This window comes from Vanellus vanellus (assembly GCF_965231255.1).
Source record: "Vanellus vanellus genome assembly, chromosome: 11".
In the NCBI taxonomy this organism is placed as follows: domain Eukaryota; kingdom Metazoa; phylum Chordata; class Aves; order Charadriiformes; family Charadriidae; genus Vanellus; species Vanellus vanellus.
Window position 1 is genome coordinate 16233016 of NC_138916.1, and position 130916 is coordinate 16363931.

At 49.3% G+C, this 130916-nt stretch overlaps 4 protein-coding genes across 4 annotated transcripts; 2 read left to right on the forward strand and 2 right to left on the reverse strand.

Annotated features, from left to right (window-relative positions):
- Nucleotides 1-25869: 25869 nt before the first annotated feature.
- On the forward strand, nt 25870-39267 carry POLG (DNA polymerase gamma, catalytic subunit). Its single transcript, XM_082489086.1, has 23 exons — nt 25870-25900; nt 26120-26771; nt 27113-27308; nt 30692-30859; nt 31125-31271; nt 31491-31570; nt 32038-32220; nt 32344-32507; nt 32725-32848; nt 32919-33143; nt 33285-33405; nt 33592-33663; nt 33770-33898; nt 34153-34313; nt 34438-34491; nt 34589-34706; nt 35171-35306; nt 35409-35655; nt 35742-35864; nt 36150-36321; nt 36590-36798; nt 37883-38043; nt 39137-39267. Exons 2-23 carry the CDS (start codon nt 26179-26181, stop codon nt 39193-39195), a joined length of 3642 nt encoding a protein of 1213 aa, XP_082345212.1. The 5' UTR covers nt 25870-25900; nt 26120-26178; the 3' UTR covers nt 39196-39267.
- Nucleotides 39268-39585: 318 nt separating this feature from the next.
- On the reverse strand, nt 39586-64154 carry FANCI (FA complementation group I; the record flags this gene model as incomplete). The annotated part of the gene is made up of 37 exons (XM_082488653.1): nt 39586-39651; nt 40468-40593; nt 41154-41249; nt 42336-42422; nt 43152-43211; nt 43292-43348; nt 43964-44148; nt 44435-44522; nt 44651-44719; nt 44853-44980; nt 45583-45634; nt 46382-46498; nt 46967-47043; nt 47451-47614; nt 48921-49100; nt 49652-49816; nt 50217-50338; nt 50432-50611; nt 51433-51534; nt 52766-52834; nt 53940-54062; nt 54448-54562; nt 55502-55572; nt 56215-56345; nt 57472-57559; nt 58171-58351; nt 59164-59300; nt 59775-59867; nt 60099-60231; nt 60409-60494; nt 61410-61533; nt 62015-62056; nt 62497-62554; nt 62633-62789; nt 63174-63304; nt 63876-63948; nt 64071-64154. 37 exons carry the CDS (start codon nt 64152-64154, stop codon nt 39586-39588), a joined length of 4017 nt encoding a protein of 1338 aa, XP_082344779.1.
- Nucleotides 64155-67670: 3516 nt separating this feature from the next.
- Nucleotides 67671-71818, forward strand: RLBP1 (retinaldehyde binding protein 1; the record flags this gene model as incomplete). Its single annotated transcript, XM_082488963.1, has 7 exons — nt 67671-67682; nt 67978-68106; nt 68414-68615; nt 69744-69922; nt 70616-70774; nt 71439-71549; nt 71660-71818. The coding sequence occupies 7 exons, from the start codon at nt 67671-67673 to the stop codon at nt 71816-71818; spliced, it is 951 nt and encodes a 316-aa protein (XP_082345089.1).
- Nucleotides 71819-81884: 10066 nt separating this feature from the next.
- On the reverse strand, nt 81885-106454 carry ABHD2 (abhydrolase domain containing 2, acylglycerol lipase; the record flags this gene model as incomplete). Its single annotated transcript, XM_082488549.1, has 10 exons — nt 106393-106454; nt 105312-105512; nt 95223-95398; nt 93472-93639; nt 90988-91171; nt 87225-87317; nt 85435-85548; nt 84074-84143; nt 83119-83203; nt 81885-82081 (listed from the first exon to the last, which is right to left on the reverse strand). Exons 2-10 carry the CDS (start codon nt 105503-105505, stop codon nt 81885-81887), a joined length of 1281 nt encoding a protein of 426 aa, XP_082344675.1. The 5' UTR covers nt 105506-105512; nt 106393-106454.
- Between the last annotated feature and the right edge of the window lie 24462 nt (nt 106455-130916).

The following is a 130916-nucleotide window of genomic DNA, read 5'->3' on the forward strand; positions in this document are numbered from 1 at the left end:
ATTCATCGCTTATAAAAAAAAAAATATTGCAATATCCTGAAGCTCCAAATACTCAAATTCAAAATATTACTGCTGCGTTTTCAGAGTAATACTATAAAATAACATTGTGGGTTTAGATAAAGGAGGGAAAATTGATCACGAGGAACACGGATTCCCAAGATCTGGGAAGAAGGGGGGCTTGGATTTCACACCATGATAAATGAAAAAAAAAAAAAAAAAGCTGAAAACCCCACAAAGGTTTATTTTCTAAACAAGAACATAGAAACATTTTGTCACTTAAACAAAGGGAGGAGGGCGGGGGAGGCTCCGCATCCCTGGCTTGCTCTCTGCAACGGACAAATGCTATCAGAAACAAAAAGCATGGCATAGTTAGCAGGAGCGGAGCTCAGCGCTTTAGATTTAATGATATGTATTTAAGTTCCTTTTAGGGAAAGCCTTCTGCAATCGTTGGAGGAAAAAAAAAATAATAAAATCATGGTTTTAAAGGCTTCTGTCATTGTTGCCTACGAGCTGAAGAGAAAGGTGCTTTCTTTGTCATCTGGGGGTTTATGGAAACACCTTAATGTGCCCTTTTCATAGGTGAAGCAGGGCGCACAAAGCAGCCGCGTGCCAACGCGTCCCCCCCACCACCCGCAAAATAAATAAATGGAGGAACGCGGGGATGGCGGCCGTTGTAATCCCCCGGCAAAGCGGCAGCGAGGATGGTCTGGCGGGGTAAATATCGCACGTCTCCTGCAAAACCCCGCATGGGCTATTGTCCCGCCACCCCTTTTAGATGTCATTAAGGATTTTTCGCATACAACCAAACGAGCGGAGGGGACGAACACGCTCACTCCTTCCTCACCAGTTGGAGAAGCCATGACGAGGCGGCTGGGAGCTGGCGCGGGGAAAATACAGGGCAAATTAGGAAGTATGTTAATTCAATTAATATCACAGAGGGGCTGGCGGGCAGCGGGGCGGGGGGAGGTGTGCACGCAGATTTTCCGCCCGAGGAGGGAGGTGGCAGAGAAAGAACTGGGGCATGCCAGCTCCCGTTATTGTTCTGCCTTCATCGGTAATTAGCAAGATAAGGAGGCGACGGCGTGAGGGAGGCAGCGTGGCGAGGACGAGGCAGCGCAGCACCCCACCTCATGCCCATGCGGCCATCTTACAGGCGGCACTCACCTCCCGCAAAATGGCCGCCGGGGCCCATGCTGCCTCAGGCCTGCGGCTGGCCTGCCCCAGCGGGTTCCCCTTGCCCAGCCTGGGGTGGCTGGGAGCAGCAGCAGCCATCTCACAAAGCTGTGGGGAAAGGGGGGCCCTGGGAATGACGGAGTCGCCATGGTGGGCCGGAGCGTGCTCCTGAGGCCTGGCGAGCGGCCATCTTAGCAGGGGCCCTGCTCATGGTGCCAAGGCACTGGGCGCACAGCACCTCCACAGCTTTTACTCCAGCCCTTCTGACTGGAAAAATCAAAATATACTTCTTCACAAGACAGCGCACATTGCCTGGAGCCTGCTAGTGACCATGGAGGTGGCTGCACCCTTGCCATGGCTTCCTCCTCAGACACGAATGGTGCAGAAGCAAAGGCAGGGTCAGCCCTTTCGGAGCACAGCTGCCTGCCTGAATGTGCCCCGATGAGTCTCGTGAGCTGCCAGGTACTGGGCTGGCATCCTGACTGGGGTCTGACCCTGGAAGATGTGGCCTGAACAGGTATAGCAATACAAGTTCGCAGTCCAAGAGCTAGGAGGGAAAATGTTGCCAGCCCAGTCACCAGAGAGCAAGTTATGGGCAAATTCTGCCTTTCTCCTGACTTAAACAAAAGCAATCCCAAACCAAAACTATAGAGACACCAGTAAACAAGATGCGAGCTTCCTAAATCTTATTTTAACACTCATTTAAAACAAGATCAGTTAGAAGAGGAACAGGAATGGTTACATAGACAACATGGACAAAGCTACACCTACATTTCCTACTCCATGGGAACTTTACAGTGGGAACATCAGTGTTGTTAAGTTCTCCAAATCACAAATACCAAATACCAACCAAAGAACCCTCATCCTTGGTCCTGGGTTGTCCTCAGGACAATTACAGCAATTACTGACATTAAAGCAATATTTGGGAAGTATTTCACATGTATTTAGCCATGACGGGGCTATTTCACACGGTGCGATAGGCACACAACACACAATGAAAATTCGGCATCTGCTCCAGTACTCTGCGGAGAACCAGAGCACAAGGGTGATTGCAACCGCACGCAGACAGGGCTGTGTTATACATCTTGGTTAGACAGTGAAACATAAAGGATGGCAGGCTAGCTGCTCCACTCTGGGGTTGTCTACACGGAAAACCACACCATTATAATGACAGCACTATAGGTCAACTGCTACTGCTCCTCAACACGCTGGTGCACATCCTCACTCTTAAACTGGCATTCTCCAGTTTAGCTGAAACTGCTTCCAGCGTGACATAACCCGTATACAGGAGAGTCCTGCCTTCTGCTAAAGTAAATATCCATGGAGGTTGTACACATACAGCTCCTTGCTTTAAAATCCACCCCCCAACCGTACATCTGTAGCTAGACCTGCCCTTCGGCTAACCTTTCTGTACTCCGCACACTTCTGGGCTGTTCACAGTGCCCGTGAAACACTATTACACCCTGCTTCCCTTGGGTGCTAATCCTGCTTGTCAACCCAAAGGCAGAAGCAGACGGTGGCTTGGCATTTTCATTACGTTGTGATCTGTTTGAACCTTCCAGACTCTTTTGATGTCTGTGCAAATTTGAAAGGGGAAGCCTTCATCCTCCACAATGAAACTCCGCTATCGCACAGTGAAACATCTCGGGACTCCTATGTCCATAGCCATTGCTAGATTTGAAGCGGGGAGGGTAGTTATGGCTCCTCCAGGAAGAGTGAATTTTAGACTAACCAGTTCTGGCCCTGAGCAGTGAACACCACGGGGACAGCGTGTTGCTCTTCAAACAAATGCATGCATAGGGGAGTATGCGCATGCACAGAGACACCATATTTATACAAATAGATGCATTCATAGGAAAATGCAAATAGCATCCTCTTCCGTCCCAGGCTCCCTTCGAGCTCCTGACATCCCAAGGTTTCAGAGGAGTACAACCGAGCTTCAGATCAAACATTAGCCCTGCGGGGGTTCCCTCAGGGAAGCCGCCGTGCACCGGGGTCTTTTCCCCACTTCCATGCAAGGTTTTCCGACCCGGCCTTCCTTGGGTGCTCTGTTCTGACACGCATACGACACACGCGTGTGCATGCAGAGCCTTGCTAAAAGGCGCTCTGGGAATTGAGCTCCGCTTCCTCCTTCTACTAAATCAATTGTCATAAACCAGCTTTTGTTTTATTTTTAACAAAGCGGCAGAAATAATCTCCATGCACAGCCCCTGCCACTCTCACAGCCCCGTTCTTTGGCACAACAAGCTGCCCAGGACCCTCCGAGGACACGGGCACGGGAAGACAGCAGGGTAAGAAAGATCAGGAGAGGCTGCTTTCTCATGCACGGAAATTCACTCCTCCTCTCTTGAGCCCATTATTTGGCAGGCAGAGAGGCAGTGGGATGGGAAGGGGGCTGGATGGCAGGTAAAGCACTCCCCAACCCAATCTCCAGCTGGCCCCTTCATCCCCAGCCCACTGAGGTGCCCACTTTCAACCTGCATTTTACCTTGTGTTCTGCAAACCATGGTTTCTCTCTCTCTTTGGTACAAGCAGGAGATGACCCCCACAGCACCATTGCAAGAATCGATGGGCTGACATGCAACTTGTGACAGCCCGAGCTCTGCCTGCCTGAGGTGCACCCCTCTTGCCAGCATAGCCAAGGACCCATCCCTCCTCCTCCTCCTCCTCCTCCTCCTCCTCCTCCTCCTCCCACCCCACTCACCCAGGTCCAGGACTCAGACATATGGAGACATTTCTCGGTGAAACCTATCAGTGGGTGAGTGGCAGCTGAGCAGGTACCGAGCAAGACGTGGGGCCAGACAGCAGCCAGGGGGGAAGGCAGCGGGTGGAGGGAACGTGCCTCGGGAGGAATACTCACAAAGGGCTGCTTTCATTAATAAAACATTCCCCCCTCGGTCGCCTTTTGATTTGGGTGTAAGAATTAACCCCATCTGCCCAACAGCATGCTACCTACCAAGTCATCTGTGCTGAGGAAGGCCGAGGTGTCCGCTCAATTGCTACACTTCCCCCTGCTCACGCTCCTTGGCTCTCCAGACCCCCTCCAAACAGCTCACCAGCGTCGCTGGGTCTGCCCTATTGAAGAGATCCTCTTCCCACAACATAGATTAGACCCAGCAAAAATAGGCTTAGTGAAAATACCATTTCACTATTAATGCCCCCCCCCCCCCCGCCTTCACACTCTCTCACACCCAGAAAGATTATAACAAATCCCAGTCACCTTTTGCCCTTGCTAACTACTGCTCCAGTCTTTGCATTGCATGCCTTCTACTGTGAGTAGAGAGCTGGGCACAGGGTAGTACTTACACATATACACGCACATATATCTAGTCAGCATTGAAGATGTTCAGCCGCAGAACACAGATCTCCCTGCACAGCATCTCGTCTTGTCACAACACCCCAACTAGCCCCTCTCTGCTGTAATTGCGATGCCTGGTCCTTGGGCATCAGCAGAAAGTTGCAGCAAATCCTGCACTGGTTTAAGCACGATCTGTCCATTCAGAATTGGTGAGGGGTTGCTTTTACATGACTGAGACATTTCTATTCTCTTTCTGTTTCAAGTAAAGCCAAGATGCAGAAATGCCTTCGAACAGACAGCCCCTTCATTTTTCCAGAGGTGTGTTTTAATGAGTGACTCGCCTTCCAAAAAGGGGCCGGCAGAGGGGAAGGACGGCAGATTCCCCACACAAATTCAATAGCTGGTAGGTTGCCATGGGCTAAAGTATTTCTTTGCACACATGAAGGGAAGGGACTCCAGAGCACTAAGGGTTTTGCCTCCCATGAGTTATAGCTCTACCCTTCAAGAGCGGAATAAATGCTTTATCCCATTGCAGCCTGCGATGTATTCTACATAGATGGATTGATTTCCCCTATTGTTCTTAATAAATCCTGGCGCATGAAGAAACTCACTGCACAGCCATTTTTCCTGCCTTGTTCTACCTTGCAGAAGTAATAAGGGTCAGATGTGACTGCAGTGGGAAGCAAAGGCCGTACGTGAGGCGGTACTTTGCTGGATGCAGTGGGTGTGCTCGCAGGGGCTCAGTGGGTGCAGAGAAGCAACACCCTTTTCTCTGTTTATTCCCCTTTCTAGCCTAAGCTGAGGAAAAGGGGAACCATGACTGGGTACTGCAGCATCGGCATGGCTCCAAAGGGAGCAGCCACTCTACAAGCTGAGCCTGCACAAGCTCCCCTGCTCTGCACAGGGAAAGGCAAGGCTCCGTCCCTCTCTGACCAGAGCTTGCACAATGTCTGATAAATACAGGGCTGAGCCCTGCACCACTATAAAGCCTCCCCGGCACACCCTGCTCTGTGCCGTGCCCTGTCCATCAGACCTGCCCCTGCCCACATCCCAGCTGAGAGGAGCCCACACTGCCAGCCCGAGGTCTCCCCTGTTTTTTAAAAAACAAAAAACCCCACCCCAAACGCCAAACCAACCCCCCCTCTCCATGACTACCAACTGCACAATTCAGGCCCCAGGTTGTTCTTGAAAGGCTCTCTCTCTCCCTACTGCTTTTTCTACTCCAAGGTTGACACCCATCCTCTTTCCCTGATCCAGGAGGGTGTTTGCTGGCCACAGCTTTGTTGGTGCCCAGCAAGGAGGCTCTGCTGGGCTCCGGGAAGCAGGTGGCTTTGCATGGACCTGCCTTGGCCACCTGCCTCCAGCTCCGTCCAGGCTCCCTGGATTATCACTGCTGGCCTTCTCTGGCCCTGTTTCAAAAGCCTGGCTGGGAAATTTGGCTGCGGGAGGGAGGGAGGGATCAGGTAAAAGAGTTGGTCTCCCATGCATGAGTTGGACTCGATCCTTCAGCAAGACTCCCGGGGACTCACCTCTCCTTGCTCAGGTGGAGACGTCCCAGCCCTTCCCAAGGCATCCCACTTTGCGAACTCGCAGTCATGTCTGATTAAGGAAAAGAGAATTTGTCTTAATTAGAAAGAGGCTCCCGTATGCATGGACGGATGTCAAGTAATTAGTGAATGTCACTCACGGCTGGAAAAGAGACCTTAAATTTGGGACCGTGCAAACTCACACACACAATTGTGAGTGAGTTACAGACCTTGGCATGCTTCAGAGCATACCTTGTGCAGATGCTTTCAAGCCCGTCCCCTCGGCTGAAATACACCCAGACCCATAAAATACAGCCAGACACGACCCCGTTCTCTAATAAGGAAATAAAGCCTAGTGGAACTATGTTGCCAGAGCCCAGAGAGCAACACTGTCTCTTTAATTTTCTCCCTGGCTATCTCATCCTTTGCACAAACTCTTTCCTCCCCGTGGCTTCTTCCAGCCTGGTGGGCAAAGTGGGAAAACATCATTAGGGAGGAAAAATAATTTAGTTTGTTAATCAGTATCCAGTGGTGGGAAACAAGAAAGACAGAGAGCAGGGCTGGCGGTTAGGGCTTAGGAAGGGCCAGCACAAAGCCCACCATTCATGACATCTGGGGCTGGGATTCTCATTGAATTAAACAGACACAAAGAGCAGAGGCATTTCATGCTCTCTTCACAAGAATTATCATATCTCCCTGGCACTAGGAAACCTTCAGCACGGGAGAGGGGGAGAGAGAGAGAGAGGGGAAAGCGGGCAGGCTGGGTAGAAATATGGGGCAGGGTAGAGGAGGCTTTGTTCCAGGGTTGGATTTATGGATGGGATGCGGCGCGTTGCTTTGCGGGGAGAGACAGGGCCCTGGCGCGCTGGGTCTAATAAGAATCAGCAAATGTGAAACAGGGGGCCCCTGTGTACCATGAAGCAGGGAAACCCGCGTTTGACAAGCCAACAGAATAACCGCTCGCGTCTCAAGGCTGTGGAAGGATGCTGACGTTCGTACGAGATGTGTCGTCTTGTGTGTGTGTCAGCGAGGAGGGGGGAGAAGGGGAGCGGCAAGGAGTATAAACAAGAGACCAGGCAGCATCGTTCAGTCATGAAAATTAATTAGCTAATGTGCAAACCATGGCTGCCTCTTCCCACTGCCCTGCAAGCATTCCCCATAAAGCTATGGTGTGCGCAGAGCCTGTGACTGGGAATGACAGGGGCAGATTAGGCAGCTCCTTGGGACACAAGCCTGGCAGCAAGAAACCCAGAGCCCATGGAAAAAAAAAGTGAGGAGGGGACAATTAGGGTCCTTGGGGAACAGACAGAGCCCAGGGGCCAGGAAAAAGAGAAGAAGGAGAGACCGGGCACCAAGCTGAGACCAGGCACCATGTTGCTGCTGCAGCATAAATTGGGGTGGACCTGAAAAACCAGCCATTAGCAGGGTCTGGTGGAGAGCAAAAGCATTTAGGGTTTAAAACACAAGCTCCTGTCAGGGAGCACCTGTCACCTCCTACAGGCTCACACCGCAGAGGCCCATCCTGCTTGGTCTCTGGGCATCAGCAGCGGATCCGCTTTAAATACTAATTGTTCCATGACCAAGACCTGTGAGCTACTGGGGGCCTCCCTACAGCATTACCTGCGGGAAGAGGGGACAGATCTCTGAACTCACATCCCCGGGGTAATTTGACCCCACGCGTTGGTGGCAGAAGTGAATATTGCTACCCAGTGATGAAGACAAGAAACTCCTGACCAACTTCATGTGCCCCATCCCCGAGCTTTCAGGTCTGCTACAATATTGTCCTTGTTCTTTGCTGGGAGCAACCACAGGAGAATGAGAGTGCAGGTGGCAATTACTCAGGGGAAAAGGGCACAAAAAGGGAACGAGGAGATGCAGAAAGTGATTGGTAGAGAAAAAAAAATAGAGAAGCTTCTTCGACATAGGATGTGCACAGAGAACAAGGAACACGCTGGAAACAAAGGGATGCAAGGAGAGAGGAGAGGCTGGGATGGGCATCTCGGCAGACATGTAGGTAAAAGTTGAAAAGGAAGCACTAATTAGCACCCAGACCATCACTTTCCATTAATAGCTTGTCACCGTTTCCTTGATGTTGCTGAGAGCAGGAAAGTTGGTATGTGTGATGCTTACCTGTCTCTATCTCATTAACAGAAGTCAGGGTGAGAACAGACGTTTATTGCCTGCATCCAGATAGACAGGCCCTTTGCTGAACTGAGATACAGGAGAGAGGGGGAAAGTTATGAAAAAGATGCTCGTGAAACACAAGCCCATACTCACACGATGGAAACCCAAACCTAAGATGCTCAGATACCTGTGCCAATGTGGGAGTAGCCCCAAGCAGGTATCAGGGTCCAGGAGTCCACAAGGCAAAAAACTGCTAGGTCATATATTATAATCCAGGGCAGATACACTGCTGGCCAGGGGAAAATGCTCCAGTATCAACACAAGGTATGTGCAAGGGGCCATGACTGCATTACACTCAGGAAAGTAAAAAAAAAGACTGCTTACTTTCCCAAATTTGCTTAACCAGAGTCCACCCTGTTAGAAAACAGAGACAGCAAAATGTCTTATTGCAAGCCAGAACGGAGAAACCCCCCAGTAAACAAAGAAAAAAGAAAAATAAAAGCCATTTCAAGCAAAGATAAATCTGCATTGCATGTAATCACCTCCGAAGTAATTCTTCCAGCAGTTAAAAAAAGAGATTAGATCTCCTGTGTAATACACAAAGGCCTCTCCTTTCCCTCCAAGACGTGCAATGGCTCCCGTTAGCAACACTGGAAAGAGGGAGTGTGCAAGGCAAGGCAAGGACGCCAAGCAGCAAGTACCTGCAAGCTGGGAGCATACGTCTGTTGGTGCAGCGACGGGAGTGTGCTTGCACGTGCACATTCCTAGGGACACCCTCACTTTCACAAGCACACAAATACACTATGCAAGCCGAGGGTTCCGCAGGAGCCCAAACTTCCCTAGGAGTGAACGAGGCAAAACCAAAGGCAAAGAAAACATGTGAAGGAACAAAGGCTTCCCCCTTTCAGCTTGGAGACATCTTCTTGGCCATTTAGCTCAGATCAAGTGTAGGCTCTGTTGACTCCCCCATCTATTCAAACAAGCGCTTTCAATAGTCTGATAGGTCTTTTCTGCTCTATGGCTTCTCTACCCCTGTATTTGCCGTCCCCGACCACTGCAGTTAATGCCACATACAGAAATACTGCCCTGAAGAGCCCTCGTTTAGATTGCGTGGTCAAGCACTTCAAAGTTAGGAAGTGTCCAATTTATGGCTGTCCGTGCAGCCTTAATTCCATCTCGCTGTGCAGCCACCCTGGCCAGGGAAAGAGGGAGAGAGCTAAAAATAGGCTGTGACCGTGTCATTACAGCCTCGTAAGGGCACGGGCAGAGAGAGGCTGAATTAACATCTCATGGTCAAACCGAAATCGGGTACCCCCCGACTTGCCAGCGCTTGCTTTGGTGCCTTCAACCATGTACATTTTTAATATACAGAAATCACGTGTATTCTAAACATACAGAAAAATGCATTATTTATAGCTAATAAATAATAGATTGTTTATATAAGCAAAAAGAAAAACAATTGTAGGCAACTGTAACAAATTCCCCTCCCTCCACCCCGCACCCATCCCTGCCTTCGTCCTGCGCGGGCAGAGCGATTTCAAGCCCCGAGCCTCAGCACAGATTTCTGCCACTATGAAATACAGGACTAATGTTATCTGGCAGCGGCAGAAGGCTGCTCTCCCGGGGCCGCCGGGGAAGGGGGACCGCTGGGGCTGGCAGTGCCCAGGCCAAAGCACCCACACCCCCCTACATGTTTTCCTCCCAGCGCCAGGACCCGGAGGAGTTTGTTCTCAGGAGATGGGGCCGTGCTGGAAGAATATGAGCTAGAGGTGGAAGGGGGTCGTTGAGTTGGCCGTGACTATCCTCCCACCTGCCCTGGCTGGCCCAGAGCTCTGCAGCACAGTGGTGGGAGCTCAAGGCTTCACCCTGCTCATGGTCTGTTATTATTATTCCAGGGAAACAATAAATTTTAATTCCCCCCCCCCCCCCCAAGAGGCAATCGAAGGGAAATCATGATTCCGAACAATTCATAATTCAGCTAAACCTGAAAGGAATTTCAGGGACAAAGAACAGGCATTTCTCCAGCCGAAGAGCTTCCCCCGGCCGAATTTCAAGGGCCCGCAGCGAACAATGGGAGTGTCAGAGGTGCTCAAAAAGAAAAAAAAGTTCAAGAATCTTTACAATAAAAAGTGTTAGGCAACACAGAGGTCAGAGCCAGCTCCTCCTATAATAAATAGCACGACTATCCTACATTAACTATAGGAGACATTTTAATGCAGTGCCTCGGCTTCGTGCTAATTATACTTTTTCACCATATTTTGAACCTAAGAAAAAATGTCATCAGTTAATTATAACAGATGAGGGAGTGTGAAGACTTCCTCAATAAATAATGCCTTGATATCTCATATCCAACAAGCTGCACGCACTGCTCTGAAGGTGCCCAGAAATATGTCCTCTCAAGAAATATATCAAGAAGTGATGGTTCCATAAGCTGGCTTTGTTTCCAAGCCTTGATTTTCAGCCCAATAATTAAGTGATTTTTATGGATCGGCGAGAGTAAAGGTTGTGGGACTGCTGGAACCGTGCCAGAGAGAGTCAGTGTTTAAAAATAAATAAATTCCCAAATCAAAATGGGATATAAGAGACCTCGGCAAATTCCCCCCATGGCTGCACACACAAATGCACAGGAGCGATTTGGTTTCTGGACCCAGGTCCCATCCTTCCTTCGCTCTCGGCATCTCCACAGGAGTCTGGCTTGCACAGAAAAAGTCTGGGTTTAATGAAACCAGGCCACCGCTGCCAGTGTGCCACCAGGAGCCAGCCACCGCTGTCCACCTGCCCGGAGGAGGAGGGACCCCGTCCCCCTGCTGCCGTACCACCCTGGGCGCAGCCCCCCACTCCACCCATCCCTGCCAAGGCCGGTGGGCGTCTGGGCCATTACGAGGGTTCCTCGACTAAACCATCTTTCTTTCAGCCCCCTTCCCCACCCGGCACCCCTCACTTCCCCCTCTGAAGAGCCGGGATTTGGCGTGGGAAAGATGTCTTTGGGCTTTTCACAAATCCAGTATCCCCTTGAACCAAAACCAATTAGCCTGGCCCAAGGTCCTGCCATTGAGGGACTGTCCCTTCTTTTCAAACCCCCGCGGGCTCAATTGCTCTAAGGAGCCTGGATGTGAATGAGCAAAGCCCACTTAAAGTGGTACTTAAGGCCAGACCAGGGTGAAGGAAAAGAGAAAGCCTCTATAGGAACAGCAAGCTGAGTTTCCAAGAGACAGCTAACTGCCGGAGATTGTGTTCTTTTGCTCCCCCCCATTTTCTTTTTTGTACCCCCACTCCTGAGCTTTCGAGGCAAACGCTCCTAACCAAACCTGAGCCCCTGAATAAATATTAGACGGCACCTGAAAACGTGAAAGCCAGAGCCCCATCCTGACTCTTTGCAGATGCCGGGAGCCTGGCCACAGGCAGCGTGATATCTCAGCCTCGTACCAGCACAAGCTTTGGTCCCAAACACATGCGCCCAGAGGGATGGAGGATAAGCAGCCCGAGACGATGCTTTTGCAGCTGGGCTCTTGGCAAACGCCTCCTCCAGGTGACTGGAATTGTGGGCATGAAACACCAAAATCCTCCACCTGGAAAGGGCGACTCCCGGCATCATGTGGCAGGGAAGCCAGCTTGGGCAGCCACGCAGCCATCTTACGCTCGCGGCCCCTGAGGACTTCTGGAGGCTCAGTGCGACCGAGGGGCTGTGATGAGGCAGCACCGCTGGCAGGGGTGACACGCGGTACCCACACTACGAACAGCTGGGAGAAACTCACATCACCTGCACAGATGCCACATTCGCACCTTCTCTCTGCCAAGACACGAGAAAGTGTGTTTCCAGCACGCAGCCGCACATCCCTCCCGCAGCCACAGGCGGGATGGACCCTCCAAGCCCCTAAGCTCTGCCCCTTCTCCGGCGGCATGGACAAAGCCAGGGCAGAGCAGCAGGTAAAGGGAGGCACTGTCACCCTGCGTCAAGGGTGCAGGGAGGGGGTGGGAGCCGGGAGAGACAAAAGAAATGGCCGAGCTCAGTCGAACCCGCCATTGCCAGGAGATTCCACAAAAATGCCCATTGATGGGATTTCATCCATAACCGAGCAGGAGGGCTTGCACGGTCCGGCTCCCGAGGCAGCTCCTTCGAATGGCAGGGACCAAATAGCCCCTTCTCCACCTATCCCCTAGCCTGGGCAGGTACAAAGCCCCATCACCTTGTGCCTCGAGCCAAACCCGCTGCACAGCAGACAAGTTTTAGGAAAAGATGGGAAATAATGAGTTGGAGCACGCAATGTCCCAGAGCATCATTTCCCCAGGGTGAAACCCACAAACGATATTTTCCATTTATCCCCCAATGGCACATGCCGATTCTTCCGTTTCTGGCTCCCTCTGCCCATCCCCAGCTCTGCCTGAAGAACAAAGACATCACGGCCCAGCTCCAGAAACCTCACCCACGTCTGGCCTACGCTGCATCCTGTCGCTCTGCCGGGAGAGTCCCATTGAGAAGAGAAACCCACCAGCAAGGACCACAAATACCAGGACTTGGGCTCTTCTCCCAGCACAGCCAAAAAAGATGACTTCCCTTCTGTGTTTGAGCTGAGCAGGAGAAAAAGGTCCATCCAAAGCCAGCAGCTACGCAAACAGGGCGAAGGGCTAAGCCACAAAGGGACCCGGGTGTAGTCTAAATCCATCCCTGGCCCAAAGACAGACATTTGGGGGACCCTCCTTCCACCACGGCACTTAAAAAAAAAAAAAAAAAAAGGCATAAAAGCAGAGACCTGACAGTGGGCTGCCAGGGACTCTCTAAATGCAACGGGTATTTCACAAGCACAGATTTACTGGGGGGCTTTATCCGCCTCCTCGCCCCCCACCCACACGTGCACAAGCTGGGGATGCTGGTACCACTGTCCCCCATCACTCACTGCCAGCTCCCTCGTTAATGGGGGGGGGGGGTGGCGCCTCCACGCCTCCCCCAAAACACTCACAGGTTCACACCGACAATGGGGGCAAAAAGGAAGAATTTAAGCACCAGTAAAAATTCAACCACAGTTTCTCTCCCGGAAACTAAAGGCCAAATTGCTCGGTCTCTGCCTCAGTCCTCTTTGGGGGGAACCGCTCTGGGATAAGCAAACCAAGCCCACGGCCTGAAAAATTACCTGAAAAATCAGCTCAGAACAGGCAATTTTGGGGAGGAAAAAAATTTAGGAGTCAAGGGTGGTTTCTGACCAGCTGATCCAATAACAAGGTGAAAAAGCTTGCATTGATCCTTTGTAAGAATTTACATGTAGACATGGATTCCCACGCTTCCATTTTATTTCATAAAATTTTATATATATATGTCTTTATATACACACAAAGACATTTATTATAGGCGTGTGTGTATATATATATAAAAAATATTTTTTTCCTCAGATTTTTTTTTATATTTTCACATTTTGCAATTACAAAAGCCAGGGACAGAAATACCTCTTGGGTTCTGCCAGCGCAGAAACACTCTCACCAAACAGATTTTCTCCAACACACTGGTCGAATGATTCCTCCTGAATTATATTCATTAGGAATTTGAATGTTTCTTTCCTCCATCCCCCATCAAATCATTACTCCGGAATAAATGCATTCATCAACCACCTTGCTCAGTTCCCTCCTGCTTTGTTCACTCTAGTTTTAAAGCACCTCCACTGAAAACGTTTGCACCTGACTTGATGCTAGCGTACAGAAGGGGAAAAAAAAAAAAATATAAATATGAGAAAAACTGAGTGCCACTCACAATATTGTGGAAATAATTGGAAAATTATTTCTTAAAAATAACCAACATAATAAAGGAGGGAAAGGACTACATTCCCTCCTCCCCACCTCCGATCTCTTCCACAATTTCTGGGATTGCATTGAGCATACATATTCCAGATGGGCTGGAGAGAAGGAGGTTGGTTCTTAATGACACGTCTTTCGCTGCCTTTGGAATGAATGATTCATTCGGATCTCGCCGAGACTCGGTGCCACAGTTGAGTTACATTTCTAGAAAATCCGTATCTTTAATTCTGGCGCTGCGTGTGGGACCCAGCAAATCATGGAATTACTGCTGTAACTTCGGATTAGTAACGCTTTCTAAATGATAGTCTAATTCCAGGCCTTCATGCTTTTCAGCGTTCACACTCACACAGCCTTTTCCCTGGGAGGCTTCCTGCGGAATTAGTGCTGGTGTCTTCGTCTTTCTCTGCCCTTTTTAATTTCTCCAATGACTTCTCATTAGAATATATAATAACAACAGCTCCTCAGAACTTTTCTTTCTCCTGGTATAGCCAAATTCAGGCTGAGATCCTTTTTCCTTACTGTGGTTATGGCGGTGCTTTGCTGGCCCTGGAAGGGTGCACAGGCGTATTTAGCTTTGCGGGCCTACGTGGCGTCTGACGCCATTACCCCGTGTAAGGAAAGGTGGAAACCTGCCTCCGAGGTGCGTGGGGCTCCCACCTCTCACTGTCCCCACATGCCGGTGGGTGCAGGCGGCTCAAGCCCTGCGGCGCTACCCTCTCCCCTCGGTGAAGGATGCCCAGCCGCAAAGGATGGAGCAAGGGTACCCGCACTGCACCTCTCCAGGCGCTGGGAGAGCGGCAGCATCTTCCCATCCCTCCCCACCTCCCGCAGCATCTCTCAGGGGGGCACAGAGCCGGCAAACAGCCCACTTGCAACCCCAGCCACGGGAAGCTTTTTCTCTGCAGCCTCCTCAGAGATGTCACAGCCCGCGTGGGTTGGCGGCAGCGCCGGGATTATCCCCACGGGATGCAAACCACCAGCGCCGGGCGAGGGGCTGCCAGCGGTGCCCCACACCCTGCCCCGGGGTGCTGGGGGATCCAGGGCAGCCCGGTCCGGCCAGGGGTCCTCGCCCCACGCCAGCTGGGAAAACGTGCCGAGGAGGCTCGGCGGAGAGCGCGGTGCTTTGTGTCGCCATGGGAACGGAATGCAGATTTGCCAATTGCTTTTTTTTTCTTTCTTTCTTTCCTTTTTTTTTTTTTTTTTTTTATTATTTGCCAGACATTGTAATACATATTATGTTTCAACTTCTGGGGCTTGCAGCGGAGGTGAGGGAGGCTTTGTGCTTGCCAACCCCTCGGGTCCCAAAGAAGCCCCAGGGCCGGCAGCTGCCGGAGGGGTGCACCCAGCAGCAGGACCCCTTCCCTGGGCATCCCCCTCCCCGGAGACATGCCCCCCTCCCCCCTCGAGCTACGGACAAAAGCAACAGCCACCGCACAAGAAAAGTGATCACATTATCACCAACTTGACCTTCCAAAGGGAGACCGGGATCAAACCCAAAGCCGAAAAAATAAAGAGAGAGGAAGGGAGAGAGGAGAAAAGGGGAGACATCCAAAACCCGGGGGGTTTCGAGGCTGGGACGGGGGGTGAGGAGGATTTCTTTGGGGAGGGCGCTCGCTGTCTCCATCCTCGCAGAGCCGCGACACCCTGCAGCCTAGGAGCGAATTCCGAGGTGCGCTTAACCGAGTGTCAGACCCCGGATTCCTTTAGCAATTAAAGCATTCGCGCGGGGCTCACCCGCCTTTCCCCGGCCCTCCCGCCTGCTGCCGCGGAGCCCCGGGCGGCCCGACGGGGAGGGCGCGGAGCCGCAGCCCTTACCTGGAGCCCCGAGGGCGGCGGGTCGGGTCGATTCCGCACCGCCGGTCCTGATGCGGCCGCGTCCCCCGGGCGAGCAGGTCTGGAAGTCATTTCTACTTTCGGTTATCTAGCTTTATGATGGCTCCACAACACTCATACAGCTAGATAACCAAAGACAGAAACATCCCTCCGTCGGGGATGCCGGCCATCCGTCCGTCCGTCCGTCCGTCCGCTTCAGGGTGCGGGCACGGCCGGGGCAGGGCGGCCGGGAGCTGCCACCGGGAACCACACACATATTAAAAAAAAAAAAAAAAAAAAAAGGCAAAACAAAACACAAACAAACAAACAAACAAAAAAAAGAAATAGAGAAAAAGATAAATATGAGGCGGAGAGGGCGAACTAGGGCAGAGCCACGGGCGCGCGGCGGACGGGCGGCACCGCCGGTTGCGGGGCTGCCGCGGGGGCTCGGGGCGGGTTGCGGAGAGCCGAACCGAGCCGTACCGAGCCGGGCAGGGTTGTACCGAGCCGGGCAGGGCCGTACCAAGCCGGGCAGGGCTGTACGGGGCCGCAGCGAGCCGAGCCGAGCCGAGCCGAGCCGAGCCGAGCCGAGCCGTGCCGTGCCGTGCCGTGCCGTGCCCAGCCGCCGCGGTACCGGCCCGGGTGAACGGCACCCGCGCTCCCGCCCCGCTGCCCAACTTCTACTCCCCTCGCATGGTAATCGCCCCCTTTGGGAAGTGACGTCACGCCGCGCACAGCCAATCCCCGACCCTGCATTTAAATCAGCGCCTCCTTTCCCGCGCTTTCCAGCCCCGGCCCGACCGGTGGGTCGCGGCTGGACGGGGCGGACCCACACCGGGCGGGACCAGCACGACACGGACCGGCACCGGGGGGGACCGCCTCCCCCCCATCCCGCCACGCCCCAGCAACCGGCATCCCCCCACCCGCCGTACCTCGACCCCCGGCCTGTGCTGGGGGGGCAGCGCCGCGGGTCGCTCGCCGCCCCCCCCCGCCTCCTCCCGCCCCGCCGTGCCCCCGCGGCAGCTCCGCTGGGAGAGAGGGGGGAGAGGCGGGCAGCGGCCCTGCACGGCCCGGCGCGGGGGCACCCACCTACAACTAACTTCCCTGTCCTCGGCACTCCCTTCTCTCCCTTTCCTCTCTCCCCTTCTCCTCTTTTCCCCTTCCCCGGCCTTTCCTTTTCCCCCTCCTCTTCCCTTTCCGTCCATTTTCCTTCCCTCTTCCCGACCCCTTTCCCCCTGCCTTTCCCCGCTCCTCACCACGCTGTGGTCCCCCCCCGCCCCCCATCCAGAGCACCCCTCTCCCACCTTCTCCTCCCCCAGCAGCGCCCGCCCCGTCCAGTCTCTGCCCCCGGGGGCAGCTCGAAGGGCCCCTTTTCCCCGCAGTCTGGAGCGGGGCCCGCCCGTCCCGAGACGCACCCGCGGGATGGGGAAGCACCCTCGATCCCGCATCTCCACGATCCCTCTGCTGCGCTTTCCCCTTTATTTGAGTTATTTCCCCTCCAGGTTTTGCTATTTCCCGCACAGGTTCTTAACGCGATGTGCGTGTAGCAGCGAATCCGGCACGTAAAAATAACAACAACAATAATAATAATAATAAAACGCCAGGAGGTAAATATGATTATCTGGGGTTCTTATCTGACCTACTACGCATTAAAAAAATATATTAAAAAATAAAAATTATAATCCCTCTCCGCTTCTACCCGCGGCTTTCCCTTAAATCCGAGGCGAGGGTAAAATGTGACCTGCTGCAAAACGAGGGATCCGCGAAACGCAGCGATCGCGGCGGGAGCAGCCGCGGCTGAGCGCAGTCTGCCGCTCCCGCCGGCTCCGGCTCTCGGCGAGCTCCGCTCCTCTTATTTATTTCTTCCTCTCCTCGCCTCTCCCCTCCCCGTTATTCCCTTAAAAAAAAAAAAAAAAAAAAGAAAAAAGAAATAAAATCTACGAGCTCAATTAGGCTAAAAGCTAAAGGATCAGCGCTGCCAGCCCCGCTGCCAGCCGGCGCTGCGCTCCGCGCCCGGCCGAGCCCGGCCGCCCTGCCCGGCTCCCGGCCACCGCCGCTTCCCTTCTGCCTCCTGCCCAACGAGAAACGGGCCCGGGGGTGCTCCGGCTGCCCCAACGGGGCTGCAGATGGTGGGGAGAAATCTTTGCTCCTTCCCCATCCCCTCGATGCTTTCCCCCGCGGCCCGGAGCCGCTCGGGAGGGGGCTTGGCCGGGGTTTATTTTAATTTGCCCCGGAGAGAAGGGGAAAAAAATAAATGCCAGGTATCGGATCCCCTTAATTTTCCGTCCCTGTATTTTCTCCTAATTTATAGCTGTGGCTATTAGGGTGATCGCTACCGGTATGTTCCCCGGCCGGAGTAGTGGAAGGCGCCCGCGATGCGGGGCCCGCTCCGGCCCCGCTGTCCTTGCTGCGGCGGAGAAGGGGCCGAGGCGGGCAGATCCATCCCCGCCGAACCGCGGCTCTGCCCGGCTGCCGCCGTGCGAGGTCTCCCGCCCGCCGTGCCGGGCCCCGGGCCACCCTGTCGCTCGGGCGAAGGATGCTCCGGGTGAGGCACCGCACCTCGCCGGGCTGCTCGGGGCTGGGTACGGGGTCCGCCGGGCAAAGGAAGCGATTTTCTTGGCAGATATACATATATAAATTATTATTATTATTATTATTTTCCCCCTGCTCCTTTTTGGTAATGCCTTGCTCTGCTCGGAGCCCCAGCTTCCATCCGCTGCGTGCAAGCAGAGCCCCAGCACCTGGGAGTATATTGCATCTTGCGCTTGGGGTATTTCGGGCTTTTTTAGGCTTTGGGGTTTGTTATTTTTTTGTTGTTGTTATTTTATTTTGGGGGGGATTTGGGTTGGTTTTTTTGTTTGGTTTGTTTTGGTTTTTTTTGGCGGAATTTTAGCAGGATACGTACAAAATGGCTCCTTGGCACAGCGCAGAGCACCAGCGAGCAGCCTGGAGAGGGATCGGCGGGGGGCTGCCGGGGCTCCGGAGCTCCGGTGGCGGCAGCGGGCAGAGTCCGGAGGAAACCCGTCTCCTTCCCTGCCTCACCTGGGCCGCCCACGGGGGACGCGGGGGCCGTGGTACCGTCCTTCCCCTGCATGCACCCGGGAGAGAAAACACCGGGGGGCTGCGGGCGGCCCGACGGGACGGGGAGGGGCGGCGGTGCCGGCGCGGCTCTGGCCATGGTGCTGCACCTCCCGCAGACCTTCCGCGCCCACCCGCAGGTGGCACACGGTCCCGCCAGCCTCCCGCTCCCTCCTCGGGTGACCCCGGCGCCGGGCAGAGCGGGCGGCCCCGCCGGGAAGAGCCCCGCTGCCCAACGCCCGCCCGGTCACCGGGCCGGCCCTGAATTATTTAACGTGATCGCCCTGTAACGAGTCCGCTGCCTTCCCCTCTTCTACGTCCTGCACGTCTGACGTCACTTTTCTTTAATTAGGAGAAGTTATTTTTAGCCAACCTGGAGTAACCCCCCGCGCCTCGCCTCGAGTTGCATCTTCTCTTAATTGTTTTTTTGGGGGGGTGGATTTTTTTTTTTTTTGCTTTTCCTCCCACATTCGGGGCTTCGCACAGAAGCGGCAGCTCCCGACGGGCGTGAAGGAAACGCGTGGCTTTGTTTAGCAATTAAAAACCGCCTATGAGCAAGCCCCGGCGCTGAAAAGGCAAAGCAGCGGCGTCCCAGCCCCCGGCTGCTCTTTTTTCTCTCTGGCCCTCGGGGATCGGGACCCAGGCGGGGACGGTCCCGGACCCTCCTTGTTCGGCGGGGCGAGGATCTGCCCAGCCGGGGGCCAGGGAGTGGAGGCACGTCGAGGGGATCCGGCCAGGTGCGGGCTCTCAGGCCACCTGCACTGCTATGATTCGGGTTTCCTTAAGGCTGAGGCCTAAAATGTGTTTCACTTCCAGGGAAATACGGGGAAAAAAAAAAAAAAACACAAACAAACCAAACCAAAAAACCAACAACAAAACCAAACCCCAAGGAAATAAGCATTCGTGGAAAGGCAGGGAGCAGAAGGGAAGAATGAATGGGAGAATAATAAAAATATGGAAAAAGCAAAAAATAAAATAAAACAAAATAAAATAAAAAAGAAAAATAGAAAAAAAAGGCTGAAATAAAATAATAAAAAAAAAAAAAAACAACCAAGAAAAGAGATACAGCAAATGAAAAATAAAATAAATGCTCCAGCACCAGAAGCCAGTGGCGGATCGGGGCACGGGCAGCGGCGGCCCCACTGCTGCTCCTCGGCTGTAAAGCCGAGCAGGGGGATCAGGGAGCCTCGGTGCCCCCCTTCCCCGCCCCCTCCCAGCGAAATGAGCCCCCACTGCACCGAGAGGAAGAACTTCCCCAGTATCCCGGGATTTCTCTAGTGGCCTAAAGCCTAGGTGCCCCGGGGTCCTCGGCCTCGTCCAGGCTTTTTGTCCGTTGCCGCCTCTCCGGCCGGCGAGCGGGCAAGGTCTGGGGACAACTCGGCAGCCCCCGCCCCCCCCCCCCCCCCGGCAGCGCTCGGTCCCGGCTCCCTACCGCCCCGTCGGGGCTCAGCCCACCCCAGGTCACGCTGCCGAGCTGCAACGTCCCGGGCAGCCGGGGAGAAGCTGCCGGAGCAAACGCGTCTTCGGCAGCAAAAGGTCCCCCCGTGTTTCCCGCTTGTCCCCCGCCACGGGTGGGCCGGGGAGCGGCGCGGGGCTGTCCTTGTCCCGGTCCCGCGTGGTGCCGGCACCAACTTCCCGGCGGGGACCAGCCCAACTTCGTCTCCCCCCCCCTCCCTCGCTGCCTCTCTCCTCCCCCTGGCAGCCGGTGTCCCCCCTCCACCCCTCCCCCCAGGGGAAAAGTCCCCCCGCGCCCTCCCGCCACCCCGGGGCCGCCCCGCCGAGGCGGCGATGCCCGGCCGCGACACTCACTCTTGCAGCCGTGCCGAGGGCAGGACGGCGGTCCCCGGGCGAAGCGGGTGGCAGGGGTCTTTCCCCCCCCCCTTCCCCTCCCCCGGGGTGGGCAGAGGGGCGGGCAGGGCTGTCCCCGGCCCGAGCAGCGGTCCCCAGCCCCGGGCCGGGCCGGCGGGGGCGGCGGGGGCGGCTCTGCCCGGGCTCTGTGCATCTTCCCGGCGGCTGCCGGTGCCGGCTCTGGTTGCTGGCCGCGAGCTGCCGCCGGCGGCAGGCTCTGCCCGCACTGACGTCAGCCCGGCAGCCTCCTATTCACTCCAACCATGGCGGAGAGGAGGAGGAGGAGGAGGAGGGGGAGGGGAGGAGGCGGGGGGAGGGAGGGGGAGGACTGGAGGAAGGCGGCGGTGGCGGCGGCGGGGGTTGGTGGCTGGCAGGCTCCGCCGAGCAGAAAGCGCAGCCCCTCCGCCTCACCCCTTAATTACCCCCCGGGGACGGGGCTGCGGGGGGAGAGGGGCCGTGTAGCCCCCCAACACCCCACCACCACCACCACCCGTGAGACCCTCCGCCTTCCCTTCCCGCGGGGCCGCCGCCCCTCACCTGGGCGTCCCGCCGCACCTCCGGCTACACGGCTCTGCCCCTGTCGGCCCCGGGGAGCGCTTCTCGGGGGGGGACAGTCCCGTCTATTCCCCCCCCCCCCTTCCCCGCAGCCCGGCAACCCCCTCGGCATTGTTCCCCTTCCCCTCCTGCCACCACCGCCGCGGCGATCAGGGAAAGGGCTGCGGCTGTCCCCGGCCCTCCGCTGCCCCAAGCAGTTCCCCGCAGCCCCCCCGGCCTCCTTCCCCGGCACGGCACGTCCCGGTACGGCCCGGTACGGGCCATGCCGTGCCTTGCCATCCCCGCCCCGACGGCCAGGCCGAGCCCCGGGAACGGCTTCGCCCCGACAGCCGCAGCGAGCTGGAAGTGGGGTGGGGGCACGGCAGGTACCGCCTGCGCTTCCCTCCTCCGCTCCCCCTCCATTTCTTTCTTCCTTATCTTCTTTATAGAATTACTCACGTATTGCTTCGCCCGCAGCCTCTGCAGTAAGGGCAAAAAATGCCCCCCTAAAATCCCCGACCACCAAACCCCTCCTGGCACACCTTTACTCCGCTTCCTCCTCTTCCTTCCTGCGTGTAACCTGGCTCCTATTTTTATTTTTTTTAATCTCCGATTCACTCCACCGATGCCCCGGAGCGGCTCTGGGGAGTCTCTCGCCGCCCCGATGAATACATAGGGATCCCCAGACAGGTTTTCTATGTAGGAAAAAATAAACCGATCGAGCCCGAGAGATCTGCAACAGCCGAACACGCCGCCTCGCCTTTACATTCGTGTTTTTAAATTCCCCCGTTATTTTCCTTTTTGCATCTGCGAGTTGCCACGAAAGGAAATATAACCCCAAATGCCACCGCCAGCTGAAACCGGAGCTCGTTGCCAAATTCCGTAGTATTTTATTTTAAAAGCAGTTAAGTAACACCATTTAAAAAAAAAAGGGGGGGGAAAGCGTCTTCTCCTCTTCCCGGGGAGTGTAAGAAATCCTTTTGCTCACCCAGAGTCGAAAACCTAATGGCATTGTCGTTAAACACGAAAAGGAGAATATTAAGAAATTGCAACACTCCCTCCCGAGCGCTCGGTTCTCCCCCCCCCCCCCCCCCCAGTTTATTTGCCCTAATAATTAATTCACAAGAGCTTAACTTCGGTGTAACCCTGGCGGTCTTTTCATTAAAAAATCCCCGCGTTTCCTATTGAATTAGCTCTGCTCTATTGTCGCTGAAATGAAGACGCCAAACCAACTTTTACCCTGAGCATTTTCTCACCGGCCCAAAGAAAAGTCTCTCTCCTTTTTCTTTTCTCCGATTTTTTTTTCTTTCTTTCTCTCTCTCCTTTTTTTTTTTTTTTTTTTTTTTTTTTAATTCAAGCACCCAGGCGATGGACGTGTCCTGCAATTTAACTACTTTCAAATTCTTTGTTCGGGTCCCACCGGGGCTCTATTGTCACCCTATTGAGAGAGCTTATTGCCAAGTCAAGCCTGAGCGAATTGAGACACACACGGGAGGAGCCCCGGGGACTGGGAGCGGGCTCCGTGGGCTTCTCCGCCCGGGGGGACCCCGGCCTTGCCCCGAGGGAGCGGAGCAGGGACTGCCTGCAGCCTCCGGGCCGGGATAACCGGCATCCATTTCTCCAAGAGCCGCCGCCGCCAAAGCATCCCCGGCCCCGCAGGAGCCCGGCCCGAGGGTGGGGATGGGGCAGCTCCGGGCCCGGATACACCCCAGGATCGGGCTCCTTTGCACGCCCGAAGCATCCCTGCCAGTGCCAGCAGCTCCCGGGCTCCGGTACCACCGCGGCGGGCAGGAGGGGGACTTACCTCGGATGCCCGCCGTGCCGCCAGCCTCCCTCCCTCGCCGGTTCTCCCTTCATCCCGAAAAGGAGGGTCCCGTCCCCCCCTCTGTCCCGCCCCCGACCCCCTTCACCTCGGAGCCGGCTCCCGCCTGCATCCCCTCGCCCTCTCCATCGCTCACTTTCCGACCTCCGGGGATCGTCTCCCGAGCAGGGAAAGAGAGGGATGTAGGGGGCTGCTTTTCTTTCCCCTTTTCCTCCCCCAGATTCCGACTCCCCCTCCCCTCCCCCCCGCCCCAAGCTTGGAAAAGGGGGTGCGACCTGGAAAAGAGGGGTACGAGCTGCAGGGAAGTGTTATTTCAGGATGAAAAAAAAAAAAAAAAGCTGGAAGAGCGGTGCTGGGCATGGTTTCCCACGTAAGCCCGTACGTCACCTATAAAAATTGCCCGTTTCTCCCGTTTCTTGACTCCCGGGGGGTGGCGGCTGAGATACCTCTGCCTGCGGAAGGGGGTTAAAACCTCGTTAAAACAGGCATCTCCGGTGATGGAGATTTGCAGGGTCCCACGCCGGTCGCAGCGGCAGGGCCGCGGCGGGGAAGGGGGCGGCTGCCCCCCCCGTCCCCGCCGCGGCCCTGTCGGTGCGACCGGCGGCCTCTCCGGGGAAAGAGGAAGCCCTTGACCCCTGGCCCTGGGGGCAACGGGGTTAAACAAAGTCCCAACGCCCTATTATCCGACCGACAGCATCGAGCCCCCGGCGGCGAGCGGGGTCTCCAAGGGCGGGAGGGAAAAGTCGAGTCTCCCACCGCCCGTACCCTGCCTCGACGGGGCGCACCGGGATGGGGATGTTTCCCGGACAGACAAACAAAAAGCCTACGGAAAAAAAAACAAAAAAAAAAAGACCCTACACACCCCACCCCGACTTGCGCATTGCAACCAGTCCTGCTGAAACGGAGGGTTTAGGGGGTTATTTCGTTGGGGGTTTTTTTCTTTTTTTTTTTTTTCCTTTTTTTTTTTAATGGTGGTGATTCTTTTTTTTTATAGCCCTGCCGCCTTGCCGAACCTCCCTGCCCGCACCCGGGAGAGGTACAGGCAGTCCCGGCCCGGTCTTGCCTGCGGGCTAAGCAGCGGGGCTCGTTGTTACCGACCAGAACGCTGCCGCCCGGTAGGGCTCCAGAAATAAGCGGGGAGAATAATTTCGGGGACAATAAATTATTATTTTTTTTTTTTTTTTGCAGCTTGAGGGGGAAGGGATTTTTCTGGTGGGGCGAGTTTGGATTTTTAAAAATGTATTCCTTTGCGACCGTGCTAAAAATAAGCAGATCAAAGCCCCCAAATAAGAGGAGATCGGCGTTAACACAATGCATGGCAGAGGAGAACAAATCCCCCGCACCCTGCTCCTTCCGCAAAGCCACCCCGTAGCGGGGGGTCCCCAAAACCCTTCCCCGCTTCCCACCAGGGCAGCTCACGGCTTTTCCCTCCTGCCCAGAGTACCCGCAGCCCCGGAGCATCCTTCTCCGCCGGCTCCGCACCCCGCGCACCCCCAGCATCGGGGGAGGGCGGTGCGTCCTTCACCGCCTTTTTGGAAAGGAGGGGACATAGCTGCACCCCCCACATCCCATCCTGCGTCCCCGAGGAGTGGGAGCTGTGCGGCCAGAGGCCACACAACTCCCACTCCTCGGGGGTGCAGGATGGAGGGGGGGGGCAGCAGCACCCTGGGGTTCCCCGCGCTGCCGTCGGGTTTGGAGCTCCGCAGGGGCCTGGAGGAGCGAGGGGAGGGGGTGTCACGGTGCCCGGTGCCCCAGCGGGAGTGTAAATCGGGATGCGGTACCCGCGCCCCGACGGCCCCGGTCCCCGTGGGAACCGTCACGGCGCAGCCGGTAGCGGCGGGGCCGCAGCGCCACCTGGCGGCTCGATACGGTCACGGCACGGCTCGGTCTGGCACGGCTCGGCAGCGGCACGGCACCCACCACTGCCATGGTCCAGGTTGGCCTCGATCAGGAGGCCAGAAGAGCCCCTACGGGGGGCAGGAAGCCTCCACCCACATGCCCTGACACCGGGACCTCCTTATCTCCTTCCACTGCATCCTATAGCTCCTTCCCTGCACCCTATAGTCCCTTCTCTTCACCCTATGGTCGCCTTCCCCACACCCTCCAACCTCTGCCTTGCACCCCATGCTCACTTTTGGCTCTCCAGCCGCTGCTCCATCCCCACTCGCTGAGCTGTCCTCACCCGTGTCGTGGACCGCAGCAGTGAGGGCTTCTGGTGACCCCACATGCGTCCCATGCCCAACTCGCACCTCTGTGGCCACACACCACCCACCCTGTGTCGGTCTGGGTGAGGTTCCCTGGACCCCACCGTCGGTTCCACGCCACCCTCGAGGCCTCTGAGATTTAAGGTATGAGGTTTTGGGGTGCGGGCGGGTCCCCTGGGGAGCTCTGTTGACAGGCTGTGAGTACCCCATCAACAACCAAGTTGAGCCCAGGGCTGCCCAGGGGGCCTCGGGGTGACCGGGACAGCAGCCGGTACCCGGCTCCGCGCTCACAGCCACCCCTTCGCCTTTTACTTCTCTCCCGTTAAAAAACACAGAGCAAAACGCGGCCCGGGGGTGCCGTGACTGCAGGGTCAGCAGCCCCGGGCCGAGCAAAATTTGAGCACTCGGGCCCTCCTTCCTCGACCGCGGCAGGACTCGAACCTGCAATCTTCTGATCCGAAGTCAGACGCCTTATCCATTAGGCCACGCGGCCGCCGCTAGTACCGCCTTCCCCGCATGATACTGAACCCATCGCTGATGGAGCCTACCACTCACACCGCGCGGGGGGGCGGGGGGAACCGGACACACACACACACACACACGGGACGGGACGTCAGCGAGGCCGGAAGCTTCCCCCGGGCGCCCTGGTTTGGATCCGCCCTCCGGCCCAGGCCCCGGCGGCGCGGGCCGAGAGCAGGTAAAGGCGGGGGGCGCGGCGTGCGGCTCTGTGACGGGGGTAGGGCCGTGTGGGGGAATGCATGCGGGGCTGCGTAGCGGAGAGCGTGGCTGCGTGTGCGCGTGCTTGTGGAGGGTGTGCATGGCGGCGGGGGGTGCAGCGCAGCGCGGCCTTCCCCGTCCGTCCGTGCCCGTCGCGGCCCGGCTGAGCTCGCCCCTCACCGTTGCTCTCTCCCCACAGCTCCGGCGGCCCCGGAGGGAGCAGCCCCTGCTGGAGGGGTGTCCCCAAAGCGGGGGGAGATGAGGCGCTTGCCCTGGAGGAGGTCGGTGAGGGGCTGCGCTGCAGCCCGCGGCCCCGAGCCCCGGCGATGCGCCTCCAGCTCCTCCGCCAGCCGCCCGCTGCCGGAGAACCCGGGCCAGGAGCCCGCCAAGGGCCAGCGGCGCATGAACCCCCTCAACATCCAGATGCTGTCCAAGACCCTCCATGAGCAGATCTTCAGGGGGGCCCAGGTACACTACTCGGCGGCCGAGATCCAGAGAAGTGTGGAGCACCTGCAGCGCCACGACCTGTGGGGCAAGGAGACCTCCACGCTCCCCGACGTGGACCTGCAGCTGCCTCGCATGTACGGGGACAACATCGACGAGCATTTTCGCCTCCTGGCACAGAAGCAGAGCTTGCCCTACCTGGAGGCGGCCAACGAGCTGCTGCGGTGCGAGCTGCCCCCCGTGCCAGCACAGTGGGCATGGCAGCTTGGCTGGACCCGCTACGGCCCCGACGGGCAAGCGGAAGCTGTCGACTTCCCCGAGGAGCGGGCGGTGGTGTTGGACGTGGAGGTGTGCGTGGCTGATGGCCACTGCCCGACGCTGGCTGTGGCGGTCTCGCCGAGTGCCTGGTGAGTTGCGGTGCTGGCAGTGATGCTTGGGGTCGTGGTGGCGGGGGGAGTGGGAGGAGGTGGGGGACACACAGCTTCGGGAAGGATGGGGATGCTCCTGAGTGGAGCCTTTTCCTGCAAACCACTACCGGCTTGCAGGGAAAACACAGCAAAGCCCTGAAGCGCAGCTCTGGGATGTGGGACCTGCATCCTGGTTACCAAACGCAGTGCACCCCGGGGTTGGTCATGTCCCTCCCGCAGGTGAGATCCTGCTCAGCACCCTGAGTCACAGCAGGTGCTTTTGGTGTCGGGAGTTCCTACTTTATTTTTTACAGCTGTGGGGTGCTGCATGTTATCTGCAGGTACTCATGGTGCAGCAAGCGGCTGCTGGAGCAGCGGTATTCCTGGTCCAGCCACCTCACCCTGGCTGACCTCATTCCCCTGGAGAGCCCGGCAGGCTCCAGCTGTGCTGGCAAGCAGGACTGGCTGGAGAGAGTGGTGGTGGGGCACAATGTGGCCTTCGACCGGGCATTCATCAAGGAGCAGTACCTCATCCAGGTAATTTGCGGTGCCGTTGCTTTGTGCCAGCAGCTGTGATTCGTTACCTGGATAGTCGTTTGTGCTGGCTTTTCAGGGTTATTTTGGCAGATGTTGGTCTGCACAGAGACCCAAAGGTTGCACTTGCCTTGTCCTTCAGGACAGGTTGAGGTTGGATCCCTTTAGAGGGAGATATTCCCCAAAGGAGCTAAGGGGTGTTCCTCTGAGAAGGTGACACGGCCAGCAGCGCAGCTGAAGTCACTCTACACCAATGCACGCAGCATGGGCAACAAACAGGAGGAGCTGGAAGCCACCGTTCTACTATAAAGCTATGACCTAGCTGCTATTACTGAAATTTACCAGGACAAAGCCCATCACTGGAGTGTGCCTATTGATGGTACAGGCTGTTCAGAAGGGACAAGTGAGGAAGTAGAAGCGGAGGGGTTGCCCTCTACATCAAGAAATGGATAGATTGTGAAAAGCTGTCTCTGAAGAATAGCCATGAGCAGGTTGAAAGCCTCTGAGTGAGAATAAGAGACTGAGACAACAAAGGGAACCGTGTGGTTGGTGTCTACTACAGGCCACCTGATCAAGGGGAGCCTATTGACGAAACCTTCTTACTTCAGTGGCAGGAGGCATCGTGCTCACAGGCCCTTATCCTGCTGGGGGACTTCAACCACCCTGACATCTGTGGGAAAAGTAGCACAGTGAGCTGCGGGCAATCCAGGAGTCTCCTGGAATGCATTGAGGATAACTTCTTAAGCCAGGTAATAAACAGCTCCACCAGAGGGGATGCAATACTGGACTGGATAGTCGCCAACACAAGTGAGAAAATCGGTGACATCAAGATTGGAGGCAGCCAGGGCTGCAGTGATCATGCACTGGTGGAGTTCACAGTCCTGAGGGATACAGGTCAGAGGAAGAGTAAAGTCAGGACCCTGAATTTTAGGAAAGCAGACTTCCACCTCTTCAAGGAGTTAGTCAATAGGACCCCCTGGGAAACTGCCCTCGGGGACAAGGGAGCAGAACGCAGCTGGCAGATCTTTAAGGATGCTTTCCTTAGAGCACACGAGCTCTTGATCCCCAGGTGTAAGAAATCACAAAAGGACGGCAAGAGGCTGGCGTGGCTGAGTCAAGACCTGCTGGTCAAACTAAAGGGCAAGAAAGAAGCACAGGCAGTGGAAGCAGGGAGAGTTATCCTAGGAAGAGTATTGGGAGAGTTATCCTAGGAAGAGTATTGGGACACTGCTTGGCTGTATAGGGATGGGGTCAGGAAGGCCAAGGCGCAGCTGGAGCTGAAATTGGCAAGGGATCCAAAGAATAATAAGAAGGGCTACTACAGGTTTGTCAGCCAGAAAAGAAAGGTTGAAGAAAGTGTACCACCCCTGATGAGCAAGGCTGGCAAACTGGTAACAACAGGCAAGAAGGCGGCTGATGTACTCAACAACTTTTTTACCTCGGTCTTCACTGGCAACCTCTCTTCCCACACCTCTTGAGTAGATGGCCCAGAAAGCAGGAACTGGGGGAGCAAAGTCCCTCCCAGTGTAAGGGAAGATCAGGTTCGTCACCTCCTGAGAAATGTACAGAAATGTATAGAAACTGACAAGATGCATCCTGGAGTCCTGAGGTAACTGGCTGATGTAGGTGCCAAGCCACTGTCCATGCTATTTGAAAAGTCATGGCAGTCAGGTGAAGTCTCTGGTGACTGGAAAAAGGGAGATATTGCATCCAGTTTTTAAAAGGGTGGAAAGGAGGATCCTGGAAGCTACCAGCCTGTCAGCCTCACCTCTGTGCCTGGGAAGATCATGGAACAGATCCTCCTAGCAGCTATGCTAAGGCACGTGGAGGACAGGGAGGTGATTTGTGACAGCCAGCATGGCTTCACCAAGGGCAAGTCCTGCCTCACCAACCTAGTGGCCTTCTATGATGGAGTGACTACATCAGTGGATAAGGGAAAAGCTATGGATGTCATCTGTCTGGACTTCTGTAAGGCCTTCGGCATGATCCCCCACAACATCCTTCTCTCTAAATTGGAGAGGGATAGATTTGATGGGTGGACTGTTCAGTGAACGAGGAGTTGGTTGGATGGTCGCATCCAGAAGGTAGCGGTCACTGGCTCAATGTCCAGATGGAGATTGGTTACAAGTGGTGGGCTTCAGGGATTTGTGTTAGGACCAGTACTGTTCAGTATCTTCACCAATAATATAGACAGTGGGATTGAGTGCACCCTCAGCAAGTTTGCAGACAACCACAGCTGAGTGGTGCAGTTGACACACCTGAGGGATGGGATGCCATCCAGAGGGACCTGGACAGGCTTGAGAAGTGAGACCCTGTGAACCTCAAGAGGTTCAACAAGACCAAGTGCAGGGTGCTGCACCTGGGTCAGGGGCAACCCCCAGTATCAATACAGGCTGGGGAATGAAGGGATTGAGAACAGCCCTGCTGAGAGGGACGTGGGGGTACTGGTGGATGAAAAGCCGGACATGAGCTGGCAATGCAGTTGCAGCCCACAGAGCTAACTGTATCCTGGGCTGCACCAAAAGAAGTGTGGCCAGCAGGGCGAGGGAGGTGATTCTGCCCCTCTACTCTGCTCTGGTGAGACCCCATCTGGAGTACTGCATCCAGCTCTGGAGCCCTTGGCACAGGGAAGACATGGACCTGTTGGGGCAGGTCCAGAGGAGGGCCACAAAGATAATCAGAGGGCTGGAGTACCTCTCCTATGAGGACAGGCTGAGAGAGTTGGGGTTGTTCAGCCTGGAGAAGAGAATTCTCCAGGGAGGCCTTATTGTGGCTTTTCTGTACTTAAAGGGGGCTTATGAGAAAGATGGGGACAAACTTTTTAGCAGGGCCTGTTGTGATAGGACAAGGGGTCATGGTTTTAAACTAAAAGAGGGAAGATTTAGACTAGATATAAGGAAGAAAACTTTTATGATGAGGGTGGTAGAACACTGGCACCGGTTGCCCGGAGAGGTGGTAGGTGCAGCATCCCTGGAAACATTCAAGGTCAGGTTGGACGAGGCTCTGAGCAACCTGATCTAGTTGAAGATGTCCCTGCTCATTGCAGGGGGTTTGGACTATATGGCCTTTAAAGGTCTCTTCCAACCCAAACTATTCTATGATTCTATATACTTGTATCCTGTAAGGTTACTGGAGGCTGCAGCGTTGCAGCTGGGGACATGCCAGGAGCCTTTGAGCAGCTGACAGCCTGTGCTGGGGATGCTTTTGGCTTTCAGAAGAGGTGTGCTAGGAGGCAAAGCTTTGCCTTGACAAAAATGGCCTGAGCAGAAGAGTTGCAGCTCTGTAACACATAGCAGTGCTTGCTGGCAGCTGCAGGACGTTTGGCAGTGTGTTTCTTCTCTAGCACATCCCAAACTGCCTCTCCTCTCTCCCCTGATGTGTCCCAGGGCTCCCGGGTGCGTTTCTTGGACACCATGAGCATGCACATGGCCATCTCGGGGCTGACGGGCTTCCAGCGCAGCCTCTGGATGGCTGCCAAGCACGGCAAGAGGAAGGGACTGCAGCAGGTCAAGCAGCACATGAAGAAAACACGCAGCAAAACAGAGGGACCAGCTGTGAGTAAGGGAGCTGTGGCATGGGTGGCAGGGGACCATTTGATCCTGTAATGGGACTGTTTGCTCCTATACTGGTACCATCTGCTCCTGTACCAGCAGAGTAGCTCCCAGTACAGGAGCAGATGTATTGGGTGAATCTCTCCCAGTGCCTTCCAGATGATCTGGCCTTGGTTTAAAATGGAGCAGTGGCATCCTTTACCCCTTCTGATCTTGGCTGCAGCCAGTCCTCGTCCTGCACCATCTGACCCTTTGGTCTCATTCACAGATCACTTCGTGGGACTGGGTGCACGTCAGCAGCATCAACAACCTGGCAGATGTGCACGCGCTGTATGTTGGCGGAGAGCCGCTGGAGAAGGAGGCACGGGAGCTCTTTGTGAAGGGAAGCATGGCCGACATCAGGAGTCACTTCCAGGTGCGGGCAGCCATCCCAGCGGGCAGCAGGAGCTGGAGATGGGAGCGGGTTGGGAGCAGCTGCTGGGGTAGTTTCCATTTTGCTGCCCTTTCTTGCGCGGGCTTTGGGTGTGTGTGGGGCTGTGATGTCCCACATCTTGCCACAGTCCTGGTGTCTTGCCCCGTGCTGGCAGAGGGGTGGGTGGCTGCTTTGCCTGTTCTCACCTGCCTCTGCCCCCAGGACCTGATGTCATACTGTGCCCGTGATGTCCAGGCCACCCATGAGGTATTTCAGGAGCAGCTGCCGCTCTTCATGGAGAGGTGAGAGCCACTGAGCTCTGCCCGGCATTGACTGTGGTCTTGGCTGGCAGCAGGGAGGATTGCGGCCCGTCTGGGGATGGGATGCGGCTCCTCTTGTCCTTGGGATGGCAGCGGGAGGTTGTGGGGCCCTGAACTCCATTTCAGGTGGGACCTCAGATTCCCCCCTGTTTGCAGGCAAGAAGGAATAAACAGCAGCACTGTGTGACTGGAGGAGGATGTGAGCAGACAGTGAGGCAGATCAGAGACACAGCTTTGGAGTTAGTGCATGGGGTTGGTTTTAGGGCAGCAATTTGTGTGCAGGGCAGGCAGAAGATACAGGGATCCTTAGAGGTTTAGGGAAGAGCATCAGGGGCTGTGTGGAGCTTGGAATCTCTAGGTGAAGACATGTTTGTGTCTGTTGTAGCCTGGTGCTTCCAGGGCAAGTCCCCTCCAGCAGGCATCTAATTCCTCACTGCTTCGGGTTCTAGGTGCCCCCATCCTGTGACGTTTGCAGGGATGCTGGAGATGGGGGTGTCCTACCTGCCTGTCAATGGGAACTGGAAGAGGTACCTGGATGATGCTCAGGGCATCTACGAGGAGCTGCAGAAGGAGATGAAGAAATCCTTGATGAACCTGGCCAATGAGGCCTGCCAGCTACTGCACGAGGACAGGTACCTGTGGGTCAGGGTGTGGGTCCTGCCACTTGCAGGGTGGAGGCCGGATCCTGGCTGGTCCCTGGGGGGCGGTGCTGGGGATGGGAGCAAAACTGTGGTGTGACAGCAGTGTGTCGGCAGGTACAAGGATGACCCTTGGCTCTGGGATCTTGAGTGGGACACGCAGGAGTTTAAGCAGAAGAAAAATCCAGGAGGGAAGAAGAAGAAGAAGGGTCAGAATGGGAACAGCAAAGCCTCTGTGGCGGTGGCAGACACAGACGGGTCCACACAGGAGTGGCAGGAAGGTGAGCACGGGTTGTCCCTGGGGATGAGGGGTGCTTGAGGGATGCCATCCTGGGGGCACCCGGAGGAAGGGATGTGGCTCATTGGCACTGGCAGGGTGAAGCATCGCTGTCCTGTGTCACCGTGCTGAGGCACGTGGCGGGGGTTGGCTTGAGGTCCCCGTCCCCAACAGGGTGTCACCAAGGGTTCTTTGCCAGCCAGTCCTCCTTGTCCCACCAGACCCTGGCCCCCCTGGTGAGGAGGAGGAGCTGAAAGTCCCCGCGAGCCGGGTTTGTCTGGAGCGTCTGAAGGAGACAGTCGCCTTGCAACCCAAGAGACTCCAGCACCTGCCAGGCCACCCGGGGTGAGTTGGGGACCCTGGGTGTCCCCAGGGGTTGCCCTACGCTCTCTGACCCATCCCTGCTGCTCTCCAGCTGGTACCGCAAGCTGTGCCTGCGTCTGGAGGAGGAGGGGTGGGTGCCAGGACCCAGCCTCATCAGCCTGCAGATGAGGGTGACCCCGAAGCTGATGCGCCTGGCCTGGGATGGCTTCCCACTCCATTACTCAGAGAAGCATGGCTGGGGCTACCTGGTGCCAGGGCGGCAGGACAATTTGACGGCAACCCCCTTGGAAGCAGAGGGCCCTCCCTGCCCACACAGGTGAGGGGGATGTAGTGGGGTGCCAAGCTGGGGACTGCCCCTTTCTGGGGGTTTGGGAGCTTCCCAGGACCCTGCCCAGGTACTGCCCTGGAGCTTCGGTCCTCGTTGTGGGTACGTGAGCCCTGCCCTCTCCCCTGCCAGGGTGATCGAATACCTGTACAGACAGCATTGCCTGGAGAAAGGCAAGGAGCAGCCTCTGGGGATGGATGCTCCCATGGAGGACGAGCTGTTGGTGATGGACGGTAGCACGATGTGGCAGAAGGTGAAGGAAGGGATGGAGGGCCCTTGGTGGAAGGGAGATGTTGGGGCTGGGCTTGTTCCCATGTGCATGCAAAAACCAGTTCCATGCATGGCTCTGGGGGCTGGAAGTAAGAAATTTCCTTTAAGTATTAAATCACTGGAGAAGTGGTGCTCGACCCAGCTCCACCATGGTCCCTCTGTGCTGCAGGTGGAAGAGCTGAGCCAGATGGAGGTGGATGCAGAGGAGAAAATGGGTAGAGCAGACCAGAGCCTGGTACAGGTAAAGGGGTTTTCCAGCAGAATGGGGTGGTGGATTAGTCCCTCTTTCCTTGATTTCCCCCTTCTGCTGTGCCGGGGGCGTTCCCAGCATCACCTTGCATTGCTAGTCACAGGAGGAGATGGATGGGCTGTTCAAGCTGGCGGAGGCGAGGAGCCAGCCTTTGTACCACCATGGCAATGGTCCCTACAACGACGTCAACATCCCTGGGTGCTGGTTCTTCAAGCTGCCTCACAAGGCAAGTTGGGTGCTCCTGGGGCTCTTCCTGGGGGCTTCCCAGCCACCCTGTGTCCCAGCTCCCCTGGCCCTGCTGTACAACTGTGTCACCTTGCCTGTCACCCGAGTGCTGCAGGACTCCTGGGAACCCTGTGATCTTGTCTTATGGAATAGGGTGGTGAAAAGGCATCTCTAGCTGGGGCAGGAGGGTGCACAGAGCTTTACTGATGTCCAGTGGTGCTGTGCTGAACCCTGGCACCTCTTTTGCTACTAAAGGATGGGAATGATAACAACGTGGGAAGCCCTTTTGCCAAGGATTTCCTGCCCCAGATGGAGGACGGCACCCTGCGGGCTGCTGTGGGCCGCACCCATGGGACCAGAGCCCTTGAGATTAACAAAATGATCTCTTTTTGGAGGAATGCTCACAAGCGGATCAGGTGAGCAGCTGCTTTCAGCTGAATCATGACGGATGTCCCTGCAGGTGGAGGCTGCGTTGCAGCCAGGAAAGCTTGTGTGGATGTGGGGGGGGCTCAGCATCTCACCTACTCTGTGTCCCCCCAGTTCCCAGATGGTGGTGTGGCTGAAGAAAGGAGAGCTGCCTCGTGCGGTGACCAGGTATAGGGAAGAATGGCCCCAGCTGGGACCATGATCCCTTCCATGCTGCTCCGGGAAGGCTCTTGTAGGATGATGCTAACCCTCACCTCTGTATCAGGCACCCTGACTACAACGAGGAGGATGATTATGGTGCCATCCTGCCACAGGTGGTGACTGCAGGTACCATCACCCGCCGGGCGGTGGAGCCCACGTGGCTGACGGCCAGCAATGCCCGGGTAAGGCCACAATTGGGTCCTTGTGCGTGTGTTTTGGGGCATCCTCTGTGTGTTTTGGATTTGTGGGAGCACCTGGGTTGGAAATGGGAGTTGGGGCTGGATACTGGGGTTTGAGGTGGAAGAGCTGGTGCTGGGACCCTTCTCTTGCTGAAGTGCTTTGACTTTGGAAGAGGGGAAGCTCCTGAGCTTCAAAACTTGGTGAAAGGAGAAGAAAACAGTGAAGCATTGGTTTCTGTCCTTCCACAAGCTTCCCTTCTTCCACAATGGAGGAACCTGGGGAGAGTAACCAAGTGATCAATGCCCCATGTGTGTCAAAACCCAGTTTTGACTTTCAGAGTCAGGGTTTAGGGCATGGGGAATGCCGTGTCAGCACGCCACGGCTGCCGGAGGAAGGCTGCTCCCATGCTGCTGAGGAGGAGTGGGAGGTGCAGGGCTTGTGCTGAGCTGGGTGTCATGTCCCACAGGCCGACCGGGTGGGCAGTGAGCTGAAAGCCATGGTCCAGGTGCCGCCTGGCTACGCCCTGGTGGGCGCAGACGTGGATTCCCAGGAGCTCTGGATAGCTGCTGTCCTTGGTGAGGCGCACTTTGCTGGCATGCACGGTGAGCTGGGGCTGTGGCGCAGGGAATGGGTTTGCTGGGTAGTGGGCTGGTCCCCCGAGCCCGGTCTTGTTTGGTGTCCAACCCCTGCTCCCTTCCTGGCAGGATGCACAGCCTTTGGCTGGATGACTCTGCAGGGGAAGAAGAGCAATGCGACAGACCTACACAGCAAGACGGCTGCCACGGTGGGCATCAGCCGGGAGCATGCCAAAGTCTTCAACTATGGGCGCATCTATGGGGCCGGGCAGCCCTTCGCCGAGCGGCTGCTGATGCAGTTCAACCATCGGCTGACACAGCAGCAGGCACGTGAGAAGGCTCAGCAGATGTACGCTGTCACCAAAGGTGTCCGGAGGTGGGTGCTGCCTGGGGAGGGTGAGTGGGGATGGGGATGGTGGCTGTGTCCCACGGGACCTGGGTGTGGGTCACTCTCCCTTCTAGGTTTCATCTCACTGAGGACGGGGAGTGGCTGGTGAGGGAGCTGGAGCTGGCTGTGGACAGGGCAGAGGACGGATCGGTGTCAGCCCAGGATGTCCAGCGGCTCCAGAGAGAAGCCATTAAAAGGTGAGATGCTCTGACCTGCTGTGGCACTGGTGGCACCAGAGTGCAATGCAGGGGGAGCTGGATCCCCGTGAGCAGAGAAAGGAGAGGGGGTTGGATGGTCCTGATCTTCCCTCTCTGCTCTCCCAGGGCTGAGTCTGACCTGGGGGCTCCCTGTCTCTCCCAGTGAGCAGATAACAGCAGGAGGCTGCAGGGGCTCATCTGGCTGCCCCAAAGCATTTAAGATTCTCAAACAGGGCTCGCAGCCTCTTCCCTTGCTTCCAGCAAACCTCCCCTCTGCCCTGCCAGGTCCCGGAGGAAGAAGAAGTGGGATGTGGTGCAGCACCGAGTATGGGCTGGAGGCACTGAGTCTGAAATGTTCAACAAGCTGGAGAGCATCGCCTTATCCCCGTCCCCACAGACCCCAGTGCTGGGCTGTCACATCAGCAGGGCCCTGGAGCCTGCTGTGGCCAAAGGGGAGGTAAGGATGGGGCTCTGTGCTGCTGAGCTCTTAAGTTTGCTTGTCTTCTCCAAAATGGCAACCCTAAGTTCAGCCCATCTTAAATGGTGGAGGTGCAGTAGGCCCTTGAAGCCATGAAGAAACCCATTGCCCCTATTCTTTATCTGCATGCCATCAAGAAGACCCAACAACCCTGAATTTAACAGGCTTCTCCCAGGAGCTCTCCTGTATCGGTACCAGGCCCTGGATCCTGATGCTTCTCTAGCATCTGTCTGTTTCCTTCCACCAGTTTCTGACCAGCAGAGTGAACTGGGTGGTGCAGAGCTCAGCTGTCGACTACCTGCACCTCATGCTGGTTGCCATGAAGTGGCTCTTTGAGGAGTTCGACATAAAAGGGCGCTTCTGCATCAGTATCCACGATGAGGTGCGCTACCTGGTTCAGCAGCAAGACCGCTACCGGGCAGCCCTGGCCTTGCAGATCACCAACCTCCTCACAAGGTGAGCTGTGGTGGCTGTGGTACATTCTGGTGACAAGCACCAGTGCCTCTGGCATGGGACAGGGCAAGCTCAAGGGACTGGGGTGACAGCAAAGGGGTTAGCTTTGCCCACACCAAGCTGGTGCAGAGAATTTTTCTTCTGCTCAAGGGAAGTTGGCAGCGCTGGAGGTTGCAGTTCCTTCATGCGTGACTTGAGTGGCTATAAATGGAGCTCAGCTTTGATTTCCAGGGATAACATGCTGGCAAGGCGGGGATGTCGTCAGCTTTTGGCTCCTGCAGAGACGGGGCCAACCATTCCGCTCTGTAGGATGTGAGCGCATTGCGTCCTGTTCCCTTCAGGTCTGTGGCCATTGTGTGGCAGCAGCCCTTGGGCTTGATTGAGCAGCTGGGAGCCTGAAACTATCCCCATCGCTCATCTCCCCCCTGCCCTCAGCGGACATCGAGGGGCACGGCTTGTTGTCTGTGCTGTGAGCACCGGCGCTGTTGCCCCTTCCGCAGTGTTGGGCTGTTCCTGCTGCCTCCCTGCCCCGTGCAAAGTTACTTTCAGCCTGGAAAGCTCTTGACCTCAAAGGGCTCCCTTCAATCCGGCTCTGGCACAGCCAGCTTTGCCAAATCCCCTTCCCGGTGCTGGAGGGTATTTGGGTATACAGGAGCTGGCCAAAGCTTTTCTCAGATACAGCAAACAGCCTTTCTGTTCCGGTTGCAGCAGGCGCAGCAGGGGCAGGCACCCTGACGTTCGTGCCTTTGTGCTGGCTCCTGCGAGCACGGGGCTTCCTGCTGGGAAAATCCAGCATCTGCTCTGCCTGGGAGGATTAGCCAGCAGTGAAGGGCCAGGTCCTTCCTTTCTTTGAGGCGGCTCAGTGTACTGTTACTCTCTTCCTCCCATGTACGCTTTAGCAATACTTGACCCTCCTGCTACCCAGTACTTCAAAAGCACCTTGTCTTCTATCCGCTGAGTGACGTGGGGTGCGAAGTAACCTGTTAGCAATGGCCAGCTGGGATTTTGTGATGCTGTGGCTGATCAGAGCCAGGTGTGACAAGGCTAAGGGTGATGTGTAGCACTGCCTGGTCTCTTCTTCTTCCAGGTGTATGTTTGCATACAAACTGGGCCTCCAGGATCTGCCACAGTCAGTGGCTTTCTTCAGTGCAGTGGATGTTGACCAGTGCTTAAGGAAAGAGGTGACCATGACCTGCGTGACACCGTCAAATCCAACGGGCATGGAGAAGAAATATGGTATCCCTCAAGGTGAGTGGTGTCCGTGTGAGCTAACCCCCCTGTAATCCCCCCTGCACAAGCCTCCCTGGCTTAGGCAGAGCACTTGGCCCACAGCACCCTTCCCTGAGGGCTCCTCTGTTCGTGAGCCCCTTGCTTCCCACCCTGGTGCCAGCCCCTCTCTATCCCTCTTTCCTTTCTCAATCCCCAAGTAGTTTGTGCTGCTGCTTCCACATATTTCTGGTAGTGACAAGCTGCACTCTGTTATTGCACACACTCATCATTTGCTTTGTGCCCCTCAAAGAGAAAGGAGCCCTCCTGTGCACTTTCAGCACAGCCCAAGATTGAATTGCTCCTTCTCTGAAATAAGAAGGAACAGCTGTGCAGATTTTGCCCTCCAGACCCAAACTCTTCCAGCCTTCAGTACTTTCTCTCCTTCCCCACTCCCCCTTGGCCCAGCACATCTGCTCAGAGAACTACCTTGGCATTGCTGTGTTCTTCCCCAACAATCCCAAGGCCCAGACTCATCCCTATCTGCACTCAGTATAACCCTCTAACTGCTGCAAACAGACATTTTTAATTCTTGGCTGGGTGCTGCTTTAAACATCGCATCGATGTGCGGCAGCATTTTCTTAAATAAGAACCTGCCTTCAGATTTGTTCTCTTAGTCATTGAACACATCAGACACTCCATCCTTAGGTAACCTTTATTAGGAGTCTTACAGGCAAAGGGTGCTTTTAGAAACAGGATTTGTGTTCTGTGGGCAAAAAGAGCACTTCTATTCTCACCAAGAACAAGGCAAATTAAACAAGTGCATCGTGTCAGGGTCAGCAAAAGGGTAACAGCAAAGCCAGCATCACCCGAGGAAGCTGTCACCTCTCTGCTCCTCAGGAGCTGCATGCAGCAGCAAGCTGTAACTCCGAGGCAGAGCAACTCACGTTTCCAGCTTCCTGCTGGTGCCGGTTCCTTCATTCACGCCACCACACAAAACAGAAGTTTGAATAAATTTAGAGCTTTTTGTGCTACACGCTCTGAATTAAAGCAAATCATGACTGTCACTCTCTTATAATATAGTCTGTGAGTGTACTGCAGCATGAAGGGAACTGATTGTCCCATTGTCTTCCAGGAGAAGCACTGGATATATATCAGCTAATTGAAATAACCAAAGGTTCGCTGGAGAAGTGATGACGCTAGAGTGCCAGAATGACAGTTGTCCAGAGAGCGCACCAGAGCCTGGCTGTCCTTCCAGAAGGAGATCTTTTGGCAGGGACTGATCTTGGTCACTCTACTTCCTTTTTGCTGTAAGAAGGTATGTTCCTGGGGAAGAAGATTTTGATAGCAGCATATTCAAATAGCAGAGGCACTTCCAAGAGCAGCAGCCAGCTGTAAAACCTGAAACAGTGGCCTGAATTGCCACTCGCACGCCCATAAACACAAAGGAAGAAGTCCTAAGTATTTGGCAAGAGAAACAAAAAAACATCGTCTCCATACACACAGTTCTCCGAGACCAGAGGCGAGTCTGCCACAGAACAGGCACTGTGGGAGGAGGCAGCAGCAGCAGCAGCAACCCCAGCTTTATTTTTTTCTCCGTCTCTTCTTTTTGGGTTCCTGGTTCTCATCTGTCTGCTCTGTGGTGCTGCTCTGGAGAGGGAAGGAGAGAGTAGCAGTACAGAGCGTGATTATTTTTGTGTGATTAGGCTAAGGAATGTTTACCTAAAGCAAGAAACCAGATGTGCAGAACAGGATTTAGCTCCTTTTTGTCCCTAACAAAATGACCTGAATAGGGGACTCCTCTCACCCACTGAGACTTCCCCAACCGATCCCCTCAATTTGTGCTGGAATTTAGACCACAGGTTATGAATGGCACAGGACAGGGACTGTTTGTGCTGGGTTTTGGTTTGTTGAAACACTCAGGAAAATAGGGACAGAAGCACCAATAAAAACCTGGACAATCAGCAAAGTACATTGTTTATTTTTTTTTTTATCCAGCACAGGTTGTGCTACCTTCACCAGCACTATCTAGTAGAAGATGGGTCTGAGGAGAATGATGCCTTGCAGAGTTTGCCCTACCAGCTGTTTATCTACAAAAGTTAACCAGGCTGCAAAGCCACTTTGTATCATGCTGCAAAGGTCTGAGCCTGCCCAGTCAGTAGGTCCTCAAAGGTAATGCTGGTAGAACTCTCTGCATGCTGAGGCAAACAATGAGGCCTTAAGAGCAGTCGTACTTCCCTAATACCAGAGATAGAGATGACTGGTGCACAGACATAAAGGTCACTCAAGGCAGAGGGCTGGAGCGTAGGGGACATGGGCCAGGCCAACTGTTTACTGCCTCAGCTTAGTATTGAAGTGAGAGCCAACCCAGGGAAGTCAAACTGTCCTAATTTCACATAGACCTGAACAGGTCACAAAGACAGCTGGCCTCAAGAGAGGGGTAACAGCAGGTAACTGAGTTCTGACCTGGTCGTTGTCTGGCTCGTTTTCAGCATCCTCTGTGTTATGCTCCTGCAGTGCACTGTCTAGCATGGATGCGTTGATGCGGAAGTCCCGGGAGGTGCTTAGCTTCATATATTGCATCAAGTTCACCTGCAGCAACCAAGGTGAAACCGGGGGAGAGAACATTATGCCATTAGCATCTTAGTTTTGTTTTCTACCCTGTCTCATCCTTTGCACAGCACTGGGACCGAGTCCATCACAGTAATAATGCAGGATTGAAGCAAAAGGTCCATGCAATCCAGCGGTGCGTTTATGTTTTAATAAGAGCCAAGTGGTTACCAGTTATTCTCACTCTCGTGTAGTATTTCATCCTGGTACACTTCTCTCCAGCTTGTGAAACAGACTTGGGGGGAGTGGGGTGAGGAAACCTGGCATTAGGTGTGTGAATATCTGCTCAACCAGAAGCCCCACACAGTGTTATGTCAGAGGCAGTACTGCCATTGGCACCTGCTGGTACCAGTGTGACAGCAATACAGTAGTGTTGGGCCAGGAGCTTGGGCAAAGGCTGAAAGAGCAGCATCGTCCTTACACCTTCCTAATTGGAGTAGTAGAGGAGATTTTAAAAGGTGGGACTGCAAAAGCCCTCCACCACATCACGATACCACTGTTCCACTGAATCCAGGTCCCAGAAGAGCTCTGCTTTGCATTACCTTTGATTTCTTGGAGAGATGGATGAGGAACTTCTCATATTGCTCTATTGCAAAAATCAGATTTGGGATTGGCTTGGTCTCCCGAAGCACCTTAGCCTGAAATGCAGAAAGGAGGGTGAAAGGTCAGATTTGGAAGTGAACAGCCTGAAGACACCCTTGTACTGTCATCGTTAACAGACACGCTTGCTACAGCACTCGTGTAGCACCCATATTTATATCAGCAGCTTAGACTCCCCCAAAAGACACTGATGCTGTAGCATGACTCCAGTTAAGTGTCTTCAGTAGCCTTGCTCCATACCAGTCCTGCCCCAGCAAGGATTGCCAGTTTGTTACTGGGTTTAAATTGACTCCTGTGATGGTTCTGCAGCAAGGCTCTCCCTGTGTATTGTTTTGTACTCTGCCTGTAATCCACAGCCCTGATACACCTCACAGCCACTGCAGCAAAACTTGCTCTGCTCCAGCTACACAAGGCATCACAAACACGCACCTCCCGGGCAATGGGCACATCACTGTTTCACCACGTCTTTGCGCTGTTTATTTACCACTGGTGATGTTTGTTCCCCATGGTGAGAGTAGTAAGAGGACATGCAGCATTTCAGCCCCTTTCCAAACGCTCAGGGAACAGCTAGGAAGATCATGCTTGTGGCTTTTAAAACCTTAATGTCACAGGAATGTCTGGGACAACTGATGAGACCGAGGAAATGCTGACTGGGAGCACAAAGGACATAAAGGACCAGGAACCTGCCAGCCTGCTCACTTGCTCCCAGGCAAATCATCCAGTCATTCTCAACTGCTTTACTTTAGTGGAATCCACTATTTTATCTTTAAATGTACTGATAAAATTAAGAAACACTTAAACAGAGTGCAGTATTGGTTCGAATAAATTAGCCTGTTTCTGAAATTTCATAGCTTACCCCAAATGATAAAGTATCAGACAAAGCCTATCCAGGCTTTACCTTTGGTTTCATATCTGTGAGCTTTTAGGCTGCATTTAGTGAAGGGTTTTTTTTGGATTTTGTTTTTTTAAACTTCTCTGAAGTCAAGGTAGGAGAAATTAGGTTTTTACTTAAAGGCCTAAATGACAATTTGTCATTGACGAAGCCAACAGGTAACACAAACCTTGAGGTACGATCCCAAGTTCAAATGCAGCCCATGTCCTAATAGAGAGTGAGTCAGTCTTACCATGACTGTGGAGATTGCAGCAGCTTCATCCTCTTTCTTCTTCTTTTTCCTCTCTTCTGCAAAGCTTAAGCTCTCACTGTGGATGTTCTGAAGGAGGATGCCAAAAGATGCAGCGTTAGAGGGTAATTAGAGAAGAAAGGCAAGCCAAGTAAGGCCAGAGAAGTCTTTGCTCTGGCCAGCTAACAGCATTACCAGCTAGACAACAGACAGGTAGTGTTACAAGAAGGATGGAATGTTGGTAATCTCAAAGAAGGAGGAAAAAAGCCCTAATTTCATAATTTAAACATTAATAAATACATATCTGTGTGAAGTCCCCAGGAGTGGTAGCTCTGTGCACCACTACACTTCCCCAATATGCCACGTCCGTTCCACAATTCCTCACTCAAGCACTCAGTTCCTCTCCAAACAGCTAAATCCCATCTTTGGCACTGTGGTCTTTGGCACCCACATTACTTTACGCTGTGATGACTGCAGCGTTATCGACCTTTATTTGCCATTGTGGTTACCAGCAGTATTAATCTCATAAAGAAAAAAAAACCAAAACAAAACCAACATGAACAGAGAGGGGAAAATAAAAGCTAAAAACCAGCTTCCCAAACGCTCTTCCTTCCCTGCTCAAGCAGAAATCAACATGCTTGGTCCCAATAGTGCTGAAATGTCTTATATTATTTGACATAGTAAAGCTTGAAATATAAGAAACTCAAATCATGCCAAAAAGATTAATAATCCCCAAAGATGCCTGTGCATTGCAGCTGCTACACCACACAGCATCAGAGAAACTAACGGTGATTTTACCGCAGTTAATTTAGGCCTTACCTGTACATAGGTAATGAACGAGTAACACTGTGGGGTCAAATGGGAACCCGAGAGCTTCACCTGCAAAGCAGCAGAGAGGTTGGTGTTACTCCCAACTCAAGGCAATGAGCCATTTCCTCCTGCAATTCACTCACACTCACCAGCTTTTCTAGCCTTCCTGGAATCATACTCGAGGTGCTGCGGCAAGCTTGGATATACTGCAAGGAAAACAGAGTTTTTTCTAGGTATGCTGTTTCCAGGCAGGGCTCAAAGCAACTCGTCCCACAGCACAGTGGGGAGGGCAGGATTTGCAAGAACTATCCTCCCCAGTGGCTTGCTATATCCCAGACGCCATGTCTGCATTCCAGAGCTATGAGGGAGCTAAGGGAATTCACCACCTTGTCTCAAACTAGCTCCACTGGCCTGTTTTCATGGCCCAGTTCCCTCAGGTCCAATCCGTCAAGCCTTAGACAGGAATGAGTAGCAAGGGCAGGATTGCTGAGGACTGTGAGAACATCACTAGCATCCTTCACTGTGGCACACAGCTGTGTACAGAGAAACCTACAAGATATACTGGAAAGAGATACTCCAAGCCACGTGCAGCCAAATTCAGCTGGAGAGAAGCTTTCCTTTATCTCCACTGGTACAACTATCACTGCTGCAAAAAGGTCACGAAACTGAGGGCATGAAAGCCAACAGAATAAGGACTGCAAGAGATCAACAGCCCAGTCCTGAGCATAGCTGCTGCCAGGGGTCACTGTGAGCTTGCTGTAGCAGATGGGGAAAAAGTTTTTAGATCCCAGCCAGCCCACTGTCAGCAGAGCAGCACTCACATGTTTGACAAGGGAGGTGAGAATTGCGTATGTCTTGCTGAGGCTTCTCAGCAGCGTGTCCACACAGCTCCCTGCAGGGAGTGCTGTCTGTACCAGCTCATGATAAACTGTCAGTAGAGTTCCCAGCTGCAGAATTACACCTTTCTCCAGAGCCTGGGTTTCATTTGATGCCTGAGAAGAGTCTTCTAGAAGAAAAAGATGAATACCTGGTAAATGTGTGTCTAACGATCCAATTATGCAGGTAGGAGGTACATATGCATAAAGCAGCAGTGTGGCACAGGATAAACAATCACTGGAGGGATTTTGTGTCAACGCTTTCAATCTTACATTGTTCATGTTGAACCAGCTCAAGGGAGAGTTTAACCTGCCCTCAGATGATGCTACTTCAAAATCCCCAAATATCTTTTTGCTCTTTATCTTCATGTGTTTTTGACAAAGGTGCAACAGTAAGAAATGGATCACTTTTATTACCTGATGTGTCTGATCCCAGACTGGTGAGTTTCTTGATAAGCCAATCAACCTCTTCAAGGACCTTATCCGCCTGACCCAGAACCAGCAGCTAAGACCAAAACACCAATAACAAAACAGGTTCTTGGAGGAGTTTGGCACAACAGGAATCTACAAGCCACTTGCAGCAGAGCAGCCCTGGACACTACAGCTTGTTGCATACACGCTATTTTGACTCACACAGACAGTAGGGGCTGCAGTCTTGGCATTCACTATAGCGAAATGGGACCGACTCTCCACTTCTATGTCCTGGTCAGAGGAGAGAAAACAAATTCTGGTGAGTAAAACTTTAGCTGCTGTCACATAGTTTGTGCCAGAGATGCAGTCAGTTCTGTTCTGACAGCACTAAGTGATGAAGAGTTAGGCTGCTTCGGTATCATACCTGATCTATGTCTCCCAGGCAAGCATGGATGTCTTGTGCGAGTTCACGCAGCAGACTGACAGGACTCTTGTACAGAACATGGAGACTGAAGAGCAGAGACAGCAAACCCTTGCAGCAAGCGATATCCTCTGTGGGGAAGGGAAAAGAAAACAACACATTACCAGGTGCAGAGCTCCCCTAGCTATTTAGGAATATCAGACATCCAGTGAGGAAAAGTCTCAGATTCAGTATGGATTTAACCGTCTTCATTCCCAGAAATGATATACAGTAGGTGAAAAACCCATCAAAATACCAAAGTTACAAAAGCAGAGTTTACAACATTGGACATCACATATGATACTGCAAGGAGAAGTATGGCACACTGAAGCCCTCAGCTCATAGAAAAATTGATGACCAGAAGCACTGAGGAAGCACAATACAAACTCTGGCAAGAGTAATATCTTTCCAGAGTATAAATCCAGATTTGAGCAACAGATGTGCTAAATAACAAGGGAGAAAAGTCAAGTAAGTGGCTTCTCTTTCTTCATCAATGCTAATATTTATAGAGATGGAGTTTCTTCCCTAATACTTGTGCTAATAATTGCAATGTCATGGTAATTTGCTACAGAATAGGACCTGACTATATCTGTAACAAAGAGGTAAAAACAGAACTGACAACAGCGAAGCATCTAAGGGTCTTATATCAGACCTGATGCGTCACATCTAAACATGCTCCCCAAAGCTTACTTACCGAGAGCATTTTCTTTGCAAATTTTGACTGTCCAAGTCAGGAATTGAAGGAACTGCATAAGGGGAGAAAAAGATATTATGGCTTTGAAACAGAATTCAAAGCACAAATTTTATTATTAAATAAAAAAAACTAAACAACCAAACCTCAAACTAGCCAGCAAAGGGAGATCAGCAGTGTCCCCTTCTGGCAGAAAGGCACCCAGCCATGCTCTGTGAAGTTCCACAAGGGACACTTAACCTACTAATAAGTGAAAAGCTGAGATCCAGGACAGGGGAATGGCTATACATTCCCTTGCACAGAGTAACAGCTCAATTTAATTTAAGGTAAACAATGACTCCAGACTTCTGGCACACTTTTATTGCAGTCCCTAGCTTGTAAAATTGGGGCGCTTTAGAAAATGCCTCCTTGCACAGAAGGAATTAGACAGCCAGTTTGGACTGGTCACAAGTCTACTGGCCTTTTTTGACTCTATTCCCACGTGGAAGCCATACCACAACTAGGCTCTGTTAGGAGTCCCTGCTCAGGCCAACGAGTCATTCAGACTCCAGGTGCTCAAAGGCAGGATCAGAATGTGCAGGAGAGAGGTGGGAAGGCAACTTGTTCTTAACTCATTGCAGGCATGAGACAGGAGAATGCTTGACAATGTAACAAAACTGTCACTTTGACATGATGCCGTCTGCAGGAGAAGGCAGAACACACACACGTCAGAGCCCTCAGATGTCAACCTAATTTGATAATCTTCTTCCCACACCTATGGCTACGCCACCCATCCCTGCCACCCCTGAAGGTTGTGAAGTACCTGCTGAGAGGCTGGATTCAGGAGTTTGGACAAAGTGGAAAGAACTATGATGAGTGACTGCGTTTCCTTGGAGTTGAAGTCATCTTCAGCACTGCTGAACTGGTTCACCAGGGACCTCTGACCATGGGAAGGAAAGACAGAGTCCCTGAGCGTGTGTGCTTGTTGCAGGGCCATTTTAAGAAGAAAATAACCAGAAGCTGCAGCAGATAAAGGCATCAGCAACAAGGATAATGACAAAGAATACAAAAAGAGGACTCTTCTAAAGAGCAAGTGCTGGTTTTTGTTATGAGTGCTTATACAGAGGCCTGCATATGATTCAGTGTGACTTTTATAATACTCAGGTAAGTTTATGCTGCACTGAAGGACTTTATAGCTCTGTAAATACATGTGCACTTCAATCCAGCTCTGCACAGCACCCCGAAGAAGCTTTCCTTAGGGATTAGAAACTTTTCTGAACTGCCAGTGAATCAGTGCCACCGTTGCTATCACCTACTCAATCCTATGGTCAAGCAACAGAGAGCTAGCAGCATTTTCTGCCAGAATTACCAGTACTTTGGAGCACTTGCAGCACACAGTGGTACTTACCTGAAACTGTCGGATCTGGAAGGCAGCTTTCTCCGTGACATTAATATCCGTTTCTTCTGCGTCACCATCAGTAATATCTGGCAGAGACAGAGAGGTGGAGAAAAAAGCTAAATGCCAAGAGCAGAATACAGGATTTATTTCCAAAAGTGGGAAAGACTGCAACTGCTCACAGCTAGAGGAGGAATACAGACTGCAAAACTGTGGTGAGCACAAAAATGTGTTAAAGGCAAATTTCAAATAGATGAATGCTATATCAGACCCCAACTATCCTCTACTGACAGACTGAGAGCTCTATAAAAACAGGTAAAGATATCTCTGGATCTTGCCTCTGGCATGAGAATCAGTGGTACTAAGCCCACCTTGTTACTTAGAGACAATGACCAGACCCCTCTCTCTACTTATCGATAAAGGGCACTGGGTCCCTAACTGCCCTCACTGGAACACAAAGGCTGGAAATCAGAGTGAAATTGTACAATATGCCTACCCAGGGCTTGTAGAAACTGGGGTATCCTGGCGGCGTACAGCTGCTGCACCGTGTTGAAGATCCGCAGCAAACCTTCCAAGCACAGAAGCGAAATGCTTTTGCCCTTCTTCTTCCCTGACTCTTCAACAACAGTGGGAATTGAAGTGTACCTCCAAAGCAGAACCCTAGGTGATGGGAGAGGAGTTAACATCACATGCTCCAGTAAAGCTGGCTGCACAGCACAAGAATTAGAACAGGGCTAATCATAGATTCTGCTCCTAGGATTGTATTTTTAATACATGTAAATTGGAAGGTCTTTTTCCTATAGGAAAGTGGAGGTAGAAGAGATCCATTTTTAAGAAGATTTTCTTTCGATGTCAGCAGAACAGCTACTGCATTCTTCCTGCACAGCTAAGTAATTTAATTCTTTCCAGGTGCCAAGGGACCGTCCAATCCCATTTCAAGTCCATCTTTACACACTCATTTCTTCCATCTGGCTTTCCTTCTACTACCCAAACACTGACCAGGTGTCAAATCTGTCAGTGACAAAAAGAGCTTTTCTCTTGGCAGTTTGAATCTGTGAAACGTCAGATATGTCCATAGGGCTCTATATAAATAAAGGCAGGCGAAGCAAAGTGAAAAGCTTTGGAGAAAGCAAAATTGTTTGGCCCAAAGGAGACTTTTCTATTTGTAGGCAAACGTCTTTTTCCTGCTGCCCTAAGCCCACTTCTTTCCTTTTTTGTTCCCTCTACTTTCTTCTCATTAGTTCTGTTGCCTGCACAGATGATCTTATTCTACTTCAATGTCCAATCACACAAAACATGTAGCTCACATGTAGTCCTAATGACTGCACCAAAAATAGCCTCCATTGTTTGGGCTGAGACACAAACCAGGCATTATTCCTGGCAGGGTAATTTGCATTTTGTGCTCTCTGCTGATTGGGATCTGAAAAGACCCCATGCAGATATGACCCAGATCCCAAAAGACATTTAGATGCTTAACATTCTGGTATTTCCAAAGGATTAGATGCATGAATGTCTTCAAGCATCTTGCAAAAGTCCTAAACAAATGTTTTCTAAAGCTTGTGTCCCTCTTACATCTGTTTTATATGGTAGCAAGGAGTGAATTTTAACTTTATTGCATCCCAGAAGCCCCAGGAATCCAGCCTGTAACCATCCTACCTCCTCTGTGACAATGAGTGATGAGCTAAAAGTCAGAAAGAGGCTGAAAATGAGAATTTGATGGCGTTTGGTTCTTCCAGGCCAAGTACCATTATTAGAGCTGTATCACTCACTCTGGCACAGAAACTGTAGTGCCTCCACTTGATTTCTCAGGAGCAAAGAAAGGCAGTGATCTCAACCCAGGAATAATAACTGGATGAAACAGTTATAGACTGCATTATTCTTTCAAAAACCTACCTGAGAATCAAAAATCACCAAAATGCATTGCTGCTTTTTAGGTCTGATATTTTCACATGTCACAGTGACTCACCGCGTGATTTTGCAGAGGTTCTGAAACATCTTCTCAGGATTTTGTCCGTCTGGCCCATCAGTTTGTCCTGTCTCCTCCAGCTGCTGCACCTTCTGCAGAGCTACACTGACAGCATAGCGCAGGAACTCTGTGCTGGAGCGCAGAACTGCTAGGCTTTCCTCATGGCTTTGGGCATTGTCCCTGAAGAATCAAGAGCACTGTCAGAGAATTGAGCATGCACTGAAAAAGCACAGGGATGGCCTACAAGATTCAAAATCTAAATATGCATTTACAAATAAAATCACTAGCTGAATTCAAGAAAAGACCCTCTGTTTTGGTAGCTTGTAGGGAATACTCGGAGGATAGAGTTCCACCAGCTTTTCCAAATATGCTAACAGACATGGTTTGAGTTCATGTCTGGCTCTGTTCCATAGAGGACTCGAGTTCAAACACTGGAGTTTGTTGTCTGGGGAATGGCCCAGGACTGGAAAAGCAGAGACTCTCCGAGGTCTTATAAGTCATAAGCAAGGTCCAGGAAAGCTGGTTCGTCAATACCGGGAGTTGCACAGCTATGGTTCCTGCCTGGAACTATGATGCTCTCCAGACAACAAGTGCTGTTACCATGCATGCTTTGTAGAGAAATGAAAATGCCTGTACTGTGTATGCAGTGCACAAGACAGCCAGCATGCAGACACCACGAAAGCAGCTTGTGAACAGGCCTTAAAGCTTCTCCAGATATGACAGCTTCTCACCTGAACAGAGCTGTAAGCAGAGTAGATACAAAACCCATGGAAAGGAAGCTCCGTGCAGTTTTGTTGCCCAAGGTAGATTTGTTCTTTCCAGCTTTCTCCTTCAGGATTTCAGAGAGCTTGTTGTAACATGTAAACAAGCCTAGGACATCCTCAAACTTGTTCTTACTGCAATACAGTAGTAGAAAAGCATTAACGGAAAAAATCCAGTCTTATAGTTTCCCATTTGAAGCTTCAGTTGCCAAATTACACAATGACACTTTCTAGATGATAAAACCATGACATATGACATCTCCCTGCCTCCCTTACAGTGTATACCTCATCCATTCCTCCTTGACCTTCTCTTCTACAAAATGTCACATCCTATCTCCCACAACACACGGCATTCAAAAGGAAGACACTCCTCAAGGTTCTGTGAATGTCTGTGCTACAAGGCACTCACACTCAGAAAACATAATTCCAATTCTGTGTTCGCATTGTTATCCTGTGCTTGCAATGAGGCTGTACTCCGCAGAGCTAGGCACAGTATAGCACAGCTAGCGCTGGAGGGTAAGATCTGATGTTTTACCTGAAATTCCCTATGTTGAAATTGTACTCAATCAGGACCTCGCAGATTCCCATCACCTGAATGGCATAGATGTTATTCTTTACACCGACACCAGAAGACAGAGAAAAATCAGCCGATTTATCCTAAGAGGTAAAGGAAACAAGTGAAAAGTTTTTCAAAACCTGACGAGAACTCAGTGTCTCCTTCCACTGAGTCAAACTGAAAAGCTGATTTACCAGTTCAAAGTCTTCCAACTCGCTCTTGATCATTCGTCGTGTGACAGATTCTAGCATCTCTTCAAAGTTTTGCTCAAATCCCACGTCCTCCTCCTCATCGTCATCTTCAGCTCCTTGGCATAGACGCACAGTGCTCTTATACCAGGCGAGACAGTGTTGGATACAGCAGAGCAGATGGGCCTGAAGGAAGCAGCCACACAGTCACACTCAGCCTTCTAGTTGGAGATCACTGGCAGAAGTGGACACAGGCCAGACTATTATAGTTGGATGCAAAGAGCCATAAGCTGCCTTTGGAGGTTCACGTGAGTCTCAAGAATACGCTTCATTCCCAGAATGAGGGGATCTGTAATCCTACACACAGCTACCCAGTTCTAGCTTCAGACAATGTTATTTGCCTGAGCTTGCCAATACGGGATGTAAAGACTTAACTCGCACTGCTCCCTCAACCCAGTTCCCTCAGCTGCTGAAGGAGATGGAAAGGGAATTTCCAAAAGGACTCTCACTCCAACTGAAGTATCTGCTTCCTGCCTGGGTATGCTACTGCAGCGCAGCACGGAAGCTTCCTGAGGGGAAAATAAAGTGATGAATTTGAGTTGGTTTCTTCTGAAATCCAATGAATCGTTGAGGTCTCATCTCCAACAATATCAAAGGAGCAAAACCAAAGGGAAGATTTCTCCCCCTCCTACACACACAGACTGAACAACTATTTTACGCAGAATTAAGTTGGAGGGAAAAAACCCCGGGTGAGCTCAATAGAGGATAACAGAACTATGCTGTTCCTAGAGCCTTTTTCACACAGGTTCCCCAAACCACTTTTCTAACGGAGCTCTAATAGATAGCCTGAGGCAGGGGTGAGATGCCCAGCTCTATTGTCATTAAAAGGATTGCTCAAGGCTAGAAGAGGCTGAAGAAACACAAGGTATTCAGCTCATGTAGCAGCACAACTAAAATGCTATGGAACAGAAGAGCTTGCAGCTGCGGCCAGCCAGTATAGCTCTTACCAGTGGTTCTTGCAGAAAGACTTGATCTCCTTGAGCCATAATACATCCCTCAAGTTTCAGTGGAGGCAGGAGGTCGGGCTGGGGCAAGTAATATTGCTTTATCTGTCACAGAAAACAAGAAATAAAAATAACCAGTTACTTGGTAACTGAGCCTCTTAGGTTGTTTGAAAACAGAACGATAATCTTTGTACTCCATTCTACAGAGCGAAAACTGCCACTATAATAATGGGACTGTACATGTACGTGAGCCATGTCATCTGCTCTATTAGTAATTTAAATCCCCTCTTGAGTTGCTTATGTACCTCTCAGCCAGGACACGTCACTGCCCTAAAACAAGTTCATCTGACCACTTAGTGTTGTGCTGCTTCAACATGCTACATCACTTACACTTCACCTGCAGTGCTACCCATCCCTTAAACAGCGAGGAAAAGTAACTGCTTCTGCTGCCCGTCACTCGTACTGAACATTTGGCCCTGTTATGGCATCCAGCTTCCTGGCCTAAGGGTGCAGACAGTTATGGAGGCTACTCTTGGCACTAAAACAAATCCATGAGACACCACACTTGCACCAATTCCTGGCCACAGGAAGCAAATATGCTCAGAGTACTGATACAAGATCAGGGAATAGGGAAAGTTATATATATAATGATGCTATAAAATTTTATAAATTTACACCAAGTTCCCATTAAGTGCCCTCTGCTACCCAAAAGCTGCCTTGGCTCTGTTCATGTTTCTTTCTCAGACCCTATGCTATCATGGGAAAGCTGGAATTAGTCAGCATGAACTCTATGGATGATTAAAGGGAAGAAAATTACTTGTCTCATAGAAAGCACAGCCTGTCCAATGGATTGAGGAAATGTGATTGTCTTGTTGCCATGAGCAACACTGCTGGGGGATGAGTTAATGCTCCCAGATCCTACATGGACTTGGGTATTCTCCCGATGGGAGGACAGCAATAATAATTACTGTCAGCACACATCCTTGGGGAAGTATGGGAGGGTAACTGCTGTGCAGTTCTAAGCAACAGGGATTGCACAAAGCACTTCTCTGGGCTCACACTTCTCACAGCATCTCAGAACTGAAGGGTTGGAAAGGGCTCCAAGAGACCCTTTCTCTTCCACCCTGTGACAGGATATGAACCAGTCTCCAGACGTTTACCTAGTCTGCTCTCTCAACATAGCAGGGATTTGAACACCTCCTCAGAGAAGCACCGCAACACTTAGACATGCTTCCAGTGTAAGGGGGAACTATTTTCCCAATATTTAGCCTGAATTGCTTGCTATACCAGTTGCAGTGCAGAATTCTTAGAGCCACGCCACAGAGCAGTACTTTACCTGGGACAAGAGCGTTTCCATTATAGAGCTGGCCAGCTGGGAGTTCCTGCGAAGGACATCATAAAAACCCTGAAGACAGGAAGGAAGGACAAGTTGGCTTACACAACAAAGAAAATGAACCACATGCATAACAAGTTGGTGTCATACGGCAGCAATGACTCTTTGGCACCACAAGGAACCATGAGGAAGTAACAATGTGGTCAGTGTAAAACCCCATACCTGGCAAAGCAAAGGCACCACAGAAATAAGGTGTGAATCAGAAAGAGTACGAATTTCCTCACAGGGGCCCTCTCACAAGCTGCATCTCCCTAGCAGCAGTGGCATCAAGCCCAGAGTGACTTTCACTGCTATTTAACACTAGCATGAGATCCAACTTCAAACTGTGAAATCCTGCTTCAAAAGCAAAACAAGCCAGTGGGGAAACTGTAGGAGGCAAAAAATGCTTCAGACTGAGGAAACTCAGTGGATGGATGAAGCAAGCACAAGTCTTGTAGCAACAGTGATGAACACCCTCAAAAGTTGTAGCTCACCAAATATCAGTCCAACCAAGTCAAGAAGGAAACAAAATCTCTCTGATCTGAACAGTTTTTTTTTTCCCTCAAGGTGGTACCCCATGGTTACCTCAGGAGTTAAGATACGCACCCAAAAATGCCTCTTTATATTAGGCCATTTGTCACAAGAAATCTAAGGGACAGACAAGCCTTTATAGGAACTTGCAAAAGGAAGAGGAGAAAAGATAGATCCCTGATGCAGTCTCTAAGGAAGTTTCCCCATAGTGTCCAGTCAGGGTTTTCTTTGGAGCTCATCATTAACTCCGAGCGACTCTGCATCTATCCAGCTCCTCCTCACTGGGCATCAAACATGCTTCCCATTTCCTAGGCCACATCACAAGCAGAAAGACTTTGACACATTTTTCCTCTTAAGCAATGCCCGAGATGAGGAAGATACATCAATGTGTCTTTGGGCTTATAATGGTCCAAAATAAAAAGAAGCAGAAGGATTGGGGGGGGAAAAAAAAAGAAGTAGTCCTTGGTACATGTGCCATGAAGAACACAACCGAGATGGTATGTGTTTTCCACAATAATGTGATCATTATTTACCTGGGCCTACAGTAGAACCAGATGACAGAAGAGCTAGTGACTGTTTAAAACGAGACTGAAGAAACCGTGTTTACCTCATATAACATGAGTCGAACATCTGCTTGCTGGCTCAAACATCGCCTCAGGCTGCCCAGGATTTCAAGGCAGAAGGCCTCATTAGCTGCAGAATTATAGCAGGCATGAACATCTGCCTGGACCTGAGAGGGAATATTAGTCATGTTATATTGGTTACAATTCTCAAATATCATAACACAGAAGCAAGGTGATAAGGGGCCTGGCCCCTAAACAATCACTGAAATAGTCCTTAGTGTACTGCCAGGCTCTTTATCATTGTCATGGAGCAGTGGAATGCTCCCCAGAATACTGGTGCTGTAAGAGAGAATGACGCTAAGAAGCAACGTCCCTTGGCCAGCTTCTCTTTGCACATTGTGTTTCCCAAAGCTTTCCTTCCAGGACTAATCCTTACTGAAGTTATATTTCCATTTTGGGGAAACACTCCACTCTTGAGTTGTTTCAAACAGTGCATATTAGGCATGAGACTGTCTCATATGTCCACACCAGGGACTGCAGAACAGCACTTACCTGAGTGGCACCAATGGCCTGGCTGCACTGGGAAGAGGACAAGCTGCCCAGAACCTTAAAATTTCTTAACAGAAGCAAAAAGCCAGCAACCGCAGCTTTACGAGCATCGACCTGCCTGTGAGTCAGTCAGGGGAGAAAAGAGAAGCATAAGGAAAAACGGAACCAAGAAGTTCAGAAGTAAATACATGATCAACTCAGCAACAAAAAAGGGTCCACAAACAGAGCAACTGGGCCCAGTGGAATTGTTTTCCCCAAGAGGGCAGCACAGTCCCAAGCAGTGAAGAGCTTGGCAGTTTGCTGGGAACTCCTTTGCTCTACACTCTCACAACATTCAATTTCCTTCTGTCATCGCAATGCTCACACTGAGGGAGAGCCCCAGGCCAAGACCCAAGCATTAAACGTCCCCTGAAAACTGGAATGGGAGAGTCTCACAGAGCTCTTCTCAGAGTTGGAAAATTCCACACAAAAAGCTGGTGTTTTGATTTGCTCACCAAAACCCTGGGTCTTTCTCAAGATTGAGTCTCTTACCTTGAATAATAATCCTAAATTATGAATTCTGTATTCATAACCAGGCAGCCACTGCCCAATAAAATCCAGTCTATGATCACAGCATTATGAAGACAGCAGGATGGTTAGCTCAAAGCATTACCAAGACAACAAGCCTGCTTCTCTACCACCTTGTAAGGGATTAGAAGGAAGGTGGCATCTCAGCATTCTGATCAGTGTTTCCTTCCAGACTCTCTCTAGCATCTGGATGTACTCAGCTGTGTAGACACATGTTGGAATCGATTTTAATTTTGCCTACTTATTTGGAGTTCCCAACAGCTTTCTGAATTTCCGAAGCCCATTAATCTCGGGATTGGGTTTTGCATCTCAGTGGGTAGAGCTGTGACTGTATTACAGTCCTAGGCTAAAGGAGCAGGAGATGTCACCACCTAGTTGTGGGAAGAACATAGTAAGAATACACTTAGCCAAAACCAACAAAAAATACTTCTGCTCCAAAAACATGAATGAGTTGTAGAAATCTTTTCAAAGAATCCTCTTCCCAGCTTACCTGGAAAAGATGGCTTTTTGGAGAACAAGTATCAGGGAGTCCCTCACCGACATGCTGACTTTGAGGAGAGGCTGAAAAGGAAGATATACTTTGGAGAGAAAAGCACTATGGCATGCCAAGCCCTTGGGGCATATGAGCTCATCTTCCTTAGGCCCATCTGGCTCTGCATTTCCAATACTGTCATCAGTACAGTAGGAGAACCAAAACATTTTAAAACAATACAAAATTAATCCCAGAGAGCTGTAGCAGTGAAACAACTTAGCAGGTTAGCGAGGACACAGTGTAAAGGTTTGGGAAAAGAACTGTTATCCCCAGATCGGATGAAGCAGGCAAAAGCTTAACGCCAGGGCCAGGCAAAGAGAAACACTGACACAGACCTTGGAAGGAGAAAAATCAACCTGACAGCTACAGCTGTTCAGCTAAACACTGTATACTTAGTTTTCTACACTGTGCAGCATCTGGGCATCTTCCAGATGAGAGGTCACCACAGAGCAGTTTTGGTACCACGCCAGACCGCGCCATATGCTTTTTCCTAGAGGGCACATGCAAATCCATGCTTGAAGAGTAGTTCCATGCTACACTGAACAATCTACAGCAGAGTATGAAGGTTTATTTTACGAGGAGGGTTATTAGATCATGCATATAATTGTGGCCTAAAGGTGTCACTAGAACTAAACTAGCAAGGATATTCATGGAGAAATGCACAGCTTTACCTGTACCGCCCGGAGGAGCCCTTGCACAGTGTCGATGGGCAGAAAGGACAAGTTATCAAAGGTCTCTGTGACTTTGGAGGATGAAGTTTGAAGCACAAGAGGAGCAGACACAACAATATTGGACAGCAAGTCTGAAAAATAAAAAGGACAAAGAGCAGATGCTGCCAAGGCACCAGAAAAGTCTGAGCAAAAGATGTCTACAGAGCTAAAAGTTACAGAATAATCACAGCCCTTCCATTGCATGGAGAGGTCATGATAGGATGACCATCGAAAATCTGAGCTCTGCTGTGGGCCCAAAGTGTAAAATGCTGACAACCCGGCTGAAGGGCCTCACCCCACCAGAGGGCACTGAGGTATAAGAGAGGAAGCTGAAGCATAGGCATCTCAGCAGCCCCGCGACTCCCAAGCGCCTGCCCAAGGACGAATTACTGACTGACAGATACCAACTTTCTGTGCGTCACCTGTTCCATGGCAACTGCCTGTGAATGTATTTTTCACCTGTGATGAATACAAGGTAATCTGATGCAGCTGACAACTCAGTAAGAGGAGAAGAAACAACCGATTTTCTTGGCTTCAGGTCACTTCAGCAGGAACTTCCAAAAGCCAACTGTATCCTGGGCTACATCAAAAGAAGCGTGGCCAGCGGGGCGAGGGAGGTGATTCTGCCCCTCTGCTCTGGTGAGACCCCATCTGGAGTCCTGCATCCAGCTCTGGAGCCTTCAGCACAGCAAAGACATGGACCTGTTGAAGCAGGTCCAAAGGAGGGCCACAAAAAGCAATCAGAGGGATGGACCACCTCTCCTATGAGGACAGGCTGAGAAAGTTGGGGTTGTTCAGCCTGGAGAAGTCTCCAGGGACACTTTATCGTGGCCTCTCAGAGGGCCTACAGGAAAGATGGGGACAAACTTTTTAGCAGGGGCTGTTGTGATAGGACAAGGGATAATGGTTTTAAAGGAAAAGAGGGAAGATTGAGACTAGCTATAAGGAAGAAATATTTTACAATGAGGGTGGTGAAACACAGGCATAGGTTGCCAAGAGGTGGCAGATGTGCCATCCCTGGAAACATTCAGGGTCAGGTTGGACAGGGCTCTGAGCAACCTGATCTCATTGAAGACATCCCTGCTCATTGCAGGGGGGTTGGACTAGATGACCTTTAAAGGTCCCTTCCAAACTATTCTATGATTCTATAACTTGTTCTGAGAAGCTATGTTCTGAGTGTCCACAGAGCAGGACACATTTCTCTCTCTTTCCTGTTACCTATGAAGTGGCTGACAGGAGACGCTGCTTTTGTGAGGACTCTGTTCAGGACCTGCTCAAGAATATCACTTCTGATGGGCTCATGAACCTGAAATGAGAAAGAACAATAAATAGAAATCAAAACCTACAAAAAAGTAAGACATTCTGTACCTCACAACACAGGCATTGCACAGTACAAAGCAAATCCAGATCTGACAGGTAAACTGAGGCTGGTTGCCAGAAGTCCCCTTTCAGCTAAATTCACAGATTGATTCAGATTTCATCCCAGGCCAGTCAGAACCAGCACATCAGAGAGGCATACACAGTACACTTGGAACATAATGGGTCAAATTGTCTGTGGGATGCAAATTTACCACTTCAGTGGAGATGTTGGTTTTAATCCCACCTCTGACAGATTTTCTTTATACTTCTGAATTTCTCTACCTTCTCTGCAGTTTCTTGGAAACTGTAATAGGGATTACACAAGTATCATGGTAGCTGGAACAGATTAGGATTAGGTGTTTACGAGGATGGCCTCTTCCAGCTGGACGGGGCAAATAGGAGACTAAATCTAGTATTGTTTGTAAAACACTCATGATGGATACAGCTGGCAAGGTTTTGATACCATTTACCAAGAGAGAATAAGAACTGAGGTCCCTCCACCTCTTCTCCCCCCCCTCCCCCCTCCAAAAAAAACCCCTCTCCAAAACATACAACTACCTTAAACGTTTCCAGCAGGATACTCGCTCCCAGTCTGCAAGCCTGCTGGGCTGGCATTTTTGAAAGGCCATAACTGGTATCAGCAACTTTTCCTCCAAAGGGCTTTCTTGGTTCATATGATTCCATTAGGCTGAAGCCAAGATCTACCAGGCCCTGAGTAACGTGGTCCCAGCCAAACGCACTGAATAAGACATTAAACAGACCAGGAAAGAAACAACTTAGTCACATAAAATGTTTAGATTAGAGCAGTCTAAAGTAAAATCTTCTGCAGTCATTCCAGGGTTCAAAGCAGCAGTGAGACACGTTCAGTCACTCCAGAGAAGACGACATCCCTCACAGCCCCATGACTGTCTTTAGGCTGAGGGACAGGTGCTCAGCACAACATGTCTTGCAGTCCTGATTCTCCAACCATCAGACTTCCTTTCTAGCCCAAAGGTTTCCTTGCTATGGGGAATGATGTACACTCAGGTCTAAATCGAGCATGACAGTAGGCTACAGCCGGGATGCACAAATATCCCACTAATCCTGAGATCTTCAAGTCAGAGAGGAAGACAGAAGAGGAATGCTTCACATCAAACTAAAGGACAACTGGTGACAGATCACAGAGGTATCCCACAGGATGTTTAAAGGACTAACCATATGGGGAAAGAAAACAGTGAACCTATCACTCATCCCTTGATCAGAACACAAACTACAGCCAGCAGCATGATGCATACCATCAGCTGCTTTACCAGTAAGAAACAGATAGGGTCCTGATCAGTTTAGTCCTTCATACCACCAGATGCCAAGAGGATGCAGATTAATACAGCTGCATTCTTTGTTTTTTAGAAAAATCACCAATATAAAACTGGGATAAAAAACTTTGGATTTTGACACTGTTCCCTGCCAGCACCTGGTCAGCAGTATTTAGCACACCAGAGCACTCTAGCGAGGCTGAAACTCTCCCCCTCCCAAAGCCCATTGACTGTTCTGCAGCACATGGCAAGAACTCACCTGTTTTTCACCACTTCCAGTATTACAGCAGTTACATCATATTGTTGAGGAAACAAATCCTGCAGAAACTTGGAGGCCTGAAGGAACTGCAGGTCCTTGCAGCTTCTTGTGATTGATGTTTTCAAGAAATCAAATATCTGGAACATAAAATCATTGAGTGTGAGGAAACGATCTTTGAAGTGGGACCTGTATAGTCTTGGGTATGTTCCAGTTAGAGCACCAGCCAGGGCACAAGTTCCAGTACAGCCTGCCAAAAATCTTAACTGACTTCTTTCTCAGGACAAATACACCGACCTCATTAAGTGCCTCAAGGAGGGTAACTTGCTGCCAGCTGCTCTTCAGGTGGCCACCACACAGCCAAAACATTAGAAAACATCTTCTCATCCTACAATACCAACCCACAGGAATCACAACTCTGGAAAATTCTGATATTGCTCTGGGGTCTTTTATAAAGTTCAGTAAACTACAGCATATCAGTGATCTAACTGCCTCCCCATGAGCATCCTGAAACCATTTTAAGCCTAATTCTGATGGGACTATGACCTAACTGCGCTTCCTTTCCTTTACAAGAAAAAACATGGAAGTTTTCTGCAAGCTTATCACCCACATACCTGCTCTTGCAGTCTGTGTTTTACTGCAACCGATAGCAAAAGAGCCACACTGAAGGGACACAGGGCTCTAGCAGGGTCCTTCTGTTGCTCAGTCTAGAAAATGGCAAGCAACAGTCAGAAAGCTTGTTATCTTCAACTGCAGCGTCCCGAGAGTTCGGGGAAGCTATCAGACACATGTCTCATCAAACATACCATAGAACTTGTTAAAGTGAACATGACTGTGATCATAAAAATTATTAAATCCCTTCTACAGGTAACCAATTAAGTTTTAAAAACCCTGCTTCAACATCTTCGAGAACAGTGTCTGATCTGTCTTTGTTGTACCTTTAGATGTCTCATTAGTTCCTCGCCTAGGTCCTGATCCAGGTTGATAACAGAAACAATATGGAGAATAACGGTGCCTTCCACATGGCGGAGTTGGTCTAGGGGCATTGTGGCTACCTCAAGGTCCACTGATCTGTAAGTTTTATCAGAAAAAAACAAGGCATCCAAAGCCATAAATCATTTCTCATGTATCAAGGAAGATGTACTTGTAGAAGGTTTAACAATTCAAATTCAAGGAGCCCTGGGCAGGACCAGGGTGACTACAAATAGCCAGGTAGTAAAGAAAGGGGATGACAGAGAAAGAACTTACTGTGGACCCCTCTGTTCTTCCTTTTGTATCTTATCCAACTGATTGAAAAAACTGATGATTCCTTCTAAAACAGTCTTCTTACTGCCCTGCAAGGTAGGATATTACATTAAGCCGCTGCACGGCCTGCAGTATCCCAGAGAACAACACTTTATTCCCACACCAATTACAAATGTCATGGCATCCTTCATAAATCACTAAGGTGTGGGGGGAGGGCTCCTGTGCAGCTCATTTCCAGATGAAGCGATTCTGGTTTAGTTTGCATATTTCTTTTGATTGCACTTATTGAAGAGTTGGAAGAAGCTGAAGCTCTCAGATGTTGTTTTGTTTTGTTTTATTTTTTTTTTTATTAGAAAGGATCCTTTATGTTATAGCTAATTGGTAAGGCTTTCAAACTCCTAACCTTAAATCTAACAATACATTGTGGCCAGTGGACCCAAACGACCTCCTATAACACATGTATAACTTGTCTTTGACTAGCTCATTTTGGCATTGACTTGGTCTCAAATGAAGCAAGCGAAAGAGCCAGATCACCCTGTCAAAGGGCAGAAATGTCATTGACGGCCTCTGCTTGCAGGAAAAGCACAAGAGATGAGACATTTCCCGTACAAGTTAGACTACAACCCAGAAGACAGTCATAGTGCATGAGCTATTATTATAGCATGCAGACCACAAAGAGTGAGCAAAACCACATTTAAGAACACTATAAAAAACAATCCTCTCTGCTGTCTGCTAGCTCTGTGCTCATCTCTTATTTCCCAAATGTTTCCTTCTTTCCCCACAAGGAAGATCAAGATCGTATCTTTCTCTGAGCAGTCAGTTTCCTCAGGTTAGAGGGAGTTAGAGAAAAGAAAAACTACCAATATCCTGTTGCATCCTGCTCCCCTCTGCACAGTTTGGGAACAATCAGAATCCCTGCCAAAATCCAGCCTATAGCTCAGTGTGTACATATTTTTTTCTCATGATATATAGTTAGGGGAAGGCCAGCTCCTGTGAGCTCTTACCTTTGCAGAAAGCAGCAGCAGCTGATAGACCAGAGGTGGTATTTCCTGCAGGTCTAATTTGGAGAACATCCTAAGGACCTTTTCCACCACAAACTGCAGCTCCTCTCCCGATAGTGGAATATCCCTGTTGAATCAAAGATGCAGCCAAATCATTTTCACTTCAGAATCCCACAGCAGATTCAACCCATGACTAGACAAAGGCTCCTAATGTACAGACAGGTAGCGACTACTCCCAAAGTCCTCACCAGAGCAGTTGCCACAGATCCCTCAATACCCTTCCACTGTCCCTGTATATTCTTCAACCTTTGGTGCCCAGATGTCCTTCACATTGTGCTTGTTCATTAACGTATCATTAATTTGCCAAGGCTCACTCACACATGGAATAAAAACCATGATGCCATGCCCACTCTTTGGGGCATGCCTGCCCAGCTGTGTTTTGTATCCAAATGGATCTGATGTGGATGTTCATCAACTCAGTCATCCATGAGGCTGTGCCTGGTATGGTCACACCTCCTATTCGTACTTGCCCCCAACTGCGTGTGAAACAGGGGACGGACATGACGACAGCACAAGAAAGCGTTGGTGTTGAAGGGAAAAAGAATTACCTGAACATGTTGGCAAGATGTATTACACTCCGAGGATCCCACCTGGTAAATCAAAAATATGTCAGAAAATTGAGAGGAAGCAGAATTAACGCTTATCCCTTCCCTCCTCGTACACAGTTATTCAATGTCACCATTTCCCTGTTATGTTCTGATATTAAGATTAGAAGACAGATTTCCACCAGAATTCATCACTGCCACCCTGACCACCCAGACTTATAGTGGTTCTGAACTGTCCCAGCCCCCACAATAACAAATACAAAGAAAGGAATAAACCCAAGCACTTCCTGAGACCAGTTTGTGCAACACTATGGGAACAGGGTGTTCCCTTGCCTTCCCTGCCAGAGAAGACACCATCACAGAGGGCACAGATTCAAAGATAGTAGAACAGGACATAGATGGTGACCTCCAGCTCATTATGATGTCTTTTTCAAGGCACAACATGAAGCACACATGTAACTAAGAGCTGGCAGAGATGTACGTACTTGCTGGAGCAGAGGGTATTTATCAACTGTTTCTTAAACTCTTCACCATTCAGTTCACCTGAAAAAGTAAGTCTTTTAGCAGCCAATTCCAGAGGAAAGGAGGACAGGTTGAGGGGAAGGAACTGAGAGGGGTTACCTTTCCCATAAGCCAGGCTCTCCTTCGAACTGGTCAGTGCAGTGAGAACAGTGGAAAACAACTCCAAGGATTTCCCGTTAGACAGGCTGCCGCCTTTAATAACATCAACAAACAGGGTGGCAAGCTCAGCCAATGCATGGCCTGGCAGCTGGCGAGCCTGGGAGAAGATACAACATGAAAGAGCCTGAGGGTGCACAGAATTCCACATGTATGTCCAAACCGTCACCAAAACCCAGCAAATGACAAGATTTCTTACAGTTAAATGCTCCCCTGAAAGAGGAATTCAGCCCCAAGATCTCTATTTTGTACTGTCCTTTATAGAACAGAGCAGTAAATCGAGCTGATGGAATTATAGGTTTGAAGTTTTGAGTCTAAGTCTAAATATCCAAAGATAATCACATTTACACACACAGCAAATTCCAACACCCGCTTAGTCCAGGACAGACCTGTGGAAAGGACACAACTCATTGTTCTCAGTGGGCTAGTGAAGTATCTCAACCCACATACGAAACGATACCCAGTAGACCCCAGGAGCTTCTACCTCCAGCATCAGCAGTCCTATGATTTCAGACACCTTGCCCAAATGCAGGTCCCCTGACTCCACTAGTGGGATGCAGTGCTTGTAAACCTGAAGCCTCCTAAGAACACCGCTTTGCTGGGAACAGGGAGAGCCTATAACGAGGAAAACAAAGAATGGAAAAGAAGTTACACAAGTAGCAACACGTTGCTAAACAACAGGCAATTAGCGGGGCTTAACTGTCACCTGACTGCAACTCCCCATTTTATCTATCTGACAAAACAGATAAAAAACCAGAGCACAGGAAACAAGAATCTCCCAGATAAAGCAGCCGAAGCACTCAACCCTGTTATCACGCTCTGTGCTTCGCTCAACCTGCTGCCAGAGATCAGGAAGTGTCAAAATGCTGAGAACCAGCTTGGCAATTAAGCCAAACTGGCCAGCTCAGTTCTACTCCGAGGCACCTAAAGGCTCCCCAAACCAAAGCTGACTTACAGCAGGTTCATTAAAAATATATTAGTCCAGTTTCCTATTTCGCTGTATTTTGGATGTCATGTTTCCTTGTGACAACCCTGACGGGCTGGTTTTTACCAAAAGTGACAGTTTCTTGTGCTGCTGACCACCCACTTCACGCAGCCAGGCTGTAACCCACCGGCTCACGGTCCCATCACGGTCACTGTCCCCCTCCTCGCCCACCCCACAAAGCGCAGCTCACGGATCACCCACCTTTGAAGATCCCTCTTAGCAAAGCCGCCGTCTCCCTCCCCTTCAGGGCCTGCCTTGTCACCATATCGCCCAGCTGCAAAGAGAAGGGGACGCTGTGGGCTGCGCTGCACTTCACCCGAGGAGAAGCCGCCTTCAACCGCCTGAGACAGGCCCTGGCAGCGCACCCCACCTCCCCCCCGCCGGGCCCCCGCGCACCTCGCCCTCCCCCAGGCTCTGCAGGGCCTCCTGGAGCCGCTCGGGGCCCTCCTCGGCCGCCAGCGCCAGGATGCGCTGAGCCATGGAGCCGGGGAAGCGCCCAGCCCGGTCGGGCCTCCGCTCCGCCGCCCCGAAATTCCCGCCCGGAAGTGCCCGCCCGTCACCCGGGCAACAGCTCCCGCCCCCCAGCGCTCGCTTCCCTTCCCGGCCACCCGCTGCTCCCGCCTCCCCCGCCTGCCCGAGAGTCCGCGGGTTCGAGTCCCGCGGGGTGCAGGGCAGCGTAGGATGCGCACACGTGGGGTGCACACATATAGGGTGCGGGGCAGCGTGGGGTGCAGGACAGCATGGGATGCACACACATGGTGTGCACACACACGGGGTGCAGGGCAGGGTGGGGTGCAGGGCAATGTGGGATGCAGGGCAGCGTGCGGTGCCTACAGGTGGGGTGCACACATGGGGAGTGCAGGGCGGCGTGAGATGCTGGGCAGTGTGGGGTGCACACACGTGGGGTGCAGGGCGGTGTGGGGTGTAAGCACATGGGGTGCAGAGTGGCTGTGGGATGCTGGGCGGTGTGGGGTGCACACACGTGGGGTGCAGGGCGGTGTGGGGTGTAAGCACATGGGGTGCAGAGTGGCAGTGGGATGCTGGGCGGTGTGGGGTGCGCACACGTGGGCTGCAGGGCGGTGTGGAGTACAGGCAGCGTGGAGTGCCTGCACGTGGGGCGGGCAGCCGTGGGGGCAGGACTGAGGTCCTCGGCACAAAGTGGCCCATTCAGGGCCACTCTGCAGCAGCAGCGCCCAGCCCCTGGAAGTGCCACCCACGTGGGGTGCAGATACCTTCGAGTAAACCCCTTAATTCCCGGGGGCACGAGGGGCGGCCTTGGGCGCACGAGGAGGTTTAACCCCCTTTAAGCAGCGGGATTTATCCCAAGGATCCGGTGCCAGCACAGCGTGGGAGCTTTCGCAAGCCCCGTGCTCACGGGGAGCGGGAACCAGCGCTGCCGAGAGGGGGTGAGTGGGTTCACCTGGGGCCAGGGCCCGTGAGGAGGGGGATAACCCAATCCGGCCAAGAAATGCTGTAAGGGCTCCAGCCACAATACCTTGGGGTGGGTCCCCCTTGGGGTGGGTGTCTCCTGGGGCTGCCACCCTTCCCAAGACCCCTTTTTCCAGGACGAAGCACCCACTTGGTGATACCAGGGGTTGTGCACGAGTCTGCAAAACAATTTCATCCACGATGAGCATGACAGCCAGGATGCCCAGGTGGCCAGGGGAGCACGGGTCCCCTCTGCCACCCCAATGCAGGGCCATTGGGTCTGTTCGGGAGCCCCCCCACTGACGATGTCCCCATGTCACACACCGCCTTGCTCGCTGGGCTGCAGATAAACATCCAACACGCTCTAGGAGGGAGCTGAGCCTCGTGCCAAGGCTGGTGTGGGAAGGGGATGGGACAGTCGGGAGGTGTCCAGTGGAGAGCAGTGCCCGGTGTCCCTGGCCACAGTGGCATTGCTCAGGGTCTTGGCACAGGTCTGGGCTTTCCCTCCCCGCTCTCCCCTGCCCTTCATCTGGAGTCTCGTGCCTTCCTCTTCCTCCCTCCCTCACAGTGGGTTCTCGGCTCCGTTTGTAGGGCAGCCCTGTGAAAACAAAATCCGTAAATCCTGGTGGCATTACAAAACATGCCTTGTGTAAGCCCCTTCAGTCCTGCTCCGGTGCTTAGCCTGGCCACGCCACCTCCCCAAAATCCCTGTCATGGTAAGAGCCCAGCTGAGCTCCTCTCCTGGGTTTGGGGAAGGAGCTATGCGCAGTCGCCTCCTCACCCAGCTCTTGCAAACCTGGGCTCAAAAAGAGTTAAGGCTGCAAGGGCTCCCCTGTCCTGTGAGGCTACAGCATTCTGGGATGTGGACATCCCAAAAATACTCATTTTGCCATCCCGTTGCACCCACGCGTGGGCTCAGCACCATCCCTGCCACATCCCAGGGCTTTCCTCCCTTGTGGGTCCACAGCATCACCTGGCGGGGTGGACTGGGTACCAGTTCCCAAAGCTCCAAGCTGGCAACCATCACTCAGGGGCATCATAAAAAAAATTAAATAATCTGCCTATGATTTTTATTTTAAAAGCTGAAAGGGGCCCCATATGGATGCTGTTTTGGGTGGCCTTGTTGGGGAGGAGTTGGAGAGCCCGAGGTGGGACTTGGATGCAGGAGCATCCTCTGCTGTGGACCTGTCCCTGCAGCGGGACCCTGCCCATGTGGCCAAATTCACAGTGGGACCTTGCCAGGCTTTTCAGGGCAGAAGCCGCAGAAGAGACCTGTCCTGCTCACCCCGGGGGAGCAGGCTGGGATGGCAGCCTGCCCACCGCCTGCCTCTGCCCCTGCTCCGTGCTAATGAGCGAGTTACACAACGAGAAGCTTTTATACTTTGTTAATCGGGTCCGGCATCCCAGCCCGCCCCTCCACGCACACTCCGGCTGGCCGGTGGAGCCCCGGCTCCCTCCTTCCCTCTCCTCAGCTGCCTTTTGTAATGTTTTAATGGGGTTTCTTGCCTGGGTTGTGCTGACTTAATTACAAAGCTGCAGTGAGTTGATGCCTTGTGACGGTCTAATCCCAACCCGGTGACTCTACAAAGCTTTCGTCCGGCTTTCTTGCTGCTTCACTCCGGCATCGCCATCCGTGCATCCGTCTCGGCCCCGTGCACTGACCCTCTGCGGACAGTTCAGCTTTTCCTCTCCCTGGTGAGTATCCAGGACTTTTTCCACTCAAAATAACTGCATGGGAGACTGTCATCCAGCCCTCCCTTAATGTTGCACCTCCGAGGCTGGGATTGCTTTTAGTGCCTGGAAAAGCGGGATGACTGTCCCTTCCCAGGAACTGGCGGGGAAGATGGTGCCCCTGGGAAGTAGTCGAACTGGAGCAAAGCATCCCTCTCACAGCCTGGGCTCAGAGCTGGTGCTACGGCCGGGCAGGGGCAGGGGCAGGTGCTGGAGGGGGGATGAAGGCAGCCTTCCTCCTCCTCGTGTGTGGAAACAAGGTGTTTCACCCAGACGGTGTCAGAAAGATGCCAAGAGGCTCACAGTCCAGCCTTGCAGCTGGTGATGGGCTCTGAGCTGGAGGAGTGGGGCTTGAGGGTTTGGGAAACACCTTGGGGATAACGGGGTAGTAGAAATAAAAGGCAGTGAAGGCATGAGCTGGCTGCCCACCTGACCGAAGCTGGGGTCTCACCTCTGCCCGTATGAAGGTGGTCTGAGATGAAATGGCAGCTCTGGGTGAGCTCATGGGGTTGAAGGTCCCCATGAGATGCCCTCAACCTCCAGTGGAAAGGCAGACCTGGAAAAAAAGGATGAAGGTGTCGGACGATCAATACCCACATTTTTAAGCTGCTTTTGCAAACGTCCCCAGTGTTTTTCAAAGCTGCTCAGCCTCTGGCAGGCAGGCAGAGATGCAGGCAGTATGTGATGGAGCTGCGGAGGGTTGAGGTGCCCCTGTGTGAGCAAGAGGAGCATGGGATGGGGCACAGGGGGGTTGCAGAGACTGTTGGGATCCCTACTGCTGCTGATTCCTTCTTCCCTCTCCCAGTGTCCTGTGGCCAACGGAGGACAGAGGACAACATGTCTGCGGTTGTGAGTACTGTCCCCCCACTGTTCCCCCACTGTCCCCCCTGGGCTCTGAGCATCCCCTCCCTGCAGTGCTGGGATGGGGTACACCCCATGCACCCCTCGGCCCCCCCAGCTGCCCTCAGCCTGTGGCGGGGAGCCTGGGGGGCACTCAGCCCATCCCCACCCCATGGCACCCCCTCGGGTGCACGCATGCAGGCTTTGCCTTTCTCCATAGCCCCCCCAGCCAGGGGGGCTTGCAGTAGGGCAGGGAACTGGGGGGCTGGCTGGGGAGACCCCACATCCTCTCCTTGCTCCCCAGACGGGCACCTTCCGCATCGTCTCGGAGGAGGAACAAGCCCTGCGCACCAAGCTGGAGCGCCTCACCACCAAGGACCATGGCCCTGTCTTTGGGAGGTGCGAGAAGATCCCTCCGCACACCCTGCAGAAGGTGAGGGTGGCCGTGGGAAGGGGGGGGTTGCAGGCACAGCCCAGGGCTCCTGCTCCTTCTTGGGGGCCAGAGGAGACCCTCGCTGGGCTCTTGCCTTGGGGGGTGGGATGCACTTACCCCAAAGGGTCTCCAAGTAGGGGACCTGGGTGACCCTGCCCTCCCTGCGCTGGGATGCTGCAAGGAGCATCACTGCACCCACAGCATCACTGCACCCCTCCAGCTTTTGGGTGCCTAAATGACTCCTGGAGTGTTTTGGGGTGTGTGTGGGGTCATTGCTGAGCCAGGCCCCCTCCCTGATCCCCACCAGGCAAAGGATGAGCTGAACGAGACAGAGGAGCAGAGGGAGGTGGCAGTGAAGGCGCTGCGGGACCTGGTGCAGGAGCGGGCGAGCGGCGAGGAGGTGTGCAAGGCGGTGGCTGAGAAGGTGCAGGGGAAGGATGACGCCTTCTTCCTCCGCTTCATCCGCGCCCGCAAGTTTGACATCCACAGGGCCTACGACCTGCTGAAAGGTGGGGAGGGGTCCCGAGCTGTGATGCTGGGTGAGGACAGGGGTACATATCCACCGGCAGCTCCCAGTCCTGTGCTGGTTCTTCCCAGCCCCCTGGTCTGGGCTGTGCCGGCAGAGCAGGACCCTGGCACAGGAAGGGGGTGAGGAGAGAGGATAAACAGAAGAAGGCAGGGCTGGGGGCTCGGGATGCAGGGGAAAGAGCCGGGCTGGGGAAGGAAATAAATGGGGGTGGCACCAGGCACCTGCAATGCCAGGACAGTCCCATTCCTTGCTGATTTACTGGACAAAATGGGAAAAAAAAAAGTGTTTGGTGGTGGCAGGCTGTTTCATTTGTGCAGCAAACCCAGCTGGTTTGGGGTCCATCCCCTCAAGACCTCCATACCCCATACATGCCCCATACACCCCTCTATGTGCCCCTGTAAGGAGATGGTTCTGCACCCTCCCTGATGCTTCTGTGCACACTGCCTGGTGGGCCCAGCACCCCTGGGACCCCTCGAGGGCTAGGGGCGGGTTGTGGGGTTGTGGCACCCCTTTCCCACATTGGGGGTGACCCATAGGGATGGAGGGGGAGTGGGAGGTCAGCCCGGGGGGGGGGGGGGGGGGGGGGGAACTGCCGGCAGGGACCTGCCTGGCTCCAGCTCCACTCTTCTTTGTGTCAGCTTGGGGGATAATGAGTTGTAATTATCAGTGCTGGCTCCCAGACAGCTGTTTTGTTCACCCGCATTTTCCCAGGACGAGATTCCTTATTTCGTGCCCGCAGGGTGCCAAGGGAGGGGAGCTGGGGAATGTCACCCAAATGGGGAGAAAGAGGAGAAGGGAAATGAGGGGGAAAATGACTTTATCTGCTCATTGAGGTGCTGGAGAGAAAGCAGGCGTGGGAAGCCCCTGGTATGGGAAGAATTACACCGAGCGTGCTGGGGCCAGGGCTGAGCTTCTCTCCCCACCTTTGCTGGAGAAGACCTGACCCGTATGGACTCCTGGCACAGCCGGTCTGCGGCTCTCGGGCTCGGGACCGATGTCTCACCATCGCTAGCCTACCCCATCTCTGGCAGCTCCCCCAGCGCTGCCCTGGCTTCCCAAGCCCGGGCGAGCAGCCGTTGTCCTACCTGATTTGTGCCTCTCTCCACAGGGTACGTGAACTTCCGCCAGCAGTACCCTGAGCTCTTCGACAACCTGACCCCCGAGGCCGTACGCAGCACCATTGAGGCCGGCTACCCCGGCATCCTGGCCAGCAGAGACAAGTATGGCCGGGTGGTGATGCTCTTCAACATCGAGAACTGGGATTACGAGGAGATCACCTTCGATGAGGTCAGCCCAGCCCAGCCGTCACTCCCAGAGCAGAGCGGTCCCACTCCTGGGCTTGTCCTGCTCAGCACATCTGAGTGCAGCAACCCTTACACACACATATACATATGTCCACACACAGCCTCCAGCCATCCAGGTTGAAGCAAATCTGTAGCCCTTTGAATTTATCCTTCTGGGGAGCCTGGGAGAGCATGGTCCATCCCAAAGGGTACCCCTTCCTTCCCCCTGACATGGTGCAGGGTGCAGGCCAAATTCAGGGTGTGCATCCCCCAGCCCAGGTAACATAGGGTGAAGAAAGGCACCATGCCATTAAATCAAGGTGCTGTAGAAACAAGGGACCTGGAGGACAGAGGAGGAAACTGAGGCATGAGGCACAGAAAGGGCTTATTGGCAAAGAGGTCTCCAGGCATGAAGTCACAACTTCAGCCAGCTCCATTTTCTGCTCAGCTCAGAATTTGGTGGCAACATGTCATTGATCCAGATCTGAGACGCACCCACCTGGAACGGGGAACCTGCTGGTTGTTGAGCATCCCCTGAAATGCCCTCCCTGCTTTGAAGTCCTGGGGCTGGTTGCGACAAGCAGGCTGGAGTCAAGCAGAGCCTGGCTAGCTTTCCATGGAACCCTTGCTGGGAACCTCCTGGGGTCTATGGGAGGTGAGACCTAATACCAGACCTGTTGTCTCTTCTCTCCATCAGATCCTTCGTGCCTATTGTGTTATCTTGGAGAAGCTGCTGGAAAATGAAGAGACCCAGATCAACGGGTTCTGCATCATTGAGAACTTCAAGGGCTTCACCATGCAGCAGGCATCAGGAATCAAACCCTCTGAGCTCAAGAAGATGGTGGACATGCTGCAGGTGAGGTGGCAAAGTCTGTGCCCAGCAGAGGCAGAGTGGGTCCTGGGGGATCAGAGAGCTCAGGGAAGGGTGAAGGCAGGGCTAGCAGCGTTTGGGATTGCTACTGCAGTGGCACCACAAGAAAACATTGTGGAGAGGCTGTTCCCCATCACATGCTCCTTCCCTTGCTGGTTAATTGGCTAAATACTGCAAGATGGATCCTGTTTTTCCAGCCCCAGCTCCCTGCCCTCTCAAATGGCCAACTAGAAGCAGTACCCACCACTCCTTGCAGCATCCTACAGCATGGCCTGGAGGCCTTATCTCATCACCCTCTCAGCCCAGCCCAGTCCAGGCTGGATGGATACTCACAGGCAGTCCAGGATTTCTGCCCTTGGACCGGAGGCCAAAGACCCTTGGCTCTCTCCAGGGAAGGAGAACAGCAGAAATGCGGTCCTTCTCATGGAGTGGGAGCAATGAACCATCTGGAAGGCTATTCTGCTTTCCTGGTGCTCCCGGGGCTGGGATGGCTGATCCCCTGAGTCAAAATAAAAAAGGGGCCATCAAACAGAGAAGGGGAGATTGGGCAAGGGGAGCTGTGGCAGTGCTGAGGTGTCCATTGCTGCCTGCCCAGCTCCATGTGGGCAGCACCATCTGTAACCATCTGTGTCTGGGTTTGGGATCTTAGGACTCCTTCCCAGCGCGATTCAAGGCCGTCCACTTCATCCACCAGCCTTGGTACTTCACCACGACCTACAACGTAGTCAAACCGTTCCTGAAGAGCAAACTGCTGGAGAGGGTGAGTGTGGGAAGGGGACCCAGAGGCAGAGGCACATCCCTGGGATAAACAGGGTGGCCGGGAAGAGTTGCCCAGGTCTTCTGCTGAGGGTTGCTCCTGTCTCCCACCAGGTCTTTGTGCACGGGGAGGAGCTGGAGTCCTTCTACCAGGAGATTGATGCTGACATCTTGCCAGCAGACTTTGGTGGCAACCTGCCCAAGTATGATGGCAAAGCAACTGCAGAGAAGCTCTTTGGGCCCCGCATTGAGGCTGAAGACACGGCTCTCTAAACCGGGGTCCGCTCCCCCTCCCCTGTAAAATAGGATCAGAGGTGGTCCTCTAACCCCAACCACCTCCTTATTGTAGCATTGGTTGAATGACTGTTCGTGATGAAGCGCTCTGGGCGCATTGCTCCATGCCTGTCCCTCCCTTCCCCTCCCCAAACCTGGCAGCGGGCTGCCTGGCAGCCCTGTCCCTCCCGGGCAAGAGCATCCTTCCCTCAGGAGCCAGCAGAGAAAGGAAGTCACCAGTCCTCTCCCACAGCACGCCCTGGAGCTGCGGCAGGAGGACAAGGAGAGCATCTGCTCCGGGAAGGGAGGGCTACAGTGAGGGAGAAATAAAGCGTTCAACAGCAGAGCTACGGGGTCCCTTGTGGCATGTGGCAAAGAACAGGGGTGCAGCTTTTTGGGCACAGGCGCTGGCTGCACTGCTGGTTCTAAGGAGGCCAGGAGTGTCAGCACTGTCCCCCCATCACTGACTGCCCTTTGGCGTGGGGGCCAAGGAACCAGTCACCTCCCATCCTCCCTCCATCCCAGAATGAGTGCCCCCCCCTGGCCAGGCAAGTACCCCCAATTCTCAGTCATCTGCTCTAACCAGGAAAGAGAAAACAGCCCAAAAGATGCAAACAAGAGCCCAACCAGAGGCCCAGGCAGAGCTGGCTCAGCCTAATTCCTGCTCAGCCAGGCAGGCAGGGAGGAGGAACTGAGGCTGCAGCAGCGACTACGACTAAGAGAAGGATTTTAACCACAGGACAGTGAAAGACAAGCAGAATATACCCTCCTAAATCCTTCAAAAGCCTCAGCACAGCTGTTTCTCCTAGCACTGCATCATGAGGGGGAGCTCAGTTAGGGAAGCCCCACCAAAAGCCACCACGGAGGGCAGAGGAGGGTCCCTGTGGCAGAACTGTGCCTGATGCTAATGCCAATTAGCCCTTGCTAATGTGGAGTCAGCAGGCCCAGGGTGGGGAGGAGGGAGGCAGAAATAGCTGTGTCCCAGGCAAGGTAGTCTGCTCTGGTTCATGAACTAGGCATCTCCTCCAAGGAGCTGATCAGATACCTTTTCCAGACCATCTTCTCCCTTGGCCAACAGTAGGGCTTGGAGAGGAGTGAGTTGCTGGTCTCTGCCCAGGTTACCTTCTCTGTCAACCTGGTCCCACAGCGTGCCCTGTGCCCCCTTTGTCCCTCTCAGCTAGGCAGCTACACACGGGCGCCTTTCATCAGCCAGTAGACCAGACCCCCACCCGAAGCCGGCCGAGGTGCAGGGTGCTGACAAGAGCTGCATTCATCGGGGCACTGGCTCAGGCTCAAGCCAAACAGGACGTCGGCTCCAAAGCTGCAGGGAGGATGGTGCCTGTCTGGGCAGAGGCGACTGGGGTTACATCTGTTTTCTCCAGCCTAAGCAGCGTGGCTGGTCCGGGCATGGCGAGTCTCAGCCTGAGGCTGCGCCAGCCCAGAGGGAGAGCGAAAGGCACCAACTTCTCTGCCGCGTTTGGCTCCTTACTGTGCAGTGCTCTCCACGGGGCTGGGAAGCATCTGGAGCTGTCCCAAGGAAACCACGTGTGACAACCCCACAACCACTGGGCCAGTGCAAACAAAACAGCACAGCTTGCTTGGGAGACAGATCAATTGCAGCTCACTTGTAAAAACAGAAACAGACAAAAAAACACCCCATACACACAGATGGGAGCACCACGCTGCTGCCTTTGGGATTTGGACTGGGACAGTCACAGCTCTTGGGAGGTCCCTGTTCACCACTGCTGGGACAAATTGTCAGCCAGTAGCTTGCTTTGACGGGGAGACAGAGAACAGCAGAGCAAACAGCAGGGAGCCATGGTCTGTGCTGGCCTCGGTTTTCCCCCAGAGTGACTCTGACCAAGCCAGGAAGAAGTGTTGTAGTAGATCTAACAGCTAAATCACAATGGCAAATAAACTAGAGATGGAGCCCAAAATACTGCCTCCCACAGAGCAATTCTCATTACAGTGGAAGAGCAACGACAGTCTTGGCCCAGCCACCCCGATGGCTCACCAGTCCCAGTTACCCTTCACAGCTGCCTCACTTGGTCTGTAGGTAACCTCCCCCCACCGGTGAGCTCCTAGTGTCAGTCAAGTAGTACTTTTGGTAGGGCTTTTCTATGCCCTGGGCTCAAAGGTGTCAGTGTCCTGGCCAGAGATGCTGTTTTGTGTTTCTTCTGCCAGCAGCTGAAAGATTAGGAAATCCACTTGCTCTCAAGTAGAAAAATAACAGATAATGATTTCTGCAGAAATGCTTGAGCCAAAAGCCTTGCTGCACACCCCAGCAAAGCTGTTGTCCCAGAGGAGAGCCCTTCTGCGTGCTGCAGGAAGGGCCACAGCTAAGCCCTGCATGGGCTCTCAGTCCCCGTGCAGAAACAGGTCTGGCTCTGGAGGATTCCTCAGGCCAGAGACCTAGTGATCCTGGGAGAGCCTGGGGGGTGACACAGGATTGTCACAATGGGCTCTTATCCACTGGCAAAAATAGCCCTTCTTCAGTATTTTCAGGGCAGTCATTCAGCTTTTTAAGCTGATGCCATCTCTGTTCTCCACCAGAGTGACATCAGGGACCTCTGTCGGCCAGAAGGCAAAATGAAACTAGGAAAGCCTTGAGCATCATTAGTGCATGTGTCACATGCTGCAAAGAAGACAGGGGGACAAGATAAAGTCACCCCAGAGCTAGCTCCCCAAGCTGGACCTCAGGAAAGGCTGAACTGCCAGATTCTGTCAACTGCCAAGAAAGCCACATGCTCCTTTGCTCAAGAGCCTGCTAGGCACCCCATGCTTGGCCACCAAGCCCAGCCCCAGACAACATTGGCAAGGCAATTGTTGGATGCTGCTACGTATAGCAGGGTGTGTTAAGACTGATTTCTCCCTAGAGGCTTTCTGTAGCAGTTCTGTCCTTGTTCTGCTCTCTGGAACACAACTGAAACAGAGGAAGGCTCCAGCTGGAGATGACAGCGGTGGCAGGGACTGGCACACTATCCATGTGTTATTACATACGGGCCATGTGCAGTCTTCCCATTTATTTACTTGACCCTCACTCCAGCTTTCAGTGGGCAGCAGAGCCAGGTCTTTAAGAGGTGGGCTGCAACAAGAGAAAGGTGGAGAAGACACCCCCAACACTGCCACCCCTCTTGTCCTCCCCATGCCAGAAGTACAGGAGGAATGCAAACTTGAGGTTTCTCCCTTGGAGGAGGGGTTCATTCACATTTCCTAGAACAATTACAGCCCTTGGATTTACCACTAGAATAGCCAACCAGTGGATCAAAATGTAGAGGCAACACCAGAGTTCATGAAACAGGAGTTACTGACAGAAGTTGTCCTGTCTGGAAGCAAGGGGGCAGCAAGCCAACTCCTGCCTTGGTGTGTACCACAGGGACATAGGGACAGCCTTTCCCCAAGACAGCCTTGTTTTAGACAGCATTAGTGAACAGAAAATAACACCTGATAATAATCCACATGTAAGGGCTGGAGCTAAAGGATTTGTCCCATTTCTTCCCTTAGCTAATCCAAATCTCATAACTGAGGAAACATGTTCACATACCCAGTTACATTTTTATCAATATTACCTTATTGGCCCAATATATTCCCACATCGCCTTCCCACTGCAGAGGAAGCGAGTAAGAAAACATGGTTGCTTTGCCTGTCGAGAGTGACAGCTGGACTTCGTCACCCAATAACATTGCACACAATCACCACATGTAGCACTGACTTCAATAAGTCCTTTATTTTTAAATAAAGAAATCCCACTGAATCAAAGATAACAAAATTACATTTTGTTTTGCAATGACCTCCATTTTACACCACACAGAAGAACAAAAATTAAAGAAAAAAATCAAAGACACTGTTTTATATATATTTATATATATATAATTTTAAAGGTAAACATCAGCAGATATAGAAAAATTGCATTGCTAGTTGCAAATCATCTCCCCTGCAGCTGTCAGCTCCAGAGAATCTGACTCAGAACATGGCAGCAAGGACAGTGTCTCAGTTATAGAAGCTTTTTCAGGGCAGCATTTAGAGATGGTTCCAGAGTATAATTTTGCCAATTTGAAAATATTTTCATAGTAAACTGCTCACCAAGAACATTAGAAGTCACTCAGCCTATTCTAACACAGCTGCATGGGCAAAACAAGAAGGGCACAGGGTCTATTCTTCCCGAGATCTCCACACACCTCTTTCAGAGAAAGAGGTTATGCTCTCTCAAGAAGAGTGTCTAGTGATCTGTCACTGGGAATTATGGTCAAGCTGTCAAGTAACACAATGAGAAGACATGCTCCTTTGGAAAGCTGCTGACTTGGGCTAAGCAGTAGGGTTTGTTTTTCTCAAAACCAAGTGCGTTTTGTTTGGCTCCCCCCCCAAGACTTCCCAGTTGACAGGAGCCATGAGAAGGGTCAACATCCTGATAGTGTTATAGTGGAGATCCTAGAATAAAGCTCTGTACCTAATCAAAGCTCTTGCATGACCAGAGATAGACAATGCAAGCTTGTCATTCAGACAGAAGCAAAAGGGCTTTGTGTAGAGCCACCTTGCAGAATCGGGCACCTTACTGGCATTAAAAGGACCTCGGTTAAGCAAGGCCATTGAGTGAGAAGGAAAGAAAAGCCTTTAACCAGCAGTGATGCAGGGCTGGAGCGTTTGGAGAATGTTATCAGATAGACTTACAAAGGGCTGTTCAATACCAACACAGCCAACCTGATAAATGCTGCCCTGGATTGCAGTGTTTGCGTCCATTGAGTAACCAGTAAACCCAAGAATACAGATGTTCAGAATGTAGCAGTTCAGAAACCCTTCCACCACAGTGTGGAAAGCTGGCAACCGCTTTGACTCCCCCAACAGCTGAGGAAGTCCAGGCTAGTGTACCATAGACACTCCCAGTGACAAAAGGGGTACGGTTACAAAGCACCTCTCCTCTAAGCTGGTGTTGCTCTGAGGCATTCTAGGTTTGGAGAAAAATCAGAAATTCCTCATGCCAAGAATGGCTGTTTGCTTTTCACCTAGAAGCCATGAAGGAGATGCTGCTTTGAGTCACCGTGGCTCCAGGACGCACCCAACCAACAGGCCCACCTAAGGATTAAGGACATGTGGAACAAGACTCAAGCTAGAAATTAGATGCTTTTCACAAGAACTGACTTACAGGCAGCACAAGGCTAGGGCCTTTTCTGGTCTCCTGAAAAAAAGGCTGAAGAATTTCAGTAAGCTCCAGACAGACATAGTATTTCTAGGGAGACTTGGAAGCAATCCAGATGACTAAACTGTTTGGCAATTAAATCCTGAAGTTGCTACTCTCTGCTCTTTCTTTTAAGATGTAGTCACTTAGGCAATCTACCTCCAAGCTATGCTACTGGGGAGTTTGACACAAGAACTTTGGGATTGTAAGGTACTAAGTCACATATTAAACAAAGCAAACCCTCATGTGACTCAATCCTTACTGCTAGAGGAGCACAGAGCTGAAAATCATCCACTGCTTGTATATGTTATTTTAAGCCTTGAAATAGACAAGCTAGTTGTAGGCTGCCCACAAAGGTCCTTTAAGTCAGCACACACTTGTACAGTGTACATTACCAGAGCTGCCTCACTACCTAGTGCCTGAAAATTCATTTACTAAAAACCAAAGCCCTGAAAGCCCTGACAGAGCTGTTACTGAAGTCTCTAGATATGCTGATGTCAAGGGAGGAGGAGAAGGGGGGCAAGGCACCACGTATCAAAGGGCTGTGGTCTAAGAACTTGTGATAGACCCAGGACAGATGACACACAGCTTAGCTAAACTCAGTACTGGGGCTAATCCCAGCATCTTTGCTTAATGCCCCGTCTTTGTAACCTATATCTTCATGAACAGGAACTGCAAAAAAACACTCTGGAAAAAGACTGCAGGGAAGTTCAAGGGTCTGTCTTTACAGTGCAACTACAACACTGCCAGACCCATCTGAAAACCACCTTCAATTTAGAAGCTAACCAAGGGACCATTAAAATGCTGGCAGATCTGGTGTAGTGGAAGCTGCAAGTTCCTTGTGTTCAGTAAGAGCAAGTCCTGGCTGCTCACCTACAATCTTCAGATCTCTCCAGACACTGACAAAGGTGATGGCTGGACCAGCCTAACCAAAGCGTAGTAGTTCTGCAACTTACTATCTGATTGAGAGAGCCCTCGGAGTTTATGTTCAAGTGCTACTTACATCCAATGAAGAGAAAGAGGTGTGTATACCACATGAGACTACCTGTGGAAGAGCTCTGCTAATGATTTTTCTAATCCCAGTTTGAAACTAAACAGAGCATGTGACAGATCCATCACGCTGTAATCTTGAACTGCACTATCAGACTACACTGTAATGATCTACAAGTGCACACTTCGACAACCTCATGTGTCTCGAAAAGAGATGAAAAAGACAACTTCACCTCAAAGACTTTAAAATTCAGATTGCATTTAAGGTTGAGTTCATTGGGCAAATAAAGACCATCTGCCCACATCACAAGACTACCATTGCCTTATTTTGGGAGAGAAGAGTATTTCAGATTAGGATCGGACAGTCCCGTGCAACTTGGGGTACTGGCACTAGGTATCAGTCGCCAGTCACTGGCAGCAGCAAAATTTAATACACGATTCCTTTCTTTGAAGGTCTTTAGATAACAGGCACTGCAGCTTAACTGTCTCCTCTCCCACTTCCCTAAGATATCTTTAAGTTACTGCTGCAAGTCTGGCACCACGTCTTGCTTTGAAAGCAGCATCAAATTGGACAAGACGGAGAGAATAGTTCTTTTTCCCACTGCTTCCACCCTCAACAAGCTTAGTAAGCTGAACCTCAGGCTCCAGATACCTTGCACAAACAAGCCATGACAAAAGCTCTTCTTCCCTGAAGAGACTAGTATTAGTTGGTCAAATCACAAGTGGTTTGAACAGCTGCAGATGCAAGTGCAAAAACAGGCCAAAGGAGCAAGACAGAGATCCATATTACTTCTGTAGTTAAGAGATTCAGAAAGTCCACAGCATCAGTACTTCTGAAGTATGAAGGCTCAGGTTGTAGGGCAGGAAGTAGTATCTCTCAAAAAGACCCTCGAACTTTAAAGAAAAAAAAAAAATCTCTATTTGATTAGACAAAGCTACAGCTCCTGCTGCTTTCAGAATTGTGCAGTTGCTCACTTCATTTTAGGAGACTTGCTTAAAAATGCATCACTGATTGACTGGCCATCTATTGTAGTGAAACCAGTTTGAAATGAAGGTGCATTTGACAAGAAGGTATCTTCCTCATACCTCAGAAGCAGAAAAACCTGTTTGAAAGCCTGGGCCATCAAGAATGACCTTTACAAAATGGAAGGAGGAATTTTTTTTCAAGAAAAAGCTTCCTAGGACAAAGCTCTGCTTTCAGAAGGACTGGCATGACTTGGCCAAAAAGCAAAGGCAGAACACTTGCTTTGCCTCAACATTAACCTTCCCAGACAGTACCCAGTTCTCATCCTCCTGACTTTCATGTTCTGGGCCAGTCAACAATTGAACTGTTGTGGCAATCTAGGGTCCTGGGGAAGAAGGTAGAGCTTCAGTCACTTGTGGAGCCGAGCAGAACATCCCCGCTTTCGATAAGGCTCTTAAGTTGAGGAGGGCAGATATCTCGCTCTCAAAGGAGGTCACATGCACACTGACCTTTTTTTCATAGGTATCCACATGTTGGGTCATATGATGGGCCCTTCACCTCAACAGTGATTATCAGTACCAAGGACAACTTCTGTTCCTTTAGAGTTGTCTGAAGCTGATACTCAACTCATCTCATCACAGTAAAGCTGGATTGAGCAAGGACACACGAAGCATAGGAAGGGCAGTTTTGTTTCTTCAAGGCAGACAGCTGTGACACGTGTAAGCTACAGCTGTAGTATATGATGAAAGTCAGAACACTTCTAAAGTTGTAACCCACTGGAGATAAAAACCATGTCCCCCTACACACCTAAATTTATACTGTATCTATTTGATGTGTACAAGTGTTGTTTATACTTCACTTCTGTTGAAGCGAGAAGATATTTAAGTCATATCCAATGAATATTACATGAACAGCTACTTAAGCAAAAATCTGAAGCGTCTTTTATGACAGATTTTAGTGATATACAGATGCAGTATGAGTAAGAGGATAACATACAGACAAGATATCCATCAGCTAAGAATATCCTTGCTAACTGATGCCCTAAAATAGTTCTTAAGGAACAGCCACAAGCACGGCCAAGTCTTGCTATACTTTTACTTGGTCACATCTTCTCTCTGGAAAAAAAAAAAAAAAAAAAAAGGAAACCTGGATCTACTAACAAGGAGAATGTGCAGATATCCACAGTTCACCACAACAGGCCAAGGTGTCTGGCCTAAGGCAAATGAAAGGAATTTCCTGATATGATAATGCACCTTTGCTACAATAGTTAATTATTGCTTTATTAAAACAAAAACTCACCTCTCCAACCTACTGAAGTTCAGGGACAGGACAGTCCAGAAGGCTTGTTCCCCTATATTACCAGACTGAAGTCTTGCAGCTTGTTTTGCCTTTAAACTATAGGCTAAAGTGCCTGGAACACAGACCAAGGCTGAAGCAATAAAGTGCTAATTGATGTGGGAAATGTGACAGGAAAAGAACTTCACTGGCACTATGGTAAAGAAGTCCTAAGGATGGATTAATGAGACTACAGTATTGACAGAACAAACAGTAAAAAAAATATTTTGACCACAAAGTTTCAGTCTCCACATTGTCACGGGACAACTTTCCTTCCAGGGGATAGACTAGAGTCTTTAATAACCATCTTGGCACAGACCATAACAGCCGCTTGAGGGAAAAGCACAAGTGAGTAGGCATCTTTCCTGCAAACAGCTTTCACACTTCACACATTAAACTAGAAGAGAATATCTGAGCGTGGAAAAGGAATGCAAGCAAGGAAGAGCCCAGTGTCTTACTGGAGCCAGCAAGCCTACAGTGTTTACGTAGATATGGAAGTAGTTAGCCATGCAAAGATATAATTTTAGTTGCACAGGGCTAGAGACATCCAGTTCCCCATCAACTGTAAGGCAAGTAGTGTCTGAAAACCATCTGATGCTTTGAAAGCTAAGGGGAAGAATTTTGGTATGTTTTATCCTGACATAAGAGGAGTAAGTAAATAAATACCTTCCCCCCCAACAAATTAATCCCTATCAGAGTACATAATTCTCTATTAAATATTCTTAAAAACAGATTGAGCTCAGAAAAAGATCCTGCATATTCTTAATCACTGGTTTCTGTTCGGAAGCCAGAGCCAGCTTTAAAAAAGCCCTGGGTCAAACAACAACAAAAAAAATCCAGTACTAAAAAGATGACTACATTTAAAAAGAGGCAAAGATGACAAGAAGGTGACTGATCTGGTCTTGGTGCGAGAACATGTTTACATAGAAACAGTAATTGGTATTGCCAGCCTGCAGCTTTTCTCTACTTGGGGTCCCAGCATAAAGATAGCCCCACCACAGATAGCTGAAGCATGGAGAAGTTAAGTATTTTTAAACTGATTCACTTATGTAAGTGCATTCCGAGGAACTAAAAGGCTTCCCTTGAGATGGTGCAAGGCTGGAACTCCACTTGCAGTCAAGCATCTGTTTTTCCAAGCCACATTTTAGTGACTTACAGACTGAACCACTCACTGGCTCGTGGCTTGATACAGGGTTTTTCTAGCACCAGGACAGAGGAGAACAGAATCATAGTTACTCTGTCATCTACACCTAAACAAAAGCTGCAGATCAAGTTTTTGATCAGCAGGTAAAGAGATTTTGACATTTGAAACTTCTGCTATATTAAAGCAAGCAGTCTTTAGCTCAATAACCTTGTAACAAGTCACAGTCAGCAATCTAATTCTTCAAGCAGAGCAGTAAATTACAAACCCAAGTGACTATATATGCAAAGATGCTCTGACCAGGTATTAACCTCTGCTCTAACTCCAACTTCAGAAGAAAATACTGTGATCAAACCCCAGCCATAGGATATTAAGGAGAATGGAAACCTGAAGCAGCAGGTGAGAGAACAAGATGTTCCCAAAGGGGGAGATACATTGAAGTGATCCAGAGTCTTTGCGTCAATTACTCCTGGCCAGATACAGCCTGCTCTGTGTCCGAGCAGTGAGACTTTGTCTTCTCCCACTGGCAGATGGCATTGGCATACTGTACCACCAGCTTATCCATCCAGGTAAGAGGTTCCGGGAATAGTACAGACCCCTCAAAAAATCCCAGGTGGCCTCCATGAAGGGGCAGCACATGCATGACATTTTCCCTTTTCTCTGTAAAACAAAATAAGGCAGAAAGTTCCAGAAGGTTAACATCTTGGAGCTGAGAATAAAACCATCTTAAGTTGTGATAATCAACCCTACCCTTGGCATAGCATCTGAATCAAAGGAGCAATCATGTGTAGGAAGCTGAAATTCACTAAACAAAGCCCAAGTCCAAAGCACATAACCGTACTGCGTCACACAACAGGACAGTCTGCAGGAGCCAATCCCAGCCAGTACAAGAAGGCTGTCCAAGAAATGCTGCTGGCTGGGCCCTTACAGCAATACCTGTATCGCCATAATAATGCTAATTCCTTAATGAATGAGCATCTTTAACTCATATACACTGGAACTATGACTGTTAGCATTGTATCGAGCTGTACTAAGCTCTGACAGTAAGTACATCAGCCACCTTGTTCCACATATACTGAGAAAATCCCTGCGCTTGCTTCTGTCTGGAAGCAACTGTGGATAAGTTCTCTGCTCACAGCTCTCACCCAGGAAAAGAATGCTTCCCTCCCTCATGCACCCACTATTTGTGCAACAAAGCAGCAGCCAGATCCCTCTTCTGAGCTTCTAAAGGTAATTTGCCTTTTTTTTTTTTCTTGGCTGAAGATAGACAGCTTGAAGAACTCCTTTCCTAGTCCAGTATCAAATGACACAGCCACACATGTGCACCCCTCCCTTTGTCAAAGGGGGCTGTTCATCAGTACTTGATTAAGACTATCACTATAATAGCCCACCTTTCTATTAAAGGTCAGTGAGGAATGAAGCATTCTACCATTCCAGAATGTAACCTGAATATAGCCTGCTGGCTATTAACACAAGCCAAAACAGCAGAAGGTCCCTGAAAGGACTCAAGTTCTTCCTGCTCAAGGTTAGCCTTGCTAGTTCTAGCAACTGGTGATTTAAAGAGGCTTACTACACCTCCCACAGGATTACAGATGTAAGGAGGCAAGTCAAGCTGCTTTGAAGTCATGGATCATGATGTGATAAGGAACCTGCAGGTACACAAATACGCACAGCTAGAAGAGACTGCTTCAACATACCTGAAAGAGCTCTTGGAATTGATAGAAGACTCTCATGCACAAGAGGGTCATCAGCAGCATTAACCAACAGGAGAGGAACGTAAATCTGCATTGAGAAACATGGCAGAACAGGAAAAAGAGACACACCAGTAAGGGGCTGATATTTGAATTTCAGTCTACCAACTGTAAAAGCATCTTAGATCAACACAATTAAGACATCTTATTTCAGAGTTGTCCTGTACCTGGAGAAGCATCAGAAAAGCAGAGTGTCAAAAATTAAGACTGGTGGATTTTCAGCGATGGAGTATTCTGCAGCACTTGATTTCTATTTTTTTTTTTTAAACTCAATTGTACGAAAGGGGCAGGGGTGCATCAAAGCAAATACAGATTGAATCACAGATTTTCCCCATTCTCAGAATTCAAATAGCCACACCCTTTTTTGCTCTGCATTGCTTTGCACATCAGTCAGCTAGTGCCAGCTCTGTAATGGACACCTTGGTTAAAGTCCAGGAAACTCCCTTGGAATGTCTCCATCCTCTGGCTCAGTAGATCAAGGAATTAATCTTCCAGTTCCACTTCTGCAAAACTTTAGTCTGCTACGCATCTGCCTGCCAGATAGCATCCCAAGTCTCTTCCACAGAATCTAGTAAGCCTTTCTTCCTTGAAACTGCAGGCTCTATGCCACCACCCATTTTCCACTTTATCCTCATACACTCAGAGCAGTTCAGCTGAATGCAGCTTTACCTAGATCACTTGGGTGTTACTACCTGTCAGAGTTATAAGCTCTTAGGAGCCCAGAGCATTTAGCCCTAGTATTAGAGGTAGCAAGAACTGAAATCCCCTTGTGTGCCCAATTATTTCTGAAAAATCCCAACTAAGACAGTTGTGTCTACGTATCAACAACAGAAACCACCAAGCATTTTCTCACCAGTAGGAAAATGAAGGTACAAGTGCAGTCTCTATTGCAAGAGCTTACCCTGTGCAAGTAATGCAGGCAGCTTTCTTCTTCATAGTATTCTTTCAGGGAACTATAGCCATGGAACTTCCTGAAATAGAGAAGACTAACATTGCAACCATCTGCTTCTAGTACCCATGTGACTCTTACTTTCAAGTGAGGACATATATGCAGAGATAGGAATGATGCCTCAGTTTTCACAGACAATGCTTTTTTCCTACCCAGTGTCTCTCCAAAACTCACCTTTGGCAGCACATGCCTTCATGCTTTCTGTGCTTACTCAAAACATTGTGATAGCACAGGCAAGTTAAACATGCAAGTTGAACTCTAGCAGCCTTCAGGGCATTTCTTTTAAAGTATCCCACTTCACTTAAGTAATTGTACATATGGAAGAAAGAAAGAGTTATGATCTTATTCACCTTTACCTGAAAGCCTTTTCAAATACAAACCCACCAGTTTATGAACCTCAAACACACTGGACAAAAGAGCCTGCCTACAAGCCACCCAGAATTCATTGTGGTTCCAGTTCTTTGCCAGATCATTTGCACTCCATCCCAAACCGAGAATTCAGCAAACCAATGCTCAAGTGCCTTTTTTTTTTTTTTTTTTTTTTTTTTTTGACATGAGACAACATAGCTGTTGGCCCAAACTAGAAAGGCCTCAGGGATGAGGGACAAGTGGGGAGATTTCCCTAAGAATGGCTGTTAAAAAGCAGCCAGCAAAATTCCCAGTCTGCCAAAACTGTTATAGGTGTATAGCTGACAGTTTACAGCTTCATTTTGGAAAGGTGTCAAAGTCTGAAAAGAACATGCCATGGTATGAACACTGCCACAAGTGCTATGTTGTTTTCAAGGACACAGGCAGTAACAGGCTACGGGTTAATAAGGTGGCGACCTTAGTTTAGGTGTTTGTATGACATAAAAAAAGGTTATAGTACGACATGTAAAAAAAGGTTATAGTATCTCAGCCAACCCTAACGTTTATGAAGAAGGCAGTAATTTTTTTTTTGGAGAACATTTTTTCAAAATTCAAGCAGGGCTAAAGGACATTCACGAGCAGTTCTGAGGTAATTTCTACATTCTGCACTTTTTTTGCTAGTGCTTGCAGGTAGAGCTGACCTCTTCCTACTAGACTGAAGGCTGCAGGTTCAGATGTTACTGATAAATAAATGCCTCCTGGATGATTTTACAGAAGCTGTGACTGTTGATAGTAACTTTTTCCTGGTAAGTTTTATTTAATGTGAAGGCAAGGAAGAAATTGAGGTTGTCAGCACTGTATTTCAGCAGATTCCTAGAGCCACAGAAAGGAGCATGCAAGAGCAACACTTGAATGAGAAGGTACTTTTAGAGTTCTACAGAGGATCAGAGACTCGCCCTTCATACCTCATAACGTTATCATCAATTTGCATAAGGGATGTTGCTGTATAGAGTTTGCTCAGGTCAGCATCTGACAGGCTTTGTGGCTTCTTCATGTTGTTATCTCCAAAGAGAACTTGCCTGAAAAAGTAACATCAAGAAAAACATCCAAATAACATAACAAGGGCAGCAAAGCCTTGTCCGTGTTCTAGGACAACTGAATTTACCAAGTCTGACAAGGTAAGACTAGAAGTGGGCTACACATACATGAGGCTTTCTTGGGAACACGCACAGCTTATTTCTTCACTTCCCTTTGCAGCAAGGCACAACAAAAACCCTAGCAGCCTCTTTATAGAACAAAATGTTTTCCTGTTATACTGAAAAACTGCACGAGGGGCCTCTAAAGAGAATCTTCCCAGAACAGACAGCGCTAAGGATATTTGGAACAGAGGCTGCATGTTAGAGGGAGGGTCCTTTGGCTTCAGACCAAACCTGTGGGTGGCTTGGGTGAGACCACTCACAGTCTGGGGCATAGCATCTCCATCACCATCTGCTCCTAAAGTCTCCCCAGCACAGATATTAGGTTAGCTCACACAGCAGAAATTACTTGGGGCATTACCTTAGCAGAAAGCTATTTACTACGGACACTTGTCATAATTAGTTATTGCCCTTGGGAGAGAATGTGTTTCTTCACCAGAACAAACTGCTCCCCTAACAAATAGAACAAAAGCCACAAGTTGGAAAGGGGTTTTTATTCCTTTTCAGAGGCAGCTGCAGGGCAGAGTAGGAGGGAGGCTAGTTTTGATTTGGGGGAGTTGCCTTAGATTAAAAGTGATTATGGAAAAAAGTTTAACAGGCTTGCCTTCCAAGCCAGCACTGGCTTTTTCTGGGTTATGAATTTAAGTACCTTTTAATCAGGGCTTACCTAACTTCACATGTTAAATTTGGTCAAGTTGTCTAAATATTTGTCAATCTGGAATGAATTATGTGAATCATCCTACATGTCAGCTACCCTAATTCCTTCTACAAGTGTTTCATACTGCACAGGAGTGAAAACAATGAAAAGTTTGCAAGTGACACAGGCTCTTAACTGGAATAGGTCTTAGATATTCCCCTCCTTTCCCCTTGAGTCAGGCAACTTCAAATATGCACAGATGAGGTACTTACACATTTATTGCCCTAGAAAGAAGTACGCAGAGAACCTTTTGATAGAGGAAAACACAACACTGAGCATGTCACCTGTTTAACACAAATTCCTTTGTTATGTTGGAGCCAATGAGCAGAACAGCAGCACAGGGATGCTACAAGTACAGTTGCGCTCCAGGAAAAGTAACACTAAGCATTTTGCTGACTACATGCTCTTTCTAGAGGAACAGCTAGAAGCCAGAGCTACAGTTTGACTATTTGCTCATTTGATAAACAGCAGCCTCGTACAGCAGATCTTGAAGATTAGTCCTACCTCAGGTAGGTGGCAGAACAAGAGGCTCCTTGAATAGGGAATTCTTTGGCTAGAAGTGAAACAGATGCAGAATACTCCTCTTTGAAGTCCAATTACAATATTTTCCTGTGCACATCTTGTTTATTCATTAAGCAAGTTTCCTCAGAAGGCAAAAAGACAAAAGCCTGCTTTCTTCTAACAAGATCACCAAAGCTTATTTGTATATTTTACAGTATATGAAAGAGATTGACATGGGCTCCCCTTCTCTGTCAGTTCATTTAAAGACCACGAAGCAATGAACTGCTGCATAATCTTCCAGGAATCCAATACTGCAATTGAGCCAATCAATACTATCAGTGTAAGTGATGTACTGTAGTACCTGTGAGAAAGGATGATCTTCTTCATGTTGTCTGCCATGAGGAAGTTATAAAATCTTCTACATTGATCCCACTGCATGAAGGTCTCCTGTGCCCTAGAAAAAACACAGTGCAGAACAATCAAAGCTGTTAATGGAGATCTCGAAAGATCAGATTAATACACTGTAACACCTTATGGCAGCCTACAGGCTATGTAAACAAATGTCCAGGCCTTCCCTGTCACAGCTTAACCTTTTCCAGGAAAGGACTTCCACTTCGATGAAGTTTGGTAGTATCAGAAAACAGATCTGCAGTCTCATTTCGCACAATGGAATTAGCAGTTTTGATCAGAGCATTTAAGAGCCATCAGTCAGGATGTGCAGCACTGACAAGAGGATTTTAGTATCCCTTTGCATAAATTGAATGTAATTTACCTAATGCAACTACCAAGGAAAGCACTAAAACCTGTTGCTGAACAAAGTGTTGTCTATTTGTGTATCTAGGTCTGCAGAAGAAATAATTTGTGCAGTTGTTTCCAATACATATAGACACTATTACTATTTTTGCTTCATTGGCAGGAATTATAGGAATAAATGCTAGTTGCAACTGCAAGTGGCACCCGAGTTGGTCTTTACCTATTCTCAAAGCAGAATAGCACTTCACAGCTTATCTATTGTTAAAAGAGAATTAAAGCCCTGCAGAGTTCTGTGAGGTCTGCCAGATACCAGCACTCCTTTGCTATGCAGGGTCATGGGCAGGTTATAGCTTTACTCTTACCAGGGTTTGCTGTTACTGAGGAAACACACTATCATTTACTGAGCAACACAAGAATGCTGGGAGCAGTTTCAGCTACTGAAGTACTCCTGCCATTTAAACATTCACATACCATGAGAACTACAGCATATTTAGCATGACCTCCCAAGCCACAACCTGCAAGACCCCTACCAGAGCAAATGCAAGCTATGCTTTCTTGTAGTAAGCCATGATGGAGTATGGATTTTTAAAAACAAAACAAAACACACTTCTGTATCTTTTTGTCTAGCCAGACTATACCTACCATGTTTATGCCAGGGCAGGGGAATGAAGGAAGACAAAGACGCACATTTCTTTCTTCACAACATATTTTCTAAGCAAGCCTATTAAGTTATTACAAAACATTTGAAGTTAGAGCTACTACATTTCCCTGCAGTTCCTGTGGTGTACAGTAGTACTCCTAATATGAAGGGCTACAAGCACTGAAAAAAGACAGCTTCTGGTATTTTGAGGACTGCACAGGTTTCAAAGCTGAGTTCTCTCCCCATAGCCTGTAGGTATGGTGAAGATGCATTCCACAAGATCAAGACGCAGAATCAAGCCTGTGCAGGCAGAGATCAAGGAACAGGGAGCCATGTCCCCATTCAGCCTCAGGGAACACATTCCCCAGAGTCTGTGTTAATTCATTAAACTAAGAGTCTCATATTCTTCTGGTAGATCCTAGTATTGCTGAGACTTTATTATGTCCAACTATGGAACTCATGCTTAATGCTCTGGAAAGGCTTTCACATTTCAGATCCCTGGTTCACCTTGCTCACGACCACATTTTTCCTTTACTTCCTAAAGTTATTTGGAGGATAAAGACTGTACAAGCTAATACAAAAAGAAAGTGGATTTGTAAACTAACTGGTCATGTCTACCATGGTAATCCACTTTCACATAGCCCAGAGGGATGAGACTAGTTATTTTAGCCTACCAGACCAAGCCCAGGAAGGCTAAGGCTTAACCATTCCACCTGGAGGCATTTTGTACCTCCTCCCTCACACTTCTACAACCAGGCCACAAGGCCCTCCCTATCCTGTTTTTTGCTTAGTAGATAATTACCAATGTTGCTTTCCCCTAGGTCTTCAGCTAGTTAGCATTTAAAGCAGAAGTAGATACTAGGCAGGGAGACACAAGACCTGAAAAGCCTTCCTGCTGATTACCCAGCAATGCATAGCAGATGTTTTGTGACCAGAGATTTGCTAGTAGATGTTTACCCAGCAGGTGGAGTCAAGAGCTCAGTAATACACACAACCCACTGAAGACCTGCATTAAACTCAAACAGCTGTTGTTTTTCCACACGAATATCCAAGTGGAGTATTGTTAAACAGGTTGTCCTTGCCCTGCTATTCTACCAGCACATCATGACATAGTACTACAGAAATCGCCTTAGAGAACAGCATTACTCACATCATTTTGGAGACCAGAAATACAATATTGCATAACTGCAGAAGATGAACGAAGTGGACAGCAGCCAGATGCGATCTTTGCAAACCCTGTCTGATGGCTGCAATTGAGGAGCTGACTTCAAAAGGGTGTTCTGTGCTCCATGCCAGAACCTCAAGACAACTAGACACATTTTACTTGAAACAAAAACAGAAAGACTGTTCCTGAAAGCATCTGTTCAGATTTTAAGGGTGTGAACTCATGGGAACCTAGCAGTAGATTATACATGCTTTTAGCAGTAGTCACATCTGATCTCAAAAGGGATTAGGTATGCTGGAATATTACTGACATGAATATCAAGCTTTTAGTCACATCTTAATGCTTCCAGAAAAGCTTCTTACTTTCACCTGTAAGAACTTAACTCATAAAAGGTGTCTTCAGACTACTTAGTATCAAACTGGTCCCTATACTGCAGGGCATCATCAGCATCAAGAGTTCCAGCTACCTCAACCAGGCTGGGAGGCCAAATTCCATAGCAAGCCCCTCACAGGGATGCCATAGTTTCACCATTTTTATCTGCCCAAAGGATCTTGACCCAAACACCCTAGTCTCAACAGCCCCTTTTGCCTTTCAAATAGTCTCAGGGCTCAAAAGTGCAGTTAAATTACTGTAAAGTCAGCTACACCTGAGTAGTTGTCCATATGTACAGCCAGTAAAAACTGAAAGCAGCGGCTTAGCCACTTGCACTGTTTTAATCTTCACTAATGGTGCATACATGGGAAGTTACTGCACATTAGTTGAGCCACCAGTTTTCAACCAGCAGTGCTGTACCCAGATCCTCCATCAGTAAATGCAAGTGTTAGCACTAGGTGGAGCTATTACAGCTCGTGTGAAGTGCTTCAGCCGTGGCTTACAGGTGGGGAACCACAGGTTAATATTTTAGGTAGACTTTAGGGACAAGTTGTCTTCTCCCCACCTTCCAAATTGTATAGCATGGTTGCAAGTACCTCTCCATCTCCTCAGCAGCCCACAGCCCTGTTTCAGTGACACACACTAAGCGGGGAACACGGACTGTAAGAGTGTATGAGCTGCGTCTCCTTCCAGTGTCTCAGGTAAGAGCTGCCAGATAAAACTGCACACTGAAACCAGAAAAGCTATTACAAACCAAGGGATACTTCTCACAGTGATGAGAAAGTGTAAACTATTGCCTGAAAACCTGGCATCATCTCAGCAGTTTGTCATGCTGCCCAGCCTGCCTGGTTAACTATACCAGGACTGCAGAGGGAATGCCTCATCTTAGGATGCTGCAGTAATGAGACAGTTAGGCCAGCTCACACACACAGACCAGAAGCTGCCAGCATGTACCTGGCCAGGTACAGAAAACTTATTTGCACTGTTGACAGAAAGCTTATTTGTGCTGCCAAAACAACAAAGCTTTGGCTGATTCTTCAGGGAGGTGGCATCCCACATGCTGCAGTCTGTCGGACCAGTTCTATGCAAGAGAAGCAACGCGCTCTCCACCGTGCCCTTCCACATGTACCCTGTCAGACATCTGCCCCTTCTCATACCCCCAGGAGACCAGCATGGAAAAGCCTCTAGACCTACCTCAGTGCACTGTATCCCTGGCACACGCTGACACAGCACAGGACTCGCTCCTGGTTGGCCTGGCTCTCTCCCAGGTATTTGCACACGATGTTTCCACCCAGGCTGAAGCCCACAACAACCAGCTGGGTCTGAGGGTAGGTCTTCTTGATGTAATTAACCATGGCACCAAATTCCCAGGTGCAACCTAAAAATAAGGATAAAGTCAAGAATCATCTTCTAACATACCTAGATTCCCACTTCAAGCTTCAGTTGTGTGCTTTAAGTTCAGCTTCTTACCTCTTTCTGACTTTTCAATAACCTTAAGTTTTTAAAAGCTCTGATTCACACGTGTTCATGTATCTGTTTTGCAAGTCCTGTGGACCTTAGTTCTGACAGGGTGCCCAAGTAAGATTAAATTAGCTTGCTTAAAAATCATGGCAACAGCTAATCTGACAATCCAAACTCTTCTTTCTAAAGCAGCTTAAGGAGTCCAACAACTTTGGCATTGACATTTCTATCTAAGAACACTGCACATCATTACTTTCCCAAGTTCAGAAGTGACAAACTTCCTTAAGTGGGGTGTCTGAAAAGCAGCTTGCTCCTTTGCTTGTGGCAAAACTGCCACAGATCCTTAAATCCATGCTAATGCAGGGACATGATGGAAATGCAGAGCTGGCTTGTCAGGACAGAGCTCTCAGTGGACTGTTGCAGAGCCTGACTAAGCAGGTGCTCTCTGGAAGCAGAGGGAAGGGTTTAAGCAGAGGCAGCTAGCCCTTTTTGACCACCAAAGAAGTAAAGATGCTGTAGCTTCCTAGAAGAGGTATGGGTATCCCCTCTTCAAGAGAAGAGGTAAGTGCTTCTATACAGATCTGTTCTGCTCTCAGCTAGCACTCATTTGCAGCCCACAGGCTGAGGGATCCAGCTTCTGGCTCAAGATAAATGCTGTATTGCTCTAGTTTCCTCTGGAAGAAGCCAGCAGTCAAAATACTTTAGTGTTTGACCTGCATGATTTGAGGGCAGCTGGCAACTATTTCAGAAATCCTAAACTAGAACAGCAACAGGTCAAGCTTGATGTAAAGATAAGAGGATTCAGTGAATCCCAAATTTAGGCTATTTGCTCCTCAACCAATATGTCAGGAGTCCAGCAAAAGCTAGAAGGCAACTAGGATATTTGGGTTGGAGGCAGAGTAAAGTCTGCTTATGGTCTTGCTGGCACTCCATTTAATAAGCAACTCCACCAAGTGATTTACTGTCTTACTCAAAGGAAGTGCTAGGCATTCCTTGCCCTTTCCAAGGCTATAAAAGACTCAGAAAGGTATGTCTCAAGAGCTGCACTACAGAATAACTCCCTAAGGTCTAAAGCAAAGCTCCATGGAAGAAAGCTCTCGATTTTTATAAAAAAAGTGAATACTTTAAGGAGGCCAAGCTTAGACAAGGTATGCTTGAAGCCATTAACAGCCTAGGACCTCAATACAAATTGAAGTATGTAGTATTCCTGAAGTGTTTTCCACTGAGGAGTGGATTTAATAACTGCAAAACAAGCAACAAAGAATTACAGCCTATTTGCCTGCCAGCCCCAGAATCTCAAAGAACAGTATTTCTATTTTGTCAATTCAACTGTTCAAGATGAACATTCAAACTGATAATCCAAACTCTTAGCAGTATCTTACTTATTTTTAAAAAAGAAAATGAAACTTAACTCCAGTCTGCTAAACCCACAATTTACTCATGACATAATGTACCTACAGACATTTGCAGTAAAGAGCGGCATGAGGACTCAAGTGAATCCAGGAACAAGAGGATCAGGTCACCGTCAAGGCGGCCACATTCTACCAAGATCACATTACTCACTAGCAGGGGAGTTAAGAACAGCTAGAGTCACCCTTAACACAGTTCCAAATACATTATTCCTTTTAACTTCTAGGTTAAGAAAGATTTCCATATACTCAAGGTAAAAGCCCAAAATCATGGCAGTTAAGCACTACCACTTCTGTAGCTGTACTGTCACAGTCTAGAATTGTTGCTGTTCCTTGACATTTGTTACATCCAGGGATCAATCCTCACGTGTCCCTCCTAGGATCAAAATGTACTTTCTGTATAGGCTGGTTCAAACTTATACTACATTTTACAAAGCCTCAGAAGTAGCATTTGTCCTTCAGAGCCAGATTTGTTTCACATTCCACTAAACCGACATTTCAGCATCTCTAAAATTATTTGAGCAGGCTCTTAGTAGACACAAGAACTATATTCAGAAGTTTTGTTTTCAAAAAACTGTCTCCTTGATTAGGATACATGTGTAAAAGCCAGGAGAAGAGACAAGGAAAAATGAATCCCAGCAGTAGCCTCCCCTCTTCCTCACACATAAGTTCAGTTTAGTTCCTAAGAACCGGTACAAGATTACCCTCATTCAGGTATGGCAGTTGTGTTATGCTGAAAGGAGGCTGATCAAGCCCTAAAAATTCCACTAGCTTGAAAATAAGTCCCCAGTTGCCATAAAGTACCTACCGTATGTGAACATTCGTGGAGAAGTGAGCTCAATATTTGGTAAGGCTCCCAAGTGATTCAGGACAGCACACCTGTACCCATTTTTCTGCGCATAGTCAACAAAAGTGCGGATATACTGCTTTTCACTGTGGTTAGCAATCCCAGGGCAGATTACCATCGTGACATCCTCTGTGCACAGAAAGAGAGGGAAGTTAAGTAAATGTCACTTCATGCAAATTAAGAGGTTCAGATAGTTTCCATTTCAGATCCATGGGAAACCATCTACTAGAAGCAAGCTAAAAATCCTATTCGTCTGCCAAAAATCCAGTACGGGACAGGAGACTAGCAGCTCTAGTGCTACAGATGTGAAAAAAGTAATTCATGCTATAGGAGATGAACAGTTTTCTAACTTCAGGGAAAACTGCCCAAACAGTTCTACGGGCACTGCCTAGAGACCAAGAGTAAATTCTTACCTTTGAAGGATGTTTTTGACGTTACACATGTTCTGCCTTCTGACAGCCTGTTGTGACTGCTAAGTGTGTGGAAGCTCTGGAGCCCAGCGCTTGTTCATGCACCAAGTAGACTGGCTATGCTATTTTTCCCTTATTTCCCTTCCGGAAGTGGGTGTAACAGATCATCAAAATGATGCTTTGCTAAGCACAGACATTCTGATCGACTGACATTAGCCACAAAGCAGATGATGGCTAATCTAATGATATTTGATCTGCTGACACTGTTCACTAGTTTAACAAGATTATAATTTCATCAACTGAGAAAGTAATTGTTGTAATTCAAGTAAGCACAGTAAATTACATTCAGGATTAGCATATGCTTTTCAAATGAGCTATCAGACTCTTTGCACTTATGTGCAAAGCTCTGACACTTAGCAGCTCTAGCCACTGAATTTTTGCCTCATCAGGAAAGCACTGCTCAGACTCTCTTCAGTGATACAGACAACAGCAACTGGTCTGGTGTAGCATTATACTATGAGGATCTCAATGCTGACATACTTAAGAAAACTTTTTCTGAAGGCCGAATGGGAAACATAAGCTCACAATGAAATCAGCTACTGCAGAGGTAAAGCGCACTTCTGAAGTCAAGCCACAGTAACTCAGTTTTAAATGTTGCTGTTAGTAGTACTAACAGTGCATTTGAAAGCTGACATTCACTCTGAATATACATACATGATGTCGTAAGGAATCACCATGATTTTCCACTTTTTCATGGAGTTCTCATCACATCTGGACTCCTTCATACTCTGTGCACATGGAGTTTGTTTCCATGCAGATCTTTAAATAGCTATTATTAGTAAAGACTACCACGAATCTGTTTTTCTAAGGGGGAGATAAGGTCTAGTTTCTTTTCCATACACAGCAGGCTATGAAGAACTCCACACTGCTAGTCTCTGCTTTATGTTCCCACAACCTTAACAGGTAAAGGACACTCCACAAGGCTTACCACCAGATTCTCTTTGCCAGCCTCTCACTTGAGGTACATGTTATGGAACATTTCTTCATGTCTTTAGCTCCCCAACCCTTGCAATAAACAGTTAATTACTGTAGTATGGTCTCTCCTGCTACCTGAGATATAGGTATACAGCAAGATGGCCTCACAGCCTCCACACATTGGTTAGTATTGCTTAGCAGCTCCTTTCCTTTGCCAGTATTTACATCTATCCTTTATGCTAAATCAAGTAGCCATGTCCTCATCCATGCACCAGAGCACAGAATCAAGGTTAGCAGCTAGATGCAGGCATCAGCTGTTTGACTGACCTCCAATGCAGTGCTCAGACTGTGGCTCAAAGAGATCAAAGGTGGCTGTTGCTCCATCTGGCATTGTGAGGTACTTGCGAAGTCCATACGGATGTGGCGATCTCACTCTCCCCATTTTTCCATAAAGGGCAGTCTGGATATGTCCACTCTTTCCCCAGATCAGGGGTGGAATGTACCTGAAAGAGGCGGTAGTTTAATTGTTTATCCCTCCTATGTTAACAAGCTTTTGTGAACAGATAAATACTCCCATGACAAGTCTCCCCCTTGCTATCAAGTATAGTAACAAATACAAAGTTGTTTTTGCTATGACTGAACTGGCAGCACTGATCTTTGCAGCCTTACGCAAGAAGAGAGAAGGATGTGCTCTCAAAGCTGGCAAATCAGCACTGATAGCAGCAGATGCCAAAATCTAGACATTCTTCTATATTGAAACATTACATGCACAAATGCTTCTCACCAAATATACAGAGGCCTCGTGCCTCAGTGAGATTGGGACAGCGTGTTGCTAGCCAACCAAACCGACTGCCAAAACCTGTAAAACGTTGTAAATCTGTTTTAATTGAAACATTGAAGCCTGCTGGGTTAAGCCACATGAACTTGTGTAAGCACTTGACCGTACAAGCCAGAGACAGAAACCACAGGATTCATAGCAAGTTCTAGAAGACTGAAAGCCCAAGACTTGCTCTTTGGGATGATTTGATACAGAACTGCTTTTCTCATTTAAATGAAGAACATGGTACGGGATGATTTTGCCACCCAAGCAGAGTTAGGTAAAGCTGGGACAGTTTTAAAAGGACCTGTCAGAGTTGGCCAAGCTCCACTGAATAGTAAACTATGTTTGTTTATCAAGGGCATATTAAATCTAGGTGACAAAGCAGATTGTCTCCCTTTTCGTGGCTTACTGGCCCTCAAAAAGAGACATGGGGGAAACACAGCTGTTAGCTGGAAGGGGTTAAAGGCTTGCTTACCATTTTTTTTTTAGTACAAGCAGAGCTGCAAGTGGTTTAACAGGAGACTTAGTATTGCCCACATGGTGGTGGTGGTAGGGCAGTCACCTGGCCACTCTGCAAAGGACAGACTAAGCCAATGCCTTGAAAAAGATACTTACATCAGCTCTCAACAGGAAAGCATGAATGATTTATTGTTTAGGAGAATAGCAGTCCCAGGGGACATGATTCCAATTAAGGAGCTATGGTCTCTGCTACACAGAGCAGGGTATCCAGAAGAAGCCTGAGAGCTGCTGACACCACCTTGGATCCTGAGGTATTAGGAACTCCCTCCCTGTTGTGTTTTTTAGGGCTTCCTGCAATTATTCCCTTCAACTTTGAGACCACACAAAGCAGAGGTCATGTTCTTTCACATTTTTCCCTGTTCACAGAAAACTAGCAGCTCAGGGCTCAGATTTATTATGTAAATCCATAATCCACTAGAACGTGGAAGAAACCTTGCCTTTGTGCACTGACACTACCTACTCACACAGCTGGACCTTCTTCCCCATGCCAGCTTTTAGATGTCATATCCACAACTCCCCGTTGTCTCTACACACTCCTCAAAAAACAACTACTTCTTAAAATAAGAACTATCTAGGCTTGTTTACCAAGACAAGAGCAGCAGTATGTTCTTACTCCCTGTTGTTTTCCCTTATCCATGATGGATATTTCTTACACAGCAGTTCATTGTACAGTTTCACTCAGTTTTTGCAAGTGCACTTCCCAGACCTAAAATAGATTTCCGTAGAAGTAGACAGCGCTTTAATAAAGGCTACAAAAGCTGCCAACTGATGCTTGTAACCTTGTAAATTAGCCCTCAGTGCATTTTGAATTTGATCACTCAATGATAAAGCTTTTCAAAGAATCTATGCAAGGCTAGTAGCACTATCTATCTTTTATCAGCCCAGCATCTCTGCACTGATATGTACTGCAGGTGGCTCTTGCCAGGTGCAATGTGCAGCAGGCCAGCCACGCAGAGATTCCCAACAATGATGGGGACTGTACAAGCTCATCCTTTTCAATTGCTAGGAGAGATGGAAAGCAGTCAGCGGGTACATTCTCACGATTCAAAGCAGACACGCATCAGGATAGTACAGTCAATATAAACAAGGCTGCACAAGAACTACAGACGGTTCTGCTCAAGTCACAGCTCCCTGCAGAGGGTTTTGAACAGCAACTAGTATGCCAGATGGAAGAGACACTGCTCTTCTACCATAAGAAAATGCAGCTAGCTTCACCCCAGTCATTTACTTTACGACCAGTTCAGATCAGTAGCCATACCCTACAGTAGGCTGTGCTTGACTGGCTTTTTGTCTTCTTTCACAGAAGTCCTTTGCAGATGGGTTTTGCTAGCAACATTTTTGAGGAGAGCTGTCAAATACAACCTATAATAAGAATTTTCAGCTCTTTTAGAAGAGACTCAGACGTCAACATTGTTGCATGGTTTCTAATCTTAAGTTAAGCATATGCATTAAAGTTTTGGTGACTGTTTCTATGAAATGCTTCCCAAATCAAAGATTATGCCAGGTAAAAACCAAAGTCTTACCCCTCAGGCTAACAGGAAAGCAAATTTTCCAGTTACAGCAGCTAAGTTATACAGCTGTGACTGATTACTGCTACTACCTTGATGAAAAAAAATAATCAAGGTTCTCTGCAAGGACCAATCCTTTCCTCATCTTTACCTACAGTTCAGTTTCCAGCTGTAAGTTACAGTCATCCAGTGGAATAGATGCAACAGCACATGCCACAGAATGCTGTTATAGAGGAAATTAAGAGTCTTCAAAGCCTCACCACTACTGCTATAGTTTAAATGAAGACAAATGGCTTCAAGCATACAGCAAGAGCACACTACTTAGCACAGCATGCCTCCTGTCAGGTCACAGCTGATTTCTTGGGGAAAAAAACCCCAAACCTGCCTTCAAATAACCTGGCTGGAAGCTACCTGATCTTCAGTAAGTCAAACCTTTACACTGCTTTTACATATGTGAACAGCACATGCAGGTTCATTGAGACGTTCTTCATTACAGGAAAGACTAAAATCAAGGCAGGAATCCCTGTGACTCCACCCATAATGATGGACAAATGCTACCTATGGGTTCCACATTTCCATCTGAAGGCTAGAACTGTGTGACATCCTACGGACAAGGGTGTATTCACTGCTTGCTCCCTTCAGAGTGCACAAGCTAGTGGTTTCAGAGGAGCCTATGGATCAAGCAAGTAAAATGCTCAGCTTATCTTTTGCGTTAACTCTAATCAGTTCTTTAAGCATTACACTGCCTGCAGCAAAGACATGCTAGTGTTAGTCACTCTGCATGTAACTACTCTTCTAGATAAATATTCAAAGGTCAAGTTCCAGCATGTGTAATGTGCATAGGACAGTACTCTGATGCAGAGATGTTACTTCCACTTAGTCACACTTAAGCACATTAAATATATTTCTGCAGTTTGCACTTAAAACCAAAGCAATTAAACTGCTACTCTAACACGTGCATATATTTCAGAGTTTAACTCACCTATCTTTTCTTTTGCCACTGGGCATCAGCCATTAAGCAATAGGCTTATGGTGAGATAGAGAGATAGATATCCTAAACTCTCTTAAGTATTCAGGCTCCAGGAGCCTGAACATCAAGACTTCAACAGGGAGGGGGAAAGAATTTACCCAGACTGCATAGATCTTGCATAATCAGTGAAAAACTAAGACAGATTAAAACTCACCAGACTGATGCAAAAAGCAGACAGCTACTAAAAATATTAAACTTCAATTTACCACGACAAGTTGCCAATCTAACCTACAACAAAGCACTACAAGGCCTTGACAATAACAAAGTGATGCCTCTGTGTCACTGCATTCCAGTAAAAGCTGTCCTCAGTCAATGGACAAGTTTGACTTTGCAAAGCATCCTCATAATCCATAGCACAATTGGGCATATGATCTGTTTGTCAGACTATTTCTGTTGACCCTCCATTCTGGCAACAGACAAATCTGTTTTTGAAACTCTTCAGATGAGTGACTTATATCTACATTTTTGAGACAAAGTCTACAAGAATTTCCAAGACCAAGTACTGAGCATAATAGCGCTACACTGTACAGGATTGAAGGACAAGATGTCTTCTTATCCAGGGTTTGTACGGATTTTCAGCTTGCTTTTACTAAAACCATACAAAGAGGAGGGCATAGAAAGAACTCTTCAGTCATGACTGTGCATGATACCACACTGGTGAGACACAAAACACTAGCCAGGAATTATGCAAGAGTCCTCACCCTCTGAAAAAGCAGCTCAGACAAGCTAAATTTTATTTAAGCTGTATTATGTGAAAAACAATTCCAGAGACATTTTCATACTCAATCCAGCTGAAAAACCTAACTATCCAGTGCTGACAGCAATATCTAACACAGATTGTTTTGCAATGAAGCCAACATTCCTCATGGCAAACAGCTGAAAAGAGATGCTCCTCTGAAAGAATCATCCCATAGGCAGAAGAACACATACTCAGGCTATTTTTCTTATGGCTTACCTTAAGAAAACAAGCTCAGCAGGGTGTGACACATGGAAACATGAGCTAGATAACATGCAGACTGAGCAACTAAGTGGTATCCAGTTTAAGGAGCATTCAAGCATTGCCCTTTAGATTTTATACTAAAGCTATCATTACTGCTAAATTTAACCATTTGTTTTCCAAACAAGGCCCCCCCACTCATAAAAGCAGGTGGCTTCCCTCTGGCATTGACATTAAGTAGAAACAGGGAAAGTGTTCAAAGACATGGCAGACTTCAAGTTCTCTATAATGCCTGCTATAAACCAAAGTGGTTTTGAAGAGCAGTGTACTGTAGAGATTACCCCAGTACAGCAAGTTTCACTATGCATTCCTCAGTGTGCCCTGTTCCAGCAAAGCTGCTCACAGATGTACGAAAGCCCAGGCACAGATACCATGTCTATAAGCTGCATCTCCAACATCCTGCAACAATGGTTTAGAGAAGACAAGAGTTAAGAGGGGAACAACAGTCAGGAAGACTTCTTGCCAAAGAGGTATAGCATGCCCACACAAGGATGAGGATGGTGTACCACAAGAGCACAGACAAGCAAGTACTGATAACACAGAAGATCTTAAGGCAAAGTTGTGTTGTATTGGAAACAAAAAACTCAGTTTCTGTGAAACAAGAATGGCTTCCCAGTTTGCTCCGGACCCAGAGGCTTTCAACTGACTCATTTCCCTGTTTTGATTTGGTCAGCTGCAATAGATATCAGGCACTCTGAGTAAAGACAAATATTTGAGACAGTTAAGTTGTGGCTTCCAGTAGCCAGTCCTGTAACTTCCAGTAACAGGATTCTGCAGCAGAAGGCAGACAGGAGAACAGGTCTGGGGATGCCAGTTACTTATTATGGAAGCTGACTTATATGGCAAAAGTATAGAGTTCAGTCTTAACTGGCTAAGTGAATTCACTGCCAGTTACATAAAGCTGTTCACAAATGCTAATTTTTTAGCTCCAAATACTGTGTTTCAGCTGTGCAGCACAGCCCCACATCTTGATAGCTGGCTGTCCACAACAGTGCCTGAGAGCAAGAGAATTCCCAAGTGTTTCACAAACATTCTCCTAGCATTTTAGTATTAAAAACAATTCCAACATGTGATCGTAGATTAAGTTTTAGTGGCTCTCAGGCAGCAGATTATGATTTTAGAGCACATACATCACCCAGTTTGCAGGAATTTAGGAAAGCAGCAGCTGTGTAAGCAGCTCACACAAAGCACATAAAAACCGTGCTATTTTTATTAGCAAGCATCAGCATTCAGGTCCTCAAAGATCTGAAGTGGAAGTTCAGCAACGGGCTTATTTCTGGAGCATTACTTCATTTCTCCTGAGGAGATTAACACTTTAAACATTAACTCTTACATCAGCTTTGACGTGCTGCTGTACACTGGATACTGATGGCAAGAAGGCAGTCTACAATTTGCCCACATCAGGGGACACCCTGAGAACTGCCACCTGCACTAAAACAGGCAACAGGTTATTTTTCCCCCTTTACAGAGCAGTTTCTAGGTATTTAAAGGATGCTTTACAAATCAAACCTTGTTTGAACCTTGTCCCTTATTTGATGCTAGGGAATGCAATTTGAACTCCAATCATGAAAGCCCATTTAAAAGTCTGCAGGGTTCAACCCTCTCCCTCCCAAATATGTATAAAGCAGCTTTTTTTTGGCATCAGTTCAGCCAGACTGTTCAGTTGTGATGAAAACACAGCAAATATGTAATGGCAAAAATTTAAAGCAGCTTATGGAGCTTCCATGTCCCCTGAGCCTCTGAAAAAGAAATTAACATAAGTGGAGTAGATGTGTTCGCTGCCCACAGAAGCTGGATGAAGTACACACCAGCCTTCTTGATTAAACCACCTCCTTCCCAACTTAGGTAGCTTTTATTTAGTAAGGTATTCATCACGCCCCTCCTAAACCTTCAGTGACTACAAGAAATATTCTAGTCAAAACAGGACATAAGTATGACAGGACATCTTACTTGCTGATGAGAGCTGGAGAACCCAAGACTGCTGCCAATGCCACAGCAGAGCATCTAGCAAGGACTCAGCTGCCCCTGAGGCTGCTTCTCTCCCCATGGTCAATGCTTCAACTTACCAATAGGGAGCTGCCACTCCTCTCTACCTCTCAACATGTTCACCTGCCAAAGCTTCATGAGTAGCACTGTTTAGTTTATTATTCTCCTGGAAGCGTTTCTCTCAGGGTAAAACACCAAGGAGTTGACAGGAATCAAACACTGTTTGCTATTAGATGGAAGAAGAGAACATTGAAAAGCTTGAAGCCAGTTTTTCTGCCTACTTGTCTCCTTGCATCTAGGAGAAGAGCAATGACAGTGCAAAAGTGTCTTCTGGCACCAGGCAGCCTGCTTATCCAGTACAGGTTACTGTGCAAACAAAGGATAAGAAGGATCTAGGCTGGATCTTTGACAGTGTTTACTAACAGGCTTGACAGTCTTCTCCCTCAATTTTTGAGGAGCTTGCCATTATTAATGATAAAAGTGTGCAGATGGCAAGGATAATTATTTTCGATAAGGATGACACTTGTGCTGTGGCTCTACAGGAACAAAGATACACACACACACACTTGATAGCCTAAGAAATTGGGAACAGCCAAAAAAAATCTCTAGCCCAGTACAGCAAGCACTGGCCAAATTTGTCTTCATGAATCAAAGAGCCAATGCTGCATTTCTACAGGAATAAGAGAGCAGATTGCAGACTTTCTGTACCAATTTGAAAGACAGGAAAAGACGACAGCTGCAGCCAGGGGTTAGGCCCAAGTACTTGAGGGCACCAGTAGCTGTGCTGATTTGCAAGAGCTTCCATGCAAGAAACAGTTATTTGAATAAAAAAAGTCTGATTATGCTACTCCACTTGGTAAGCTGAAGTACAGAGCTGGACAGAGTAGAGAAAGGGAAATAAAGAGGTAAGAAAACAAGCTCTACGAAGACACAGTCTATTGCTTACCAGTGTTTGATCGATATGTAGAAAGCTTCTAGCAGTTCAGAGAATTGCAAAAAGCAGTACTAACATCTGTAAGTACAAGGTACCTGGCACACAGCCAGCTTAGGCAGTTTTACTGTCCAAAGCTCTTAAACTATTCATCTACCACCACTTGGCTTACTGAATGACATGATGGTTACACGATGGTTACAACATATTGAGAAAGTCCATAGGTGAGGACAGTGCCATGAGGGGAAAATAAAATCCAAAAGTGTTTTTGCCGAGTATTTTTGAATAGCTGAACAGATAGAATAACTTCGCTTATTTCTGCTTTCTCCCCTCCACCCTGTTTTTTCCCAGCAATACCCTTACCCCTTCCTCCCTTAAATATAAAGGAGCTGAGCAAACCAGTTCTGAAAGCCAGTTCACAGCTGTACAGAAGAATTGGTCTTATAACAGATCTTACAACAAACCCAGTAGTGATATAACAAGGGATTACTGGGCTACTTATTTTGCTTTCATGATAGAATTTGAAAAGAGCTGCTTAATCAGCTTTCCTAACACTCTGAATAATTAGTAATCAAAGCTTTACAAGATTTTCCAGTGGAAAGCTGTTTTCACATAGATTTTTGCTAATTAGTCCTACAAACTATTTCATGCAAATTGCAGGAATTTAAATATATTTGTTCCCCTTTAGTCTCCAGGTGACTTTCATGCCTAAAACCAAGATTTCTTTGATTTTTTTTTTTAATTTCTGTATTGAAAGTTTGTGATAACATCACCAGAATAGCAAAAAGTCACATATACATCATCCTACAGAGTTGTCTTTTCTGTAAGCCCTTTCAATGCCCAACAGCAATTATATTCCTGTCTCCCCTAACACAGGTATAGAGGTAATAAGACTGAAAAACTACCTATTGACACATTTTGTTCTAGTTTGTTTCAGCTGAGTTTGTTTCCCTGGGTCATGCAAGCCTTTCAGGCAACGTTCTCCCCAAGAACCACATATTGGAAATAACTGCTACGGTTTTCAGAGAAGCTGGCAAGCCTGAGCTTTGAGCTGATCCAGAGAAAGCAAACAAACCTAGATTGCACGCTTAACACACCACTAGGGTTCTGCAAGAAGCTCCTCACTCCTGCAATTAATGCACAACAGATGTATTGCAATTTTTAGACATGTTCTTTGGGAATACTTTGTTCTCCAGCTGAGAAAGTCAGAAACATGGCTGTAATACAGTAGTGCTAGGAGCTTGTGCCATGAGAACAGAGCTGAAATAGAAGTAAAACGGACTCTGAATTAGCTTACAATTTGTTTCCAAAGATTAGCCTGATACTAATATGCCTTCAAGGCTAGTAATCAGCACAGCTTCATGCTTGCTCTTTCACTGACTAGGGACATGTCAATCCAGAGTGCCAACACAGAGATGACAAGCATCTAAGATACACTAAGGAGCTTCTAGTTACTCAGTATGTTTTAGGAAAGCAACTGCTTTGCACTCAAGTCACCAGCCATAATCAAGAATCCAGTTTCAATGCTCAGTTTCACCACACCCTTATGTTACTACCAAAGTCAGAGTGCATCAGGGAACCCTCTTTGGGCTCCAATTTAAAATGGATAATGCTTTGTTTCCTCTAAGAGTTTACAGATCCCATGGCCTAAGATCTTACACCTTATGTAATCAAGGCACCTAACACAGCACCACTAAAAGCCTCTCATCTCTCCTAGAATGACTATCATTGAGTCAGCTTGACTTTTGAGATCCAAAAGGAAGGTTCATGCAGCTGCACTGAGCGCTTACTAGATAATTGATGTATTTAGGGCTTCTAAATAGAACTTTCAAGTTTTCAAAGTGATTGCAGAAGAAAAATACTGTAATCAAAGTCCTTGTCCCTCCAAAGCCTCCTGAAATTGTAGTAAATGCTTCATATTATTGGTGAAGGTAAGGGCAGCTGCACTGATTCTGGAGGTCCTAGAATGGAAGGTCAAGGATCAGTCTGCTCAAATACACAGTTGACATAAGGTGAATTTGATAGTGGATTCAACAGGCTTAGAGCTGGCCAGTATGTCATTACTTTATTAAACTAGTTATGATGATGTGGTCTACCCAGTAATAGACTTCATTAGTCTTCAATCAACCTAAGGCACTTCAAATAAGAGTAGGCACTTTAAAACTAATAGCCATCTCTGTGTTCATTATAAGTGCCCAGACACACCATGATAACATTCCCTTCTGGTGAGCCCAAACAGATTTCTTCGCTAGTAGAAAGGAGAGTATATGAACAGGAACAAGTGCTGACTGCATTCATCCCCCCCCTCCCCCCCCCGGTTTCCACAGACAGTGGGCTATATAGTACTGGTATAGTACAGTATCAGTGTACAGATACTACACAGAAGCAGGGATGACTTTTTCCCTACGTCCATGGAGAGCCCTGCACAACAAGACTTGGTCCTAAATCCAGGTACCCGGGATACTGCAACGATGAAATGCTTCGCTTAGAACACGTTTATTTTCTCAAGAGAATCTCCTGATATCTTTTGCACCCAGGTTTAAGAAACACACCAGGCAGAAGAATGGTTAAGTGCAGCTCTTCTCCCTATAACACAGTCAACATGGAAAAACATATACTACTTACTCTTTGGTCAGAAGTGGGCAGGATTTGAGTAGAAACCGGGCCAAAGCAGAGTCCTGGTAAATGAGTTCAGGAGGGGCAGTTGGGCTTTTTAAATTCAAGCAGCGAACAATAACATAAAGAACAGCAGCAACCGCAGCTAACTTCACCCCATCGAACACTGCCGGCAGCTCAGGGGTTTCCAACATTGCACTCATTTTGAGCCTGAAGATAAAAAACAATATTAAAGCTTTTTGCAATCTACTGTTGGATATTAATATCAATTGTCATGTTAAATATAAGACTGACCAATTTAGTTGGCTGGCACAGTTAACACTGCTACAAAAATCCTAGCATATCAACTCAGACTAGCAACTTTTAAGATGAAAGAAGTTGATTCTGTACTGCTCTAAAAACCTTGACCACCACAAGAAATAGAAATTGGATGATTGGTTGGAAAGGAGATTTATTCTTAATCAGTGCTGCACTAGAATTGCAACAGTATCTCAGGTGTCAAACCCTACAGTCTGCAGTCAGTCGATACTTTCAGGATCTTGGCCAAGACCATCTGGCTCAAATAGAAGCTGAGTGAAAAGCCAGGCTATAAAGGCACATCAGCAGCTTTGGACACATGGTTCTTCCCAGATGTACAAGCCAGGCTTGAAAAGGAGAACTTGGAAGAACTACTGTGTTAGTTCCTCTGCCTGAATCTTGCAACTTCGTGATAATACTGGTATTATAATGCATATATAATAATGCATGCATTAAAGGTGGTCACTTCATGTATCAGAGTTCAGCATTTCTTTTAATTCACTGTAGTTCTGCAGCTGAAGGACAACTAGATTAGTATCTAATCTTTCAAGGGCTTCAGAGTAAAGGAAGTAGGGGAGGGGAGAGAATTAAAACCCCAATATAACAAAATCCTTTGAGCTTGAAATCAAATTCTTAAACTGATCCCGCTCCTTTTAGACATATGGTTTAAATAGCTGGCTGCATTTATTACAGGGACATTTCATCCATGTTGAAGGGACAGGTTTTTCCCTAGGTCTTTCCTCAGCCACATGGGTAACCCAAGTAAGATAGCAACTGATGACTCAAGTCTTACCAATTTCACTTTTTCTTCAAACTATAAATAATTGCCAGTCCTCAGTAGAATGGGCACTGTCTGGATCCACGTGCTACCCAAGTTCCCCTGTGAGGCAAGAAAAAGCAAATTTATTATTACTGATAAGGTTGCATCTCAGCTGGAAGGGAAGAACACAAATTTATACAGAAGTCCATTGTAGACATTGCAATTGATTTGTATATTCAGTCATAAATGCTTATATTTGTATATTCAGTCATAAACTCTGATCCATCTGCATCACAAACCTCTTGCCTATGGAGAGATTCCAGACCACATCAGTTGCCTACAGCATATTTCATCTGCAGTATGCAAATACCCCTTCATGAGTAGATATAGAAAGCAATAATGAAAACCCGTACAACTTCAGAGGAAAGCCAAGCTATGAACTTCCAGAAGACCACACAGTTATCACCTTTGCAAGACACTGACATTTCCCCAGTTATAAACACTACCCAAATTGCCTCACATTTAAAAGACTAGAAGTGACGGGCTACTGTTCTTCTCAACTTTGTGCGCTATCTACACTGTTACAGGAGTGTGAAGCCAGTCTGAAAGAAGTTTCCTGCTACTTTCACTCATGCTCAGCAAGGCAGCTCACCCCTACAGGTGGAAGCTTGTAAACAGTCTCTGCTTGTGCCCACACTTGCTTTTTTGAGAAGTTACAACATATCACACATCAACAAGATGGTGAGAGCCACCAGGAGGCTCAGATACAGCCACCTAATTAACCCTAGTGCACACTCACCAAGGCTTGTTACATGAATTTGATGATGCCAGTAATAGAGATAGCTTTCAGCCTGTGACCATAAAAATGTAAGCAATATTTACAATTAGAACTGAATTCCCTATAGACACAATCTAATAGGGAATTGGAGCTTCCAGGAAAAAGTTCCAGAACAGTCTGCTCTCTACCACAGCTGCTGCTTTCAACTCTAAACACACACCAACAGGACAGGCCATACCAAAGCCTTAATATTCTTCCTAGCAGGAAGAGAAGACCTCAGAAGTACTTTCCGTACTCAACGCAGCTACACCAAAACCCCTTGGAAGAAAACAAGTCTTACATCAGCTACTGATTGATAGCTGCAAGTTTCTGCCACCATAACTGCCTGTGTTGCAGGAGAACAGAGGGTGAGGGAAGTAGAGACATTTAATATTGGACAACTCTGAAGCTTTTATTTTCTGATTCTGAGCTTCACAGTAGAAGGGAGAGAAGTGGGTCACAAAAAGCCATTTATTCTTCTGATCAGAAGATTACACTGGCATCATGTGTCTCAAGAGTTTGAGTACAGTGCTCAGCTGTAGTATGTTAGCTCACTTCCACACTTAGACTTTCACCAACACTACCACCAACTGCATAGGAGACAACAGGCAACCTACAGCAATGGCTTCTCCAGAGAAGGTACAATCAGCAGAAGAGTGGATTGAGTTCCTGAACAATCATTGACTGAAGGACAACCAGGTACTTGAGTAAGACTTCCTCAGCTAAAACTCAGAAGTTCTTCTGTTGGGAAATTTCCTTCCTTGTTTTATTTAGAAAATTAAGAGACACACTGATAGAAAAGTTACCTAAGACCTTCCTGCCACCTGGATTTTAAGCTAGTTTACTGTTTACAGCTTTCACAGCATTAGTGAATTTGTTAAAAATAAAACTGGGCATGATTAATCATTAGCGTTTTGTACTAGTGACTCAGTATAATTGATCCAACTAAGCTGTATCTTGCTGAGAGTCTTCTCTCCCACATAATCTTCAGATTACAAACGTACCATATCTCTTTGATACTTCTATATCCAGTCTTTGCCTGTCACTACCTTAAAAAAAAAAAAAAGCATACTAGCTTGGAGTCACTTTCAGAAAACACAGCTGCTGGTAGGCGGGATTATGCTTTGACACTTATGAACTAGTATTTTTCCCCTTTAGACAGTCTAAATACACATTCATTGAACATACACACTTCAGACACGTGCTAGAGGTTCATGTATTTGTCAGGATATTTACCTAAAAGCTTAGATCAGTCTGTGTACAGCTAACATGAAGTTGGCACTACTGTTGCAGTTGCACAGCTGTCTGCAGTGATTAACTAAGCAATGGGTCTAGTCCAAGAAGATAAGACTGGTAAACTCCATGCCTTATGGATCCAGCTGTGGCATTTCAGAGCCTTCCTCAAGAGTCTGGTATTTCTGAAGACCTAAACAGACCTGTCTCAGCCAGGGCAGATTTGCAGGAACTGAGCCAGAGCACTCTGCTCTAAAATTTTAAGTGTTTAGCTTACCGAAATGGATTTAAGAGCTCTGCCTCTAATCACATAGGACAAATGCCTCCCTATTTACAAGCAGGGATGAGGTCACCTTGCCTCTGTTTTGTTAAACCCTTTTTGCATTGACCCAATAAACTTGTCTGTTTACGAAAAAGAACAGATAACCACAGTGTTGAGCCAGTCAAATTTTAATCTAGAATCTCTTCTAAATGGGTCAGTATTAATATAAACAGATAAATATTTGTCCTTTTCTGTATATGGAACACTATATTCACTTTTAGCAGGCTAGACAAAATGAGCAAGAGGCAGTAAGTGTATCATGGGAAGCAATCAAGCTTGCCTTTTCATCCATCACAGGGTTTGAGATTCACATTGAGGAACACAAAGAAGTTGAAGCTCTTAAATATACAATTCCTTTTTTAAAAAAAAAAAAAAAAAAAAATCACTTAAAGGCATGACAGCCCCAAAGACTGACAGTTTTTTCAAGCAATATTCTTAAGTTCCATTTGTGACCAATGATTAACTTTCAAATCAATCACTGGAAAACAAATGCCGGATTTATGGAGTCTTTTCATTTGCCCTTTCATCACAGAATAAAAAGCTGAAAATCATGTTAAAGGAAACACTCCAGCACTACTGTTAACAGAGTGCACCTCACCTGTACAAGTACAATTAGAGACACCCCACATCTCCCCTTTCCAGGCAGGAATAGAAAAGCCAGTAGAGGTACCGCAAATTCCTCGTGTCTCCTCTCAAAGACACTGGATTTCGGGAAAGCCATCATCAAGATGTTTACTTGTACAGTAAGATTTGTTGTCAGTTGTGACTTCACCAAGACCTGTATACATTTCTGTTCCAGGCTTCCTGGGGAGAGGAGACTCTTCCAGGAAGAGAAGTCACTTTACCCTGTGACTCAACATGGCACACACAGGATTTGGTAGCTCACAAGCATTACAGCTCCCCCACCCATGCCAAAGCTGAGCCTGACTCTGCATACTGGAAAGCCAACATTAAAAAAAAGCGAAGACATTAAAGGAAGCCACTCCCATAGGGTCCTTCCCTCAGGCCTTTTAATGACCAACTGAAAGCCTAGGAGACTTATTTCACTGAAGCATTAGAAACGTTTTGAGCTTTAAGTGAAGATGCAGTTGCATGGAACTGCCCACAGACAAGAGTAAGAGGCAGACACTTTAAAAGGGGCTGTCCTAGCAAGATATTTAGGCTCTGTTACATTCACTGAAGAATCCTGAAAGAATCCAGTTTCCAGGAATGGCAGTTTGATACAAAAGCCTCCTAGATGCCCTCCCACCAGTCAATGTTCCAGCTCACTGGTGCTTTCAGATCTCAGCTGGACACCAAAACACTGAAGCATACCTGGCCAACACTGAGTGCGTTTAGAAATCCCCTTTTCTCACCTTTTACAGATTCTACCAAGTAGTGTAATACCCTCTCTCTTCGCCACTAAGATTCAGAAGAGCCAAAGAGGCCATTTCTAGACAGATTAAGCAGACAGACTTCATTAACTAATTTATCAGACATTTCTTGGACTGGTTTCACTTATTTGTAGTACCTACTTAGGGAATAAAACTGAAAGCAATCTGCTAGACAAGAGGAAAGTAAAAGGCCCTACTTTAAAGGGTCGTGCCTTGGCAGATTCAGATCAGAAATAAGGGTTTTCCCCCCTCCTCTTTGAAGGGGGAAGAAGGAAAGCTGTTTCACTGAAGTTAGTTCTTTAAGGAATGTTTCCAGGAAATTAATCATCTTTAATATCAGGCAAAGCTGATATTAATTCCTCTTCCGAAAGATATGCTGCAAAGCCAGAAGTTACAGGCCTGTCACTACCAGGTAAGATATTTAGAATCACATTATGGATAAGGGGACTTTATTAAGGAAAGGGTGGAAAATCAGAATGCTATGAAGATTTGTAAACAAAGCTGAATTTTATGCCAGCATATTATTCAAATATCACCCCAGGAAGAGTACAAGAACTGTAACACTGTTGAACTTTCAAAGGTTTAAATGCAGAGGAAGATGTTTAGAGACCATCCAGACGAAAATGGACGCAGGGAATGGTATATACCTGGGAAATACGCCGAAGCAATGTGACTGATAGGAAAGGCTGCCAGACCGTTTTCGTAAAGAACTGGAGGACAGTCTGAGGTCACAGAAGCTATATGTGTACGGGAATCTGTGCAAGAGGAATCATGAAAAAAACTCAACCTTTATTACGCAATCCTGTTCCCTGCTTTTTACCCAGCACTTTTTGTGTAACAGATGCTTTAATTTTTACAGGAAGAAAGTGTTAAGCCTAAACTGCTACTTTAAGGTCTCCAAAGAATTACATAGACAAGTATTCTAGGGCCACACCAGCACTATGCCTCATCAGTTTAGGCACACAAAGCAAGGCAACACACTGCTTATTTCGAGACTGGCATCTAACTAGCCCAAGCTTACCCCATGCAGAACCCATTATCTTCAGTGGCAGCTCAGAAGCAAACACGTCAGAAGCAAATGCTGAGATTACTCAGTACTTCTGGCCATTTAAAACAACCAATTAAGTCTGAGACCTTAATTATACTTTCTATACTTTGAGAATTAGCTGAGCACTTCAAGCACTTAAACTTGGTTTTTCAGGAGATGTGGCCATGAGAGATAAAGTGCAGTCCTCACCAGAGTCATTGGGAGCCAGGCAAAGCCCACCACAGTTTTGTTGTCAAACATCTGACAGATTTTTATCTCCAAATAAAGAGGGCACACTGACATGTCCCATCACAATGATGCTTAAAAGAACATTACTTGGACACCACACAGAAGTCCTTGGTGCAAATCCCTCCACCTTGTGCCAGAGCCAGCATCCAGGCCAGGATTTGGCTGGTCAGTGAGTATACAAAGCATCAGGTACTGTTTACACCACGTTCCAACAAGAATTTCTTGGCTGGTGCCTTCACTGGAATTTGACCTTTACATCAGATACATTATTTGGCTCATATACTGAATTTAGAGGTACTGTGAGGTCACAGGGACAAAGTTCATAGCAGGAGGCACCATGAGAACAGCCAGGAAGACAGGTGCATTTAACTGGAGCTTTTTTCCTTTTTTCACTTTGAGAAGTCCTACAGCTTCAGAGCAGAAGCCAAGCAGCAAAGAGGGCTGGGTATATGTGCCAAGGTAGCTTTCGTAAGAAAGCACCTGAGAATAATTCTACAGGCCCAAAGACTATTTGGGTCTTTCACATCCCCAAGAAGGCTAACTTAGTCAGATGAGCCTTGAATTTCACTCCCTTCCAACTACAGGAACTGCTTTTGTTTCTTCACAATATCATTCTGGGCTGCATCGAAAGAAGCGTGGCCAGCAGGTCGAGTGAGGTGATGCTACCCCCCTCGTCTGCTCTTGTCACCTGGAGTACTGTGTCCAGCTTTGGAGTCCTCAGCACAAGAAGGACATGGACCTGTTAGACTGGGTCCAGAGGAGGGCCACGAAGGTCATCAAAGGGGTGAAGCACCTCTCCTGTGAGAACAGGCTGAGAGAATTGGGGTTGTTCAGCCTGGAGAAAGCTCCAGGGAGACCTTATAGCAGCCTTCCAGTATCTGAAGGGGGCCTACAAGAAAACTGGAGAGGGAATTTTTGCAAGGGCATGTAGTGATAGGACGAGGTGGAATAGCGTCAAACTGGAAGAAGGTAGATTTGGACTAGATATCAGGAAGAAATTTTTCCCTATGAGGGTGGTGAGACACTGGCCCAGGTTGCCCAGGGAAGTTGTGGATGCCCCATCCCTGGAGGTGTTCAAGGCAAAGCTGGATGGGGCTCTGAGCAACCTGGACTAGTGGGAGGCATCCCTGCCCATGGCAGGGGGGTTAGAACTAGATGATCTTCAAGGTCCCTTCCAGCCTAAACCATTCTATGATTTTAAATAATCAAAATGGTTCTACTGCATGACAGGCAGCTTTTGTATATTATCCAAGGTTGCTATGTAGACTCCCTGTATGTCACCTTATCTGGTTCCTGCTTGTCACAGATGTATTGAAAAAACACTGCATTAGCTTTTATTGCACACACCTGATATACAAGATTAACTGAGAACAAGACAAGGCTCTGACAACTCCACAAAAATCAATTAATTGCATCTTATCTTAAAGGAAAGGCTCGTGTTATTTAAGCAGACATGATTATTCAATTACTGCAGAGACTTAGGACTTTGTCATACCCTAACCCCTGCCTTATGGAACTACAGGGCAGAGCTTCAGCTCCTTGTAGGAAAGGTCAGGCTTACTTTTAGGCACTGAGAGAAAAGAAATACTGGCTGACATCTTTCCAGTCTTACAGCACTAGCAGGTGTCACTTGCCTACCACATAACCTTGTGTGCAAGCAGGCAGCATTAAGCTCAAGGGAAGAAGTCGAATAAACACATTGCAGAGAACTCCACAATTGGTGCTCAGTGGTTGAGGGTACTCAGCTCATGCTCAGTACTAGCATCAAGCCACAGATAGCTAAGTGAGCTAATACAAACCGCATTACAGACTAAACCCCCCTGAAGGAATCCGCTCTATTCCTTCACTGTATTTTGAAATGCAGCATCATACTGCTAAACCCTCATTTACCATCAGACTCCAGTCCCTCCAACCCCACACTGTCACAGAGCTCAACTGTGCATATCAGAGGAGCAGCCCAAAGTCCAAGCACTTCATAGCTGTTTGCTCAGCTACAGAGTACACAGCTGAGTAAGTGGGGAGCACATTCCACACCAGACTAGCTGTACAGCAGGGAAAGACCATCTATCACCAAAGCACACATCAAGACAGCTAAGAGAACTTTATTCAAGACCAGTCCAGTTCAAGCAGTCTGAAAACACCTATATCTGGGCATGATCAAAAGCTGAGGTGGAACTTAACTCCAAGTTCTTGAAACACCTTATTTTCTTTCCCCCGACGAGCAGCTCTACTCTACTCCACAGCAGTACAGAAGATTTGCAGAGTCATTCTCTCAGAGTCTGTCCATGACAGATAGAAGGCTCACACTAGAGAAGTTTAATTCACATAATTACATAAAAAAATGAAACAACAATTCAGGCCAAAAGAACCAAATACAAAGAGACAGGACCTGACCAACCCACAGCTACCACTACTCAACACTCAAGTTTTATCAGAATGCCAATAAAACCAAACAGAGGCTTTGGAGTGCTACAGCAGCCACCAGCAACATAAAGTTTGAAGAGCTATGTGGCCCACTCTCCTGCTGAATCTGAGTGGGAGGTTAGGGATAGTACAAGTACATCTTAAGAGGTTTTCTCCTTACCTCTTACACGAACGTTCACTGTAAATGACTGTGCATCTGCTTATTTTGCTTAGTACAGTCTTCCATACTCACATATGCTCAACCAACACTTCACAGAACTGGGTGTTCCAGTTAAGGGACAGCCAGGCTTGAACACTCTCAACACAATTTTTCTGGAACCTGCATCTCTATGCAAAAGCATCTTTGAAGATGTAAATAAGTTTAGAAGCAGGACAGATGGTTGAACAGCAAACCCCTCACTAGCAGCCAGTCACTTGTCCTAGCTGACCCTTTACACAAGGAGCCCATATTATGCTGTTTGAGTACTCAATGCCCCAAATAGGGTTGTAGCTCAATTATTAGCAAATAGTACATTAGAAGTTTCAGAAGGGTTTGGTGTTTGCAGGAACTCAGTCCTCAGGAAGTTGTCATTGCCATTTATTTTAGTCAGCCTGAACCCATGATGATGAAAAGCTCAAATATTTCTCAACAGTAGAGTAAGTGCTATGCAATTGCACTTCCTGATCAATCTAGAGATACAGATGAAAGTCATCTGTACATTGCAAAGTATGACACTGCCTTCCACTGCCATTACCTCTAACGGGACACAGGCATAAAGGTGTTTTAAGCACCTGGTTTGTACAGATCTGCTTTGCAAAGTGTTTTGAATCACTGCTGCCTGATGCTGACAGAGTAAAGCAGTCAGAGGCAATCTTTATTATCAAGTCAACTGACATATCTGGAGAAAAGACAAGCCCTTGGGCACACAAGCCTTCCTAGAGCTAGAAGAGGCTAAGATAGCTGCCTGACAAGGTTAGCATCATCGCCACCCACATGTCAGGCAAGCGGGACTTTGCTTCTCCATAAGAAGGACAGATTGCCCTCGCACACTGAAATTAAATCAATTGGTTGGTGCTGAACTCAGTCAACTGAGTTTGATCAGGTTTTTTTAAATGCATAAGCTCGCTTAATCTTCATGAGCTATTTAGGCTGAAGAAGGGCAAATACTTGCCCAGAAGTTTGGTTGATCTATAGAGTACATATTAAGAATAGCAACTCAGAGCTATAACACATCATGAAATACATTATTTCAGAGACACTCAGAAGTGTAAATGAAGACTCCAATATACAAGCATAACTATGACAATTTAGGCTTTTGCTGAAAAATCCAAACCACCAGTTTCAGGCTGGTGTCTACACCTCTCAACAGGAATTACAAGCACCAAAGACCACAGCACCTACAACCCTACTACAGACTTCAGTAAATTCTGTTTTTGTTAACTTAGTCCAAGTTCTGGTATTGCCAGAGCTGGCAGCATGAAAATAAGGATGAAGAGGCCAAGATACAGAGCAAGAAAGGGGAGTAACAGGGCAATGCGAATCCAACAGCACCCAGGACATTTCCATTATCAAGAGAGGTTAAACTACAACTACAGAAGGTTTGAATCACTGCTCTAAAGCCACCGTTTTCTTTAGTACATCAAATTACGTCTAAAAGTACAGTTGGAACTCTGTAGATTTGGATAACCTCTCTATATGCCTGTGTCAAGGACAAATGATGTTATTCTCCCATCCTTCCTTCCCAACGCCACATCCTAGAACAGTGACTATTTCAGCATGTTAATCTCTGGGTTTTCACATGACAAGTTTAATAATGCAGCTTTATGAAACACTAAAAGCCTAAGCTGCTATTCATTCCCTGAATAGAAAAATATAGCTTTTACAAGAAGAGTAGAACAGATTAATTTTTAAAGTTTAACTTCTTCAGAAACAGTTTTGCAAGATGGAAGGTTTTATCCCCAACCTCCACATCTTTTCGACCCCTTGAAAAGGCACAGTCTTAGTTCAGCCTCATCCTCTACGCAGCTAATTCACTCAGTAACACAAAGGACCTCCCATGCAAAAGCTGAAATACAACTATTTTTAAGAATAAGGCAATAGAATATAAGAACCCAAACATCACCTCTTAGCTTTTTTTTAAGTCTTCCTGTTCTCACTCTTGACTTTGAGACCAAAATAAATGATAGCTAGAATAATAAGAAAGGTTGCACGTCCACTGATCCAAAAAGAGACAAGAGAATTTATTCAAACGTCTCTTGTGATATGAGAACTAAGCAAGCATCTAGGAAAGAGGGTGAAGTAGAAGAACCAAAAAGACATACCAACAGAATAGCCAAAGACTACTTGTCAATAACAACTCCCTGCACAGGAAATAAATATCAAAGAAGGTCTGCAAATGAGATATCATGGATGCAAATGGCTGAACTGCGCATTCTATGAACGCCTTATCAGTGATGACTAGAACATGTCAACCTAAGCAATATTACAAATGTGGCTGAGCATGATAATAATTGATAAACAAGGTATGTAAGATGAACACACTGTACCAGTTAGCTGATTAATAAGCCACAAACATTTGTTACAGAAGCAGGCCCCAGCACTGTGGAAGCCAAACAGCAATCTGTAAGAGGCAGACAGGAATCTTTAGTACTTACCACACCAGTGAAATTGTACATCAACAATAAGAGGAAGCTGTTATGAATTCTCTGAAGAGACCTGCATGAGAATGCAGCTACAGAATACAATCCCTCCAGCCATAACTGTGGGAATAAAGATGCTGCTAACATATCTCTTTAAAAGAGTTAGTGTCAGGTGAGGGATTTCACCAGCTGTAATACATCCTCTGTGATAGATATATCTACCCACCCTGTACTGGCATAAATCACAAGTTATACATGAAGTTGTAGAATGGAGTGGACGGAGTCCCGTCGCTCAGGCTAGCAAGAAGGTAAATAGCACACATCATTAGAAGGAAGTCTAAAGTTGTTGCAAAATACTAGCAGCAGTGTCAGGACCTAGGAGCATGAGTAACAGAAGAGAAGAGCCTCATTTAGGGGCAGCAGTGCAACCTGACAGACACCAGCCAGAACTCACCTGGCTCTAACTCACACAAGTATCATCCTCACAGAACCTCCACTCCACGCTCGGCTTCTGAGCGGCTTACAATTGCTTCCCACCTCAGCCTTCGCCCCCTGTGAGCACAGGCTGCTCCCACCACCGCTCTTCCTGCCCTGCACAACCTCACACCTCCGCGAAGCGATGGGGAAGGCCCTCACCACACTGCCAGCAGGAACCGAAAGGAGAGGCACCGGGAGGGGACTGGACCGCAGATCACCACAGTCAGGCCAGGCCGAACCCCACCGCAGGGCTATCCCCGTCTCCACCCCAGGAAATAAACACATAAGGCAACCCTGCTGAGGAAAATAAATAGAAAGAAAGCGGCTGGGCGGACAAGGGGAGCTTGAGGGGCACCACTGACTGCCCGGCGCCTGACAGACCCGGCCGTGAGGCAGCGGCCAGATGGCCAGCAGATGCCCCGCGCCCCCTCAGGCCCCGTACCGCTTAGAGGCAGGTGGAGAGCCAGACCCGGCCGCCACCGCGCCCTCAGCCCCGCAGGGAAGGGGCTCCCGGAGCGCCGCCGCCTCACCTGCAGGCCCGGCCGAAGAACACGGCTGCCAGCAGCTCCCACCCGACTGCACCGGCCCCGCTACCCGCGGCCCCTTAGTGACCGCCCTCTCCCTCCCATTGGCCGCGCCGCCGTGCCGCTCCCGCTGAAACCCGCGCGCGGATTGGCCGCAAGGCGGGGTGGGGGTGGGAGCGCGCTCCCGGCTGGGCTGCGCGGGCACCATTGGCTGGTGGAGACGCAGCAGGGTGGGACTCCGCTGTTCCGTTGGCTTGGGCACCTTTCAGTCAGGCGGAGGGCGGTGATTGGCGTCCGCGGACGGGGCGGGGCGGGGCTGCCGGAGCCTGTGGGGAGCCGCGGCTGCGGGCGCCATGACAGAGCGGGGCCGCGGCGGGGTGGTGGGCGGTGGGGAGCGGCTGGAGGCGCGGTGACGCGAGGGTGAAGCAGCAGCCTTGCCGCTGGCCGCATCCTGCTGCCGGAGCCACCACCCCTGCCGCGGGGCGGAGGCAACCTGGGAAGCCGCTCTGACAGAGGTGCACGTTCACCCCTTAGTGATCTGCGCCCCAGTGATCCTGAGGGCTGGGTGGGCCAAAAACCTCTCCACCTGCTGATAATCCATCTAAGTGTGCCCAGGTGCTGAATACTGGTCATGTAACGCTACATCACAATCAAAATTAATTTAGGATCAATATTTTGGAGCCTTAAAAATGGTGGCTGGGCCTTCCACCAGGCAGGTTTTGTTTCCCACGGGCCCCCAGGCCACCTCCCTCTGTCAAACTTGGCACCAGAGTGCAAGCTGGGATCGCCTCTTGGGCTTTGCCACTGGGGGTGAAGGGGTTTTCCCCCGGCCCTTCAGAAGCATGTGGGTGCCTGCCTGGTTTCCCCCCACCAAATGGCATGCGTGAGGGGGACAGCAAAATGGGCCTGGGGGTAGATGGGGTCTGTCATCTGGAAGGCACTGGAGTAAAACAAATAAAAAATGTCTGCAATGCGATGTTTATAAACTTGCTTTTCGTGTAGCCTCCCAAAAGAGCCACATGTTACGTTGCTAGTAACATCAACTGTTCCTAACTATGGTAATGGTTGCTTTATATAACTGGATGGAAAAATCCTTTCCCTGATTTCAGACATTTTGTTTCCTCTGTTTACTGGGAGTTGGAGCTTCCTACGTAGAGAAAGCTCTCAAGGAGCAAGTCACATTTTCCAGAGAGTTATGTATCTGGAGAGATGACTAACTGCTGTAGACTGAGTCACGGTGAAGCAGGGAGCTCTGAGGAAGGGCAGAGAGGGGACTGCTGAAATGACGGCAGAACAGAAACAGCAGCAGCCCCACGGCGAGTGCTCCTCTCCTCGCTTGCTATAGATGTGATCCCGCACCACTCAGTCAAAAGAGAGCTGGATTCCTTATCTTCAGCTTTTAATTAACCTTGTGAAAATACCCAGGGTTTATGGTGGTTGCTAAACTTGTCAGCGACTCAGCTGGGCTGAGGTTTCGTATGTCTGAAGGCAGCTGAGTTATGCTTGTGATCAAGCTACAAGATAGGCTTAGTAGATAAACTTCCGGTATCAGCCTCTTAACTAAGTATTTGAAGAATGTGTTTGAATTTGATTACAGAAAATTGCAGTCCAATTGATTCCAGGTGTACTTTGGCTCCTCACCATGGATCTAGGCAGGAAAACACAGACCCAGGCAGGAAAACACACCACCGAAGTGGAGCTGAGCCCCTAGGCAAGGCTTTTACTTCAAATCCCGGAGGCTGTTGGAGATTTCTCTGACCCGAGAGAAGCTCCCCTATTATAAGAGACCTTTCTTAAGCACACCATCACAAAACAAAACAAACTCCTAGCTGCCCACTTCTTGCTGAGGGGACATAAAGCATAGGGCAGTCTTTTATACCAGGGTTGCTCAGATACGTCAGTGAGGAATGAGAGCTGAGAACCAGAGGGGACTAACACTGAAGAGGTGGCAGCACAAATTCACAGGTGACTGTGGCAGTGGGTGCCAAACTGCCGAGCTGTGCTTATTGCAAGAAGAAGGGATGTGTTGGAAAAGGTGCTGTGACTCCAGAAAGGGAAGGAGGAACCGGTGCAATTCAGTTGGCATTTTGCTCTGGACAACGTTGGGGGGTTCCAGCTGCACCTTCTGGTGTGGGCGCAAGAGAGACGGTTGGGAGGGACCAAGTGTGTTTTGTGAATCCAAACCTGGCTTTGGGCTATTTAAACAGCCCTACGAGCCGTGTCTTGTAAAGGAAGCTGCCCTCCCTCTGAGTGTGCGGGGAGTTGACGTTGCTATGGCTGAGCTGGTGTGATGATGAACACCATGGGGCTGGTTGGCGTTGGGAGCAGTGGTGTGTGCAGCAGGTGGAGCGCTCTGGCCCGCAGCCAGGAGCGAGGCCGTACCACTTGCAGCAAACAGCTCATGCTCAGGAAATGCCATCTGAGCAGTTGCCCAAACCATCCCGTGAATGAAGGGTGCTGGGAAGAGCCAAGCTTCATTCCCAGCCTCGTAGGGAGGGATTTGGCAGCTCCAGCCCAGCAGATGCTTCTGTCTGTTGTTCCTGCAGAGAAGTGGGGTGGGGGTGTCCAAGAACACCCTAATGCTTTGGAGACAGGAGGATTCCTCTTTAAGTAAGTAGTGTGGCTACTGCAAGAGGCCAAATGTATGTGCTGGAACCTGTAGGCACAGGAAGAACACACAGCTTTGCCTTGTGCTTTGGGCAGGTGCTTACCTCTGTACAATGAGGCCAAAAAAAGGCTGAGAATAATTTCACCTTTTTAAACTCAGCAATTGGAAAGCTACCAGGCAGAGAGAACTTGATGCGGTGCTGAGCCAGCCTGAGACACCCCCATACAACACCGTGGTGACAGTCCCCTTTTGTTCATCACATCCCTCTCTCTTTTGGCTGTTGCTGCCACAAGGAACTCGGACTCTTTTTCTGCTTCATTGCCCCGGCCCAGCTTTTCTCCTGCTCAGCAAACTCGCTGCGCGCTGAAGGACTCCTGGGGACTTTGCACCTCTGAGGAAACCTTTTTGCTGGAGGAAATATCAGGGTGTTGATCTCTGCCAGTGCAGCAGTAGCAAAAAGGAAAACATCTCTTATGACAGGGTTTGATTGCCAGCTGAAAATAAGTGAAGTGCCTGTCAGTGACATGTGAGCACAAAAAAGCTTTGCAGATGGAAATAAAGGCAATGCTTTTTCCCTCTTCTCCCGCTCTGCGTTCCCTGCAGTGCCAGCGAGGCATTGGCTTGCAGGCTGCAGAGCCGTGCTGTTTGAGAGCCTGTTGGATCTGGATGCACAGTGCTCTTTGGACTCTTACGCATTTTCTGAAAATGGTGTCTAAAAGCGTAATGGGCACTTTGCAGATCTCTAAATAGACCAGCCTCTGTCCTGAGGAGCTGACAACGTAAGGAGACAAGTGCCAGGGATGGGAGAACGGCTGCATCATACAAACCGGAGCTGGGGAGGTGGCACGTGGCCCACCTGCTCAGTATTTTTCCATCACATTCTCATTCAGCTGCTCCTTGCCAACTTCCAGCTCCGTCACCATCCTCAAAAGCTTCTGCTCAGGGTTTATTTAGCATGCTATTTATTTCCTAATTATAGCACTTACTGACTAACCTCAGCCCTACAGGGCTACTGCTGTCCACTTTTTTGTGCCCTGTAGACCAGAGGCTCTGGTCTCTTCTTATGGCTGAGGGCATTTCTTCTCCTGCCCTGTTCCTACAGACTTTCTGACTCTTACCCCCACCCCCGTTTTTTCTACTAAACCAAGAGGGCTCCGACTGCTAATACGGGGAACATCAACTGGTCATTTCAAAGCAGATGGGCTATTGCATTCCCAAAATCTTTAGGCCAAAAGAGAAATGCCACTGAGCTGAGCACTTTACCAGGCTGTGGCTGTGCTCTGCCGCTTCTGTCTGGGAATTCCCAACAGCCAGCTCACCCCTTTTACCCCACATCCTGCCACAGCTGCTGGCTGGAGGAAGAGGTTTTGAAAACCACTCCCAACATCAGCACTGCTGCTGGTCCTGCTTCTGGATGCTCCATGACACTTGAACGCTGCCTGGCTGCACAAGCAGCCTCAGAGCTCTAGGGGGGGGATCCATCTGTATCTCCCTGAGATGAATCCATGGCACAACACTCCTGAATTTTCCAGGGAGTCTGGTTAGGTGAAGTTCCTACCCCCTGCACCAAAAGCTGCCAGGCTAAGCAGACCTGTTCCCAATACCAGCCACCTCCAATACCACCTCTTGTTCACTCAGGGCCATTTCAGACCCATTTCTGTGCCTTTATCACACATTTTGGTAAATCAAGGCACAGCTGTGGGGGCTAAGCTGTGCTTTGGTGTGGCACCTGTCCCTAAAGCCATCTGCAGAAGCATGGAGGGGAGGGTGCATGAGAGCAGCAGTTATCTGGCAGGCAGTGGGAGCAGCGAGAGGAGGTACCTCTGGTGGAAAGCAGGATGGATTGGAGCAAATGAATGTAGTAGAGCCAGAAGGATGTATGAGCTTCTCCTGGAGTCTTTCCAAGATGTCTTACTGAATAAAGGAAACTATTTGTCTTCTGTTTAATTCTGAGTGGTCTGTCTGACATTTGCCATTATACTGTGTTCCTGAGGTTGGAGTTTGGAAAGACTATGATTATTCAGCCTCAGAAAGCCAGCGAGGGAGACTGCTAAAGCCACGTTTTTTTCAGTGGCTGCTTGTGAAATACTTTCTCTGGAAAAGTTGCTGTAGAAGTAGTGGTGCACAAGGAGAAGGAGGGGTTGCAATCCTGCAAGCTGAAATGCTCAGTGAACCGAACAGTGGGATTATCAACCCCTGGTAAAGATCCAAATTTTAGTATTGCCTAAGGAATGGGGAAGAGGCTCTTCCTAGAGAGCAGTATTTATGGAAATAAAGTGAACGGAGGCGGAAGCAACTGCCTCATGCCAAAATAGTGGGAATCGGGATAGGTCTAGGTGGTAGTGAGCACACAACTGTGTGTGGATGAGTGTGAGTACGAAGGAAACGGTTACAGTTGTGATTTGGGGGGAAGGATGGTGGTGTTAGGGTGCAGAGAGCCAGAACTCTGTTTCCTGGAGGTGTAGGAGGAAAGCAAGGCTGAGAGGAAACAAGCTTGATTCTGGTGCAGGGAGGTGGGTTGTGGGTGAGGCTGGTGGGAACCAGGGCAGTATGGTTTGGGGGGTAGGCAGGTGGGGAGGAGGCAGCAAGGGGCAGTGGGGTGGCCGGGATGAAGGGATAAACCAGAGCATCCCCGTCTGCTGCATGCTTTCCTGAAGCATTCACAGCCAAGTGGGGAAGGTCTGCTGCCACATCCAGAGGTGAGCTGGGGATGACCACCTTCTTCCACACACAGGGACCTGGCAGGTTGCAGAACAACCTCCCAAGAAAACACAGCAACTGCAGAGCTATAGCTGTCACTGGCCCCACACCATTCCTCCAGCTGACCTCACCTGGCTTCGCAGGAGCAGCATTACTCTTTTGAAAACTCTGCCTGTACTGCCATTGAGTTAAATTATTGTATGGGCTGGAGGAAATAAACAGTGCCACAGACGCTGTGTAATGATCACTTCTGCGGGCTGACACCACCTTGGTTCACTGCGGGCTCCACCTTGCAAAGCTGGTGTCTCAGCCTTTTGGAAATGACATCTGATTTACCACGTCTGCTCAGAACAGACCAGCTTTAGGATCCTGATCCCCGAAGTTCCCTTGAAATCCATCCTTGGATTTGGCAGTAATGCTGCAGGAGGATTTTGTCGGAGTTACACAGGGCTGGATGTCTAGGAAGCGGTGCAGGACTGGGAGGATGTATGGCTGAATGGTGGTGGTTGGAGGTCCTCATTCCACATCAGCAAAGAGCTGCTGCCCTGGTGGAGGCTAGAGGGTGCTGTGCTGCAGGGAATGGGTGTCCTCCTCCCTCCCCGCCCAGCATCCCTTCAAAGGCAGGTAAAAATTTGCAGGAAATGCTGCCTTTGAGCTGAGATGAAGAGCAAGGTGCTGGCTATAGGTACTAACAACCTCCAAGGCTTTTTAAGACTAAAATATCAGCCCCGTCTAGCTCATTAGTTAGCACCAGAAGGTGACATACAGAAAGGGTGGCTTTCCTCAGGTGGGTGAAAAAGCAAAAAGGAGGGGACAGAGACAGGAGGGGGGAAAAGGAGTGAGAAAATGAGGAACAGATCAGAAGATAAGGAAGCTGAGTGGAACAAAGCCAGAGAATAGAGGAATAAAGAAAGAAAACAGAAGAATAAAGAAAGAAAATAGAAGATGAAACCAATGCAGAGGATCACAGCGGCTGCTGTGGCCAATTAAAGGCTTCAGACCTGCTGAGTGATGAAAAGGGAGATTTGCTTGGGAGAAAAATCAAGGAGCCCTTTTTGCTCGCGGCGGCTGAGGCTAAAAAGCCATGGGCTGATGGGGCAGGATCAGCTCCTGTTTACCCAGCTGAGGTGTGGCTAATCCCAGCAAAGAGCAGGGCTGAGGAGGGACAGCACAAGCAAGGAGGGGGGCATGGGAGACAGGGCTGTGTTTGTACAGCGGCTGACAGGCAGCTGCAAGACCGGGCAAAAACACGACATGCTCCCAAACAAGCAGCTCTCTGAGCAGATCGCGGCTCCCTGGAAAGCCCGCCAGCTAACCACAGGCAGGCAGAGCGAACGTGCCTCCTGCATGGGGCTGCACGTGCTCTGCAAAACACAGCCCTGCCACCCCGAAGCTGCGGTTGTGGGGTCACTGTCCTCACTGCTGGCAAATCTGCTCTGCTTGGCTGCCTGCAGCAGGCGAGGCGAATGTGCAGGCGTAGCTAGAAGAGAAGGAAGCACAGGTAGATGTTTCCTTACCTTCCTAGGTCTTGGAGAAGGCAGCCTACCAAAAAGGAGGAGATGGAGACATTACAAAGGAGGAAGACCACAAAGGAGCCCCATTTCACAGCTACCCTAAAGGGACTGCACCTACCTCTGGGTCATGGGACGTTCTGGGGTTCTTTTAGGTGAGCAGCATCCATACAGTGTGGTGTGCCCGTGAAGCCAGCCCTGCTCATGGAAATGAGCCATGTCAGGTCTCCATGTAGGTGACCTGTGTTTTCCACCCCGAGCTTGAGATGGGATAGCAAGGACTGGGAGGGAACATCCTAAACTGGACATGTGGGATTACCACCCAAGCCCCTAATAACTGCCCTGTCCTCACCACGTGCACCGAAGGAGGTGCTGGGGCTGCGTCCGTAGGTCCCTAGGGAACACCTCCAGGAGGCACAAATGAATGTGGCCCAGAACACGGACCAAAGGGAATGCTTTGGAGAGATGCAAAGCCCTGTTAGGAGCTAAGGGGGGCTGTGAAGTCCACACAATTTCCCTCACTGTATCTACTTTGGATGTCTCCAGCAAGAGCCACTGGTTTTACTGCTGGGGCTGTCAGAGCAGCAGCCCATTATCAGCTGGGGACAAGTGGGGACTCAGCACTGGAGCTGGGGCCATTTAACTCCTCTAAGAGTCACTGGGAGGATGCAGGATAGGTGAGATTTGCATCCAGTATCAACTGGGCCATGAGGCAGGACAAAGAGGCAGGAGGGAATAGTAACATGAAAGTGCCTGGAGCGGGTTTGATGGCAGAAGGCAAATCGGTTCGTGCCGTAATAAATGCTTCAGTGGAAGCTGGACAAGGTAATTGGTGTGGTAGGAAGTCCCACTGAGAAGGAGGGGTGGATGCAGAGGACATACGGGGTATGACTAACAGAATGGATGTCTTAAAAACACATTAGTATAAACTTCCCGGCAGGGAGGGAGAAATGCTTGGGAGAGTTTACAAGGGTCTGACACAAACCTGAGCTCTAGGAAATCTCCTTTGGAGGAAATTTGTGAAGCAGCCAGGGGATGGGTGGATACCACTGCCCCTCAGGATACTCTCGTTCCTGCTAAGGAGGTCTTCACCGCTCCAAACAATGTGTATGGAAACTGTATGGAGACGTCTGTGGATGTGCAGAGCTATCGGCTGGCTTCTTGCCTGGGAGTTGTTGTCACTGCTGAGACAGGAGGTAGCACGGCCCCAGGCAGAGCGCTCGGGGAGGACGCAGCTGCCCTGGCAGTCCCGTGGTGTCCCCTGCTCTGGCCTCGTGTCCCCTTGGGTGCGTGCTGCCCCTGGGGCTGGCTACGTGCGCTCCTCCATGGCGGGTCTGGACACCCTGACCAGGCAACAGCCCCACTCCGGCCGTTGCCGTGGCTCTCACAGATGGGTTTCATTGAGGACACATGTCTGGCTTGGAGCTTGTTTTCATTTCCTTTTGAGGAGAGGAGGAGTCATGGAGAGGAGTAACTGAGCAGCTGAGCCAGCTCTCCTGGACGTGGACCGCAGTGCCAAACGAGCTTCTGCTGTGGTTTCCGCTGCGGCTCTGGAGGCTGCAGCCCAAAGGGCAGGAAGAGGCGGTGAAGGAGCTTCAACTGGTGTGCCAGTAAGGAGCTTCAGCTGGTGTACCAGTGGTGCAGGATCCATCCAGGACAGTAGAGCAGCTTGTAATCACAGGGGGAGGCTCTGATGGGTTCCGGGGCAGGGGGGATGTATTGTTCTTTGCCAGCACAGGAGCTCCTGCAGCAGCTCCAGGTGAAGGCACTGGGCACCAGGAGCTTGCCTCCAAAGCAGAGGTCCTGCAGGAGCCAATGTCCTGCATCGATAGTCACCAGCCACCCCAGACAGGGACACAACTGGCTCCAGGCGGCCTCTGAGAGCCACTTTGGACTGCGGGAACCAAGGGAATAAGGAGCCGTGTTGGAGGTGTGATCACCCCAGATGCCCCTGTGGGGTTGCGCATCTGTGCGAGAGAGAGGGAGGTGTGCAGGGACCTGTACTTTCCTGCTACAACCAGCCATAGATGTGGCTACTGAAGCGTGTTTTAAAAGGCCCCAAATATGCCTCTCTTCAGGAAGAAACAAATTCCAGAGCTGTGGCAGATCTCCCCTTGCCTGCCAGGCTCTGGGGGATCAGGGCCCGTGGGAGGCACGGAGAGGGGGAGGACGGGCAGAGTTCAAACCTTCTCATTATGCTCCGAGATACAGAGATCAAAAGGCAACTTCACAAATTAATGAGGCCCTGGCCTGGGCAGAGCCTCTCCCCAGCACGGATGGGTGGGAGGGGAGCGTGCCATAATGAGCAAACTGCTTCTTCTTCACCAGCCGGTAAGACAGGTTCTGAGCTCCTTGCAAACCCTGTGGCCCAGCTCGTTAGAGTTTGTTAAAGTTATTACATATTCATATAGCATTAGTGCCATCAGGCCCCTGATATTTAATCAGGCTGCAAGCTTGCCTTGAGCCCTACAAGTCTTGGAGGACCTTCCATCAAGCGTACGCCAGAAGCATACGCACCAAATCGATGGCTTTAAATAAGGGGGGGTCTTGTGAGCGTGATAACAGGACGAGGATCCGTCCCTTGCCACAGAAACCCAGGTTATCAGAGGAACTTCGATGATAAAGTTATCAAGTACACAATTTAGTGCTTTGCATCAAGGCAGGAGCTTGCCAAGATCTTCCTGAAAAAGAACAAAAGAGCCACGGCTTATCTGCCTACGGCATCTGCTCGGTGCTCGGGCACGGTCAGGCCGCTTGCCGCTGCTAATCCATAAGCGGTTTCGATTGTGCACCATGGTGTTCCATGGCGTGTCAGTTCCTGTTACCCCATGGGTGCCTTCAACCAACAGGCTAGAGAGGGGCAAGGCGAGTCTGGGATGTGGGCTCTGCTCCATCTTTCCTGGGCAGACCTCCGAGGTGGGCACTGCAGGGAACAGCCACCACCACGCAGGAGTCTAGTCCTGGCCAGTGGTCGGTGCTGATCCATCGTCAGCGGAGAGACAGCTGTTTCCCAGGGTGATTCCTCCTGTAGCAGATGTGAATGACCTTTGGAAATGCTGCAGTTACCAGTGGCTGCTGAGGATGTGTGTGTAAGAGGCCAAGCCTGAGTGCCTTCCTTTTAGATGGACAAAATAAAGGGAGACGTCCTTCTCTCGAGCCCCTCCAGCCCTTGGTTTCCCATCTGTCAAATGAAGATGAAGGCAACACCTTTTCTGTTGGAGATATGCGTGGATAAATCCTTAAAGACTGCAAAGCACTTCAATTCAGAGAAGGGGGTTATATAAAGGTGCTTATATTAAGCACCTTACGCAGACACACCAGCTCTAAGCTGGATATAATCTTGTTTACTAAGGTTAGAGCAAAGGACTTGAAGTTAAACGGGCTGGGATCTCATCTGAGCTCTGACACGATCAGCAGTGGGAATGCAGCAAAACTGGGGGACGGTGCTGCCCTTTGCCTTCTTCCTTTTAAATCACAAAGTTTTACACACCCTGAAGGGCACTCGGTAGCTGTGCAGAGCTTTCCATGCCCTGAGGATATTTGGTATCAAGGTTTCTTCAGATAGTCCTGAAATTCCTAGTACCTAAACATTAGCATCCCTAAATGTAAAGCCTGAGCTTAAAGAAACTGTTGCCCTTTTGATACAAAGGGCAGAGAGTGTGGAAAGCTTTTTTTTTTTTTTTTTCCTCTAGAAAATAAACAGAGAAGTCCAGCCACGTGCAAGGATTGTCCTGGCCAGTGGATGTTTTCTGCAGCCATCGGAAACCAGGCGCTGGCACTCTGGCTGGGGCTGCAGGAGGTTAGAGATGCTGGCACCGAGCACTTGGTTATCCTGTTAGAGGGATTAGGAGCAGACTGGGGCTTAATCCTCTGTGACAGTGCTGTGGATTGCTTCTCCTTCCCACTCGGAGTGGCTCACGTGTTGCAGGATGGGGATGTTGATCCCATGGGGCAGGAAACCTTCCCAGGACCTGTGCTGTGGCCTGAACCACAACTTTGGGTGCTAAGAAAGAGCCATGGCTGCAAGGGATGGGGCTGGCTACCTTTGCCAGGGTTTTTTTTTTTTTCTGGGGGCCTTTGATGCTGGGGTGAGGGAGGAAAACCATGTTGCAGGGAGGGTTGTGGGAGCATTTTGGCTGGGGAATCCCTCCGGGGTGTAACGGCTGCCTTTCTTTTGAGATAAACCTAAGCCAGTGAATTTCTTTATAGAACAGATAGCTGAAACAATAGGGGCTGCTACCCAAAAAAGATCCATGCAAGGGCTGAGCGGGACCTTGCTGGGGTCGGGGGGGGGTCATTGCTATCTGATGGTGGGGGGAGAGGTCCCGTGGGTCAGAGGTGAGTGTCTGAGAGGGAGTGGAGAGGAGGAACACGAAACTGTGGTGATACCAGAGTCATCACCGCAAACTCATTGGCTGTGGGACGCACCCTGGCCAGTTTTATGGCAGATGGGGGCTTTATGCTTGAGCAAGGGCCAGGCTGTGTATTGTTCGTCTCCCTCTTTAACGGGAAAACACCTTTGTATAAGCTTGGAAATAAAGAGAATTGCATCAGAGAAACATGCAGCCCCATCACCTATTTTCTGCTTTATCACCCCAGCTACGGGAACCAGGATACGGGCTATCTGCACGGCTCAGAAAGGGTTACGGCACAGCAAAGCCTGGCAGATCTCCATGCAGAAGAAACCAAACCCAGTGGTAAATCCTGCTATAACAAGGCCTAAAGTAGTCCTTGCAGAAGGGAGTGAAATTATGCCTGACCTTCGACCTACCCAACTCTTTCAAGTAGAGCCATCCCTTGTGAAAACTTGGCGGCTGTATGAACCCGGGGTGTGGTGTATGTCTGTGGGGGCTGTCTCCATTCCTCGCTGCTTCCCTGTCCTTGACAGGTTGCTCCTCTCTCTTCTCTGTCTCCCATAGCCAGAGCTTCCCTCTTCCAGCTGGGACAGCATGGGCTCTTCCCAACCCCAGCTTCTCATTGGGATCCCCCACTCCATCGCAGGCCTCCATTCAAAGAGCCACTGGTGCCTCCAGGAAGTGCTGTCCCTATGGAGAGCGTAGCTCCGCCTGGCCTCCACCACTCGCTTTTTAATATCCTTTCCCATGCATGTTCCTCAGGACATCGGCTTTCATGCCCCGGGGGACAGAAGGAAAACATTTTGCTCTCTGTTTTCAGAGAGGCTGATGATTTTTCTGCAGCTCCCTCTGGGTCTTGCGTCCTCTCCGAGACCAATCCTGGCAGTAGCCCCTCAAGAGGCAGAAAAAACAGCCTTGTCCTAGTTGCTTGTGCACAGGCCTGGGAATCTTGCCCTGCTCTCTCCTCCTCCTGACCTTGTTTTCCTCTGAACACCACAGCAGTAATTACCCTGAGGTTGAAGGGTTATTCGAAAGCAAGTACTGTGTCTTGTCCGCTCCCTCCTTTCTAGCCGCTGTTTCTCCCTATGCTGGAGTTAAACTCTGCCTGGAGTTTCCTTCTTGTTACTGTTAATTGAAGGAAACACCACCAACGGGGGCGGTGGGTCTGAGTGGGAATATGTGGCCGGCTCCCTGTGTTCCCCATGCCCTGGCGCTCCGGCAACATCACCAACAGCCGTGCAAATTGCTGGCACGCTGGGGCAGCTGGACCTGCTGGTGGGTCTGTCCCCGGGGTGTCACTTCCAGTTTGGGTGCTCTCACGGGCACTGGTTGACCGCAGTAGCTGGATGCGGGAGTAGGGATGGAAAATGAGGTGGAAAGACTGGTCAAAGTGCATGGCACGCAGCTGGGCTGCCCGGCTCACTGCCGGCTGAGGTGGCCGCCTTGCCAAAACCAGAAATTTAGCAACACTCGGGCAGAGTCAACATGTAAATATGAGCAGCCGGAGTGTCCGAGATGGGTTAGTTATTGCTGAAATAGAGGATTTTGCAAGAAGAGATAAAATCAGCTTCACGTTTAGGAGGGCTTAGGAGTGGATTTCCAGGGCAAATGATCCAGCATTGCCATACTGTGCAGTTCCCTGTACCCTCTTCCTTAGTGCTTGCTGCTGAATATGAATTCATCCTGAATATGCCTTAGCTCGACAGTTTCTGCCTTCCAGGGTGTCGTGGTTTGGGCTCCCCACATGGCACCAGCTCGTCTCGAGAGCACAGCTGGGCTTTTCCAGCCCGCGGGGGCCGGGCACAGCTCAAAGAGGAGCTTGTTTGTGGCTGAACCAACAGACCCGTGGTGTGGTGCTTTGGGCACAGAGCTGTTGTTCCCTCCAACCCCTTTCCTGTGTACATCCGACCGGGCTGCGAGCTGTTTTCCTTGATGCTGGTGAGGAGGAGCTTTGGAAAACCCCGTGCCGCCGGCATGCTGGGTGCGGAGGGTGGTGTGGGGTGCTCATGTGTGCCCTGTCCTGGCGGAGGGGAAGCCCTCTCCAGCTTTCTTCCCACCCAGGGAGAGCAAAAAGGGGTTTGTGCTGTGCAACAGCTCTTCCTCCAGCCAAGTGCTGTCAGCCCCCAGTGTATCCCAGTCCAGCTCGGCACCCCTCTACCAGCCAGGGTTGGGAGCCACGGGCACTGCCAGGCTCGGGAAGCCCAAGCAGCCACCCAAAAGCCAAGGCCTGGCGTGGGGTGAGCCGGTGGACCCCCTACACCCGGAGCATCATTAGCCCAACCCTCTAATTAAGCATCTTCGGCTACCAGGCCAGTGTC

Excerpts from the sequence above, each read along its gene's own strand:
- POLG (XM_082489086.1), top strand. The coding sequence starts at position 26,179 with ATGAGGCGCTTGCCCTGGAGGAGGTCGGTGAGGGGCTGCGCTGCAGCC. Across the intron at positions 31,272-31,490 it reads ACATCAGGAGTCACTTCCAG|GACCTGATGTCATACTGTGC; the intron begins GTGCGGGCAGCC and ends CTCTGCCCCCAG. Across the intron at positions 35,656-35,741 it reads GTCACCAAAGGTGTCCGGAG|GTTTCATCTCACTGAGGACG; the intron begins GTGGGTGCTGCC and ends TCTCCCTTCTAG.